General features: G+C 40.6%; 6 protein-coding genes and 1 long non-coding RNA gene across 8 annotated transcripts; 5 read left to right on the forward strand and 2 right to left on the reverse strand.

Moving 5' to 3' along the window:
- The first annotated feature begins 16953 nt into the window (after positions 1 to 16953).
- On the forward strand, positions 16954 to 18954 carry LOC144898473 (uncharacterized). The gene is made up of 4 exons (XR_013627354.1): positions 16954 to 17126; positions 17648 to 17723; positions 18202 to 18330; positions 18759 to 18954. It is a non-coding gene; the product is annotated as an uncharacterized LOC144898473 (long non-coding RNA).
- A 5628-nt stretch (positions 18955 to 24582) lies between these two features.
- cmtm8b (CKLF-like MARVEL transmembrane domain containing 8b) lies at positions 24583 to 27326 on the forward strand. Its single transcript, XM_058053833.2, has 4 exons — positions 24583 to 24711; positions 25377 to 25550; positions 25621 to 25740; positions 26991 to 27326. Exons 1-4 carry the CDS (start codon positions 24583 to 24585, stop codon positions 27075 to 27077), a joined length of 510 nt encoding a protein of 169 aa, XP_057909816.2. The 3' UTR covers positions 27078 to 27326.
- LOC131105574 (zymogen granule membrane protein 16-like) lies at positions 27253 to 31545 on the reverse strand. Its single transcript, XM_058053831.2, has 6 exons — positions 31135 to 31545; positions 30164 to 30239; positions 29967 to 30093; positions 29763 to 29862; positions 29550 to 29642; positions 27253 to 29482 (listed from the first exon to the last, which is right to left on the reverse strand). Exons 2-6 carry the CDS (start codon positions 30213 to 30215, stop codon positions 29333 to 29335), a joined length of 522 nt encoding a protein of 173 aa, XP_057909814.2. The 5' UTR covers positions 30216 to 30239; positions 31135 to 31545; the 3' UTR covers positions 27253 to 29332.
- Positions 31546 to 40920: 9375 nt separating this feature from the next.
- Positions 40921 to 47656, forward strand: ncoa7a (nuclear receptor coactivator 7a). 2 transcript variants are annotated; one of them, XM_058053363.2, is made up of 7 exons: positions 40921 to 41135; positions 42027 to 42195; positions 44496 to 44645; positions 45725 to 45877; positions 45972 to 46067; positions 46160 to 46233; positions 47169 to 47656. In XM_058053363.2, exons 1-7 carry the CDS (start codon positions 41110 to 41112, stop codon positions 47305 to 47307), a joined length of 807 nt encoding a protein of 268 aa, XP_057909346.2. In that variant the 5' UTR covers positions 40921 to 41109; the 3' UTR covers positions 47308 to 47656. The 2 variants fall into 2 exon arrangements, with proteins under 2 accessions (XP_057909346.2, XP_057909347.2); XM_058053364.2 differs by lacking the exons at positions 40921 to 41135; positions 42027 to 42195 and adding an exon at positions 44173 to 44336.
- Positions 47657 to 51077: 3421 nt separating this feature from the next.
- On the forward strand, positions 51078 to 53106 carry hint3 (histidine triad nucleotide binding protein 3). The gene is made up of 5 exons (XM_058053410.2): positions 51078 to 51266; positions 51582 to 51699; positions 51820 to 51889; positions 52108 to 52234; positions 52398 to 53106. The coding sequence occupies exons 1-5, from the start codon at positions 51123 to 51125 to the stop codon at positions 52443 to 52445; spliced, it is 507 nt and encodes a 168-aa protein (XP_057909393.2). The 5' UTR covers positions 51078 to 51122; the 3' UTR covers positions 52446 to 53106.
- Positions 53107 to 53126: 20 nt separating this feature from the next.
- LOC131105370 (actin-binding Rho-activating protein) lies at positions 53127 to 54273 on the reverse strand. Its single transcript, XM_058053411.2, has 2 exons — positions 54163 to 54273; positions 53127 to 53973 (listed from the first exon to the last, which is right to left on the reverse strand). The coding sequence occupies exon 2, from the start codon at positions 53955 to 53957 to the stop codon at positions 53469 to 53471; it is 489 nt and encodes a 162-aa protein (XP_057909394.2). The 5' UTR covers positions 53958 to 53973; positions 54163 to 54273; the 3' UTR covers positions 53127 to 53468.
- A 454-nt stretch (positions 54274 to 54727) lies between these two features.
- trmt11 (tRNA methyltransferase 11) lies at positions 54728 to 62978 on the forward strand. Its single transcript, XM_078790477.1, has 14 exons — positions 54728 to 54852; positions 55256 to 55321; positions 55439 to 55512; positions 55604 to 55685; positions 55766 to 55858; positions 56120 to 56254; positions 56328 to 56484; positions 56599 to 56679; positions 56803 to 56967; positions 57191 to 57263; positions 57358 to 57492; positions 59586 to 59706; positions 61527 to 62354; positions 62440 to 62978. Exons 1-13 carry the CDS (start codon positions 54760 to 54762, stop codon positions 61671 to 61673), a joined length of 1422 nt encoding a protein of 473 aa, XP_078646603.1. The 5' UTR covers positions 54728 to 54759; the 3' UTR covers positions 61674 to 62354; positions 62440 to 62978.
- The last annotated feature ends 81201 nt before the right edge of the window (positions 62979 to 144179 follow it).

Here is a 144179-nt window from a genome sequence, read left to right on the forward strand (position 1 = left end):
TAAAATTATATATATATTTTTATTTTGTATATCATTTTAATAATAATATAATAATAGATAATATTAATAAATATAATATATTAAAATTATACATTTTAATTTTAATAATTTGAATAATTATAATAAATAAATATATTAAGAAATCAGAGGGTGACAGGGTCCTTGTGTTCAATCCTTGAGGTTCCACTGTGCTTGGAAACTGTTTAAGGACTATGAATACTTTAGATGACATGAAATGTGAGCGGCTGCACGGTGGTCGAGTGGTTAGCACGCAGGCCTCACAGCTAGGAGCATGCATGTTCTCGCCTTGAATGCATGGGTTTTCTCCGGGTATTTTCTCCCACATTCCCAAAACATGCTAGGTCTCCAAATTGTCCGTAGGTATGAATTTGAGTGTGAATGGTTTGTTGACTATATGTGCCCTGTGATTGACTGGCGACCAGTTCCTGTTTCATACCAAGTAGGTTCTCACAATGGTCCTTCTGCCTTAAGGTGACTTTTGGGATATTTCAGTGCTGCGGTTGGGACAGGAGATCAGCTGGTTTAAATCCTGATACCAAAGCAAAACCCCTCGTTACACAACGTTTTTTTTCTGGGTCACCGTTCTACATAAACAGCATGGACACAAAAAGTAATTGTGCCAATATTCCACCTTTGAATGTAGTATTATGCCAGTACAGGGTATGAAGATTTACAATTGTTATTATCTGATATGTCATGAAAACAAAGCCTGGTTTTGACATTGTCACACACCTAAATAAGTGTCTGATTCCAGTATGACGGTTGTGTGAAATCATCACAGTTGCATCAATATCCTGCCCTTGCTAAATTGCTAGAAAAGGGATAAGGTTTTATTCCTCCATCTATCTTTACGGCTATTCTGTAATCTCTTTGTTAAAGCGGCTAAATTGTGGGTTTCAAATGGACTTGCTGCTGTGTGACTGTACAATCTCCAGAAGCACTTAGTCACGGTCAAGTTATGGCGAATAAGCTGAGCGCCGATATGTCTGTCAGCTGATATGCTGTCATAAGAAGAGGCTATTTTTATTATTGAGTGACCGTGTCGTTGCTTCAATGCAAAGCATGTTTGCGCTTGTGTACGTGTTTTTTTCCGAGTATGCCATTGTAAGATGTTTGCATGGTACTTTGACTGAGCCGGTATGTTGTTATGGTATGTGGAATGTGGAATATGGAATATGAATGGCATGAGACTGTAAGTCTGACTGTAATGGGCACAAACATGCTCAGCATCACTCACTGTAATTCCTTCAAAATATTTCCTGAAAGCACAATTCTAACCACTTTAGTCTAAGATCCGAAAATCGAACTAACTAATCGGCCCTCGTGAGGATAAGCGGCAGAAAATGAATGAATGAATAATTTTAGTGCAAAAGAGGTGATGCAGCAACTCTTTACTAATGCATTGATGTTTCAGGCCCATAAAAACAGCCAAAGGTGGCAGAGGAGGATTTGATTAGGAACATTTCAATGGAATAATCACACATGACAGGAAGTAGGAAGTGACGGAGCGTGGAGGAGTATAGTGTGTAGAAGGTTACACACACAAATAGTTGTTATATTTGTAAATAATTTTTAATGTAAAACAATCCCTTTTTGTGTTGTTTATTTGGGATAGTTGTTTAGATATTTCAGCTGATTATCTCCTTTTTTTAGTTGGGAACTGATATTTTCCTGAATCTATGTTCTACTGATGATAACTAAATGAAGCAAAAAGGCAGAAGCACATTTTTTTTAATTTTTATTTTGGTAGGTTCTATGTTTATATAGCCATAAAACATATTCTGTGTGCCATGAAATCGACTAGAATGGCCGATACTCAAGGGGTTGTCTTTTGAAAAATGTGCATTTGAAGTACACAACTATGGTGTGTTCAAGGGCTGCTTGAAAAAAATCAGTGAAGCGTAAAAACATAATCATGTGAAGTTCTTTTTCCAATAGTGGTACATTCGTACTTATGAATTTATACAAATGACAAAAAAAAACATGAATTTTTTTTAATCAAAGACCTGCTAATTTTCTGAGCCATGAATGCTTAATTGAGAATCTGATGTGCTTTAATAATTAAAAATATAAGACCCTTAATCCTTATGTTGTTTATCTTTAACAATCTGACGATTGTTATTTCCGTTCATAACCTCTATAAAACAAATTTAATAAATTATTCAATCGGTCAATATTGATCCTTGTAATTGACGTCCAGCTTTTTATGTTTTTTTTTTTTATGTGTCCACTTGGCGACCAGGCCGCTAAATCCCACCTGTGGAGACAACATGATTTAATTGGATCCTGTCTCTCAGGGGCCCGGTGATGCCTTGAAGCTCTGATGCTTCTACGTGCGTGTCCACCTTTATTTATGTCAGCTTCGATGCTCAGAGACAAAGAAGTTGGATGAAAAGGGTCCACAGAAACGTGAGCGGAGGGAAGATAGGTTGCTACGGAGAAACAGGAGAATAAACGGTTGATTTAAGGTTGATTAAATTCAATGTATACAAAAAAAATATAATAACTTTATTTTATCCTTAGCGAGGTAGGATGGGAAGAAGTATTGATCGTTCGGTTCTGTGTTGCAAAAACAATCATTTCACCTAGCTTACCTCGCTGCGTCAATCAAATCATTATTTTTTCTATGGATATAATTTCTGCGGCGGTCCTTGTACCCGATCCCATTAGGCTGTGCAGGTGCGTCTAATGTGTCCGCTGAGTATATCTTATTGAGTTGTTTTTCTCTGCGCTACCTCATTCATTATTCCGCCTCTACTCTACTCTAGTCTATGCTGGCTCTTGTCCATCAAACATTTGGCCTCCTCGGCTAACAGCTGATCCAATTTACTCTCCACTGATTCCTTTGGCCAATGGAGACTTTCACCGGGACACCTGAGTGTGTGGGTCAGGTGTGGTGGAGCTTCGTCAGATTAGGACTAAATATGCGATGTGTGTGTGTAGGTAACCTTTACTGTTAGTGTGTCACACAACAACGTTGGGTCAGGTGTGTCACCGGGAACACTTATCGCTATAGTCTGACAGATGATGACAAAATGGCAGCCCGGTCCGTCCGGTTACCATCGACTTTTGCTGCGTTTGTGTGGTCGCTTGGAGCTCAGCAGATGAATTGTTCAACAAAAGAGCAAAATGCATGTCGGCCGTGTGATGCCGTGTGATGCCGTGTGATGCCGTGCGCGGCCCATTAGAGTTTAATCAACAACACCGCGATTGAACAAAAGTGTAGCCTGGAGTTACATGGTGCACATGTGAATGTGATCTTTTCACAGAGGAGATGACAGCGTTTTTGTTTCTCTTTCTGTTTAGCTGCCCAGTTTGCATTCAACCTGCAGCTCAGTATGTCTGGATACAAATACGTTTCATTTCAAATGCATCATTATGAGAAGCCGGACTACTTTTGATTGCTTCGGAGGAAAAATGGAAAGAAAGTGTGCATCATAATGTCGTCTACAGCTTTATCACTATGGTTGTTTTGTACGAGAAAAGTAAGGGATGTTTTTGCCGAAAATTAATAAAAATTTTTTTTTTTTTTTGCTGAATTTGTCCGAATGAAATTGTAAACGGTTGGTATTTGGACAAATAAATAGGACACTCTTTCTTGCCTGATTAAAAAAAAATAAAGTGAAGTATTTAAAGAGTTTAGAGCGAAAGTGAAATCAGCTTTCAGCTCGGGTAGGAGCGCAATGCATTGTGGGTTATCATGTAGTACTCTGTAGTGTAAACGCTTTGCATACTGTCTGATGGATTGAGTATGCAGTATGGAGTGTGGATAGTATGAGCATGGAAGTATGTACTAGTTAGTTAGTATGCGGTTTCGAACACAGCCCATGTGTGTGTACGTGTGCACGTGCACGTGCATGCGTTCGAATATAATCAGCCATAGAACACAAGTATATCAGTTCCCAATTAGAAAAGGAAGAAAAACAGCCATTTTCACATTTGGATCTGAACTGTGTTCACAATACTACAGGTACTTTTGCCTTGCGTATTACCTCGTTTTCACTCAGTGATGTAACTTTTGATCTGTTTTGAAACATCTTTGTCACATTGCAAAAGCGAAACGCATGTGCCAACTTACCGGAGCCAACGAGGCACGGGAATGTTCAACTTCTGTTACGGTCGCAGGTGCAAATGTAGTACTTTGTGTGTGCGTATGTGTGTGTATTTATTCAGCTGTATTTGAGTAGTATGTAACTTGGAAGCATCACAAGCGGGAGGTCCAGTGCGGGTTCTAAAGCCAAGATCCAGGAACCCACAAACTGAAATGGTTATATCTGTAAAAAAGGAACGTGTCTCCACAAAGACAGTAAAACAAGTATATGTGTGTGTATATTTCATGTGTTTCCATCAGGATCAGGGTACTGCAGTGGGAGAGGAGAGTGGCACAGGTGGCACGCAGCCCCAGCAGTGCCGAGGGCATCAGATTGGCATGTGGCACACCGCCAACCAAACGTAGCATATGCCAACGGGGAGGAGAGAGAGACGGTAGAGTGAGAGCGAGGCGATGCAACATCGACGGATGTGAAAGTGTTTTTTTTCTGGGCTCGCAGGTTCTCCAGTCTAGCGCCATATGCTGTCGGCACGTCTGTCTGCCCGTCTGTGTGTCTCGCTGTCTTGCCGCCACGGAACAAAGTGCTGTCAGTGGTCAACTGTCAGTGCCAAGATGATGGGAGTCCTTGGCCCCAGAACATCCAGCCCGTATACCCGAGTGTGCAAACAAATACCCACGAAAGCCCAGCGCCAGATTGTGTCATTATCATATTCATCAATTATGTAAACAATTATGTATACAAAGTAACCGCGTACACACAAACGCAAGTACACACAGACATTCTAATGATCCGCTGTGAGGCCGGGCATCATCCCCGCATTGGATGTGCAAACACGTACTGGAGCATACACGTACAGTGTGCAAGAATGTACTGTGTGTGATGCAATACATTTCACACATATATGTCATATCAGTCACGCTTACTATGAGAGATGTATACTTATACTATAAATAGTTTATGTCCAACAGTAAATTTGTGCTGGTATTTGCAAAAAAAGGGCCAAAAAATGTTTGGTTAGCATTCATTATTTTTATTTTTATTTTTATTTTTATTTTTATTTTTATTTTTATTTTTATTTTTATTTTTATTTTTATTTTTATTTTTATTTTTATTTTTATTCATTTTAATTTTAATTTTAATTTTAATTTTAATTTTAATTTTAATTTTAATTTTAATTTTAATTTTAATTTTAATTTTAATTTTAATTTTAATTTTAATTTTAATTTTAATTTTAATTTTCATGGGTTGCGGTAGTGCTGGAGCCTATCCCAGCTGGACTGGTCGCCAGCCAATCACAGGGCACATATAGACAAACAACCATTCACACTCACATTCATACCTATGGACAATTTGGAGTCGCTAATTAACCTAGCATGTTTTTGGAATGTGGGAGGAAACCGGAGTACCCGGAGTAAACCCACACGAGGAGAACATGCAAAATCCACACAGTGATTGTGAGGGTGGAATTGAACCCGAGTCTCCGAGCTGTGAGGTCTGCACGCTAACCACTCAACTGCCGTGCCGCCCGGATGAACAATATGTGAATATATAATATAACTTAATTAATCTACAGTGATCTAAATGTAGTAATCTTAACCACTCGACCACCGTGCAGCCCCTCGGTTAGCATAAGTTAATTAATTAGTTAATATAAAAAAAATCACACTTCGCCTCTTCCTGTCATTATTAAATGTGTTCTTAATGTATTCTGCTCACAAAATGTTATGCTAATGCTAATGCATTGGAACAGGAACCGGAACTCAACTCTGTCGTCTGTCGATGATGTCATCAACAGTTGATTTTGTAGTTATTTGCTAACTAACACAGTTACACCACAAAATGTTAACACAAAACAATTGTATAGTTTGACAATTATAGTTTTTCATGTAGAAAGAAATCCATACATATACATCAAAGATGCCATGATATCATGTGACAGCCAGATCAACAAGGACGCCGCCCTCCTGTTTTGTCATCCGTTATTTCTTGAAGTCAGAAGAGTTTCTCACCTTCTCTATCAAATGCTGGCACTTTCTTTGTTTCCATTCATGCTCGGAAACTTGAAGAGAGGAAAGTCTTAAGTCTGACCGTCTGGAATGGATTCATGACGCTAACCAATATGCATTAAATAAGTACGACTCCCAAACACGACACATATTTAGGTGGCAGATGTGTTAACAATTTGGCTACTGTGTTATCCCAGGTCTGAAATGCACCAACGTTATAGTTATATATTTCTGACAGTGTCACGCATCATTTTTGCCGAAACGCTTACTACGTTTATTCTACTGGACCGGATAGTATTTTGCAAATGTAGCTCATGTTGCAGCCGTGGAAGTTTACGTAATAAGCTGCAACGTAGCGTCTGTAGGAGAAGAATATGAAACAAACTGCTGTGCGTGCGTATTTCATTTGTTTGTCAGCTCCGGTTCTTTTCTTCGGAGGAGGAGTTGCTCATGTGGTTTTGTCAGTTTCATTAACACACACACACACACACACATACACACACATACAGTATACACACCTTGCTGAGCGAGCCTTTCTGAGGGTGGAAGATTGAGGCAAAAGAAACAAGAAAAGAAGGACAAGAAAGCGCCAAAGATGATGAGTATGCAAAACAGCGCGGACAGACATTAATACACGATGGCGTTCTTTTACCTCAGATGGATGCGGAGACAGCAAACGGGCGTGAGGAGCATCTGCATTCCGCTGTCATGAAAGTGTTGCATGATGCGCTAAAGCAGTCATTTTGCTAAATGTCAGCTCGGCGGAGATGGTAAGGAAGATACATTTCATGGAATTTAACAATCAATTTAACAATCAACAGTAGGTCTTACTAACCTTTTGTGTGAGTCATCAACGTGTCCAAATTTGGGCAAAACAGCCCAAAACATAAAATGCATTCATCTGTTTTTATTGTTCATCTTTTGGGGTGTACCTTTGATTTTAACAGTTCAATAATAATAACATATTTATTTCTAGGTTTTAGGTGTTTTGGTTATTTAACCGATTTAGTCAGATTTAAAAACGATGCCATCTTAATGGCAAGCATCAGGGCCGTGGAACCAGCAGCATTTGGAGCCATTCATTCATTAATTTACCACTTTTCCTCATGAGGGTCGCGGCGGTGCTGGAGCCTATCCCAGCTGTCTTCAGGCGAGGGTACACCCTGGACTGGTGGCCAACCAATCACAGGGCACATATAGACAAACAACCATTCACACTCACATTCATACCTATGGACAATTTGGAGTCGCTAATTAACCTAGCATGTTTTTGGAATGTGGGAGGAAACCGGAGTACACGGAGAAAACCCACGCATGCACGGGGAGAACATGCAAACTCCACACTGAGATGGCATCCCATAATCAGTTCCCAGTTCCACATGTCCAAAAGGAGTAGGAAGAAGCAAAGCTTATTAAATCCTACCCCTCCATCTGGTACTTTTACAATCAGTAACTGTTACATTTGTTCACTTCCTGCTTTCATAATATAATTTAAGTTTTATTTTATTTTTTATTTATTTTTAAATGTTAAAATTTTAAAATTTTAAAATTTTAAAATTTTTAAATTTTTAAATTTTTAAATTTTTAAATTTTTAAATTTTTAAATTTTTAAATTTTTAAATTTTTTATTTTATTTAATTTTTACATTTTTTGTCCCGTACCGAAGTACTCGGTGATATGAGCATCCAATGCCATAATGGGTACCATAGTAAGTGTCAATATAGTGATATATATAGCACATCATGACTGGTTCAAGACTCTTCATCCTTGTATTTAGCAAACATCAACTGCTTGTATTGTTTCTTGAATTGGCTCATCGTTGTGCATTGTTTGATTTCCTTACTCAATCCATTCCATAGTTTGATTCCACATACTGAAATGCTATGGCTTTTTAACGTAGTCCTAGCATAGAAGTGTTTCTGATAAAACTGCTCTGCCCTTCCACAACTATAGTACCTGTGCTACCACCCAGTTGTGTTATTTTCTACTTTAGTCTTCTCTGGTGACTCCAGCTGCCTTCCAGAAAGAAATCCGGACAGCCTTCCGGAAAGAATCCAACATCATCATGCATACCAGCAAAAAATACACAAAGAACTTCCAGTGACCCTCTCCTATTTGCTGACTAATGAGCGGATAATTGAGTGGCGTCGATTGGAGTCAGACAGGGTCCCTGACAAGACAAAAAGATAGGAGTCAGGTCTTTCTTTCCCTTTGTTTTATCACTCTATCTCTTCTCTCCCCTCCAACGTCCTCTGCAGATACCTATCACAGCGGATAATACATTGAACACATACAATTATGCTCATACGGGGAACTGATTGCTGAAACAATATGTGTTCTAATCAGACAATATGCACTGAACAATTGGATCGGACCAGAGGACGGTGACAATGATTTTAGCAGCACAGCGTAGTGAGAACGTGACGGAGCTGCGTAAAACCAGAATAGTAGATTGCGGCTCGGATTGGAATATTCCTATTGGATAAGCAACTCCATCTTCAGAGGTTAAGGTGACCTAGAAGTAAATCATGTAGTGTTTGTTTAAATGAGCTAAGAGCTTGAGCAGATCGGTAGTGTATCTGCTATTGTATGGAAAGGACGAGTACTGTAACTGTGAAACATTGGAGGAAATGATCAAATGAGTTGATACGTGGACGGAACACAATGTCTTCATCGCTTTGCATGTTCACACGCTAATAAGATACAAGAGCCGTATCAAAAAGTCAGCCTTAACGAGGATTAGTTGTAGCTGTTGTAAGCAGCTACGCTCCATCGTACTAAGATCTTTCATCTTTGGGTTACTTAGTATGAGGGCCTCTATTCTGCATTATAATTTTTGATGTCTTCTTTTAAATACCATCAGGTTGTGCAGTTATATTTAATATCGACAAGTCTATTGGCATGATGGGAAAATACAACAACTCAGAAGCAATCACTTTTTCACAGAAGGCAGTGTCGATTTTGATTTTTTTCTCAGTTAATAATAGCACATTTCATTTAAAAACTGCATTTTGTGTTGTTGTGTATTTTGAATAATATTTGAATTTCTTTGATGACACAATGACGCAAAATATTGAGACATTACCTGACACTAAATCAGCTGCATGTCAGAGTCTGAGTCAGCCATGACATGTCAGCCATAATAAGAATGGAACAAAGCTCTCCTCTCATCCCGTGTGGAAGTGGTAAGTTTTTGGCTTCTTCAGTTTTGAAGAAATACATTTGAGACTAGGTCGCTTGCAGTGTGATGTAAATAAAGAATAATATGAGTGTAAAGGTGACTATTCCACATCGACAGGGCATGTAGACAAATGTTTCAAATCATTTCTTGAAGGTCAGGAACAGGCTTTCCATGGTCTAAGTATGAAAATATCCCATTTATTAACTTTGACTCCCATACCATGAGAATTCATTTAACGCGGTCAGGTCTGAAACCAGGGCGGTCTAGTGGTTAGCGCGCAGACCTCACAGCTAGGAGACCAGGGTTCAATTCCACCCTCGGCCATCTCTGTGTGGAGTTTGCATGCGTGGGTTTTCTCCGGGTACTCCGGTTTCCTCCCACATTCCGAAAACATGCTAGGTTAATTGGCGACTCCAAATTGTCCATAGGTATGAATGTGAGTGTGAATGGTTGTTTGTCTACATGTGCCCTGTGATTGGCTGGCGACCAGTTTAGGGTGTACTCCGCTACTCGCCCGAAGACATCTGGGATAGGCTCCAGCATGCCCGCGACCTTCGTGAGGAAAAAGCGGTAGAAAATGAATGAATGAATGAATGAGGCTGAAACCAATTAACCACTATAAGCGAGGGACGATGGTAAGATAAAGTATAAGTTTAACTTATAAAAATCAAATGGAACAATAATTTCTGCATAAAAGTAGTTTGTTGTACATTTTGTAGCATAATTGACTGAGTCATTAATGTTTATTTTCACATATTTTCCTTTTTCTTTAAAAATAATCGATGTTTTGTTTCACATAATTTTTGTCACGATGGTTCATTCGCTAAAATTGTCTGCTCTCTGGACATTCGAGGTATAGGAGCTCCCACTTCACACAACAAAAAAGGCGGTTCACACCTCATTGGCTAAAAGTAGCCCCCCCGAGTCATATGGGACATTTCTCGAACTCAATTGTCGTGACTTTTATGTGTAGCGTTTAAAAACGGACTCAAAAAGTATATGCTTGAGTCAGGAAAGAAAACCTTAAAAAGGACATCTTTCAAGAGTATTCATAGATGTTGAACCACACAATGGGCGTCCCAGTGAGAACTGGTTTACATGTCGTTTTTGATGTCCCATGGTGACACATGGTTATGCTCAGTCATAAATGATAGATGCAACAAAATTGTAGGCTGGAGTGGACAAAACATGCAATACAGATTTCCTTGTGGATGGTTGTGTGATGTGCTGGTAGGATTATTACCGCAAGGCAAAACAGCCCAAATGTAGCGGGGGACAAAAACAAATCACTATCAGCTGTGGGGGCACAGCCCCCTAACGCAGGTCAATTTAATAGACCAATGAAAAATGATGAAAACGAGTATGTTATGTCCTGGGAAAACAGGGCATTTGGTCACCACATTTGTGCATGTTAGCATTGAATACCACAGCTTAGATCTTATGGATGCCGTACCACAATAATGCTGTGACGACTGATTGGCTGCAGGGCGTGCCCATCAAAACAAAGTCCCGCCCCTGTCCTCAGTGAAGAAAACTGAGAGGAAACGAATCGGCTCGTCTGAGTCACTACGACTCAACAACCACCTCGGCGCCACTCGATTTAAGGAGGCATGGGATTTGGACTGATGTCAAAACAAGTCTGGCGATGGAGAGTTGAAATCAATAAGGCTTCCATGCATGCAAATATTGACTAGCCAAAAGGAGCTAATATGGACAAGAAAGTAAAAGCCTGGGCGACAGGTAGACGGAGCACATATAAAGATCTGAACAAGGAACTAATGCACACACACGCATGCGCACTTGTGGAGATAACGGTGACATTTTGCAATGTGCTGGCCGTGGTGCGGATGACTGATGGCCTACAGCGATGGCCTTTAGAGGAGCGTCAGGCCAAAATTAGCACCACGAAGCGGTTGTATTAACCCCATTTTACATCCACTGAAACGCATCAATTCAACCTCAGGAGGCAGATCCCATAAACCTGGCTTGGTCTTTGTTTGGTTCTACATACGAACGTAATAAGTCATTGTAACACACAAAGGTGGTATGAAGTGATGCTTGTAGAACTCCACACACACTCAGTAGCCACGTATACCTGGACTCAAATAGTCCAATTCCAACCCTAAACCCTAACCCCCCTAAACCTAACCCTAAACCCTAACTCCCCTAACCCTAACCCCCCTAACCCTAACCCCCCTAAACCTAACCCCCCTAAACCTAACCCTAACCCTAAACCCTAACCCCCCTAACCGCCCTAACCCTAACCCTAACCCCCTAACCCCAACCCTAACCCTAAACCCTAACCCCCCTAACCCTAACCTCTAACCCTAAACCCTAACCCCTTAATCCCCTAACCCCCTAACCCCCTAACCCTAACCCTAACCCTAACCCTAACCCTAAACCCTAACCCCCTAACCCTAACCCCCCTAACCCTAACCTAACCCTAACCTAATGCTAACCTAACTCTAACCTAACCCTAACCTAACCCTAACCTAACCCTAACCTAACCTAACCTAACCTAACCTAACCCTAACCCTAACCTAACCTAACCTAACCTAACCTAACCTAACCTAACCCTAACCTAACCTAACCTAACCTAACCTAACCTAACCTAACCCTAACCTAACCCTAACCTAACCTAACCTAACCCTAACCTAACCTAACCTAACCTAACCTAACCTAACCTAACCCTAACCCTAACCCTAACCCTAAACCCTAACCCCCCTAACCCTAACCTCTAACCTCTAACCCTAACCCCCCTAACCCTAACCTAACCCTAACTCCCCTAACCCTAAACCCTAACCCTGTAATTGGACGACAATTGTCATTATATCGTCAAAGCATTGGTCTCCAGTGTATATCCATCGTGAGCGCAGAAATCGTTCGATTTGTGCGCTAACAATGGATCCATCTCAGCCGCAGCGCTATCGATCGATCGCGCAGATCCATCGTTAGCGCGTAATATATACACCTCATTCCGAAAGAAAAGTGCCAATCCGAATGAATATATAATCGGATTCCCAGGGGTGGAATATTCCTTTCCCCAATCCGATTGAGGTATCTTGTACTCTTGCCCGAAGACAGCTGGGATAGGCTCCAGCACCCCCCTTGGAAAAGGTGGTAGAAAATGAATGAATGAATGAATGAATGTATACCATTGCTTTCGGAAAGATTCCATTCGGAAAAAGAAAAACTCCTCATGAAAACGTGGCTATTGTGTCGCTCACCAGAAGATGAAGCTTTTGTTCCAAAAAACCGACACCGAACGACTCAGTTTGTAGGTGGAGGTGGACTGTGCGGCCGTGTTGCATCTGCGTCCACGTACAGCGTGCGGGTCCCGGGGAGGGTGAGGCCACTTTGGGTTAGAGTATGTGCGTGGGTGCACGTGTGCTTGGGTGCGTAATGGTCTGCTCAGTGTTTCATGGTGGTAAATCGTTCGTACCGTCTCATCTCACACCCTGCTGGACAGCACTGTCTGCACTACGCTGATAACACACAAATGCAAGCACACACACACACACACACAGGATATACTGGCGCACTGGAATTCAGCAGTGAGTGTTATCATAGTTCTCTGGGCCATATCTGAACCCGGTTAAGTACTTCATGATGACGGACATATCTGCAATGGGAAAGTGAGCAGCCGCCACCACTCAGCCTCCCGACGCTACACAACACAACAATTCCCATTTTCCTCTCGCTCAATTTAGTTTGCTCTGCAAAAAGGAACTAATTAAGAAACTCAAATTTAAAGCACTAAAAAAAAATGTTTTAATTTGGAAGCTATCTAAATTTAATTATTGCCTTTGCAATACTCAGTATTTGAACATTGCTTAAGCTCTGCAGTACATCTGCATTTCCCCTCCTTTTTTGGTGCTTTAATGTGTAGAGTGCCTTTTCATTTTGCATGATGTGCACAACATGTCATTAACTATGAATCAGGAAACCGCACTGCGGAACACAAACATGAACAATCTGAATGACATTAATCGAAGCTGACATATGATTCAAATAAAAAAAACACAGAAATACTGCATTGGGGGCAAAGTAGATAGCAAATTACTTAGTAGTTGTTTATTTCTGAGATGCTATATTCTTTTTTTTGTTTACTTAGGAGTAATCAAAATATGATTTTGGTTTGGCGGGCAGCTGCAGAGGCCTTGCCACAGATACTGATGGATACAAATCAAGTAATACAATTAATAAGCTGCAGTTGATCAAGTTTGCAGGCTATTTGCTTGTTTATTTTGGCATATTCAGCAACATTCCAGACACCCAATCAGGATAAGCCAAGCAGAGCTAAACTAAAACACATCCATGGCCTTAATGAAAAATACTAAATAATAAAAAAATTATTTCACAATCCTTATATCAGACCAATACATATGTTTTGCGTTTTAAAGATATAAAAACTGATAAAAAGCGATAACTCAGTTATACACATAATGGGACACACCTATGCAACCTACAAAGCCCACTACTTAAAACACCTCCAAAAACCTTGAAAAAAAAGTTTTCTGGTTTAAAGTACATGCTGTAATCATGTAGTAACAGGTACATTCATGATAACATTCATTCATTCATTTTCTACGCGTTTTCTACCGCGGGAGGTGCTGGAGCCTATCCCAGCTGTCTTTGAGCGAGAGGCGGGGTACACCCTGGACTGGTGGCCAGCCAGCCAATCACAGGGCACATATAGACAAACAACCATTCACACTCACATTCATGCCTATGGACAATTTGGAGTCGCTAACTAACCTAGCATGTTTTTGGAATGTGGGAGGAAACCGGAGTACCCGCAGAAAACATGCAAACTCCACACAGAGATGGCAGAGGGTGGAATTGAACCCTAGTCTCATAGCTGTGAGGTCCGCACGCTAACCACTCGACCGCCGTGCCACCTAGTCATGATAACATGTAATACTTTTTTTTTTCTATTTTGTGTATTTTGGCGGCATGTGTTATGGCTAAGTGTCAGTATTCCAGTCATGTACTTCAATTGGTGCCCACTGCGTCCACCCTCAGGGGGGACCCGCCCCCCGATTTGATAGTTATAAGCTTCCTGTGACCTTTAAAAGCTAGATTTCCTTTTTTTGTGTGCTTCTGGTCAAACTTATGCCAGGGAAAAGTGTTTCCACAGGTATAAGTATTTGCAGTACTTTCAGTACTATCTCTGGGAGGGAACAGAAGTTTTTGAGAAAACACATGACACATTCAATCCCATCATACTGTGTTTTTTATGGCAAACTCCCGGCAACCCATATTGTTTATTTTGGCTGCGTTGCACTAAAAATGTGATCAAGATCCAGACATGAGGCCTCCATTGTATTTAGATGAAGTCCAAAATCTCTACTGACTTGTTAAAAAACGACAACCAGTTGACGTATGCTTTCTAGACAAACACACCCGAGTGCTTTATTTTTATTTAAAATATTTTAACAATCAAATAAACACAAGAAGCTGACATCACACAGCCCCCGCAGGCAAGAGCTCACCTTTGGTGTCCGTGCTGCATTTAGATTCCGTCCCGACTGCATGTCATTGTTAAAGCCACGACACCCATCCAGTGACATCAGCAATGGCCGCCACCCGCAAACACACACCAGCTCATGTACCGTACGTATATTTAGATCTCTCCAGAGGTTCCTCGCCTGCCAATATTTATTTTCTCCATTCCCTCTATTTTTATTGTCTAACCACCGCAGGCCAAATGATCACAGCGTCTAATAACGCTGCTGCTTATGCAGATTAACGTTCAGAAGCTGCTTTATGATATACGCCTTTCACAGAATTCCTTGTCTCCGTCTCCTCCTTCCGTACACCCCATCCATTGCTATCACACCCTTCATTATCACTGGCCACTCCACAAGAGCGCAAAGGAGGACGAGACGCTGGCGTGGGGGGCTGGGAAGATGGGAAAGGTGACAGAGGGAGAGAGATAGGAGGGATAGAGTACTGGAGCGAGAGAGAGAGAGAGAGAGAGAGAGAGAGAGAGAGAGGTACAGAGAGTTTTTGCTATCTGCTGAAATATTCATGTTGGTGCCAGCAGCTTTTCCATTCCCCACTCAGCAGGGGGCTTCTGTTTGATACATCTCTCTCTCTCTCTCTCTCTCTCTCTCTCTCTCTTTGCTTGGCTTCAACCCCCCCTCCGCACTCCCCCAGTCTCTCTTAACTAGTAAGGTTAGTAGACTGTAAATGCTCATCGAGAGATGGAGGCTCTCTCTCTCTCTACTTAATTGGACTTAACATTTTCTGTGTTGAGAAAAAAAAATGATAGTACTCTTTTAGGGTGTAAAATACACCGCTGTGTTTTGCATATTATGAAAATGTATTAAATTTAATCATGTATTAAATTATAAAAAAGTATTACAGACCTTTACTCCGGCTTCCTCCCACATTCCAAAAACATGCTAGGTTAATCTGCAACTCCAAATTGTCCATAGGTATGAATGTGAGTGTGAATGGTTGTTTGTCTATATGCGCCCTGTGATTGGCTGGCCACCCCGCCTGTCGCCCGAAGACAGCTGGGATAGGCTCCAGCACCCCCGCGACCCTTGTGAGGAAAAGCGGTAGAAAATAAATGAATGAATGAATTATAGACCTTCAACAAATCAATAGAGATCTAAATAATGATTTATTTTATGACTATTTTGATGTATTGTATTATTACATTATTATTCATTATATTATTTATTATCTATTTCCTGACTCATTCATCCCAAAAGGTCAGACAAAAACTTTAATGTACCAAAACTGAATAAACTTTCGCATTGGAAATGATGTAAGTCCAATTAATCCGTTCCAGATGCCCTAAAATATTTACAAAAAATACATTTAATAAAGAATAATTATCTCTTTAGGCATAAAACAAAACAAAATACATGTCAATAAGAAAAGAAATGGATGAATTGATTTGTTGGTGAACTTATGATGGTGATACATGGAGTGGAGGGAGGACGGGGGACTACTTTAAATAGTGGACGGTTAAGTTGTATTACTTGAAGTTTATCGTCAACTTCAGCAGCATGACACAAATGCAGCAATCCCTGTAAAACTCCAAAACACAGTGATCCTGAACGTCTCATCAGTACACAGGGCACGCCTGTGACAGATATGAGATAACAAGGTTAGCCAATTTTGAAGTGAGGCCTGAAAAAAGTTTAGGATGGCTCAAAACGCTCAGTTTCAGAAGGCGTGGTAAAACTGCACCTTTGTGATGTCACAAAGAGCGGATCTCCTTATATGGGCGTGACTGTAAGCCAAATAAGCTCTCCCCCGAGCTCTGCTTCTGTGTTTACGTTGCTAGCAATGGGTCACAAAAAGTGTTTCTTTGTGTACAATTCGGGGCTGCACAGCGGTCGAGTGGTTAGCGCGCTGACCTCACAGCTAGCAGACTAGGGTTCGATTCCATCCTCGGCCATCTCTGTGTGGATTTTGCATGTTCTCCCAATGGGTTTTCTCCGGGTACTCCGGTTTCCTCCCACATTCCAAAAACATGCTGGGTTAATTAGCGACTCCAAATTGTCCATAGGTATGAATGTGAGTGTGCATGGTTGTTTGTCTACACTCTTAAAAATGCTGGGTTATTTTTTTGACCCAATCGCTGGGTTGAGCCTGTTGGGTCATTTAATTGGGTTATTTTTGTTGAGTTGGGTATTCTGAGAACCCAATTCGCTGGGTTAACTCTGTTGGGTGCTGAGTTATTTGCTGCTGGGTTGTGATTTCCATTATATTGTGCTGGGTTATTTTGGACAACCCAGAGCGTTGGGTAGAATTTTGGACATGCGCAACAAAGCCCCGCCCACAAACTTACTTCGTTCGGACCCCACATTTCATCTGAGGAGACCAATTTCAGCACGGAGCAAGGTTTGTTACATTCCCACTATTGTTTTACAGTATAAATGACTTTATATTATTATATAACGCTTCATAAACGTGTTAAAATGTAAGTTCGTGAAGCACTGTTGAGTACTAGCTTGAGGAATCGATCGGTAACCTTAGCAAACTTCCCTTCCCTCCAAAAGTGGCAAGCGAACACATTCGCTGGCGAGCTATGTAGGAACCAAACTATGTTGTTGAAATTACAAGAGACATGTGTGATAGTTATGAGGACAACGTCAGTTATCTCGTCAATTTGCCATTTTATGTGATATCAATTTAAAGAATCTCGTGAATTAATACGAGCGTGCTGATGAACCGGTGTTTTTTTAAGCTAGACTGCTGCATGCTAGCGGGCTTCCGTTAGCCACCGATAGTCCACTGTATACTAATCAGTTTGGGCGCGAATTCGACGAGTTTTGTAAGTTGCATATAAATGTTTGGACTACTGAATCTTATTTCATTTCATGGTATGTTTGTTCTTATGGACCCTCTTTGTGATGTTTCAGTTCGCTGAAAAGTATCTATGGATGAGTTTGTCAGTTCCAAATTGACTGAGTGGCAGCTACCGGGGCTGATTGAAAGGTAAGTCATCTTCATGCCTTCATTTTATGGGTATTGTTTTACAGTAGCTACTGTGCCTGCTATATGTTATAGACATAAGAAATGGCGGTGGGTCAGTCACTGTTGCTTGTACCAATACCCAAATTTTTAACAGGGTGAGCCATCTTGTGATTCCAATATATATTGCTGTTATATCAGCCTGCGAGTCAAAGTTTGCTCACCACTGCTCGAGACAATGATGACAAACCCTCTATGGTACACATTATGATCCCAATTGGTAAAAAAAAATGTTTGGGGTGTGTTTTTGTGTTTTAATATAGACCAAGTAAACATAATCGAGACATTTTCTCAATATTATTTTAGGGTTGATTGCAATACGACAACACTGAACAGTAGTGGAACATATTGAAAACAGTTTTATCTAAAATTGTAATATATTATAATATTTAAAACTCATGTTCTCAACAATCTGGTAATGACACCCATAATTGTCCTACAGATGCCAGGGGAGAAGTTGCCCATGACGCTGCTGCCCATCCTGCTCCCTCCGCCTGTGTTTAAAAAGGGCAGGAAATTGGCCCGGGCGAGTATTCAGGAGGTGAAGAGAGCCTTCATCGATGTTAAGCTGGTAAGTAATTTACCTTTCAACAGAAATTAAAATGTAAATGAATTGTGACATGACTCCAGTTGTTCTTTTACACAGTTTTAAAGCAGGACTCTTTTTATGAGGAGCGACTTTAAAAGATTGTATTTCGTGGAATGTGTGACAGCGTAACATTTGGCTGTTTCTCATTTCATGAAGCACTATTCTTACAAGTTGTAACTTGGTGTAAGTTGTTACTCCATAGTGATGTGTGACGTATAAACCACAGACCAAACATTAGACTGGCCAAACCCCCTGAATAAATTGTTGAACACGCCATTGACTTTACAGGTGTCACACTTCTCCCCGTAGAATATATATTGAAATAGCTTCAGTAGAGAGCTGATGACAATTGCTCTGCACTGCTAGAAATACTTACAAAATACTTACCTTTTTTTCTTTTCTCATCATAGGTCGGAGCTAACATGGTGGAATACTTGCAGCAGGCACAATCGCCTACCCATTTGTGCTGCTGCTCACAGAGCCTCTTGTTCTATGTATATATCACTCTCTCATAGCTGTCCCCCTCACCCGTTCTTAAAATGTAATTTTTTTGGACATAATTTGTTCATATGTGAAGGAAATGTTGTGAGTTGTTATATTTGTATGTTCTGGAAATGTAATATAAATATATTATATATAATAAATAAATATTTTATTGTTACATTGGTGTCATTGTAATATATTATTAATAATATTAGCATACAATAAAAATAAATAAATTATATATATATATATATATATATATATGGTATATTGGCAACCCAACTTGTTGGGTTGAAATAACCCAGCCGTGTAGTAAATATGAACCCAGCGTTGGGTCATATGAACAACCCAATGTACAACCCAATTGTTGGGTTAAGAGAACCAACCCAACTTGTTGGGTTAAAATAACCCAACGCGAGGTTGGTCCTATATTTAACCAGCGTTGGGTTGGGAAACAACCCAGATTGGGTTGTTTTTAACCCAGCATTTTTAAGAGTGTATATGTGCCCTGTGATTGGCTGGCCACCAGTCCAGGGTGTAAATATTTAAATTTGTCAACAGCTTTTCACACTGGACTGTCGTGAACGTGGACCAGTATGCAGCAAACATGACATGAATTTCTAAACAAATCTCTCGCTGACAAGTATGAAGGTGATTCAAACCGTGTGATTGGTCACCAGAGACACTTTGGTTTTGAGATCGTTTCTTGGCAACTCAAAGTTTCATATGTTCAATGGGATTAAGGTCCATAGACGGACTAGACCACTCCAGGATCTTCATGTGCTTCTTCTTGAGCCACTTTTCTGTTGCCTTGCCCGCGTGTTTTGGGTCATTGTCATACTGGAAGATAAATCCAAGACATCTTCAGTTATTTTGGCTGAGACCAGAAAGTTCTCATCCAAGATTCTATGGTCCATAGTCCCTTTAATCTGCTTCTCAATGCAGCGAAGTGTCCCTGTACCCTTAGCAGAAAAAAGCCCCAAAGCAGAATGTCCCAGATGGGTTTGAACGTGTGCCTTCTTATGGGCACTGCAAGATCCCTTTCCAGTTGGACTAAATATGTCTCCAATGGTTTTCCAGCTCCAATGGATCATTAGCAGGCTCCTCCCTTGTAATTCTGGGCTGATACGTCAACTTTCTCAGAATCTCAGAAACTTTATATTATTTGAATCCTTTGAAAAATACTTTGTAGTGTAGTAGAACTGCAAAGATGACTATACTGCATGAAGAGGTCATAAAGGGAATCACATGAAGCCATGAGGACCTTCCAAGGTAAACACTGCAGAGGTTGGGGAAAAAAACAGCACTGACGATCTCTGAGGGCGAGTTGGTGGTTTTTTTTTTAGCGCTGATGTCAGGCCCGGTGGTTAAACAGGGCGGGGCTGCTTGTGTAGTGATTGTAGGTTTGCGTACACTGTGCGTGTCTGCATATGTGTGTGTGTGTGTGTAACCAACATGTACTCATGTGCTGGGGGATGTGGCAGATGTTGTACCGGCAAGGATTAGTGCGCGCGTGTGTCTTTAAGTGAGTGTATTAAAAATATCTTCACCAGAGCAGGAAGCCACATTGGCCAATTACAGTGCCGCATCTGGGCTAGCACACGATTATTAGTGTGTGTGTGTGTGTGTGTGTGTTTAGAGGGGATGGGGCGGTTCATGCAGAGTTTAGGTTATTTACATCGAAGCAAGCAGAGTTTTAATAAATGGAGCAGAGTGTACGTGTCGGTGACAATGATACAAGGCTTTGTGTGAATCTAATCACACACCATGAAGAAGAGGAACCAGAGGACAGAGCCCGGGAAACGGGAATTAGAGGGGAAGAAGTGTTCATATGAAAGTGAAGGAGACAATGGTTGGGAAGATAGCAGAAGTAGGGGAGGTTGGAGAGAGACACTCCCTCGTGCTTTGTCGGTTTGGACAAAGATGGGTTGCCGGTCTGTGCGCTCAAACGTTCACGTCGACGGGTAATGTGCGGTCTCCCATTAAAGGGACAAAAAATGACATTTTTTGAAAGCAAGCAATATAAGAACACCAGCGAGCCGAGCAACCCGTGTGAATTTCACCTGGCTATGTAGCTAGCTAAGTAAGTACATAACACAAGGCCATATAAGTAGAGTGGCGATGGGTTTACATTTCTTGTTTCTTCATTCAGAAACCTTCTTCGGTTGTAAATTTTTAAGAGTGGAGTCCCCCTATTTCTGTCTCTGGTGGGTGTGCCCCCTTGGGAGGTGGTCACAATGGGGTAGCCAGTCTGATGGAATGACACAATCTTTGGGGGAGAGGTGTTGAGATCAATGATGGCACAAATAACCTACTTTGTTGCTAGATGGCCTTTCTCGTTTGGTGTCAATGGATCCCTCCAATGGATCACGCCAAGGGATCTCTCCAATGGATCACTTCAATGGATCCCTCCAATGGATCACTCCAATGGATCACTTCAATGGATCACTCCAATTGATCCTTCCAATGGATCACTTCAATGGATCACTCCAATGGATCCCTCCAAATGATCTCTCCAATGGATCCCTCCAGTGGATCACTCCAATGGATCCCTCCAATTGATCTCTCCAATGGATCCCTCCAATGGATCACTCCAATGGATCCCTCCATTTGATCTCTCCGATGGATCCCTCCAATTGATCCCTCCAATGGATCACTCCAATGGATCCCTCTAATTGATCCCTCCAATGGATCCCTCCAATGGATCCCTCCATTTGATCTCTCCAATGGATCCTCCAATGGATCCCTCCAATTGATCCCTCCAATGGATCCCTCCAATTGATCCCTCCAATGGATCCCTCCAATGGATCCCTCCAAACCAGCCCCCCCCACCCAGAATGTTGACATTGTTGTTCTAAAAAAAGTTCCTTAATTATGAGATGCAGGGGCTGCTGGAGCCTATCCCAGCTGTCTTTGGGGAGAGGCGGGGTACACCCTGGACTGGTGGCCAGCCAATCACAGGGCACATATAGACAAACAACCATTCACACTCACATTCATACCTATGGACAATTTGGAGTCGCCAATTAACCTAGCATGTTTTTGGAATGTGGGAGGAAACCAGAGTAGCCTGGGAATAATATGTATATAATATGTGATAATTATAATTATGCACTTCAACATTTTTTTTCCTAAACGTATGTGTTCTTTCATTTTGTAAGAAGGTATTCCCAACATTTTGGCTATCAAAAATAAATACTTGACTGTCTGCTCGTCACCTTGATATTCTCACTTCACTTCAGTTATCCATCAATTTGTCAGCAATTAAATAATCAAATGCATGGTTAATTCTTCCATAATGTCATGAGGTTATACTGACGTATATTGGCAGTTTCAAGTCGCCATAACTGTGATGACGCCATAACTTTGACACTCCAGGTTCAAAGGTTCCTTGATCTCCCCAATGTAGAGGTCGTTGCTCCCCTCGCTAGACCGCAATGCGTAAACAACATTGCTGAGTTTGCTTCTCGGGATTTTGTGTTTCGGGTCAACTGTCTTGTTGGCGGTTATGAAATGCAGAAAACCCTTCCGAGTATCTGTAAAAAAAAAAAAATTCCAAATATCTGTAGCAAATCAGTAGTGTCACTGACCACCACATTCTGCCTCCAGTTTCTATCCTCAGGCTTGGGTGGAGTGGCCCTTCTGTTACAAAGGCCCGGATACGACACCCACGGTTAAAAAGATCCTACCTAATGTGTTTCGATTCCACCTTTGCGGATTACCATGACCTGGATGGCCGAGCCGCCGCACAGACCTATACAACTGATACTCTTGGTCTATATGGGGGTGGGAAAAAGTGACTTGGATGTTCCTGATGAATGGAGATCATATCTGCACCATCATGAGAGGACCCCTTCAGCATGAGCAGGCCTTTAGCGTCCAGAAATAGAGGTCGAACATGCACTCTAGTATCTACATAGGATACACTGGCACACAAAGTATCCAGTAGAGGAAAGAATTAGCCCATTTATTAGCATAAGGTAAAATATGTAAAATAATGCATTTCAGGCAAGAAAGCACAAAGCATCTAAACGTGAAGGTTATTTTGTTTTTTCATAAGCTTAACAACAAATCCCTCATTTTGTTGGCTCCGGTGCCATTTGATTTTTGTGATACAAACGATTGGATTTTTGTAATCTGGTTATTTCAATCTCTCTCTAAGCAGCCTTGCGTCCAGAATTTCCGCCTGGGGAAATGTTGCACGAGCCAAGACACGTTTAATTCCTCTGATTAAATGTTAATACAAATGATATACAATTTGCACAATTTAGTCAACATGCATGCAGTATTTTTGCATCTGTGTGTCTTTCTCCTCTCGGCTCCTGTTTTCTAAAGAAGATAACCTAGCAATTAAATAACATGATTAATAATCATGCTTCCATATTAGTATTAATATAGCAGTAGACAATGCATGTCCACTATGTCACCTTGAAGTAATCATTGCTCTGCTGTCAATCACATGGCCCCTGGACCCATAGCCCCCCAGCCCACTGATGTCATGATGGCTTTCACAAACCCTCATTCTTTTGTCCGAAACACTTCTCCCCTCACAAGACTGATTTCAACTGGCCCTGATTGTGTGTAAATACTGCCCCCTAGCGGAATTTACTGATCACTGCTGCTGGTGTCTGTATTGCAAAAGGAAGAAATGTTTTATTTATATATAAAATAAAAACAAAATAAATCTGATTACATAGGCTTTACCATGTTGGCATGTAATTAATTGTGATGTAATGACTAATTGTAGATTAATCGGAAGCACATATGACAATACCACTACGCTTAACTACAAGACAAACTGGTTGAACTGACTCTTCCTGTGTCTGTCGGCCTTGGAGAGTAGTTTTATGGCTTATTTTGTACTGAACATTCAGTAGTCTTTGGATTCACCCCATGCATAAGAATTATATCTGACTTTCGACATTAATATGACTGAATGATGAGTTCACCGGGCTGCACGGCGATCGTGTGGTTAGCGCGCAGACCTCACAGCTAGGAGACTCGGGTTCAATTCCACCCTCGGCAATCTCTGTGTGGAGTTTGCATGTTCTCCCCCGTGCATGCGTGGGTTTTCTCCGGGTACTCCGGTTTCCTTCCACATTCCAAAAACATGCTAGGTTAATTAGCGACTCCAAATTATCCATAGGTATGAATGTGAGTGTGAATGGTTGTTTGTCTATATGTGCCCTGTGATTGGCCACCCTGTCCACACACACACACACACACACATTGATACAGTTATTTGAGTAGGTTTAGTCTCTGTCCACATGAACACACATTTGTCTAAAACGATGCCTAAAACGTATGTTTTTGTCCTTTGGATGAAGATTTTGAGAAACTCTGGTTTCAGCGTATGTTGAGTATGTTAAAATTGAGTTGACACAATAATCACGTGTTGTCATTTCCACACCAAATACATGCCGAGAGGACTTCTCACATGTTTCAGCGTCAACATACTTTCCTACTTTTGCTTTTTTTTGCTACACTGACAAACTAAGGCCCCAAAATGGCTTCCGAAGATACGTTCTCCAACATCTGTGGGCGATGCAGCTCAGTGATGGAGTATTCCATATTCACCAAGACACACAGGAGTATTCATAAAATGTCCGTCCAATTGTATCTCGACCAGCAACTGGCCAGTAGAGTGTTTATCAGATTGGGGGGTGTCCTTGTTTGATTTCGGGACCGGAATTTAACTTCCTCAGCGACGGTCTCACTAAGAGCAACACAGACGATCTGCATCAGTGCATCATGGAGAGAAGCGCTGTGGGATTGGACCGCCGGCCTCAGGCTCGACCAGAATGCATTTCACCCTCCACTTTGGCCTACGACCAGCGTTTCACATCAACTGCTCAGGGGAGGCTACTCATTGGCCAGATAGTAAGTAAGAAATATTCTCCTTTTGACTGTGTACTTTTGATAATATGGATCTGAATTGAATCACCATTTTTAATCAACCAAATAGAATTTCAGAGTACTTTCAGAGACACGGAAGTTTTACGAAATCAGTTCCTTTGAGGGCGGCAGCCAAGCGATAAATCTTCATGTCCCTGAAGAGGTTATCGTAGAAGCTGAAATAAATCTTAAATGAGAAGAAAAAGACTCAAGCAAATCAGATGTTAATCAAAAACACCCCCCCCCCTTCCCCTTATTGTCTTGTTTCCTTCCTAAATCAGCTGAAAACATAGTCTGGCAGGCGGCCACTTACAAGCCAGAAACGTTAGATTCCATACTAATACCAGAAGTTTATGATACATAATACATAACCAAAGTGACTAATAGGGACTTTTACTTATGTATACGTCAAAGACGAGAAGTATTTTATGAAACTTTCAGCAGGACGCTTGACTGAAACAGGAAGGGCAGGTTTGTTTCAGGACGGTGTTTTGTTTCCTTAGCTGCAACCTGACGAAAACTCAAAGATTGGTGGAGGTAGACGTCAACCATGCATGTATACTGGGACAATGCAAGTCCTGTAAGGAGTCCAGATTTAGCATTAAGTCCACCAAACATGTATACATCATGTCCTATCTGCTCTCCTGCAGGTATGCGGCATGATGGTGTGGATTCTGTTAGCAGGCACAGATTATTTTAATCTGTCTGCCCTCTGCTGGGTTCTGTTTCTGGCCATCTTTTGCTGGGTTATCACTCTTTGCCTTTTTATAATGAACCTCACTGGAGCCCAAAGGAGGACACCTCAAGTACCGTGGACTACGCTGGTAATATATAAATTCAAATTAAAGGAGAGTATCAGTATCTGATGTAATAATACGTATGCGTTTTCTATAGTCATTGTGTTTTCACAGCGGTGATACGGTTCTCTATCTGCTGATAGCAGTGGTGGAAGTCCTCTCACTGAAGACGACCGTCGCCGGGAGACACAACTACAACTGCTGGGCCGCATCAGCTGTGAGATCTATTCGTTTGTATCACCACACATTGCATACTAGAAGCATGGATTAGGGTATTCACAAAAAGCCATTTGGGTGACTGTATTTTCATTACCGAAAAGCATAAGATAATTTCAATACGTTTAAAATATGCCTTCTCTGTATGGATAGAGAGTTGTTATATTATATACTTACTATCTATAACCAAAGACACAAATTCCAGAAGGAAGAGGTACAAAACTACAGCAAAATAACTATATCAGGGGTTCCAAAACTTTACCACCTCAGGGCAAATATAATAATAATAATAATAATAATAATAATAATAATAATAATAATAATAATAATAATAATAATAATAATAATAATAATAATAATAATTATTATTATTATTATTATTATTATTATTATTATTATTATTATTATTATTATTTTATATATATATATATAATATATATAATATATATAATATATATATATACAGCCCGGTAATATATATATTATATATATATATTATTAATAATAATAATAATAATAATAATAATAATAATAATAATAATAATAATAATAATAATAATAATTATTATTATTATTATTATTAGTATTATTATTATTGTTATTATTGTTAGTATTATTATTATTATTATTATTATTATTATTATGACTGCAATAATAATAATAATAATAATAAATTATTGTTATTATTAATGATTAATAACATAATAATATACTAATTACAGAATAACATAAAAATTATTATCATTACTTAAAATTTAAAATTAATTTTATTACTTATAATTTATAGTACTGATAATACTAATAATACTACTACTACAAAAGCAGGGGGATAAAGGAATCCCAAACTTTTCATAACTGCATTCAAGACTGGCATGATGACCAGAGAGCTATGTTCCAATCATAAACTGTATAAAGTTCCTACAATATTGTAACAGGTCAGTAACATTCACTCACAGGTTATGACTTAGGCCTCTAAATATTTTTTAATGGTGTAATAAATATTTTACAATAAAAATAATTTTTAAAAATAATATTTGCAAAAATGAATCATATTTTTAATGACCTCTCATGGCCCACCTGCAGTACCACCACGGCCCATCAGTGGGCCGCAGCCCACACTTTGGGAATCACTGAACAATATTATAGAAAAACCTTATTAGAAGAACCAGTGGGATAATAATAATAATACAGTACATCTTCATGTAATCAATTTTCTTCATATAATTTCTTCTTTTTCTCGACTTTTCGCAGTGTTTCGCCGTGGTGACCGCAGTGTGTTACGGAGGCAGCACCTACGTCAGCTACCGTGCCTGGAAAGCCACCAAAGAAGAGCAGTAGTCTCATGTTTTGTTTGGAATTCCTTTTCATGGAATGCTAGCTTCCAGTGACAGAGGTCAATGCTAATTCCTGTCAAACCAGTTCAACTCCGCCACATATGAGAGATGGCTGCCATCAACAAACTTCTGACGTGCAGGAAACCAACGTGAAAAACAAATGATATGGAATGATGATCTCTTGCTCAAAGACACAGTTTATTCACCCTTAATTGTTGAAATAAATCATCTTACATCTTATCTTATCATCTTATCTCATAACAACTTAACCTGAGAAATATACAAACATTAAATAAAAATAAATGTTTTCCTACAGTATATTGCATTTGAGCAACACATTCATTGGAGGACAAGCAGCAAAGAAAATGTACTTATGTCTCTGTCCACCAGAGGGAGCCAGAGAGGAGTCCACCGGGGTGGGGTGCTGACGTCATTTCAGCACCCCAATGGATGCCTTGCTCAGCCGCAATACATTATGGGAAAACTGAGTTGCAACAAAGAGTTGTTTTCCCCCCAATTTAAAGTGGTATAAACCTTGTTAAGTTGATGTGCGATGAATTTAGTGTTGTTTTTAAGATGGCATCCTTAGTCAGAGAGGAGTCCACCACGGTGGGGTGCTGACGTCATTTCAGCACACCAATGAACGCCTTGCTCAGCCGTAATACATTATGGGAAAACTGAGTTGCAACAAAGAGTTGTTTTCCCCCCAATTTAAAGTGGTATAAACCTTGTTAAGTTGATGTGCGATGAATTTAGTGTTGTTTTTAAGATGGCATCTTGAGTCAGAGAGGAGTCCACCAGGGTGGGGTGCTGACGTCATTTCAGCACACCAATGAACGCCTTGCTCAGCCGCAATACATTATGGGAAAACTGATTTGCAACAAAGAGTTGTTTTCCCCCCAATTTAAAGTGATATAAACCTTGTTAAGTTGATGTGCGATGAATTTAGTGTTGTTTTTAAGATGGCATCCTTAGTCAGAGAGGAGTCCACCACGGTGGGATGCTGACGTCATTTCAGCACCCCAATGAACGCCTTGCTCAGCCGCAATACATTATGGGAAAACTGAGTTGCAACAAAGAGTTGTTTTCCCCCCAATTTAAAGTGATATAAACCTTGTTAAGTTGATGTGCGATGAATTTGGTGTTGTTTTTAAGATGGCATCCTTAGTCAGAGAGGAGTCCACCAGGGTGGGGTGCTGACGTCATTTCAGCACCCCAATGAACGCCTTGCTCAGCCGCAATACATTATGGGAAAACTGAGTTGCAACAAAGAGTTTTTTTCCCCCCAATTTAAAGTGATATAAACCTTGTTAAGTTCATGTGCGATGAATTTAGTGTTGTTTTTAAGATGGCATCTTGAGTCAGAGAGGAGTCCACCACGGTGGGGTGCTGACGTCATTTCAGCACACCAATGAATGCCTTGCTCAGCCGTAATACGTTATGGGAAAACTGAGTTGCAACAAAGAGTTGTTTTCCCCCCAATTTAAAGTGATATAAACCTTGTTAAGTTGATGTGCGATGAATTTAGTGTTGTTTTTAAGATGGCATCCTTAGTCAGAGAGGAGTCCACCAGGGTGGGGTGCTGACGTCATTTCAGCACACCAATGAACGCCTTGCTCAGCCGCAATACAATATGGGAAAACTGAGTTGCAAAAAAGAGTTGTTTTCCCCCCAATTTAAAGTGGTATAAACCTTGTTAAGTTGATGTGCGATGAATTTAGTGTTGTTTTTAAGATGGCATCTTGAGTCAGAGAGGAGTCCACCAGGGTGGGGTGCTGACGTCATTTCAGCACACCAATGAATGCCTTGCTCAGCCGTAATACATTATGGGAAAACTGATTTGCAACAAAGAGTTGTTTCCCCCCCAATTTAAAGTGGTATAAACCCTGTTAAGCTGCTGTGCGATGAATTTAGTGTTGTTTTTAAGACGACATCTTGAGTCAGTGTTTACATACGTATGCATATGCATGTACACACTGTGGGTTGACATACTAATTGTGAGTGCACTGATAGCTTGTGCCAAAGAAAGCGCTACAATATTTAAACAATTAAATGCAGTTCTGAAGAGAAGAAGATGTCACAAGATTAGAATTTAGCCAGAAATTAGCTGCACGGCTGTATGAACCGCAGGGTTCAAAATTAAAGTCGTAATTTACAGTTTACAATTGAAATCATTAAATCATTGAACAGTAAACACAGGATTGTATATATTATATCCACGTTGAATAGGTCCACATCTCATCCATCATGACTTGATGATCAAGCCGGCATGCTTTTGTTCACGTTGGCGTCGCTGAGACTTAACAACCCCCAGTGAGCTCCCAGCGCTGTGATGCCATTACCATTGTTACGGCCGCTCAGGAGGCGGAGCTCAGCCTCCGGGTAAATGGGGTAAAAGTTAAAAGAGGTCTGTAACATAGCATCAAAAGTTAGCATGAGGCTACAGTATGTAAAAGTGTGCGGTGATGGTCGTCACCTGTGATGGCTGGCCACAAATCAACAAGCGTCCTGTGCTGGTCACGAATATCAGCTGATAGATGTAGTTGGAGCTGTAGTACTTCCCAGATACCTGCGATATTGAAGGTAGTATGTATGTTGGCTTCAAGACATTCAAGTAGAAGACAAGTATATAGTTTCAACATACATGTTAGGAATAGAAATATTCACTTCCGTGAAGTGAGTCTCAAACCTGTACAATTTTTTCTCCACTGTGCAGCATCATTTCCTGGGGCTGGCCAACAATTCGGCCAACTAAATTAGTCCAAATATGGTCATAGCGAAACTGAATTCTGCACCAAAACACAAAAAAGACACTTTAATACACTGATCGGGATGGTTAACACATCAATTTCCAGACAATTTTTCGAAACTGAAATATTGGCGAGACACTGACCCAGTGATGTAACTGCCAGTTTGCTCCCAGACGCGAACTGCCGTGATTTTACCGACTCCTTCTGTCATGAAAGAAGTTCCACTACCACTTCCAACCGTTGGCGAAAAAGAGTAATAGTCCTGGACAGCTGCAGGGCCAAACAACCCCGCTGTTAGAGCGCTGCGGCTTGGTTTGTTAAATAAGTTGCTGGTTCTTACGTTGTGTCAGTGAAGTTGCACAGAGCATGCTGAGGAGCAGGTACGAAAACATGGCGGTGGTTGGAGTTGGTCAGCTCTGAAATGGTCATCAAACATCACCTTAGTAAAACAGAATATATTATATTTAAAATAAAATAAAATAAAATAAAATAAAATAAAATAAAATAAAATAAAATAAAATAAAATAAAATAAAATAAAATAAAATAAAATAAAATAAAATAAAATAAAATTTACAAAATAAATAAATAAATAAATAAAATAAAATAAAATAAAATAAAATAAAATAAAATAAAATAAAATAAAATAAAATAAAATAAAATAAAATAAAATAAAATAAAATAAAATAAAATAAATACTTATATTTATATTATACAAATCTAACAAATACTGTAAATCAAAAGAATAAGAAACTCAAGTAGCTTTAAGCAACAGTATGATACCTTACAGAAATACATAGATACTCACCTTAGTAAAACAGAATATATATATATATATATTAAAATAAATAAATAAATAAATAAATAAATAAATAAATAAATAAATAAATAAATAAATAAATAAATAAATAAATAAATAAATAAATAAATAGATGATGATGATGATAATAATAATAATAGTATCATATATAGTATATAAATATTTATATTTACATTATACAAACCTAACAAATACTGTAAATCAAAAGAATAAGAAACTCAAGTAGCTTTAAGCAACAGTATGATACCTTACAGAAATACATAGATACTGTACATCACCATAGTAAAACAGAATATATTATATATGTATATAATAAATAAAAATAAATAAATAAATAAATAAATAATATATTTATATTTATATTATACAAACATAATAAATACAGTAAATCAAAAGAATAAGAAACTCAAGTAGCTTTAAGCAACAGTATAATACCTTACAGAAATACATAGCTACTGTACTATATTATGTACCTATAATGCATCGGGCTCACCTGCGACTTGCGCGAAGTCAAGTTGTCAACTTGTGTGAGCAAGGTGAAGCAATAGCGTCCCTTATGAATCTGGAATTCCCTCCCCTCGTGTCACTCAAACAAGCAGTCCCACACGTACAGAATAACCCTAACATTCCATTTTGGCTGCTTTGACAGCTGAATGGTAGCATACCTGATATCATTTGGCCAAAACCTGCCTTGTTATGAGAACACGATAAAACCACAAAAGTGGATGCGGAGATACAGGATATACAAGAATAAATTCATCCATTCATCGTCATACAGTATTTATTGAATTTGAAACATCCCGAGCCACCTATTTAGTACCTCATTAAGTCATGCACGCTAATTGTCAAAAAGGTTTCACAGATCCGGTTGATCAAGTTTGGACTTATCAGTCAACTAATATTGTTTTTGTTTTTAGTCATTATAATTACTACATGATTAAATTCAGATTAATTTAGAGTCATATTAAGTCATATTAATATCGAACCCGGATAAAAGTATTTAGAATTAACTGTTGGTACACACTGGAAACTTTTGCTGTCGCAGAGGTCTTCAGACGCCAAGCTGTTTTAGCTGGTTCTACTGGAATAACCTTGCTGGTGTGCATACATCATTCCAGACACCCACATGGAATTATTAAAGCTTGCAAACTTCCTGCTTGTATTTTCCGAAAATGTCATAGTAAAATGTATGCAATGTAGGCGTCAGAGTATACATTAAAAAAAAAAGACAATGAATCACAGAACAAATAAGTAATAATAATAATAATACAAATCCAATCTGTGCTAATTGATTGAAAAACTGAAACCTGCAGTATTGTAGAAACAAAATGTAATAAAATTAATATTTTGCCTAATGGCGAAATTTGATCACAGCATTCATTTTGTGTAGGAGTCATCTTGGCTATGAACTTCATCTGGAAGATTGTGAAATGATTGGATGTTGGTACTGGTTCTGGTTGGGCTATTCCAATGCCCTTATCTTCTTGTCCGGCTCTCAACAAATATTTTTTCTCTCCTTCCTGATCTTCCCTGCTTTTCTTCTTACGTCTCGTTTAGTTCTTCTCATACTTTTAAGAGCCTCTTTCTGCACCAAAACCTAAATTATGGAATTGATCAACTGGTCTCTCCACACAGTTTGCAAGATCTTCTCGACGAGACATTTTGTGACAAAAAGCAGTAAGTAGAACCCGGTCCAGCCAATGATCCTATTAGTTCCATGTTATGTAGTACACGCCACTTTTTTACAGGTTACTGTATTGCTATTGGTTGCTATTGGCTCACCACACTACAGTTAATAAAAGGTCTTTTAAGGTGGTCTGGCTCTTGGACTATGCAGGAATAGAAGAGGAGTTGCTGCAAAACAGACAGGAAATATGGAAATAAAAGTCAACTAAATTACCCAAATAAATGGTTAAAAAAAAAGAAACTGAAATAAGCTGGAATGGGGCACACCCTGAACTGGTTGGCACATATATACAAACCACTCACACCTCCTCACACTCACATATACAGTATGCCTATGGATAAGTTATGTATAAGTTAGTATGGATAAGTCATGTAAATCAGTATGGTTTCCACCATAAAACCCTCAAAGTGTGAAATTGTAGTCCATGTCCAAACATCATCACACTTTATTACTTTTTTCCAGGCTAGAAGAAGCTGCATATTGGAAATTGTGTTAATGTTTACAATAACTGCTGTATATGCTCACGTACTTCAATGTGCGTCACAGGAATCGACTGTAGATGTCAGTGTTTTATCATTTTAAACAGGAAGCAGCATGAGTATTATTGCATTATTACACCCAAATGGCACCCACTCCTAGCTATATGTAAGAGTATATGCATGGTAAATAATCATTCCCAGATTTCATGACATTACAGGACATACTGTAATAACAATAACATCTATAAACAAAAGTTGGCTTATTTCTAACAAATAAAATGTGGACATCAAATTCCCTGATAGTGTTTTGGTACGGCTGACTTTCAAGCGTGGCCTTGATTGATTCCCCCGTCTGTCGACTGTATATGTTCCCTGTGACAGAAAGGCTGCTGGACAGACTCCAACTTCCTGTGACACTAAACAGGTTGAGCAGGGCCGTCACAAGGACTGAAAAATGGGGGGAGGTCAACTTTTAGGAATTGGGCTTCATCGATGATTTGGGTTTTGCCTTTCCTCTCCCGAGTTGTCAGCATTTTCTTTTTATTAAAATGTATATATGTATATAAATATATACGTATATTAAAATTATTACAGATTGTTGCTAATAAAAAGGAACCCAATACAATTACAATGTATTACAATATAATACTGCGATGCCTTTATTTTGAAGCTTCCTTTTCACTGAACAGGAAGTCATTGCATCGATGCTTTGTAACTAGCCACAAGGTCAACGTCTAGGAATTGGGCTTCATCTATGATTTGGGTTTTGCCTTTCCTTTTCCGAGTCGTCACCATTTTCTTTTTATTAAAATGTATATATGTATATAAATATATACGTATATTAAAATTATTACAGATCGAGGAACACAAGGAATACAAGTACAATGTATTTCAATGTAATACTGCGATGCCTTTATTTTGAAGCTTCCTATTCACTGAACAGGAAGTCATTGCATCGATGCTGTGTAACTAGACTGGAGATAAGTTGCACTTCCTTATGTGAGTCAAATCACTTCCTTATGTGAGTCAAATGAGTTTTTTTATTGAGTAGCCACATACGACACAGGGGTCCTAATAGTATTTATTTATTTCAAAGTGTATATATAATGCTATGTCTACTTTCTACGTATTTGTTATATGTTAGGGCTACTAAAATTATTACATTATCTGTCGTCACTCGGCGTTTCTGCCAACTACTAACTTTTGGATGACTTATTATAGATTTATTACCTCTTAATTTTAATGTTATAAAATGAGAAACGTAACAACGCACATATTCCAAACAGGCTCATTATTTTGTTGCTTCAGCAAAGAAATATACTGTATAATATTGCTGATACCGCCCGTGTTCAGCTAGTCTGCACTTCTTTCTTTGACCGCTGGGTGTCAGTATAAGGAGGAAGTACTCCCATTGCTTTGAGAAGCCAGTATTTTTCCATAACCTCCATCCCAGAACAGGATGGACATTGATGTCGCTTGAAAAAGTAGCAGTAGTTTTACTTGATTGCATCTGGTTTGGCGTCTTCAATTTTAAATGTTTTTATTATTAAAGAATTATTCCAAGTATATTCTCAGTGATAGGAAGGGAATAGAAATCTACACTTCTTCTCAAGACACATTTTTACACGGACACAGATCTTCTCCTCTATAGGAGAAATCCGACACTCCACTTTTATGAGTTACATAAGCATCACTCCATCCATAAAAAACTGATTCGCTGAGTAAGTGCCTATGGGAGAATTTCTGGCAATGAGAGCCATGAAAGCCACATATGTGAAAATATAGTATTCCCATGAGAAACATTGAATACAACTAAATACGTGCATTTTTAAGCAAGACCAACACTTCTCCAGTAAGAAAAAAGACGTCTCATTGTTATTCTAAAGCTCCCTGATAATAAATAAATACTTCCTACCATTAATGCAACTTATGGTGCTGCATGTTTTGCAACCTATTCCATATAGTTCCTTCTTTTCTTTCCATTTTCTTCGTCTATGCGGAATTAGCAAGATGACAAATGATTTGATGAAAAGGAAGGAAGTTGACATCTCAAAGACCCAGGTAGGTTACCACCTTACCCAGTATTGATTGGGTTTTACACCCAATCTTATAGACCGCCCCATCTTCCTGATCTCCTGACTGTGTGGAGATCGAGATGATGTGAGTTTGAATCCCCGCTCTGTGTGGCATTTGCATGTTGTCATGACATTGTGGCCAGTAGCTGTATGTGAAAGCAGTACCGCCATGGAGCAGAATAATTCACTAAATCCGATTATCTAATTAGTTATAATATCGCCGATGAGTGTTATGAAACAGACGTTTGCAGAGGAAAATCTGCAAAGTTGCACTTCAGCGAGGAAGGAAGGAAACCCAATTCTTTAGCCTGACCCTGTTTCATAATATGGAGAAGAAGATTTAGTTTGCAGAAGAGAGGACGCATGGAAATAGAAGTTCAATGTAAAGTAAATACATGCATTGCTCAAGTACACATTAGCCATACTTTAGAATATATGGTAATGGCCGTTACACATCAGGCCGTTGACCAACAGTGCAGTACTATTCTTCTATCATCATTTTGCATCATGCCATGTATAAATATATATTATGAGGATACAGTTAGCGGACGCTACAATGCAACGCAACCCATCTGCACTCAGACCCATACCAATAAAAAAATGACAGAACTAAACGTAACCGATGTAGCACGTCAGCAATAGACTTCTGTAAATGTTTAGTGGTTTTACACGTACTTAACATTTATGGGTGTGAGGCGATTTAACAAGATGCAGAATATGTGCCATGCTACTGAAGGTGAAGAACAGATGACCAAATGTGAGCGGGGGCAACACATTCGGGCTGGAGATTAGATTAGCACATCAGCATCACATTTCTGTAAATGGTTAGTAAATTTACACATAGTTAACATTTATACGTGTGCGGAGAAGGAACACGATCCTGAATGTTTACCACGCTACGTAAGATGTAGAACAATCTGTAAATGGGTCATGATCGCTTCTGATTTGAATAAACTCGCAGGAAGGCTCTGCTTTCTTCCATGTGTTAAAAACTAAATTTGGCAAAAACGCTGGAGTTTTGTAATCCTTGTTAGGAACAATGACAGGGTGACTAATTACATAATGGGCGACCGCGTCTAAAAAAAGCAAAACAAATCTTATTTCAACCTGCTTATTCGAATAGTTAAGCTGACTTGGCGACATTATTCCCCTTCATTGCCATGATAATGTTAGGCATTAGCACTCCTATGATGCTAGGAAAAAAAGTTGACAGTTCTGCAGTGTTATATGATCAATAAAAGACGTATGAGTCGCAGGGGTTGCTGGAGCCTATCCCAGCTGTCTTCAGGCGGTCGCCAGCCAATCACAGGGCACATATAGACAAACAACCATTCACACTCACATTCATACCTATGGACAATTTGGAGTCGCCAATTAACCTAGCATGTTTTTGGAATGTGGGAGGAAACCGGAGTACTTGGAGAAAACCCACGCATGCACGGGGAGAGCATGCAAACTCTACACAGAGATGGTCAAGGTGGAATTGAACCCCGGTCTCCTAGCTGTGAGGTCTGCGCGCTAACCACTCGACAGCCGTGCAGCCCCAAATTGTAAACAAAGAAACACTTTTTCCGAGCCATTGCTAGTAGCAACGTCTACACAGAAGCAGAGCTTGGGGGAGAGCTTATTTGGCTTACAGTCACGCCTATATATGGAGATCCGCTCTTTGTGACATGACAAAGGCGCAGTTTTACCACACCTTCTGAAACTGAGCGTTTCGAGCCATCCTAAACTTTTTTCAGGCCTCACTTCCAAATTTGCTAACCTTGTTATCTCATATCTGTCACAATGGCGTGCCCTCAATTATCAATTCAACCAAATATAAACAACATATCTGAAGGCGTATGGTTTGACCTTTACATAACGGAAAACAGGAGTAGTTGTTTCCATGTTTACTGTCATTAACACGCTATTTTGTTGTTCTTCTGGTGGTTATACAAAGACATTTCCTCGGTTAACCACCCTTCCATCTTCATAGCCACTGACATTTTCTCCGAAACAAAGCTAGAAAGGAAGTCTGGGTTTGTTCGAAATGAGAATTCTACCAACTTAAAATCTTCCTACATGACCTACATTTACTTTTAGTGTGTGAGGGCCATTGAAAGTATGATTCTAAAAGAAAGTACAGTCAAAGTTATAACACCATTACGCTTAAATCGGTTATAAATCTGAGTTCTTACAACTGTTTTATACAAGGGTGTCATTACGTGGCATTTAAAGTTACATTTCAATACAAAGTGCCAAGTAAGCGATTTCATTCAGAGGCCAGGCAGTATAGTTCCTCCTGACTGAGAACTCTCACAGGCCCATCCTGTTTTTTACCCCCCCAAATTCCTGTTGCGTAATCCTAGACCGTGCCAAGTGGGACAGCCTTCCTGCCTGACTTCAGTGTTACTACAGATGGTAGGACTTAACTCAGCATATCATCCTTCTCCTCCGGCAGTTTGCAGTAATCTAACACTGTATTGCACGTAAATGGAGTTTTAGCTACATGTGAGTAGCAGCAAAAATCAATCCCCCCCCCCCAAAGACACACACAAAGTTCACATGTGGTCATTTCACTTTGAGTAATGTTTAATTTGAACTCCTGCACCATTGACCACTCTTACCAGACACTTTATTTGGTATAACTGCGCCATGTGATAAAATAATACAAAAACTGCACCAAATACCCAATAAAAAAACAAACCACAGCTTATTTTCTTTTAGGAAACTCTGACAAAGACAAGTTTTGACCGAGGTGTTAAATTCATGTTGCTCTGACCGTTATAGTAATGGTAATGGTAATGGTAATGGTAATGGTTTTATTTCATTTGAACATGCATCAGATTACAATTGAGTGCATCCCATAATCAGTTCACAGTTCCACATGTCCAAAAGGAGTAGGAAGAAACAAAGCTTATTAAATCCTACCCCTCCATCTGGTACTTTTACAATCAGTAACTGTTACATTTGTACACTTCCTGCTTTCCTAATTTAATTTAATTTAATTTAATTTAATTTAATTTAATTTAATTTAATTTAATTTAATTTAATTTAATTTAATTTAATTTAATTTAATTTAATTTGTAATAATTTTATTGTTTTATTTGTTTATTTTATTTTATTTTTGTCACGTACCGAAGTACATGGTGATATTTCTTTTATTTCTATTATTAAGTGTTTAATCCCAAGGATGTGCTCAGGAATCTGTTCAATCTGACTTATTATAAAATAAATATGATCCACCCTGAAGAGATGTGTGTCATATAGGCAGAAAGAAACAAGTAAGAGCATGTTACAAAGAATTGTACCACCCTGCACGACTAATCAAACTAGCGGACAAAACTGATAATAACTCATAACCGATGAAATAACCATGACGGATACGGCACTAAATTGAGTGATTCTACCCCTAAAAAATACCCCTATAAGACATAAGCCAAATTCTGGTCAAGAGTTCATCCAGAATGTAGAAATCAATATGGAGAACAAGCGTCCTACAACAGGGTCAGAAGGAAATCTAAAATGTTGACGTGATGCCAGTTTGAGTGAGCGTGTGCTCTCGTCCACGTCTGCTCTCGTGAGCGTGCCCGAACCCAGAGTGGCGAACGTGTTGTATGCTTGTTGTCGTGCTGCTCTTGTTGATATTGGGTTGGATGTGTGCACGTGAGGCACGAGTGGACACAAGGAAATTGGACAAAAGTTGAGTCAAAGCTCCTGCTAAATCTGCTGCCAAGAACATTAGGATCCAGTCTTTTTCTCAGGGACATAAGAAGTATTAAGAAAATGACAAAAGAGAGAGATTTTACTAGTTTAGTTTAGTTTACACCATCATAATGGGTTTTTAACTAAAATGTCATTAAAGTGCAGACTTTCACTTCTCAATTAATTATTTTTGTGGGGCGTTTGGGTTGAGATTAAGCCACGGATTTGCACACTGAAGAATATCAATATTACAAAAAAAAAAAAGCACAATTTGGAAAGGCAAATTATTTGTAACTCTGACATGTTTCTGCAAGTTATGTTGAGATAGTGAGAGAGATTTAAGATAGATTGCTGGATAAATCAACAGTCTCTCGGGAACCACCAGTTTGACCTAGATAAAGTCAAACTGTCTGCACAACGCTATTGCAAAACATTGGTGTTGCCTCATGAACCATTGTGGACAGTCTTCATTTACTGTATGATTGTTTTGTTGTCTACCTGCATTGTCTGCATGCATCACACGTGCATAAAATGAATTTGTTATATGCATAGAGCATGTAGTACATATCTAGGTTCAGTTTATGTATAAGAACCTATACCTTATAGATACTGTAGGTATAGGTACCAACTCAGTCAAGCAAGTACCCAGCCCTACCTACAGATTATACATAGTAGCAAACTGTATTTGCAACAAACTGAGCGCCATGGCTGCCAATTAAATGCATTTTTAATGTGTGTGCATGCTGTTTTTTTAAGGCATTCAATAGATGCAGTATACAGTCACCACCCGACATCACGGCCTTACTCGGTCACTTGTTTCGAACATTAATAAATGAATAAATAATTGTATAATTGAATACATTTTGTTCTGTATCTGTATATGTTCACCCATCCAAATGATCTGTAATCGTATCTGTACTCGGAAAGGGCGGGGTTTAAACTGGGAGTGAATGTTGCCAAATATGGGTAGGGCATGAACAGGAAATGGGCGGGGCTTTAAGTCTGAAATTAACATGGATTGATGAGAAGTTGCTATATTTATTGTTCATTAAACGGCTATATATGTGCTTCTACAATGTGGCATTCACAGGCCCATTAAAAATGCAGTCCACAAATGGCCCAAGGGCCACACTTTGGACATCCCCAGTCTACAAGGTGCATACACACCAAGTTGAGGTGCGTTTCGGAGGCAAGCCTCTCATGAAGATTACAGACATAAGAAATAGTTCATCTCTTTCTAGGAGCACACAGTCTTTCCTGTTGAGTCTCCAACAGAAAAGAAAACGTCCACAAGTACATGTACCTCACATAATCCCATACCAATTCTTGCCCCCCCCCCCAAAAAAAAACAACACTGTATGTTGCATAAAGTGAAAAAAGCCTAGCAAAGTCCTGCCTTACCACAGACCAGAGCCATCCCCCTCTTTTTTTATTGTTCTTCTGCAACAATATGTCATTTTCGACAAGCCAAAAAGAAAAAAAGCTGCTCCACTCTTCCCTGTCCTTGTACTGCCTAAAAGTAGGGCACAATGTACTCAAAGACTGAGGGAAAAAAACCCAAATGAGAAACAGATGTGTTCACTCTTTTCATGTATGGATATACGTACATTACATAGAATGCATTTAACAGGACTTTAGTTTAATTACAATTTACAGCTGCATTTTTGTCTGACTTTTTATATCCAATGTGATTTAACTGCCTGACTGTCTGCTCATCTTTGTTGATAAATACACCTAATATGTCATTACCTTCATTTGGATTTTTTTTTTTTTCTTCATTTGGATTTTAATGCTTTTGGTAACTTTGGTAACTTCTGGCCCTTGCCGGTGTCGACCATGATTTTTTTAAATCATTTGGCTGTGATGAGAAATTGCAAACATTATTCTACTAATGTAATAAAATGTGTGAATCTAAGAGAAGACAACATGAAAAAATGAACAGATGTTGGTCTATCTCTCATTCTTCAAGACTTGGAGACTAGAAAGAAGGTTTAAAAGATGTACTAGGAACAGAAAAAGGAGAACATTGTGACTGGTTGATGGAAAGGAACCACTTTTGTTGAGGTACCCATGAGCATTCCACTCTTGTTGGCAACCTGGTATGTGTATGCATAAATCACAATGAGTGTCACAAACATGTACAATGTCAAAACTGTACATTTAAGTCCTTTATCCAGCACTTCCACACAGTCTTTACAGCGCCACCTTGTCCCCGTGCCACAACTTTGACACATTAACTGACTAAACTCCATGTTAAGCACAGGTAGCAGGTCAAGTTAATTACTAACTTCTGCTTCCAGCCCCCTTTTTAAAAGGCTTGTGTGAAAACTCACGCAGCCCGAGTTCAGCTTTCAGTGGGAAAGGGAGGGTTTATGGTCAAAGGGGCTTATCCCAGCACCGGTCCAATGGTATAAAGCAGGAGCTCTTGCAGAGGCTTGCCGTGGACATGCTGCTCCAGCATTGAGCCTCCATACCCCATCTCTTTTTCTCTCTTCTTCTTCTCCTTTTTTCTACATCACTATCAACTCTTGCAGTCAACCATGGGAGTTGCCTACAGCGTTGGAGAGTAAGTGAAGAGCATGCACAATATGAGGACACTGGGGACATTTTGAACGGATTTTGAACACGCGGCCGTGCATGGGAAGCAGATACACCAGAAGGATATTCAACGTGTGTTAATGCATGGCAGTTGCATAGCAGATTGAGGACTGATAAGTTTAAATGCATGTTACTCAAAGTGGTCTCTTGTTACGTGTTACCTAGTACGTGTTATATGGCAAAGTAAAACTTTGTTCTAGAATGATTAGAACGGACCTGCAGGAATTCAATTTTGATTAATACCTTACACAATTAACACAAAAGGTGTGCCTCGTTTTTTTTCTGCAGAATGCATGTCTCAACAGATATCAATGGATGCTAAAAAAAAAAAAAAAAATCATTCAACATGTTGAGGCTGCACTGTCAGCACTGCTATCACATTAAATGATTTTTAATTTCACAACTCTGAGAAATTATATTACACTACAAGTCTAACTTGTGAAATGGCCGCTTTTGATGGAAAATGTACCGAATAGCGCAACATTCTGATATATTATATATGGCTTTATGAACAAAAGGCACTCTCACTGGCCACAATATTAGGTACACTTACATAATCTGTTGCGAAAGCTCTGTCGAATGAGTCTGTTTTTACAAAGAAATTGCTGTTTATGTTTTTACTGCCAATGTTTGCATTACTGTGGCTGTCCTATATGCGGTGGGTCATTTCTGAGAGTAATTCGAACATTTTGGCATATCTTATGAAGCTACGTCAGAGGCGGACATAATCACTTGTCAGCATGACGTATTGCAATTCAACGCCGCACACTATAACTACATGATTATAATCTAATTATGACTACTACAACTTTTATTTTTAATTACTCAGTGCATGTCCTTTTTATGTCATTTTTTACAGGGTTGACCACCTCTACACCTTCTTTGTGCAATGGTCGCCAGATATGTACACCAACAGCAACAAAAAGAAGAGCCAAAGCCACTTTATTCGGGAGAAACATCAAAATCGCTATCATGGCAAGAAAACCAAAAATAAGCAGCTAAACAACCATGCAGCAAAAAACTGGGAGGTAAGTGAACACGTTTATGTTTTATTTGATGCAAGCACTCATAATTGGAGAGAGTGGGTTCGGTTTTTTTGACATAAAGTGGTATGACATCCCCATCGGCGGTGTAGTGTATCAGCGGTGACTTGCCCGCCCTTAGAGGCCCAACTGTTATATATGTTACTGTTAATATATATGAATATTAATATGAATATAACCTCATGGAAAGTGGTTAGCATGTTGGCCACACAGTCAGGAGATCGGAAAGATCTGGGTTCGATTCTCAGGGCATCCGGCTGGGATAGACTCCTTTTTTTTTCTATCAAAGTGAAAGAGTAAATACATTTACAAGGTCATTAGTGACAAGGTCATTATTCCCAGGCTCTCGTCCGCCAAATGTGGCCTCTAGGAGTTTGAGAAATGTCATCTAGATGTCACTTCAGTCGCCACTGTTCACTACTACTACACAGGAAGCTAAATAGCTAGTCATGACACTTGTGGTTTCTCGCTCTCAGGAAAATATAATATAATATAATCGGTCAAACCCCGCCTCTCCCCTAAAGACAGCTGGGATAGGCTCCAGCAGCCCCCGCGACCCTCGTGAGGATAAGCGGTAGAAAATGAATGAATTAATGAATAATCAGTCAAACCCCACCTCTCGCCCGAAGACAGCTGACATAGGCTCCAGCACCCCCGGAACCCTCGTGAAGATAAGCGGTAGAAAATGAATGAATGAATGAATAATGGGTCAAACCCCGCCTCTCACTCGAAGACAACTGGGATAGGCTCCAGCACCCCCTGCAACCCTCGTGAGGATAAGCGGTAGAAAATGAATGAATGAATAATGGGTCAAACCCCGCCTCTCACTCGAAGACAACTGGGATAGGCTCCAGCACCCCCTGCAACCCTCGTGAGGATAAGCGGTAGAAAATGAATGAATGAATGAATGAATGAATGAATAATGGGTCAAACCCCGCCTCTCACTCGAAGACAACTGGGATAGGCTCCAGCACCCCCCGCAACCCTTGTGAGGATAAGCGGTAGAAAATGAATGAATGAATAATCAGTCAAACCCCGCCTCTCGCCTGAAGACAGCTGGGATAGGCTCCAGCACCCCCGCAACCCTCATGAAGATAAGCGGTAGAAAATGAATGAATGGATGAATGAATAATGGGTCAAACCCCGCCTCTCACTCGAAGACAACTGGGATAGGCTCCAGCACCCCCCGCAACCCTCGTGAGGATAAGAGGTAGAAAATGAATGAATGAATGAATAATGGGTCAAACCCCGCCTCTCACTCAAAGACAGCTGGGATAGGCTCCAGCACCCCTGCGACCCTCGTGAGGCTAAGCGGTAGAATGAATAATCGGTCAAGCGTGGGTTTTCTCCAGGTTCTCCGGTTTCCTCCCACATTCCAAAAACATGCTAGGTTAGTTAGCAACTCCAAATTGTATGAATGTGAGTGTGAATGGTTGTTTGTCTATATGTGCCCTGTGATTGGCTGGCCACCAGTCCAGGATGTACCCAGCCTGCGACCCTTGTGAGGATAAGCGGTAGAAAATGAATGAATGAATAATCGGTCAACGACATGATCTGGTGTTTGAGTTTGATTCGGTGGTGGAGCGGTCAAGGTTACAGACACAGCACACACACACACACACACAGAGAGAGAGAGAGAGAGGTGGGCGTGAGATGCACGCTACAAGTGAGCCGAAGGAGTCGTGTCTTTCTAGTGAGCCGAGCCATCAGAAGCGGCTCTCCTGTAAGAGACAATAGAGCAGCTTTAGACTCTTAGGGTTTGGCATCCATCCCGGTTGTTGTAACTCCCACTCTGTCTTTACATGGACATCCTTCCTCTGACTACTTCCCAGCACGGCAAACTGCCCACTCCGCCCCTTTTCCTGTTTTACGGGAAAGGAAACTTGCAGCATGGCAGAGCAAACCAATGAGATGAGTTCCCATCTTTTCATCTCACCAATAATGCAGCACCGAGAAAGTGAAAGTTATTAGGAGGGGCAACACGTGCGGTGGGGGCGGGCAGGTTAAATCAAATGTGGCATTGCAAAGAAGGACATTTGATAAAGAAATCGAGAGCTATGAAGCAGCTACCAGACAATGTCAAGGTGCTTTACTTCGCCAGTGACCACGTGGAGCCATATGTCCAGGTAAAGAGACGACCATGCTGCATTTATCTCCTCATACGTTAACCATATACTATATGTTACACTTTCTAGCACCTTCGTGTTAATGTTCAGCTTTCATAATGGGGGTGTCATTTAGACGAAGTGCAGATCATAAAGATCATACTTTTTCTTATGTTCCAGATTATCAATGTCAAAGACCCGAAGCGACGTTTGAGTGTGTGCAGCTCTGACTCTGAAACAGAGGAACCCGAGTACCAGGGGGAAGTAGCGGTTGTTCTACCTGTCCTGAGCGACTACAGTGACCTCCTGGATCGCAGACATCTACTCAGTGTAAGCCTTACTTTTCACAGACGTTTACAGGTTTGGTAATGGTAATGGTAATGGTAATGGTAATGGTAATGGTAATGGTAATGGTAATGGTAATGGTAATGGTAATGGTAATGGTAATGGTTTTATTTCATTTGAACATGCATCAGATTACAATTGAGTGCATCCCATAATCAGTTCACAGTTCCACATGTCCAAAAGGAGTAGGAAGAAGCAAAGCTTATTAAATCCTACCCCTCCATCTGGTACTTTTACAATCAGTAACTGTTACATTTGTTCACTTCCTGCTTTCCTAATATAGTTTAAGTGTTTTTTAGATTTAATTTAATTTAATTTAATTTAATTTAATTTAATTTAATTTAATTTAATTTAATTTAATTTAATTTAATTTAATTTAATTTAATTTAACTTAATTTTATTTTATTTTATTTTATTTTATTTAAAGTGTCACATACTGAAGTAGGTGATATGAGCATCCAATGCCATAATGGGTACCATAGTAAGTGTCAATATAGTGATATATATAGCACATCATGACTGGTTCAAGACTCTTCATCCTTGTATTTAGGAAACATCAACTGCTTGTATTGTTTCTTGAATTGGCTCATCGTTGTGCATTGTTTGATTTCCTTACTCAATCCATTCCATAGTTTGATTCCACATACTGAAATGCTATGGCTTTTTAACGTAGTCCTAGCATATAAGTGTTACTTCTTCCCTGAGATCATATTTCTCCTCTCTTGTATAGAAGTATTGTAGTATTATTAAAAGTATGAAAGCAAAAATTCTGAAAGCAATTTTAAGTATTTTTGATTTTAGAAATAAGGAGTTAGTATGTTCTCTGAAGGTGGCATTATGAATTATCCTTACTGACCTTTTTTGCAGTACATTTAACAAGTGAAGATTGCTTTTATAGTTATTAGCCCATATTTCCACACAATAAGTAAGATATGGTAGAAACCAGAGAGCAATAAAGAGTGTGGAGTGATTTCTGATTGAGAACAAATGTTGCTTTGTTTCGATATAACTTTGTAAGCACGACATGTTTGGATGTGAATTACAGTCCTTTTTTCTCCGTGTAGCTCGCATCTCACATGCCAGCAAGGACACAAGGCTACCCGTGGCAATTGGTCTACAGCACCGCCGTCCATGGGAGCAGCCTGAAGACGCTTTACAGAAATATGGCCGGTTTTGACAGTCCGGTGCTGCTCGTCGTCAAAGACATGCAGAAAAAGGTTTGATTCTTGCTTGTGCTTTTCAAATATGATGAATGCACTAAATAGTTTGGCTCCGCTCTTCATTATCTGTCTTTTTTTTTATTGTCTTTAGGTGTTTGGAGCTTTTTCATCAGATCCATTTAGAGTCAGTAAATACTGCTATGGCACAGGAGAAACTTTCCTTTTCAGCTTCAACCCCCACTTCCAGGTAAGACTGTCCCTCATTTTACCACACGGAGCAGACGTAAACGGTGCAGGAGTGCATAAGGCCCCATGTCTTTCTATTTATCGTTCATTCAGGCTTATAAGTGGACTGGAGAGAACTCCTACTTCGTGAGCGGGAACTTTGAGTCTCTTCAGATCGGAGGTGGCGGGTAGGTTGACATTACCGATAATTCGGTACTGCATATGTGCACTGTATATATTCAAAATAATAAGATAACATAAGATATGCCTTTATTCGTTCCTCAGTGGGGAAATTTGCATTGAACAGCAGCAAATACAGAAGAAGAGTACAGAATCATTTAAGCAGTACAATATACACAATATACAAAAAATAAACAATATAAACAACCCGAGTATTAACAAATCTACAATTTTACCAGAGTTATATAGACATAGACATAGACTTTCTTTATTGTCATTGCACAATAACGGAGCAGTGAAATTGCCAATGAAATGTCGTTGCCTGGCTCCCGTGTAATAATAAATAATAAATAATAAATAATAAATAATAAATAATAAATAATAAATAATAAATAATAAATAATAAATAATAAATAATAAATAATAAATAATAAATAATAAATAATAAATAATAAATAATAAATAATAAATAATAAATAATAAATAATAAATAATAAATAAAGATTATATCAAATATGAACAATGTACAGCGTAAACAGTAATTTGTACAAATAATTTAAATATTTTGAATGAATAACAATAATTTAAAGTTTTGGTTGTGCGTGTGGGCAGGTAGAGGGGCTTATTTGGCATTGAGCAGTCAATACAGTTTGCAGATAATATGAAATGAGATCAAATTATAGATGAAATATATGACCAGTCTATACATTATGAGCTCTTGCTAGTGAGTTAATATGAGGCATTATAGAAATACTTCACTTAGAACTTAATATATCGCACTTAGAACCTTAATATTGCAGTGAATGGAGCCTGGAGTGACGATACCGAATATAAAAAAACAAAGTATTGCCCAGGTGTACATATTGGTGTAGAGTCTATTGAGAGCAATAAGTACATGTGTACGTGTATAAGATTTAACCGGACAATACTTGTTTGCTTGTAGGGGGGAATTCGGCCTCTGGATCGATGCCGATCTGTACCGTGGATCCAGTTTTTCATGTCCCACCTTCCACAACGCTCCACTCTCCACACAAAAGGACTTCATCATACAAGACCTTGAGGTCTGGACAGTACAAAACTGAACACGGACATCTGGAAAGAAATAGAAAATAGAATTAGAGAAATGGGAATGGGTGCGTCCACCAACGCCACCGCCGCCGTGTGTCGCCTGCAGTAGCTAAACGTGTAGGTGGCGCCGGATGACGCCTGTTATGAAGGTGTTACCGTTGAGGCGCTGCATAAAGTCCTGTGATACGGGGCGTTGTTGCCTTAAACTACTGCCTACCATCTGCAGCCAACGCTAAGCTGTAAGCCTTCCATGCCCTCCTTTTGTTCAGGAGAGCATCACAATTCAGAGTTTGTAATAAACTTCCTGGATGAGATATTTTGTGAGAAAAAAAAGCACTTTTAGGATTAAAGCCAAATTCTGAATTTCTTTGAATGTTACCGGGCAAATGTGCTTGGAACTTGTTAGACGATGTTTACGTATGAGCCCCATGATACTGTGACTAATCAGCAGGTTCTCATGAGCATTAGTACCAATCAGGTGCTGGTAAAACCTAAAAAGGTCATGCTAAGGAATACATGTACAAGTACTTGCACTGTTGACAGTAAGGCATCCTATTTTTTATCTACGGTTTCATACTTTCACAATGCTGTACCTTTGTCCTGTTTAAAAAAAAAACATTTCACATTTTACTTCTTTTTTTTTGTTTGTACATTTCATTCCGAAAACAACCAAGCAAGTAAGAGAGCCTATTTTAATGTTATTTATTTATTTTACCTGTACAGCCATTGGTCATGCCGGCTATAAGGGACCTACTATCAAACACTTTGAACACTGCTATCAAACAGTTAAGACCCCGGGTCTTAACTGCTGACCATGAATAATAGCTTTAGAACATCCCACGTTTTATTGGCTGAGCAAATTATTGGAATGGCAATCCTCTAAAATGTATTTACGTTCCATGCTTGAACAAGATGATGAAAGTGTGCTGGTGAGTTGATGAACCTTCAAGACCACAAATGCAACCTCAACGGTATTCGAGGTAGTTGGGATTTTTTTGACATGAAGTTGCTGAGGAAAGTAGTTCCAGTTAGTTTCCGAGGATGGTTAAGTAAGAAGTATGGCTATTATTTTATCTGCCGTCCTATCACTTCTTGCTCCCACCTGTCCATTGTTGTTGTGTGTGTTCCACAGTGTCTAATGTGTGTAACAATGGACAGGTGGGAGCGCAAAGTAATAATAATATGGCAGAGAAAATAACGCCAAGCGATTTGTGAGGTTTTATTTTTTTCTAGTAGGCATTTTGTGAAGCAAATGTATTATGCTTTTGAACGCATCTCGTTTTGAGAAGCCAAACTCTTGACTTAACTGTCCCCAGCGACTAGCTGGAACTACTTTCCTCAGCACCATGGACGCACTCAACTGAGTCATAAAAAAATGACGAGAATTCAAGGAATGGAAGCAGATTCTTTCAAATGATTCACAAGTCAAACGTATGCTCAACGTATGTAATAAAGCTATATCATTGAAAATGAATGACAGGGCCAACCTTACACAAAATATATAAATAAGAACAAATCAGATGAAATAAGTCTGGATTCTACAAAGCCACAGAAATGTCAAGGTGAACTCTAAATCAGATTGCAAGCAGTCCATTTTAAGCCACAGAAAAGACATGATGGGACAAGTAAAGGAGCCAAGGCTGGAATGCACAATATCAGCTCAGGCCAGCGGGGGCCAGGAGAGGGAGGAGGAATCCCGCCCAAGTCGAGCATAGAACAAATGGCCTACTGTGAGTATGCTCTTTAAGGGATTTTTATGACACAAACTAGTGGTATAGAGCACGGATTTAAAACATTTAATGTGTGTGCCCATCAAGGGCGTCACTAGGTTCTGAGGACGGGGGGGCTTAACCCCCTGGAGATGCACATAGACATTCAAAAAAATCCCTAAATATCCAAAAAACAAATAAATAACAAGAACCGGAATATATAACTTTCCCACTTTTGTACAGATTTAGTAGAGATACTCAATTGTTTTAGGCCACCATTAAATGTACACAAGTACACACAATATACACTGCAAAACCGCTGTTCAAGCTCTGCAACCATTCTGTCCAGTGGACAGTGATCAATTACATAATAATCATTATTAGATTATTAATTAGCCTGTTATTATTACTATCATTATCATTCTTCTTCTGATTATTACTACTACGAGTAGGCTAGTATTAGCCTGCTTATTGGCTTGCTTATTAGCCGGCTTTTACCCGATTATATGAAGTTTTAGATTTTTTTTGTAAAAAAACAAAACAAAAAATCTATAAAAAAAATTTTAAATCAATAAAAAATATCAAATTATTTAGGGGGGTTTAAAAACATTTTAGGGGGGACTGAAGACCCCCTAAAATAAGCCTAATGACGCCACTGGTGCCCATCAAAAATGTAAGCTTATGCACCGTGATAGAGAAGTATGGTGGCTTTTTGGTGGGGGGGAATCTAGTGGCCGAGTAACAACAGAATGACGCATTGCTGGCCACTTCTCTGTGACTGCGATTTGTGTGTCTACGAGGCATAAAAACCCCTTAAAGGGCAAACTCACAGCAGGTCTAAATCATAATGTGAGATCTAAAAGAGGACGTTTCTAGTCACCATAAAGGAGCCAACAGTAATTTCCTCTGTATCATTAAACCTATGTTCCTACTGTATGTGGTTAATGTTTTACAGGCAGAGCATCTGATCTTATCTACAGTGTGTGGTGACTCAGGGATCTGTGGTTCCATTCAAAATATCATGTTGGATGATTCGGAAAAATTGTGTCAAATTATGATGCATTATTTATTTACTCCCCCAACAAACACTATCACATTTGAAGTTGGACATTATATTATGACATTATGATGAATAATATATAATATATTATAGTGAATTTAAGCCATGTGTAACAAAGTGGCGGTACCGGAATTATGCTTCCTTTTTCTGATGAACCGAATGACAGCACAGTTTGGGATTAATCATATTACTTGGGTATGTTAAATTGTTCAGCGTTTTTACCACTTTTGTCTCATAGACAAACAGACGTCACCGACAGTTTCCAGCAATGATGATTCGAAAATAACGTTGCATAATAAAAAGTGTACAATGACCTCATGGTAGATTCTACACTGCAGTCTACATTTGGGGTTAAGCTAACATGTTTACTCACTGTGGATATATTGGAAGGAGTGGGGCAAATTGTGCTGACGTTGCTTTTTGGTTACCTCTCAGACAACATGATATCTGAGACGGATACGTATTTGGAACAAGAAAAACATCAACGGTGGTTGAGTGGTTAACAGGTTGGCCACACAGTCAGAAGATCTGTGTCTGTGTGCAAATATGTGATGTGTTTTGCCCTAAATGCCCCCCCAAAGATGTACGTATGTGCATGGCAATAAGGCAGCAGTTAGGGACATTCATGTCATTTTATTAAAGTGCAACCATTTTTATGTATATTAACTTGTAATTGTGAAAAATATTGACATTTTTTGACATATTCTGTAATTTTTTTTTCCTTTTTAGGTCAACTTTAGGAACTTTTGCAGATCATTCCATGCAAAGGGACCACTATTTAAACCACTCTTGGTACCATATACTAGTTAGATTTACATTTTTTTATTTAAAAAAATATAGAATTTGTTGCCAGTTGCATAAAATCCTTTAAGAAATGGAACTACAGCAGTCTTTCAGGCAGTTGTGTTTGGTTTCGTTGAAAGGCATGCACTTATCGCCCTCTAACGGCGACAATGCGCACTTCAAATATCCAACTCGACAATCTCTGTACTTCCCCTTTAATCGTTCGATGACCTCTGCGATCGACTAAGTTGGTCTTTGACTATTGACACAGTCCACAATGGAGGAAGCCAATGTTAATACGACACAGTCAATGCAGGAAGATGTTTCTAAAACTAGACAAGTATCCGTGGAAGAATATGACAAAAAATGTATTTTTTGTAGGATTGTCAACAATGAGATGGGCACGGAACTTCTGCATTTTGTGAGCATATTGTAGTAGCATTTTAGCATACATGTCATCCGACATTCAGCAATTTAGTCGTCATAGATCTTTAATTATATCATCGCCTGTTTAGTCGAAGATCCGTTTCAGAAATATGTGCCTCATATGACGTGCTTGTATTAATTTATGGACTTTAATACATATTACTTTAATAAATTTAATACATATTAGCAGCGACATGCTAGCTTACCATCTCTGTTAGCTTTATGGGGAAGATCCCTTATGACAAGTACCGTTGTGGTTCCAATGTTGTGCTGTCATTACTGCATCAAAAGTGTCCATTATTCACAACAGGATGAAGAGATCTCATGTTTCCGAGACATCAAACCTGGAGCTCCGCACCATTACCTGGTAGTGCCTACTAAACATGTTGGCAACTGTAAATCACTGGGCAAAGAACATGTGCCTTTAGGTGAAGTGACGTTTGACGTGTTTGTATTGTTTTTCCACTTCCTTAATGTAGACGCATAGTTCAGAATCAGCAGTTGATACAAAATAGTATGGGACTGATGTTCATATTTGTCATATGCAGTGAAACGCATGGTGGAGCTAGGCAAGGAGATCCTGCAGAAGAACAATGTGACGGCTCTCAGTGACGTCAGGTGAGCACAATGTTAAAGTACATTATTTCATTCCACCTGGGTGCACTATAGACTGTTTTCTTTTTTTCCAATGACTAATGTAGGAAAGCTCTAACTGTATGTGCTTGGACTGTTTGCCAAGTGAAGCCTAGTATATGATCCAAATCTTGAGGTTTGACTCTACTTGTTTACTTGGATGTTTTCATATAGCCAGTCGATCCTGTATCGTTTTTCTACAGGTTTGGTTTCCATTGGCCCCCATTCTGTTCGGTCACACATCTACATCTTCATGTTCTGGCACCTGCCAGCCAGATGGGCTTCATGTCTCGCCTAATCTACAGACTAAATTCTTATTGGTTTATTACAGTAAGTAATTCCCAGGTCTGGTAGATTTGTCATTCTATTTGTTCGTTGATTATTTGATCAATAATAATAAGATCTGAAAGACGATGTTTCTATTTGCCACAAAGGAGTCAACGCTAATTACCTGTGTTCATACTGTACACTAAACGTGGTTAATGTTTTGCAGGCAGAGCAACTGATAGAGCATCTCAACTCCAAGGAGGAAACCAAATGATGACATGCCCTGAATTTTAAGGTGACTCTGATGTGTGGTTCCATGCTACGTGTTGGATAACAACAGATTTAAACACTCAGTTTAAATGATGTCAAATAATAATACACTATTTATTTCCTCCCCCAACAAACACTATCACACTTGAAGTTGGGTGCTAACTTGGTATTAAGTTGAATTTAATATAGTGTAATCAAAATGTTGCTCATTAATGAAAGTACTGTTCCACTAAGGAAAATGCCTTAATCAATGTGACATCAGACCTTACCGTGACATGCAGTAACATACACACACGTGCACAATGACTACTTTCAGTAATGTGACATCGTTACTGCTGGGTATTTAGTAACATTGGAAACGAGAGCTGAAGCATCAAGTGGCATCTGCATGAACTATTTACAAGCTTGCTTTTAAGTGAAAACAACTAAGTAATCCTGATGCTGGAAGTTAAGTATGCCAAAGGAACCCTGCAAGTATTAGTCTAGCTTTTTAATAATATGTATGTGAAATTTGATTTCCTTTTCTGTCTCTAAGTCAGTGATTGGTTGTGTTATGTCAATGGGATGTAAGGACAGGGAATCATACCCTTTGATCTGTATCGATGTATGCACTTTAAGAAACATTCATATGGCATTTTAGTATCATGATTAAATATTAAACACACTCTTTGTACTGCTCGTTACTTTAATACCACAAAAACAGTCATTTATTCAAGCATTAATGTCTACACTACTATGAATATTTCATTTATCAAACCCCTTGTGTGTTATATTTTAAGTAGGTTACATCAAGTTCATCTTATAGCACCGTGTGTGACTTCATTTGAATTATTGAAGTTCCACTCATCTACATCTTGTCAATAAACATAAATGGGAATTGGCTTTTAACTGCAATGAGGTAAAGCATGATTGGTATTGGCTTTTATGTAGCAATATTTGGCTTCATGTAATAAGCAACAAACACCATGCATTTTTTTTGCTTCAAAAATGTTATATTAGGCTGCTACAATAAATCTTTACTTTTTGGTCATTGCAACAGAGTAATCATAACATCATCATCCTTCCCTTGCCACAGCATTTCACCCTCAAAGTCAACCAGCTTCTGCTTCCGGGCTCGTAGAAGAATCCCCACTAGTTTGTTTGAGATTGTCACGTAATGCTCAAACAGCTTGCCGAATTTTACAGAGATGCCTCTACCAGCTCCATCTTCGTATGTCTGCTCTCCAATCTCTCTAATAACCTCACACAGCTCCTGGACCTCCCTGCTGATGTGTGTGTGAGCATCCTCCCCCCGTTGTGCAGTCAATGAGCCCTGCAGAGGCCTCCCATAATCGTATTGCCCCCTCTGGGGGACCACTGCCAGTGGTCTCGTGTCGTGACTGAAGGGGTTGTGCTTCTGGTGTTCCTGGTGATTGTCAGACCACTTCTGCCAGTTGTCCTTCAGGCCTTTTACAGATACAATGCATGCTGCTGTGTCATCAGTGAACCCAGCAGGAGAGTTATTTCCATGGTCCATGATTTTGTTGATGTGGCTTTTAGTATCCAAATATGGGAAAGAGAAAAACATCTTTTAGTTTAAGAAAATAAGTATTCAAATCACACTTGCAGTTTATTTGCACTCTTTCTAATATTACTTGAGCGTGACTGCAGGGAAGAGCAACATTTGTAAGTGTTGCTCTTTTTGGAATGGTATGCAAAAAATTACTGGATCTGAAACTTACATGTCAAACCGGAATGGTCACTCCCGATAAAGGTACACTCCAGCCAAGTGCCTCGGTATGAACATCAGCTCCACAGAAGAGCAGCATTGCTGACAATACTAGGAGGACAGAGTCTTTGCTGTGCCAAGGCAAAACCGCTGTGATGGACACCTTGTTTAACCAATGGGCTCTTCGAAACGACACAGTTAGCCAATCACTGACTAATTTGGGCGGGCCAGACAAACTGCCTGAAGAAGTAAAGCAGATTACAACCTGAAGAGAAGTACAAGTAGTTATGTTTGACACGCAAGTAAAACATAACGAAGCTACTTTGGTTATGAATAAGCTGTTATTGATTGAAATATATGACAACATGAGTGACTCAACAACCACCAGTTCACCATTGTTATTCTAATAATCTACTTCATCCACACATTTAAACTTTGGTAAATCGGTTATGTGTTACTATCTTATAAATATGCATGTATAAATATATTAATATATCTTTCAATAAACAGTTGATTATGACAAAAGGAAACGTTTACCATGTATGGCAATTACGCCCCTAAATGGGTCCAGTTTTCCACTCAACGTAGTTTCCAGTCGGACGTATTTTGAATGAACAAAAAAAACATGGCAGCCCCTGGTAGACGATCATGCGTCCAGTATTTAATACATCTTGCTCAAGATAATTTGGACTTCAGGTTACCGGTAAATGTTGTTAAACAGCCATTACCCCGTCTTGCTCTTTAAAAACGTAATAATATTGGTATGTTTACAAAACAGCAGAAATATATACCTGTACATCTATCGGTCATGTAGCGGTAGCATTTCAGTAGTACGCTTTTCAGTTCAGACTGGAGTCAAGCTAAATGGAAACTTTAGCTTCTATCAAATTAGTCATGTGAAATACATAATTTTGACAGTGTCTTATAATTACAAGATGGTAACACGGTCATAAATTGTTCACTAGCACCTGTGTAGCGTTTAGTGATAAAGTTACCATTATTACACTTATGCTACAAATTATGGACAATGCTATCGTTGTGTGTTTTTCTCTGCTTTTACTGTAAATCTTTTGTATATTTTGTGACGGATTTGGTGATTTCTCCAGGAAATTGAAGCTCTGCTGGCTCTCAGAGGGAAAAAAATCAATCCTGTGTGGCGCTTCAAAGAAACGGTATTTGTGCTATACTTATTGTGCTTTCTAGTAACCAGACAGTAATATCTTTAAATTCATTAAAAAGTTGTTCCCTAATTGGCAATACTTATAACACTCTTCACTTCTCTGGCCAAGGCTCCTTTTTGGTGTCTGGATGATTTGACAGAGGAAGATGTCCACGGCATCATGGCCAGATCGGTTTGTGCAAAGTAAGAACCCAAATGCTCACCATCTTGAAATCAATGTTATTGCATGTTGTGTTCGGTACAGTGATGAAGTGATGTGTTTTTGTTTGTCAAGGTCTGCTTTTGAACTATGGGGCCACGGACGGACACATAGTGAGCTCAGAACATCTTTACTGAACTACCCAGTGGAGAACATGGTCAGCGAGTGTGAGCCTTATTCTGTGATGTTGAACAGTCTTTACTGTTTAATTAAACCTGTATAAGTTTCTCTCTGCAGTCGCCATTCATGCACAAAAACTCAACATACAGAATAAATGTTTACACCTACAACAAAACCCTGGAGTTTCAAGAGAGAATTAAACGAATCGATGTGAGTATCGAACTATGTTTGTCTGAGACAGTTAAAGAAAGGGTGTGTGTGCACAGTCCAAAGATTTGCATTGCATTCACTTACAATCATAGTACAATTCAATGTTGTTTACATTATTAGAGAGCTATTAATATCTTCTACTACCGCAATCAAATCAGATGTGGCATTTTTAATAGATTTGTATCGATACATACGTCTCATTAAAGTTTACATTTTAATGACTGCATGTTCACAATAACATGCTTTGTGTTCTTTCTACAGGCAATGGAATACCTTCCATTTCAGGGTGTCGTAAACCTAAAAAACCCTCAGCACATCTTCTGTTTGCTGGAAGATTACGGCACTGACCCCAACAACATCCCTGAGCATCCGGATTACATCTTTTTTGGCCGATGGGTGAGACAACTGGACACTAAAGACTGTAAATTTAATACTGAAACATTTACCTTACCCTTGTTTACCGATACAGATAGCAGATGGTCAACGTGAATTGATACGTTCGCACAGTGTGAAGAATCGCCACTTCATAGGAAACACCAGTATGGATGCATGCCTCTCATTTATCATGGCCAACCATGCAAAGGTCAAAGAACACGACCTTGTCTTTGATCCGTTTGTTGGTACTGGTGAGTTGTCTTTTTTCATACGCAGACAAAAATTAAATTATAGCTTGCAAATTTTAGAGCATTTCTAGTTAATCTTGGACTTTATTGAATTGATGCTTTGTTGATGTGCTGTAGGGAGTCTGCTGGTTGCGTGTTCTCATTTCGGAGCTTACGTGTGTGGATCGGATATTGATTACAACACTATCCATGGCAAAGGTGTTGTATACAATTGTTTTGTCTTTTTTCAATGTATGTACTACATATTAATTCAATTGTGAAAATATTTAGGGTATCATTTTATTATTATTATATTATTATATTATTTTCTTGTTCTTTAAGGACGATCAAGCCGTAAAAATCAGAAATGGCGTGGACCTGATGAAAACATTCGAGCTAACCTGCGACAGTATGGAGCAGAGAAGATGTATGTCGACGTGATGGTGTCTGACGCATCCAGACCTGTCTGGAGGAGGACGCCACTTTTTGATGCCATCATTACCGACCGTAAGTTGTTTTTGTATCGTTGCTTCTTCCTCTTTTCTGTCATGTGGATCTTGGCTTAATAAACAACGAATCTGCAACAAGATCTGTTGCAGAACCATGATCATTTTTTATTCTTTATTTAACAATGTGGAGAATATTATGGGTGTAAACTGAGGTCATTTTGCTATACCACCACCGCCATTTGGTTGTCATCATGGGGTACACTTGTTTGTTGTGTGTTCAGCTCCTTATGGTATACGTGAGTCCACGAGAAGAACGGGTTCCCACAAGGAAACCAGCAAGCCTCCGGACGGCATGTAAGTTTATTATTCATTTTTCAATCAAAAGACTTTGTGGTTCAAATTGCAAGGTGTACTGTATTGTAAATATTTGGTTTTGTGGTATTTCCAGCTATGCCGAGTCGCATGTGGCTGTGTCCCAGTCCTACCACTTGAGTGACATCTTAGCTGACCTGCTAAACTTTTCTGCTCATCACTTAGTCATGGGAGGAAGGATGGTCTATTGGCTGCCTGTTCATAGGCCAGAGTAAGTAAATACATTTATAGTCACTATGTCAAATATTATAATAATTATAATATTTCTACAAAGAATATTCAACATTTGTTGATTATTTTGCAAAGGTAGCGGACCAGTAGGATCCAACATCTCAGCTGCGGACATTGTGACAATCTTTAGGGTTATTATTGATAAGCTTGTCTATGATTAGCATTACTGAGTTCTTGCATAGAAGGTTAATCTTGCATTTCCTGTTTGAAACTCTAAATTAATCTTAATTAATTAATCTAAATTAATCTAAATGAACTCTAAATTAATTCGCGTGTGATTTACTCAAGTCTACAGTAATTTCTTACATCATTATACAGTATTTGACCATGTGAGGTAATACTGTCAACTGTCAGCAGGGGGCATCCTCATACCAAAAACGGCACACAACATACAAGTGAAATACTGTTTTTCCGTAATAAATACTGCAGAAACAGTCCAAGAACCACAAAAGTTGTCCAGCACACTTTACCCTGACACTGCAGAATACCCCCCCCCAGCACTGTGTTATTGCCATTTCTATATAATTGTCTGCAAAACTGCACTTACCTGTGTAAATTACAGTATAGTGAGCAGCATACAGGTGGGTCCAATTAGTAAACCACAACTGACAACAGTGCGCATCCTTTCACACTCCAAAACTACAGGACAAATCACATGAAACAAAGTTTAGCATTGTTTAAAGTTCCGCGCAGATGTAGCGCTGACTGCATCTGCAGGTGTTGGTGCGGGTACAGGTAAGAACCACAACAAACAGCAAGCATGAGGATGACATAATCTTGCATAAGCTGGGTTTTCTTGGCTGCATTTGCGTACGTGTCAGCGAAAACATAAACATTAGTAACCTTTGAAACCTATTTCATTCATTGCTTTTCTGTGTGTTTCACATACATTAACACACACACACACATACACAGCGTATGCATGGATGTGTGTGGCCTCCTTTACAGGCACATCTGTGTCATCATGTTCACACATTTGTCTTGGCTACTCATCTACTAGTGCTTGACTCCGACTGTCAGAGCAAAGCCAAAATAAACGTCTGAGGCCATGCAAGTCAGATATGTCAACTGTCTGTCTGTGTGGCGTACACGCTGACCCCCGTGTCTGCTTGTAGAAGCCCAAATGTGGTCTGGTCTCCTGGGCCTAATCTGAGGCTCAATATGGCAGATATCAGATTTCTGTTACCCCCCCAATCGCTATGAGTGTGATTGCAACAATGGTGATCTGCTTAGTGTGTACGTGGGTGTTTTTGCAGGGGACAATCGTCACACGGGCTGCGCGGCGGTCGAGTTGTTAGCGTGCAGACCTCACAGCTAGGAGAACCGAGTTCAATCCCACCCTGTTCTCCCCGTGCATGCGTGGGTTTTCTCCGGGTACTCCGGTTTCCTCCCACATTCCAAAAACATGCTAGGTTAATTGGCGACTCCAAATTGTCCATAGGTATGAATGTGAGTGTGAATGGTTGTTTGTCTATATATGCCCTGTGATTGGCTGGCCACCAGTCCAGGGTGTACCCCGCCTCTCGCCCGAAGACAGCTGGGATAGGCTCCAGCACCCCCGCGACCCTCGTGAGGAAAAGCGGTAGAAAATGAATGAGTGAATGAATGAATAAGAATTATTATATTGGCTGGCCACCAGTCCAGGGTGTACCCCGCCTCTGGCCCAAAGACAGCTGGGATAGGCTCCAGCATGGATGGATGGTTTAACACCTGTAGTAGAAATTATATTTCATTAAGAATTATTATATTGGCTGGCCACCCGTCCAGGGTGTACCCCGCCTCTCGCCTTTTGTCACACGGCTGAAAAGACATAGTGAAGAGAGGTGATTGAGCATCAGTCAGCTCAGTTTTAAAGCCATCTAATTACTGTACTAGTACATGTAGTATGTTGTAATGGCAAAGGGACACCCAAATAGCTGTTAGTTGGGAGCATTTCCGTTGTGCTATTATGCAAACCTACACTTGAACTTCGGGTCAGCAATGTCATAAATGAAATGTGGATGGTAATTGAATTAATGAAAACTACCATTTTTTTTACGTGCATTGTTGTCATTGTTTTGTTTTTGCTTCCAGATACTGTGAGGAGATGGTTCCCCTTCATCCATGTCTTCAGCTCATTAGCAACTGTGAACAGACGCTATCAAGCCACACGTCCCGTCGCCTGATCACCATGGAGAAGGTCAAAGAACCCGAGGTGAGTGAGTATGTTTTGGGGAGGTACTCATTTATATTTGATGTATGCATAAAGACTCCACTCAATAGTCTGAATGACGCAGCATGCGAGCAATGTTTCCGAGAAACTTTTTTTTTTTTTGTGTACAGGCAACATTTCTGTGTTCAAAACATGTAATGATGATTGTTGGGAAACTTCTTCAGGGATTTCAAGCATATTGTTTCCTTGTGTGACTTGAAAGTTTATCTTTATAATGGAATTTTATTTGCATCCATTAAAGTCTGGCCATTTGGGAGCATGCTGTTGTAGGTTATGTTTTGTGGTTTTGTAATTGTAAGTGACAGGAACACATCTGCACAGTAACATGTGTGTTTATTACAGTACAGTATGTGTGAGCATGCACAGCAGCACAGTTCATGGAAAGTGAGAGCATATGCATAAGTCTCTATACTCTTTTTTTTTTTTTTTTTACTGTACATCCACATTTCTTTTATATGCAACCGCATGAGTTGTCATGTACATGTCAGTGCATGTTCAATGGAAGCCATGGTGTCACTTTGGACAAAACCTTACATCATAGCATACATATTTCATATAGGAATCTAAATGGCTCAACCAGATTTAATGAAATAATCCAGCTCTCCGTCATCCCACACACTCCACACTCTCCAATCTTAAGAATTCCTGGGATGCTAAGAGTGTTCTTAGAATTTACGTGTGAAGACAACAGTTACACACAAAGCATCTCGGGCCTTTATTTTTAATGTAAATACCCAAATACTACAAATGAACATATATTATATACCTAACCGTCAACACGTGCAGGATTATTTAATCATTTTCAACATCACTTTACTGTTGAATATCATCAGTGCCTACATTTATTGTATTTTCTTGCGAATGTAAATAAGGTATTTTCAAACATTTTTTTCATGTTTATGACATAAAATTGCGACTATACATATCTCAATACAGTCCAAATTCTAAGTGATTGATACATTTTACTGTCCGTTCATTACAAGGAGTGCGGGGCTCATGTTTTCCTTTTGACTACGTCATACCAGCAATGGGGTCAACCACACCTCCTCACTAAGATAAACATTTCTGTCCCCGCCTTGCTCGGAATTGCTTTCAGAAAGTTCCTTAATCATTCTTAAATTAAGATTCCTTGCAAGGACTTTAGGCTAAGTTATTATAATTGTTAATAATAATACCTCCACCAATAATTAACCTCCACCCTGACTAAAGGCAGCACTATCAACTAAAAAAAAGCAAGATGATGCCATCATCCGTGTTTCAGCATAGTTAGGATATTCTTCTGGTGTTGCAGTGCTGCTTTTGGTCTACTGTATTTATTATGCATATTTGATGGACTGGATTCAGCATTTATAAAGCCTTGGGGGCACAGGACCTGATTTCTGGGTTACACGGCTACATCAGTGAGGGGGAAAGGGACGTGTTGACAAATTACAGACCCGGCAATTTGAGTCATCACTTCCACTTGGCCTCGCCCTTTTCTTGTGGCAACCTTCCAGCCAAGACTAACTGTTTGTCTGGAGGCATCTGTAACAGTTCAGACATGCAGACATGAGCTGCTTTGTATTCTCACAAAAAGGTAAAGACACCTAAGACTCAAATATCGGACTAATGTGCTGCCAGTCATGACTTTAACTTGTTCATATTGTAATGTAACTTTTTATCTTTAAATTGGATATATAATAATTATGGTGGGTGTGACTTTTAATCCATTTAGTCAAATCTACACAACCGAATACGACAGCCGGAGAGAGAGTCAGGGAGCATGTCCACAGTCACATCTCCGTCCTTTTGTCTCTTCACAGGAATCAGACGGCCTGGCACACCTAGCGGACCCCCGCTTCTGCCCCTACCAGGGCCACAACGCCTTCAGAGAGAAGTACTTCAGCGGCGTCAACAAGAGGCTCGGCAAGGACAACAAATCTGATGCCAAAGAAGATGCAATCATTTGAAACCGCCATCTTCATAACTCGACATTATTATGGAAAGACAGGTTTTACTAATACAGCCGTTGTATCGGATTCCTTCCTAATGTGGTTAGTGACTGTACAGTATGTATTTCTTATGGTACTTTTGCGACACATTTCAAGTTTGACGTCTATTCTTTTCACTATTTTTTAAATAAATGTATAGGATTAACTTTTATTGAGTATTCTATGTGGACATTTAATTCCATATACACCTGCCGAGTGTACACGTCAAACAGATAACATACACTCATTCAGAATATGCCGCTATTCCACATTCCATCCTTTAAGTGGCTGAAATGTATGTTTGATGATCTCCAATTTTCATAATTATACTCCAGGATGCAGCTGTTATGTCACATTTTGTGACAGAATCACCGTGTGAAGTTTTCTAGACGGATAAATCAATGTTTGTTTTTTAAATATCTCCTTATGTCTGAAATAGGGGCAGCAGGGTGGCATGGTGGTTAGCATGCCCGCCTACTCCGGATTCCTCCCACATCCCCGAAACATGCATGTTTGTCTAATTAGAGACTCTCTATTCGGAATGGATGATTGGATTTAGATGATTTTCTATGGGAAAAATGTAATGATAACTGAGGTAACGCTGATTGACGTATGGATGGTCCCAAAGTCAGCTGGGATTGGCTCCAGCTTATGCACAAGGTATAGAAAATGAAACGATGCACGCTTCAAAAAGTTCAGTAATACTGCAAAACTGCAACTTGTATCTTCTGTATCTTCAAAACAGCATGGTGTCCGCCTTTCCACACAGTCCTGCACCTAGTCTGCAGCTTTCTTCTTTTCCGACCAGTTGGCATGGAGGCGCCCTGATTCTTCAGACTTCCAGTTCATGCTCCCTGTTGTTTACCAGTTGAACCACCATCCCTGCTGTCTCCGTCTTCACAGGAAGAGGGTGCCAGCCACCTCATTTGCGGTGCGTGTTGTTTACTGTTCCCAGCATGATGTTTTGTTGCACATCTTCATCAAGGACAAACAATTGGAAACCTCACACTTATCGCTTCTGTAGTTTTGGCCTCAGCATGCCTTGTAAAAATATAAACCAGCCCCATGTTTTCCACAAGCCGACTGTGTTAACTTTTAAAGCTTCTTTCTATTTCTTTTTGAAGCCTGCTGTGCGTGTGTTTGTTTGCGCTGCCACAAAACAGTGACAAAGCCCCCGGGCTCAGTAATTAAAGACTGGAGGGAGTTGGATGGAGGGGGTTCCTCGCTTTAGTGCATAATTCCATCCAGACGTCGTGGAGAATTAACTGGCTGGTTTGAGGATCTGCTGTGCTTCAGTAAGTATGAAGTGAACTTGTACTCCGCCCTCGTCCTCACCTCCACCGGTACACTCCGCCCTCGTCCTCACCTCCACCGGTACACTCCGCCCTCGTCCTCACCTCCACCGGTACACTCCGCCCCCGTCCTCACCTCCACCGGTACACTCCGCCCCCGTCCTCACCTCCACCGGTACACTCCGCCCCCGTCCTCACCTCCACCGGTACACTCCGCCCCCGTCCTCACCTCCACCGGTACACTCCTCCCCCGTCCTCACCTCCACCGGTACACTCCGCCCCCGTCCTCACCTCCACCGGTACACACCGCCTTTTTCTGCCCCCGTCCTCACCTCCACCGGTACACTCTGCCTTCATCCTCACCTCCACCGGTACACTCCGCCCCCGTCCTCACCTCCACCGGTACACTCCTCCCCCGTCCTCACCTCCACCGGTACACTCCGCCCCCGTCCTCACCTCCACCGGTACACTCTGCCTTCGTCCTCACCTCCACCGGTACACTCTGCCTTCGTCCTCACCTCCACCGGTACACTCTGCCTTCGTCCTCACCTCCACCGGTACACTCTGCCTTCGTCCTCACCTCCACCGGTACACTCTGCCTTCGTCCTCACCTCCACCGGTACACTCTGCCTTCGTCCTCACCTCCACCGGTACACTCTGCCTTCGTCCTCACCTCCACCGGTACACTCCGCCTTCGTCCTCACCTCCACCGGTACACTCCGCCCCCGTCCTCACCTCCACCGGTACACTCCGCCCCCGTCCTCACCTCCACCGGTACACTCCGCCCCCGTCCTCACCTCCACCGGTACACTCCGCCCCCGTCCTCACCTCCACCGGTACACTCCGCCCCCGTCCTCACCGCCACCGGTACACTCCGCCCCCGTCCTCACCGCCACCGGTACACTCCGCCCCCGTCCTCACCGCCACCGGTACACTCCGCCCCCGTCCTCACCGCCACCGGTACACTCCGCCCCCGTCCTCACCGCCACCGGTACACTCCGCCCCCGTCCTCACCGCCACCGGTACACTCCGCCCCCGTCCTCACCGCCACCGGTACACTCCGCCCCCGTCCTCACCGCCACCGGTACACTCCGCCCCCGTCCTCACCGCCACCGGTACACTCCGCCCCCGTCCTCACCGCCACCGGTACACTCCGCCCCCGTCCTCACCTCCACCGGTACACTCTGCCCCCGTCCTCACCTCCACCGGTACACTCCGCCTCCGTCCGCCCCCGTCCGCCTCCGTCCCCACCTCCACCGGTACACTCCGCCCCCGTCCTCACCTCCACCAGTACACACAGCCTCCTCTTCACTGCCTTACCCACTTCATGCTGCCCACCACCACCCTCTCCTGCCTCCTTGGATGACTCCTGATTAAACTCCCACATATGCACCCATGTGGTATTACATATGGATGGATATATGGATCAGGACTTTTACAAGTCCTCATCCATCATCATTGGTTCAGGTGTTAGATGGAGGCTCTTCAGCATGTTGGTTACACTGAGTGGACAGGTGGACAAGAAGTGAAAGGTGACCTTCTGACCTCTAACACTGAGCTGTTGGAAGGGGGGTGTGCGTGGCTCGTAAGATGCAGATTGCAAGCGTGTGCCGGGTGGGCCCCATTTGTCCCACCTGAGTCTGTGTTTCAGGAGGGAGGTTTCAGCAGGTGTAGTGCACCTGTCCATAGCCAGGGGGGGTTGGCCACCCCTTCTCCTCAGGTCACCAAGGTGCCCTCAGGGAGGCGCCGGCAGTCCCTCACTTGTTGATGACGGTAAGGTGAGAACCAGTATCGTAATGTCCGGGAGGAAAATCACCTCCGACGTTGAACCATTAAAGGCAACAAATCACAGCAAGTGTCTCATCTCTTGCAGCTGTGTGAAACTCCTACCACGCTCGCAGTGAAGAAGAAAAGGAATCATAAAACGGTAAGGTTCCAAACAACGAGATCCTACTGTTGCATGCATTATTTAACTTGGCTGCACTGCAGTACTGAATGCAAATGCCACTAGATGACAGGCTTGAGCAGCGATCAGTTAGACTTGCAATACGCCTTCCATGCTGCACACCATTTGGAATCAGGCCTGTTTACAGTTTGTAAACAAACAGTTGGGAAGCCGTGCTTTTGAAGTGATAGATCCACTTTTGAGGCAGTGCAGAGCAGCCCGAACACAACATCCTCTTTGAGACAGACGCTCGCCTGGAAGTGGCAGACGAGGTTGTTGCCTCGGAAGAGAAGGGGGTGACTGAACGGCCCGTCACTCAACTTCCTCTTCCTTTTTTAATCAGTGTTTGCTCTCAGCGGCTATTTTTGACTCATATGTCACCAGTGGGGTCATTAGGCCTATTTTCATTTGAAATTTTTCTTCATTTTTAAAAATTTTGTATTCATTCATTTTTTGCCGCTTATCCTCACGAGGGTCACATGGGAATGCTGGAGCCTATCCCAGCTGTCTCCGGGCGAGAGGCGGTGTACACCCTGGACTAGTGGCCAGCCAATCACAGGGCACATATAGACAAACAACCATTCACACTCACATTCATACCTATGGACAATTTGGAGTCGCAAATTAACCTAGCATGTTTTTGGAATGTGGGAAGAAACCGGAGTACCCGGAGAAAACCCACGCATGCACGGGGAGAACATGCAAACTCCACACAGAGATGGCCGAGGGTGGAATTGAACTCGGGTTTCCTAGTTGTGAGGTCTGCGCGCTAACCACTCAACCGCCGTGACTAATTTCATATAAAAGGGCAAAAGCAGGCTAATAAACAAGCCAATAAGCAGGCTAATACTAGCCTACTACTACTACTACTAGTAAAAATAATAGGCTAATTAATAATATAATAATGATTATTATATAATTGATCATTGTCCAGCGGTTTTGCAGTGTAGATTGTGTGTACTTGTGTAAATTTAATGGTGGCCTAAAACAAATGAGTATATCTACTAAATCTGTCCAAAACCATGCGGGCTGTTAGCACAGGATGCTACAATCACTGATGCTTTCCTGTCAATAAAAAAATAATATACTGCATACATCATACATCATACAAGTCTCATACATCAAAAGAAACAATGGTCTCGACTGGATGTGGCAGCTTGCGCTCACATTATATGGTCAGTGCTGTTTTTCATTCATGACGAAAAAACCTCTGGATGGCTCCCTGAAGCCAAATTATCATGACTTATAAATGCGGGCACACATCGGCGGTTGTGACACATTTCCTCTTCTCCTCCTGCAAAGAGCATGAACCAGTAATGTCTGTCGTTAGGACAAATTTAAAAAACAAGTGAGGAAATGAGAGTGATGACAGCATTTTTTATTCAGAACATGCTGGACAGATCATTGTTCTCGGGCAAACACTCACATCCTCACCCTGGCATTGAATCACACTCATTCCATGGAAGTGGAATACGCACAAGGCTGTTTTTACTATGTCTTGCTTGTACCCGTAATTTCTATTCATACTGTGTATTATTACACTGCATTATAGTCATCTCCCAGTAATTGATCTAAATAAGGTTATGATTACAACGACATGTCTTGTTCCCAGTATTGATATAAATAGACACTCCATATATGTATATATAAGTATCTGGCGCTTACAGCAAAGGATACTACGTACATTTGTTTACACGTTTACAATGTCTTTATTTGCTCCAAAAATTGACATACCTCTTACCTAATAAAATATCTAATAAAATCATCCGGGAGGCGCTCAGTAGAGCCGCTGCTCCTTCACATCTAGACGAGCTTCCGGGACACCTCCCTGGTGAGGTGTTCCCTGGGCTTTCCTACTGAGACTACTGCTCCCACAACCCGGATACACGGAGGAAAATGGATGGAAATAAGAGTAATAATAATAATAATAATAATAGTAATGATAATTTACCGTATTTTCTGGATGATAAGTTCTTCCGGAGTATAAGTCGCACAAGGCCAAAAATGCATAATTAGGTATAAAAAAACATACATAAGTCGCACTGGAGTATAAGTCGCATTTTTTGCGGGTAATTTATTTTCCAAATTACTTGACCAAAACCGACATTAAATCATCTTGGAAGGCAAGTTCTAACAATAAAAGAATAGATAACATGCTGAATAGGTGTAAGATATGCTAACACAATGGTTATTAGCTACACCAAAAATAAACGCTCTGGAGTATAAGTCACAGGAACAGCCAACCTATGAAAAAAAAGTGCGACTTATAGTCCGGAAAATATGGTAATAATAATTATGTGGGCGGCATGGCTCAGGTGGTAGAGTGGTCATCTGCCAACCTGAAGGTTGCCAGTTCCATCCTCCATCCTCCCGTAAATCATGTCGAATCAACCTTGGGCAAGATACTGAATCCCCAGTTGCTCCTGATGCTGCATCATCAGTAGTTAAACATGCTAGCAGCACTACATAAGTGAAAGACCTCGTTATCATAATCCCACTCTAGAAAAAGAACGGTTGGATGAAATCATAATGCCCCACACTTGATATGACATCCACTCCCATGATGAGTGTTGTAAACGTCTGATTTGGATTGATACATCAATGTGGTGGAATATTTAGATGTTTCTTTCTCCACCTCCCCAGCGAACGCAGTCTGTGCAGATGAGCCAACAAGCGATCGAATCTGTGGCCTATAAAGTCATGCTAAAACAAGCAAAAATTCAAAAACAACTTGAGATTGCTATTCAAACTATTCGATCATATTTATCCTTTGTAAGCAGATGAATAATATACAAAGAGGCTAAGATGGAGTACTTGCAGACTTCATTTTCCATTTCTCTGTGTGGCCAAAAGCAGCCCCAGCAGCGCAGTGTGGAAATCCAACCAAATAAATTAGTGTGTTTTCTTTTCACTTTTTGACTCGACAAAGTCCAGAGGCGACACCGATATTCATGTAGATAAATGGAACCGTGATACATTTATAAAAGCAAAACAAACAGCAAGCTATGTTTTAATAACTTACAAATATTCAAACTGGAACTGCAGTTGGTCTGTCAGGTTGCAGGAAGGTCCGTTACGTTGGAGATTGGATATGCGTGTGTTTTGCCAACCTTTTTTTTGCCAAATTCAACAGATGTGATGTAAGAACATACTGCTAATGCGTGTAACAATGTTTGTTCACATGTGCGTTTGCCATTGTCACCATTTCAGGGGGCTTCTGTGAACTTCCTTGTTTTCTTTGGTTCCTGGTTGCCAGTCACCCCCATAGAAATATGATATTTGCTCATTTCCTTCAGAAAACCATTTATATAAGGTCTTCTATTGGAGTCAGTGGACTCGCTGAGTGGAGATCACCCAAATGAACCACTCACACGGAGTGGAGCACCAACAATGGTGGACTACAGAGCTCTGTTTGTGTAAAACCTCAACCTACATGAACTGCACACAATTACACAACATCGTCATGGAAAACAAAGAAATGCATATGATGCGGATTTTAAGTTAAAAGCTCGCAATCTATGGCCGAGCGGTTAGCATGTCGGCCACACAGTCAGGAGATCGGGAAGATCTGGGTTCGATTCCCCGCTTGGCCACCTTTTGTGTGGATGCACGTTCTCTCCGTGCGTGTGTGGGTTTCCTCCCACATTCGCATAACATGCATGTGTAGTCGGTCTGTATGTGGGCCTGCACGTTCCGACTTCACGGTGTTGTGTTCTGGTGCACAATGGAGGGACCAGAAGTGGCTTTGGAACAGACGTTTAATCCTTTCGGCCCAAGGAGAGTCAAACTGCAATATGGTGGGATATGTGGGGGGGGGGGGGCATGAGCGTCATGGCCTCTCAGCCGGCACACAAATGGACTCAAAATGTAAACAAAATAAAACACAGAAAAAGGTTTAGACCTACTGGTCCTTGTGTCGCTGTTTTGATCGGGATATCCCGATTGTTTACAACTACCATGCATACAGGAATAACTGTTGGTTCAGGCATGTTATTCCCAATGTTTCAGAAACCGGAATATTGACTGCATGTAAACGTAGTGGCTACAGAAGATGAAACCAAATCCAATCAGAGGGTAGAGATTTTGTTGAAATGAACCCATTCTAGAGATATTAATAAATGTTTATATAAATTCCTCTCATGGGATAGGCTCCAGCATAACCCAAGTCCGCCATAAAAATCCACCAATGGGTTTCAAAAGTCTGGACTATTGCGTGATGAAAAGACTAAACAGCACAAGCTGAAGGGCTAATTTCGAGTGACAACAAAAAAGCGAGAGAGGCTGACAAAGTGTGTGATGAAGGAATTATGAGGCTGTTCAATTGGGACACTGAAGATGACGGTGATGAATGGCGGGCGACTGTTTAACTTACATGCGCTGTTCGCCACTGCATTTATTTATTTATTGAATTAAATATTTTTTTCTCAACCCCCCAAAAACGGACTAGCCTCCAAAAAAGTTGTTAAGAACGTGACGTAGCCAACATGCAGCCTCTTCATCGGACACTTTTTTTTTATTCGAGCTCCGCAGAATAAAGCCGAGTTGTGTTTGCGCTGTATACTCTGATATAAACTGACATTCACGTCAAGTCCTCTTACCATTCTGTAGGCAACGCAGCAGCGATCTGCACACTTCAAAATGTCTTCTGGTACTTCACAGAACTGAACCAGATGTTGGCGGATTCCATCAACACAGCAGGATGAGAATTATGAGACGTGGAGAAGATATTCCAATTTGGATTTCAGACATAATCACACCATTGTGACAGGACTTAGATTATATTCTGTTATTCCTAAGTCCGTTAAGGTTTGTGGTTCTGTGAGGATCTGCTGAGAAGAGAAATGTATGGAATGATATTATAATTGTGCGGTAATGATATTTCTCCCGTAAAGAGGGACACAAATCCGTTGGAGCTGTGAGGAAAAAAGTCTTTTTATTACCTCGTCCGGATTATTGATGAGTGTTTTTTGTTTTGTCGTAAATCTTCAACATCTTTTGAACTTTGGATTTCGAGCATCTGTGCTGCTCGGGAGCACCGGGGACATTTCTTGGCAAACGATGAAGAGATCGGCACGTGAAATGGGAGTCGTGTCCTGATTCAAACAGTTTTATCTCACCTTTTTATGAGACACTTCTCACTTCATCAGAGCTTTTCCAGACAGCGTTGTTGTAAAAGTGCATGCCTGGAGGCTTGCCAACCTGCAGCCACGCTGCGTCTGAATGGCAGGTGTTGCTAGGTGTTTGGCTAGGTGTTTCCTCTATAGTGGCGATTGCTCATTATGCGCCACACCGTTCTGGAAACACGCCACATCTATCTAAGACCAGGCGATACCGTACAACGGCAAGACCAGGGAACTTAAAGGCTTTGTGAAAGCTTCAAACTTTCATGAGCTGTAACAAATTTTTTTTTAATGATAATGGCAACCACATTATGTTTCGTCTTTCATGTGATCAAATAGTTTCGAGCTTTCATTAAGATCTTATAGAAACAAACCAGCATCGTAGTGTGATCCAGTGTTGTAAACTATACGTGACAGCTTGTGTAAAGCGCGCATTAATGGGAGGAAGTCGGGCAAGGAATTCCACCCTGACGTCATAAGCTTTGATCCGCTCTCATTCAGTCAAATAAACACACCAATTTACATTTAGATGAGGGGTTGAAAAAAAAAGGTATCAAGGGATCAAGCCTTTATTTTGAAAGGGAAAAAACCTCCCGGCATCATACTTTTCATCCTTGCCTCGATTTTTCCCCAAAGGGCCACATGCTTGAAGTGTAAAACGGTAAATGCGAACATAAGTCATTTATCATAAGTTAAGTGCCAAAACAAATCAACAATTTTTGCAATGGAAGCCCAGCTTGGAAATGCAATACTTATGGTGGAATACAACATATAATAAAAAACAGACATCCATGCAATGGTCTGATTAGCTGCTAGCAGAGGAAACATTACATTAGGAGGAATGGAATCACTACCAAGGTTGGCCCTTAAAGCAAACAGCCAATCACTACTGTACTTTTCCACTCCATATATCTCCCCAAAATAATGACTTTTATTGGAATTCTATCACGTTTGACAAATACCAGCTGTCGTCTTGCTCAGAAACGGATCTACGTCACGGATTAACTTGAAATAGTCACGCACAACCTGTCGAGAGAATGCACGAGCACGATCACACCTCTCATACGCACACATGCTTTTTACATCACGACAATGACGATGAAGTCTATCGAAAAGGTCCGCTCGCTTTCATACCGATGGGCAACGTCAAGCGGGTTTGGCATCACCTCTTAAAGGTCGTCCCAAATGCTTCAACATGTCACTGTTGTTGTCATGGGAATTGTTGTTGCGACTGATTTTGTCTCTTTTACTGTCTCTTTTTTTGAATTTTATTTTATTGCTTATTTTTTTCTCTCTTTCTTCTTCTTCTTCTTTTCTGTGTCACTTCTTGCTCCGGTCCGGCCGCTCCAAATTCGCATAACAAAAACATAAAATAACTAAAAAAAATTTCATAGCTGCACGGCGGACGAGTGGTTAGTGCGCAGACCTCACAGCTAGGAGACCAGGGTTCAATTCCATTCTCGGCCATCTCTGTGTGGAGTTTGCATGTTCTCCCTGTGCATGCGTGGGTTTTCTCCGGGTACTCCGGTTTCCTCCCACATTCCAAAAACATGTGAGTGTGAATGGTTGTTTGTCTATATGTGCCCTGTGATTGGCTGGCGACCAGCCCAGGGTGTACCCCGCCCCTCGCCTGAAGACAGCTGGGATAGGCTTCAGCACCCCCCACGACCCTCATGAGGATAAGCGGTCGAAAATGAATGAACAAATGAATGAAAAAAGTGAAGTTTTTTGGCCTAAAATACATATATATTTACTAGAACCATTACTTTAAACCGCTTCAGATAGGTTTTTAGCGTCCCCGATGTCATAAATTCTGTTACTAAAACAATGCACTTCTTCCCGTCTTTGAGCGGAGACTCACAAAAGTCATAAAAGCGGACAATGTTTGGAAAAAATTAATTAATTATTTTTTTTATTTTTATTTTGAAAGCAGGAAGTGAACAAATGTAACAGTTACTGATTGTAAAAGTACCAGATGGAGGGGTAGGATTTAATAAGCTTTGCTTCTTCCTACTCCTTTTGGACATGTGGAACTGGGAACTGATTATGGGATGCACTCAATTGTAATCTGATGATGTTCAAATGAAATAAAACCATTACCATTATTATTACTATATTTGATGGATGTAAGTCAATTCGTTTTCACTGGTCTGTAGTCCCTTGGGCTGTGGCGTCATACTCGTACGATATCCTGTAAGGACCTTGTGTAACGTTACCTGTGTCACAGTTTGGTTGAAATCCTGAGGTAGCGGTAGGTCGTCATTGCCATAAAGCGACTTACATTCAGTTGGGTCAGTGCAACCAGATGTGCCATGGACTCTGAACGGGTGTTTAGAAACACATACGGATCATTACTGTGTACGTAAGGGATCCGTTTGACAGGCAACGTGATTTTTTGATATAAGAAATATTATTGAGCAATATATAGTTCTTACAGTTGTTTAGTCCTTTCCTAGTTTTATAGTCTAGTTCAGTGAATGTTTTACATTCCCAAAATGAAAGCCAAGCAATTTGTTTTCCTTGATAGCCATCATTCATAGAACTTACCGAGCACAGTAAATTTCAAATTTGCACATCCATCCACACTTTCATTTTTCTCTGCAGAGGGCAGTGTATGTGTGCACGTTGATGTTATGCTTATTATCCTAAAATATACTGCCCACATGTGCAATGTGTAAGCTAGTCCAGTATGGTATGCTGGTGCAGTGCACACAAAGCTCCAATTCAGGCAAAGCCTTTGGAGTCCTGCTGGGGCAAAGTTGCACACAATGTAATCCGTTGCAGGTTTTCCCTTCTTTTCATATTCGGAGACCCAACAAACAGACCACCTCTGCAAGAATGTGAGAGCTGTTGTTGCAGTGGTTTGTCATCATACATAAAGCGAGTCCGCGCTCCGTGTTCATGTGCTTGGCTTGTTTATCCGCCCGTAACCACTCCATCTTACTGCAGGGAACGGTATCTTTGTTTAGAAGTGTTTTGTCTCTATGGCTTCTATCGCTACGTGCTTTCCTACTCTTTGGCAACTCATAACAAAAGCGGTTGTCGCTAAGTTTATTGTTTATGGGATGCTTCCTTTCAGCAGCCAGCTAGTCATCTCATCATCGTTGAGAAGGTCGATTTAATAACGATGTGTGACACCATTAGAATGATGCAAAGGCTAAGGAATGTATCTTTTGTTGAGAAAATTTCAGTTAAAGGCCGTCTGGACACCAGCGACCACATCTGTGAATCTGTTTTTAGCCTTTAAAGTAACAATTGCTGAATTTAGACACTTTATACAGTAGTTGAAAAAGTATGGCGGGTGTTAACCTGACCCAGTTGATGTCTGTGGAAATGGGTCACTATTAGTGTAGCATGAGTACCTAAGTACTACTACTGAAGTAGTGCATTGCCTTGTCAGTACTTTGTACGTTGCATCCAACGTGGTCAAAACGGTGAGTGCACTACGATGTCAAAATGCGTGCACTCTGGAAGTCTATACTATTCAGTATTTACAGTTACTTATGTAATTTTTACTGACTTACTAAGTATTATAACGTTCACTTGGACACACAAGCACCAGACTTGATCATTACAACAAAAGGCTTTTATTGCAGATTTGTTGCAGCCATAAGTCAAGGCCAAGCTAAAACTCAACTCTGAACCCCCCTAACATCACTTCCTGTCCGCCACCCCCACACAGCCTCCGCAAAACAGCACCAGAACATATTTACAGTAATACACACAAGCACAATAATATGAACATAATGACCTTAAGGGTCTTTTTATGGTCTTCTACACAACCAACATTTAGCATCCTGTAGACGAGGTGTTAGAACCGTTCCGGGTATGGTGTCACAAAGGATCCATTCGACATCCAAAATGCAAATTACAAGTTTAGAAGTTCTTCTACCACGCCTCCAAGTACTTCTAGAAGGATTCTCCTCAGCTTCGTCATCACAGCATCATAATACGCTACTGATGACTTCAGCTACAATTATAACATATTTCTGCTTTTAGAGTACCATACCCTCAAAGTACTTTTCAACCTTCTCTGACTGTACAGCACCTCAGTTCTATCAATGTGATGTACTCGGATTTTGAATGCATATTTGTGAGCTGAGCATATCGTAGACAGTATCTGACAAATTAAAGCAGACACTGGATCAGATCAGGGATCAGACTTCAAAGTAGTAGAGCAGGCCAAAGTCTGACATGACCAGCTCTATTTTACAACTGGAAAATATTAGGTACTTTAGTACCGTGGTTCTCATAGGGGTTTTTTTTTTGTGAAAGTACCCTTGATGAATTTTTTAAACATGCAAAATCAGCAGATTTCCCTACTGTATATATTTTTTATATATATTAAGTACCTTCAGGAGTACAAGTACCCACATTTGAGAACCACAGCCACACTTTATATGAGGTGTGGTTGTATAAATAAATACACATTGAGTTTAGTGTTGCGGAAGGTTAATTGTATTCAAGAAAAGAGAGTTGTCAGTACTTTTGGTAGCTATTTGTTCCACAGCCTGCGGTCTGCATCGTGGTGCTCCTCTCGCCTCCAAGTCGGGTGTCAAGCCTGCTCTGGCTTCTGCTATGAAGCACCTGGCCTCCCCCCCCCCACTGTCCTGCTAACAGGGCCTGACAGGTCCGCTTCATGCTAGTCCAGGAGAGGAAAGCAGTCAAAGATGGGCCTGAAGAGTTGGCAGGTCATTACGAGTATCTCCCCAGGATCCCCACGTAAGCCAGATGAGGGATGAGTAATGGCCAAACCAAAGCAGGAATTGCCCCGTTTTTTTATAAGCCTGCATTTACACTGTAGTCAGGAAGGAGACGTCTGCTATATTCCGCGGATGATTACGAGACACAGATGTACAATGAGAAATAAAGGTATGTCACGCTGAGGTCAGAGTGGCAGAGACAAAGACCAGTTTAAGGAGACCCTGAGGGCGAAGGCGGTTCTTATATTTTAATATTATTAGTTATAGTGTGTTGGAAATTAAATTATTATTGTTATTATTGTTACTGTTGTTGTTATTGTTATTATAGTATTATTAGTTATATTATTATTAATAATTATTATTATTAATTATTATTGTTTATTATTATTTTTATTTTTTTATTATTATTATGTGCTTGTGTCCCTTTTTTCAGGAACATTTTCTAAACAACAGACCACATCAAAGGTGGTCAGTTGCAAAATGTCTTATATTTTAATATTATTATTACTGTTGTTATTGTTATTATTGTTATAGTATTATAGTATTATATAGTTATATTATTATTATTAATATTATGATTATTGTTATTATAGTATTATAGTTATATTATTACCATTATTAATATTAGGATTATTGTTGTCATCATTATAGTATTATTAGTAATATTATTACCATTATTAATATTAGGATTATTGTTGTCATTTTTATAGTATTATTAGTTATATTATTACCATTATTAATATTAGGATTATTGTTGTCATTTTTATAGTATTATTAGTTATATTATTAATAATAATATATATTTTTATTATTATTATGTGCTTGTGTCCCTTTTTTCAGGAGCATTTTCTAAACAACAGACCACATCAAAGGCGGTCAGTTACAAAATGTCTTATATTTTAATATGATTAGTTATGGTATTATTATTATTATTATTGTTACTGTTGTTCTTCTTTATGTTATATTGTACTGCATGTGCGTGTATTCTACGGACACGACTATTAGAGTACTTCATTTGAAAATCAACCACAGCCAAGTCGCATGCCAGAACATTTATCTGTAAATGTTCATTGTGGGAAGAGTTTGGGGAAGACCCGGTATGACGGTCCTCGAAGTTCAGTACAGAAAAAAACAACAGAACCACAAGTGCACCAAATACTGATGATGAATTTGAATAGATATAAAAAACTTCAAAATCTTTCCAGTAGACTGGACAGGACTGGATTTTTACTTGCTGTAAAATATATTGGCGCTGTGCATCTTCTGTACCCGATGGCGACTCTTCTGGATTCGGAAATGTGCTCTTTGTCTTCGCATTCTCTATTTATGCGCACACGTATGTTTTGGTCTTTGATGTCCGTCCCCTCCCAGAGTTGAAAGGGGAATATGAGACGTCAGTGCCCACAATGCTCTCACCTGCGAGCTTTGATGATCGGACGGGCTAAGTAGTCCGAACCATGGATGTCTCCGTCACGACACACAGACAAACACCCACTCCGACTGTGGTGGACTCCAGTTACAGTGCTGGATGGATGGGTGTCATATAAAGGTGAAGGACGGTTGCTTGAACATCATCCCATCCAGGTTCCTCCTTGTTCTCTGGGCCATAGATCTTATGCTCGTATTGTATGCAAATGTCCTACTCAGTCACTAAAAAGTGGGACTTGGTGTCCAACACATCGCCGGATTTTTACTGGAAAGCATAAATTAGTTTTTATGACCAGGATTTTCTGTCTCTTAAAAAATGCTTTTAGGGTGCACTTATAAATCCATACCACGAGCAGCCACACAAATACAGGATATCCTTGACCTTGAGCAGCTTTTGACATACTGAAAAGTGCTGCTACGCCATAAAGGTTTGCAATGATTAGAAATGACTGAGTCAATTTATTGATTGTTGACTAGCAAACGTTGACCCCGGGTCAAGACTCCACTGCCCACCGGAGGGAGCAAAAGGGCGACACCCCATCCACCAGGTGTGCTGCAAGTCCACATTGTTATTGGAATGCAATGTTTAACTTTGCTACAGGTACTTGGTCCTTTCCTTTTGATTGCATAAAACCAGGGGTGGGCAAACTTTTTGACTTGCGGGCCGCATTAATTTACCAAAATTGACGGGGGGGATTATGTAGTATTTTACACGTAACAGTCCATTTTTACACCTATATTTTACATGTAAAAGTGTCATGCAATCTGCTATATGTGCACTTTGAAATCATTTATTTGATGTAAAGTGTGTTAGAAATTAAATGTATTATTATTATTATTGTTATTTTTATTAGAATTATTATTATTATTAGTTATAGTAATATTATTTTATTATTATTATTTTGTTAATAATAATAATAATATTACTACCATTATTATATTAATATTATTAACAACAATATTAATATAATAGTATTATTATTATTATTATTATTATTATTATTATTATTTGTATTACTATTATTGTGCTTGTGCTCCTTTTTCCAGGAGTATTTTGTAATATTACTACCATTATTATATTAATATTATTAACAACAATATTAATATAATAGTATTATTATCATTATTATTATTAGTATTACTATTATTGTATAATATTATTTTGTAAACAACAGACCACATCAAATAACCAAATTGATAAAGCAGCTACTTCAACCATCAAAAAGTTGGCCCAAGCCACGATGCCAGGTTGTATGTTGAGTTTAAATGAAATACTTTGGAAAAAACAGGCGGGCCATATTCAAACACTTGGTGGGCCGGATGTGGCCCCCGGGCCGTAGTTTGCCCACCCCTGGCATAAACCTTCCTATACGTGTCCTATGGTCTAACTGGACACTAGGACGTGATGAAGGATGAAGACAGCCCTGTGGACAGGTGAACCAGATCCTGGCTTGAGGTCAGTCCAAGGTCAAAGCAGGAAAGATAAAATGTGTGTGCGTGTTCCCCTGAAGCCACGCCTCCGAGCACAATGGCACCGTTTAGCCAGCAGAGTCTTCCCATTGTCAAAGCAAAGAGGTGCTGAAGGCATCTGTCCTATGGTGGCTTCATCGCTTTGGCCCTCGGTGGGGGGTGACAATGACCCCCGTCTGAAACAGAATAGGCGCTGCACCTGGGGATAGAAAGGGGTCCCGTGCTGGTTAGTTTGATTCACTTCTCATCTTTTACACTCATTATCATGTCAAACAGCACCAGGTCTCAATTGCAAGAGCAAGAAAACATCAAAGAGCTGCCCGGTCGGGGCTTTTGGATGAAAAATATCGATACTCTTTGATCCCCTGACGACTCCAAATAATAATTTTGCCCGTCCGCATCATACTCATCATGTTGAAGGTGATATGTTTATTTATGACAAGCCATGCAATGAGTTTAATGGAAAGACCGGCAATAAAACCGACTGGCAAATGTGCAAATCCAGCATTAAAACGCCATTTTATTTATAGATCTTCACAACAGAATGGAGCAGGTGTGGAGCATGCTCCTTGTACAATTAGGAGAACCCCACGGGAGTACACGGAAACCAGGAAAAACCTTGTCTGTCTAGAGAAGACACCTCGAACTGAACAGGTGAACCCTCCACTCAAACCCAACAGCTACTCCAGAACTTGATTGATCAACCTCCATTTCTGCAGAAGAGCTTTAAATTGCAGACCCAATTGTAGGTCCCAAAAACGGGTATTTTTGGAGAACCTGAACTTTTTTAAACCTCTGACACTTCACCACCTACCCAGTGTTGCCAACTTGGCTATTTTGGCTATACTAGATCTGGCAACATTCCTACATATTTTCTCACAGTGAATTCAAGAAACAATACAAGCAGTTGATGTTTGCTAAATACAAGGATGAAGAGTCTTGAACCAGTCATGATGTGCTATATATATCACTATATTGACACTTACTATGGTACCCATTATGGCATTGGATGCTCATATCACCGTACTTCGGTACGTGACAAAAAATTTAAAAATGAAAAATTTTAAAAATTTTTAAAATTATAACAATTTAAATTTTTTTGAATAAAAATAAAAAATAAAATTTAATAAAATAAATTAAAAAAAAACTTAAATTATATTAGGAAAGCAGGAAGTGAACAAATGTAACAGTTACTGATTGTAAAAGTACCAGATGGAGGGGTAGGATTTAATAAGCTTTGCTTCTTCCTACTCCTTTTGGACATGTGGAACTGGGAACTGATTATGGGATGCACTCAATTGTAATCTGATGCATGTTCAAATGAAATTAAACCATTACCATTACCATTACCATTACCAAAAGCGACTAGCGGCAAATCTAGCGACTCTTTCCGACGTCGTTGGGGAGTTTTCTAATATGGTGAAACTACATATTGTATCTCTCGTACAGGACTTTGCTTTCTTCTTACAGAGTTTTACAACATATTATATGCAAATGATATGTAAATTAGATGGTGATGTCATCTGGCAACATCTCAGACAGCCAATAGCTACTTTTCTTACTGAAACGTTAGCAACAGTGCACTTCCCTTAGTACCATTTCAGCTATTTCTATTCATTGGACTTGAACTACTTGAATTTCAATAACTAAATGTGAAACTGGGGTGTTCTAAAACTTTTATAACAACTTCCATATTTCCCATTGAGGGAATAAGTTTATTCCAGTGTATTCCAGTATGGCACAGGCAACTGGTATGGTGTAAAAAGCCATTGACTTGTGAATTGAGATTTCTATGAGTATTTTAATGACGTTTTCTCTTTCGTTGCCGACCTCAGCAAAGGCCACATTAAACTTTCTTTCTTAGTGAGTAAGTGTTTCTCGATTTGTATGACCCCTGAGACTTGTGTGTCTCCATCCACCTTGGAAGTGGGTGAAGCCGTGCCAGAAATGTCTGCCCTGATGGTTTCCATTTCTGTCTGTTTTGTAGTTCCGCTTCCTTGAACTACACACTCATCATGAGGTCACTGCTGAGGTATCGGCGGCGTACACGCAGCCATCTCAAACCAGAATCAGAACCGGCGAGCGAAAACTACGATAAGTTTAGACAGATGGCCACCTAACCTGTCAATCACAGATCTTTAGCTAAATACGGGATGTAAGAACATTATTATTATTATTATTATCATTATCATTTTTATTATCATTTTTATTATGATATTTATTATCATCATTTTTATTATCATTATCATTTTTATTATCATATTATTATATTTATCATTTTTATTTTTATTATCATTATCATTTTTAGTATCATCATTTTTATTATCATTATCATTTTTAGTATCAGCATTTTTATTATCATTATAATTTTTATTATCAGCATTTTTATTATCAGCATCTTTATTATCATATTTATTATATTTATTATTATATTTATTTTCATCACCATTTTCATCATCTTCATTTTTATTATTATTTGTATATTCAGTCATATATTATTATTATTTATTATTTTATTATTTTTATTTTCATTTTCATTTTCATTACCAGCTTTGCAGTCATGAACCCCTCCTCCCTCTATTCTAATGTCCCCATTAATGCAGCAGATAAGTCCGCCTCAGACTGTCTCCATCAACCCCCGCCTGAACCAACAGAGCTCAAATCCCAGGATCACCCCTCATTGCTGGGGGACACAGTGTGGGATCAACCCTGCTGCCTGCCTCTGGTCCAAGTCTTACGGCTGGACTCTGGCCCACAGGAGTAGAGGATGGGGAGAACGATGAGGGACACGGGTATTAAATGGAATGGTTATTAAAGTCAAAGTTATGATTGAATTCTCTAGCCTCTTAGAAAGACATGAAAGACCAATATTTTTAGAGTTGGTTCGTTTTAACATCTGATTCTTGCCTTCTGGCCTTTGCCTGCAAAGCCAAGATGGGTTGTGGGATGTGTCTTGTATCACTAATAAAATAGAATAGAAAACACTTTCATTGATATATTCATTCATTCATTTTCTAACGCTTTTTCTTCACGAGGGTCGCAGGGGGTGCTGGAGCCTATCCCAGCCGTCTTCGGGCGAGAGGCGGGGTACACCCTCAGGTTTCCTCCCACATTCCAAAAACATGCTAGGTTAATTGGCGACTCCAAATTGTCCATAGGTATGAATGTGAGTGTGAATGGTTGTTTGTCTATATGTGCCCTGTGATTGGCTGGCCACCAGTCCAGGGTGTACCCCGCCTCTCGACAAAAGACAGCTGGGATAGGCTCCAGCATGGACAGATGGTTTAAAACCTGTATTAGAAATTATATTTAATTAAGAATTATTATATTGGCTGGCAACCAGTCCAGGGTGTACCCCGCCTCTCGCCCGAGGACAGCTGGGATAGGCTCCAGCACCCCCGCGACCCTTGTGAGGATAAGCGGTAGAAAATGAATGAAGGAATGAATGAATGAATAAGAATTATTATATTGGCTGGCCACCAGTCCAGGGTGTACCATGCCTCTGGCCCAAAGACAGCTGGGATAGGCTCCAGCATTGTGTTAATGGTTTAAAACCTGTATTAGAAATTATATTTAATTAAGAATTATTATGTTGGCTGGCCACCAGTCCAGGGTCTACCCCGCCCTCTCGCCCAAAGACAGCTGGGATAGGCTCCAGCACCCCCGCGATTGTTAGGATAAGCGGTAGAAAATGAATGAATAAATGAATAAGAATTATTATATTGACTGGCGACCAGTCCAGGGTCTACCCCGCCTCTCGCCCAAAGACAGCTGGGATAGGCTCCAGCACCCCAGCGACCCTTGTTAGGATAAGCGGTAGAAAATGAATGAATGAATAAGAATTATTATATTGACTGGCGACCAGCCCAAAGACAGCTGGGATAGGCTCCAGCATGGATGGATGGATGGTTTAAAACCTGTATTAGAAATTATATTTAATTAAGAATTATTATATTGGCTGGTCACCAGTCCAGGGTGTACCCCATCTCTAGTCCAAAGACAGCTGGGATAGGCTCCAGCATGGATGGATGTTTTAAAACCTGTACTAGAAATCATATTGAATTAAGAATTATTATATTGACTGGCGACCAGTCCAGGGTGTACCCTGCCTCTCGCCCGAAGACAGCTGGGATAGGCTCCAGCACCCCTGCGACCCTCGTGAGGATAAGTGGTAGAAAATGAATGAATGAATAAGAATTATTATAGCAAGTTATTTCCTGTTATAGCAAGTTTTTCCTGTTGCATCCATCATGGGCCAATCATGAAGAAATGCCCACTTTATTGATCTGATCCACATTATTCCGCAATGTTGAAACATTAGCAAGTCCTTTGGTAGGCTCCAGTTTCCTGGTCATTGATGTCAGCCACGATGGCATCAGCCTGAGTCCTGGCAAGATGGCGTTGTGTGATTCCATGCACGTATCCTCGTCAATCCGACTGCCGTTCAAGGTTCCTGTTGCCCTTCCAGCTGTTGTTAATCTGGCCACTGTTCGAGCCGTCACGGACCACATGAGAGGGCAGCAGGCAAGCGAGCTAAGGAGTTGACTTTGGTATCGCTCTAGCATGACAAGATAACACACAGCACGTTTGCTTTATCTTGGCATTCGTGGAATGGAATAGGACTGAATAAACTGCTGTATAATGCTCCGTCTGCGCTCAACTCGGAACATATGAGGACTGTTTGGGAAGCGGATGTGCCGTGGAATGAACCAATGGTGGTGTCTTTATTCCTGGATCTGAAACGCCAGTCTGTTATCGGTTTAGATCCACAGGTTGAGGCTCGAAGGTACAAAGCCCTGGTTCTCATCAGGATTTGTCAAGCAATTCCTTTTAATGCCCCCCCTCCTCGATTGGAAACACTATTAGCAGCATGTGTTGTTCAATCTGTACAAACCAAGGTATGAGTTGCTGGCACCAACGTTGTTCAAGCTTGAATTAAAACACTAAGAAGAAAGACATGAAGGTGTGTTTTTCAGCTGGAACTAATTGATGCATGGCGACTTTTTATTGCAAAAAAAAAACCAAATAAGGATAAGCGGTATAGAAAATGGAAAGATGTTGGTAAAAAAAAAAAAAAATCGGAGGAGGTGTTGGATGCTCCACAAGCCAACCAATCACAGCCTCCATGGTACCCACCCAAGGCTAGATTTTGGTTCCCTTCCACATTAGCTTCATTGGCGACTCCACTTTCTACCTTCGTCTTCTCTGGATAGGCTGTACGGTGGTCGAGTGGTTAGCACACAGCTCTCACAGCTAGGAGACCCGAGTTCAATTCCACCCTCGGCCATCTCTGTGTGGAGTTTACACGTTCTCCCCGTGCATGCGTGGGTTTTTTCCGGTTTCCTCCCACATTCCAAAAACATGCTAGGTCAGTGGTGGGCAAACTACGGCCCGGGGGCCACATATGGCCCGCCAAGTGTTTGAATACGGCCCGCCCAATCTTTCCAAAGTATTTCATTTAAACTCAACATACAACCTGGCATCATGGCCTGAGCCAACCTTTTGATGGTTTTATCAATTTCGTTTTTTGACATGGTCTGTTGTTTACAAAGTGCTCCTGAAAAAAGGGACACAAGCACATAATAATAATAATAATAATAATAATAATAATAATAATAATTATTATTATTAGATTATTATAATTATTATTAGAACTACTATGATTATTATAATTATTATATTAATGCTAATTATTATATTAATGCTAATTATTATATTAGTTATATATAATGTTATTGTTATATTTGCATATTTTACATAATAATAATATAATAATTATTATTTTAATTTTTATTGTAATTATTATAATCTTTTATTATTTTTAAAATATTTAAATATAAATATAAAATAATAAATAATAATAGCAGATTGCATGACAATTTTACAGATACAATAATACCAGGTGAACTGTTACGTGTAAAATAGTCTTCCCCCCCCCCGTAAATTTTGTCATATCAATGCGGCCCGCGAGTCAAAAAGTTTGCCCACCCCAATTGTCCATAGGTATGAATGTGAGTGTGAATGGTTGTTTGTCTGTATGTGTCCGGTGATTGGCTGGCCACCAGTCAATGAGAGTCAATGTCAACGAGATAACTAACAAAGTGGCCATTTGTAAAAATGTAAATAAAAAACAACAACTTTTGCCAATGCAGTAGGGGAACCCCAAAGACCGGTTTTTACCTCGGGCCCCCCAAATGACTAAATGCGCCCCTGACTGTAGTGAGGCATATCCAGTAGTGATTTTCAGCCTTAACCTCTTAATGGCGTCCTGAGGGGGACCTTCAGTAGCTGGGTGTCATGACAAGATAGAACACAACACATCTGCTTCACGTCAACAATCAAGTACTGTACAAGATGGGGGAGGGGGGGGGGGGGGGCAGTGGTGGGTGATTTAAAGTCACCAGCTGAAGGTTCTGCTTTTCCTCTTACAGAAAGAGCCTCAACTAACCAATGACTTTTTTTGATGCAGTGATGTCAGAGACTGCATATTGTTATGGAATTACAAAAACATGCAAGTCTATATATGCCCTGTGATTGGCTGGCCACCAGTCCAGGGTGTACCCAGCCTCTCGCCCAAAGACAGCTGGGATAGGCTCCAGCACCCACCGCGACCCTCGTGAGGAAAAGCGGTAGAAAATGAATGAATGAATGAACAAATGTTAACATTACAGTTGAAGCAATTTTTGGAGTTCTACCAATGTTTTTAGTACAAACTATGCTTGTTGTTCGTCACTGGAAACTGGAACCTGTCCACACTTGGCTCCAACTTCGACTAGAGTGACAAACTCAGATGTTTTTTCCCGATTATTATGGACTCGCTCAGTAACGCCGTTTTGTGAAAAACTTGATTGAATGATTTCCGTATGCAAGAACGACGCATATATGCAGAATTTTTGCTCTGATTTTACTTTTTTTTAATTTTATGTTATTTGGGCAAATATATGAAACATTACAGTGCATTTCTTACATCAATCAAAATATAAAACTTTCCATTATTTACATTTGTATTCAAGTATCTGATCACAAGCCTAAAAGGAGTAGGCAGAAGCAAAAGCTTATAAATGCCTACCCCTTTTCGCAAGGTATAATCATGTTCATGCCAGTCTTGTTTTCCCTTATTATCATTATTGTTATAATCTTTATCATTATTACCATTATTATTGTTATTATTATCACCATTATTATAATCATTAATATTACAATTTTCATCATTATAGTTGTAACAATTTTTGGATTTTGAAAAAAAAAAAAAAATTAATTCACAATATTACATTCTGGTTAAGAACAGGCTAGTTTGAAGCAGGATGTGTTTATCACCTACAAACAGGTGACATTTTCATGATGTCATAAACACACCGAATTATCGGTTATTATTCTCGATGAGGCTTTTCTTTGCCTTAAATGGTGTGATGTGTGAACCTAATGTCCGCATACAGTATCATCAGAGACAATCATGTTCATAACATGCAATGATCTCATCTGTCATTATCCAAACATCATAGCAGCATCGATGTTTGTTATGAATATCTCTGCTCACGTAAGTATATGTCTGAATATTTTCCTTCCAAAGTGAATGCATGCGTGTGTTTATGTGAATGTGTGTCTATGTATGCCTTACCTGGGGTCATAACTCTGCCCAGGACAGTTTTATAAAGTGTGGTGCAAGCAGTGAAGCCGCAGTAAATCACTTTTATTTGCTATGTGTGAGGGTCAGCTCTCTTGACACCCTCGGACCCTGACACAACAGGAATGGACTGGCGGCCTTTTGCTATTGCAGCTGTGTTGTTGTAGACTGGTAGTTAAGGGAGATTTATTCTTCTTCAGACATGGTTCACCCTAGGAAAAAAAGAACAGTTGCCATTTCTTTTTGCAATGCTTAGTTTAGTTTGGATGGTGTGCAACATCATACTGTTTTTCGTGCCGCCTCAAATGGTTGCTTTTTTTTTTCCCTCTCACCAGTTTTACTTGTGCAAAATACGTCTTGGCTGCCACGCCAAGCAAAATCCAGCAATTTTGTCATAACTGCAAAAAGAGAAAACCTCAGATATGTTAGCGTTGTGGTGTGTTTGTGTTGGACGTGTTAACGAGTTACATTGATGAACATAGTAAATTGCCAAATTCAGTTGGAATACTGCCATGGCTTAAGAGCTTGGCAAAACAAGCCGTTTAGTACACATGTGGTCATTTGTGTTTATCTGTACGCATGTCATAATATTACAAGACTACAGTAATTTCATATCCTAACCCATGTATTAATAACAAAATATCCTAAACAATGATGTGGCTAATTTATGGATAAAAGAACTACATTTCCCATGATGCTTATATTGCATATTCCGGAAGTTTAGTTTAGTGAAGTTAAAACCAGATTTTGATCTTCATTCATTTTCTACCGCTTATCCTCACAAGGGTCGCGGGGGTGCTGGAGCCTATCCCAGCTGTCTTCGGGCAAGGCGGGGTACACCCTGGACTGGTTGCCAGCCAATCACAGGGCACATATAGACAAACAACCATTCACACTCACAATTTGGAGTGGCCAATTAACCTAGCATGTTTTTGGAATGTGGGAGGAAACTGGAGTACCTGGAAAAAAACATGCAAACTCCACACAGAGATGGCAGAGGGTGGGATTGAACTCTGGTCTCCTAGCTGTGAGGTCTGCGCGCTAACCACTCGATCGTCGTGCAGCTCGCGTTTTGATCTGACAAATCTTAAGTAACTTTGATCAAGTGTAGAATTGCGACAGCTTCTGCTTGAACTGCTTGGACCGAGGCAAAATGGATCATCTGTCGAGTCTGCCGTCTATCTAGGACGGATTCGGGCTCATTTCGTAATGTCCCTTGGATGAGTTTGCCAAAATGCAACTCCTGATCTGTGCCCCAAAATGGCATCAAATCAAAAAGGTGCAAATTCCTGTTTCTGTTGACTTTTAGTGCGTACTGTCATGACAATCTGTGAGACTGCTTCATAAAAGCAAATACAAACATGTAGTAATATGAAATATGAAGAAATAGTCAAAGATGGTGGAGAACCTAAAGGCAGCAATGCATACATAGCACATGGAGGATATAAACAGTACGGGAATGCAAACAAAATTTTGCTGGTTCTCCTTTTCTGTTCCAACAAACCTCATTTTGTGTCATTTTCTTGGAGCTCATTTCCTTTAGGTCTCCGTTTCAAAGAGGTTTGAATTCACAATTGTAAACCACCTAGAAATATAACACTCTTCTCAAATAAGCAGATGTTTAAATGCAATCACCATTTGAAAATGGGATGATGATGCGTTGAGGGTTTACCTTCAAAGAAATGTGGAGAGTAGAATAGAATTCTTTAAAAACATTTTTTTTTAAAAAAGCATCATATTCATTTAATGTGGACTTATTATACAAAACAGATTTTAAATTGCTTGTATACACATGCTTGGACCTCTGGAGTGTCCACCCAGCCATTATGTGGGCAATTACAACAGTTTTAGCTGCCAAAATGTGTCTTTCAAAATAAAATTCAGACTTTAGGGCTAATTTACATAAATAAAATATTTTCTTACACGCAACAAGAGACCACTGTCATGTCACAGACAAGAGCTGCAGTGTTTGATGCCACATCAGAGCAACATGTATTCATTTGATTTCTGATCGTCAGCCATTCTGTTGGAGCCTCGCTTGGTCTTTAATGCCTCCACATCAGGGATAATCCACTAATTCGCTAGTTTTTTCCTCCTCACAGTGTTTCCAATGCTTAACAAACATATACAAAATAATAATACATTATAATGTTTGTGGTAGAAAAAAATACATTCATATTTTATTGTAGACAACATTTTACTTTAATGTTTGCTATTGGGGGCTGCACGGCGGTCGAGTGGTTAGCACACAGACCTCACAGCTAGGAGACCAGGGTTCAATGTCACCCTCGGCCATCTCTGTGTGGAGTTTGCATGTTCTCCTCATGCTGGTTCTTCGGGTACTCCGGTTTCCTCCCACATTCCAAAAACATGCTAGGTTAATCGGCCACTCCAAATTGTCCATAGGTATGCATGTGAGTGTGAATGGTTGTTTGTCTATATGTGCACTGTGATTGGCTGGCCACCAGTCCAGGGTGGACCCCGCCTCTCACCTGAAGACAGCTGGGATAGGCTCCAGCACCCCCGCGACCCTCATGAGGATAAGCGGTAGAAAATGAATGAATTAATGAGTTCTCCTATTTTGTGTGGAAGTGGTAACTTTTTGGCTTCTTATTTTGTCTTTCCCCACCCTCGGCCATCTCTGTGTGGAGTTTGCATGTTCTCCCTGTGCATGTGTGGGGTTTCTCCGGGTACTCCGGTTTCCTCCCACATTCCAAAAACATGCTAGGTTAATCGGCCACTCCAAATTGTCCATAGGTATGAATGTGAGTGTGAATGGTTGTTTGTCTATATGTGCCCTGTGATTGGCTGGCCACCAGTCCAGGGTGTACCCCGACTCTCGCCAAAGACAGCTGGGATAGGCTCCAGCATTGGATGGATGGTTTAAAACCTGTATTAGAAATTATATTTAATTAAGAATTATTATATTAGCTGGTGACCAGTCCAGGGTGTACCCCGCCTCTCCCCCTTCCTGCAACCTTTGTGAGGATAAGCAAATAAGAAAATGAACAAATTAATGTTTGCTATTGGTTTGGGGGTCAGCTTCAGCAAATTATCCCGAGGTGACACAGATATGGAACCAAAGCAGAAGTAGAAATACAAAATTAAATTACTTGAAAAATTACTTAAAGATTAAAAAGAGATGCATTAAGTAATGAATGTAAACAAACAAACAGCAACATACAAAGTTCAACTCCAAACTACACAAGTCAGAAATACAGCAAAAGCCACTCAATCATAAAACAAAGCAACAGCAACGCACCATTAAGGCAGGAAGCAACAATGCATTTGAGTGCAGCGAAGACAGAGCTTATAAAGGCCAAATTGGAAACGCAAAGCAGGTGTGCAGCTGCTGACAGCCAGTGTCTCCACCCAGGAACCCCAAAAAAAGGCACCACAGGGAAACAAGCAGCATCGTGACACAAACTGCTTTGTTTATCCGTGAAGTAGCGACGCAAAGGAACAGCGACCATTGCTGTCTGGGATAATTAATTAATTCATTAATTTTCTACCATTTTTCCTCACGAGGGTGGCGGGGGATGCTGGAGCCTATCCCAGCTGTCTTTGGGCAGCCAATCACAGGTCACATATAGACAAACAACCATTCACACTCACATTCATACCTATGGACAATTTGGAGTCGCTAATTAACCTAGCATGTTTTTGGAATGTGGGAGGAAACCGGAGTACCCGGAGAAAACCCATGCAAACTCTACACAGAGATGGCCGAGGGTGGGATTGAACTCCTAGCTGTGAGGTCTTTGCGCTAACCACTCGACCACCGGGCAACCATTCTGACATCCAAATAAACACTTTATGGCTCTTATTTTCAAGAAAAAGTCGACGCTCGTTACTGCCGCACACCCGGCAAGTTGTCATATGGCTGGCAATATACTTCCTAAATCTGTGGCGTGGAAATTCATAAGATGTTGCTCAATCCTGACCATTAAAACGAAACCAGAAATAACTTCAAAATATTACAATACAACATTTTAAACTGTCAAAAAATGTCGGAAATGTAGGACAGGATCCCTCTGAAAAACTCCTGCTGTCAGACCCCCCCGAGTCTTGATATCGGTAATAACTTACAATGTGTCTTCTTACTCAGTGGGAGAAGAGAAACGGCTTGCTGTTGCTGTCTGCTTCGTACGAGATGATTAATGGAGCCGTGGCGTATAAGTTCATCGATCTAGAGGAGTTATATCGTGTGAAAAGTCGTTTAGAATGTCATATACTTATAAACCCAAAGGCTCCAGGAACTACTGAATACCGGAATACTGAATTAAACATAATATATGAACAGTAAATACTGTCAACCATCTGTATATTTGAGGTGTGTAGTATATTTATTTATAAGAGCAAACAGTACACGGTACACAATTTTCAGACAAAAGTGGTAAAAGAGTAAATACTCAACACAGAAAACTTAAATATGGTTGGCCGACTTTACCAGGCCATCATTGGATCAAATGACGCGGACACACCTCTGCACATGTGTGTTAGTGTTTAGAATTAGATGCGCTGATACTTTGCAGGACTTGGAGAAATCCCCCTTTGCACACTCTCTGGGAAAATGTGGGGTCCGCCCCCCCACCCCCCTCCTCCCCCCTCTCTCTGTTTGCATGCACCTGTTTTATGTTTCTTACCTATCAACTCTGGAGGTCTTTTATAGCAGGCTGCAGTCCGATATTCAACAGATGCCCTTTGGAAGACTGAAAACTGGCCTGCCGTTAGCGTTCAGGGAGGGGAAAGAACCATTCCGATATGGGATTGTTTCATATTTGCATCTTAGACTAATTATGTTTTGGTAATGGTAATGGTTTAATTTCATATGAACATATATCAGATTACAATTGAGCGCATCCCATAATCAGTTCACAGTTCCACATGTCCAAAAGGAGTAGGAAGAAGCAAAGCTTATTAAATCCTACCCCTCCATCTGGTACTTTTACAATCAGTAACTGTTACATTTGTTCACTTCCTGCTTTCCTAATATAATTCAAGGTTCTTTTTATTTATTTTAATTAAATTTTATTTTTTATTTTTATTTAAGTTGTTGATTTTTTAAATTTTTTTATAATTTTCAAATAATTAAAAAATTTTTTTTTATTAATTTTTGTCAAGTACCGAAGTACTCGGTGATATGATCATCCAATGCCATAATGGGTACCATAGTAAGTGTCAATATAGTGATATATATAGCACATCATGACTGGTTCAAGACTCTTCATCCTTGTATTTAGCAAACATCAACTGCTTGTATTGTTTCTTGAATTGGCTCATCGTTGTGCATTGTTTGATTTCCTTACTCAATCCATTCCATAGTTTGATTCCACATACTGAAATGCTATGGCTAGCATAACGTAGTCCTAGCATAGAAGTGTTTCAAATGTACTTCTTCCCTGAGATCATATTTCTCCTCTCTTGTAGAGAAGTACTGGATGACATTTTTAGGTAATTGGTTATTTTTAGCCTTATGCATTATTGTAGCTGTTTGAAGATGAACTATATCAGCAAGTTGAAGTATTTGTGATTTTAGAAATAAGGAGTTAGTATGTTCTCTGTGGGCGGCATTATGAATTATCCTTACTGACCTTTTTTGCAGTACATTTAGCGAGTGAAGATTGCTTTTGTAGTTATTACCCATATTTCCACACAATAAGTAAGATATAGTAGAACCAGAGAGCAATAAAGAGTGTGGAGTGATTTCTGATTGAGATCAAATTTTGCTTTGTTCAATACTGAAATATTTCTGGCCAGCTTATGTTGTATATTTGTAATATGAGGTTTCCAGCTCATATTTTCATCTATTGTGATCCCCAGAAATTTATTTTCGTTCACCCTTTCAATGTCCACGCCGTCTATTTGTATTTGCTGGTGCGTGTCCTTTCTGCTGTTACCAAACAGCATGATTTTAGTTTTTCATTATGAGATGCTCACTCGGGTCCGTCTCATTAGAGATGCTCTTCAGTTTCCAATTTTAAGCGTTTTGTAGTTATGTACTTGCTCTGAAAAATGAACTAAAACGTCCTTTTGGTCTTGTGTGTATAAAAACGTGCAAAATTGAACTTGAGATGTCTGTCAAGTGAATGTTTAATTCTTGATTCTTGTATATAACAGTGTTGTTTTGAACTGTATTCGATGTCCTTCATGTGTTTTGTTTACGGTGTGACGGACTTTGGAGTGACAATCAGAACAAAGGTATAATTTAGGTGTTAGATTCCACTTACAGTAAAACCCGACTTAGATCTCAGTCCTAGAATGAGTCTCATATGCAACCCATTCAACCTGTATATTTCTGACACATTATAATTCATGACTTTTTCAGGCTTCTGATTGGCCAAAAGCACTTGACTGCTAGTGAATGTGCTTTATGTGGAAAGACATTTTTTTTACACTAGAGTGGAGGAAACGTAGGTTTTGGAAAACATCCGTGTTTGTGTGTACGTAGCCTGATGTGCACATTTTTTGGCTTTAAATGTCTTTAAATGTCACGTGCGTGGTCATACGTGCAGATACCAGATCCAGGACAGCTGTATCGGTGTTTGTGTGTATGGTTGTTTCTGTGCTTAATTAGAACACGTGTCTATGATTTGCCATTCCCGGGTGAAAGTGAACAACTTGCAAGTGTGATTCATCTGCTGGGAATCTATGATTTGACTTGACACGGCACTTGTCTCACATTTAACCAATCCCCATCTCAATTCCTCTGCTAAGATCCATATTGTGTGTGTGTGTGTGTGTGTGTGTGTGTGTGGTATGACCCGAGAGTCACCTCAGACCCAAATGACATCCAGAAGCTGCAAACCAGTTAGTGCTCAGTAGATGGATAGCATTTCAATCAAAAAGCCCAGGCAAGTGTATCAGGTCCCCGGATAGAGAACTATTGGGGAAGCAAAACTAAGCCAGGAAGAGGCCAACACATGCACGGACTTTGATGGCGTTGGAGTGTCCTGACATCCTGGGGGACGGATGGGGGACACAAAAAAAACTTGCTAATAGCACTCAAAGGGCAGATTTGTGAATGGGTATGGATGCATACTTTGGTGGGAACCTAAGTACGTATGATACGATTGTACTCGGGGAATCATTTGAGCCAAGGTCTTGACTGATTGTTCATGTGTCGCTGATAGTGACTAGTACTGACTAGTACAGTCAACCCTCCTTTATTGCGGTTACCGTATATCCAGACTGTAAGTTCAACTTTTTTTCATAATTTGGCTGGTCCTGGGACTTATACTCCGGAACGATTTACGTATATACAGTATGTTTATAATGCTGGGAGAGCATTATAAACTTGTGTGCCAGTATCTGCAAGTTCACCAAACTCCCAATCTCTTTCCACATCATTGAATTCTTTATCCATGTTGTCGCTCACCCTTTGGGGACTGTTGATTCTAATGTTCACTCCTTGGTTCATGACCATCTATTAAAGCAATTAGTAGCTGAGCAGTGTTGCGTGGCCATGTTTGCAATGCAGAGTTTCTGCATTCTGCTCACCATCATGGCGGCCAAACCCGCGCATCATCGGCCTTCCTGTTTTAACTGTAGACTCTTTGGTTTACATGCCCACTCAGGCTGCTGCAGAGAGCTGCCAATATTAAAAGAATTGAAGTTAAATTATACATAGTGAGAAAAGCTGAAGAAGTGGCCACTGGGGTGTCCAGAGAGTGATCAAGGGTGGCCACGGCCATTCAGCATAAAGAAGAGTTTGAACATCTTTAGGACAATGCTGCATGTTGAAAATGTGAAGGCTGGGTTGGGCTTCCGCCAGAATAATGTTGTCGGAACGGGACCCTGGTATCGATCTATGGAGCTATATACCGTATCTTCCGGACTATAAGTCGCACTTTTTTTCGTAGGTTGGCTGTTCCTGCGACTTATACTCCAGAGCGACTTATAAATATTAAAACTGTTTATGTTACATAAACACTGGACACTTTTTCTGTTCATGTTCATATCTTACACCTGTTTTTTATCATTAGAACTTGCCTTCCAAGGTACGTAATGTCGGTTTTGGTCAAGTAGTTTGTTTTGGTCAAATGCGACTTATACTCCAGTGCGACTTATGTATGTTTTTTTCTGACTAATTGGGCATTTTTGGCCTTGTGCGACTTATACTACAGTGACTTATAGTCCAGAAAATATGGTATACATGATTATAAATAGCAGGACCAGCAAAATCATGAAAATATTTGACATCATCTGGACAATATAAAAATTGCAATAGCTGTAAAAATATTCTGTGCATAGTGACGGTCCACTCAGGCACGCGAGTGGAGGGTATAAATTAGCTACACGTACAACCACCGTGCAAAGCTGGGTTATGTCTGCACTTAAAAGATTGATTCTGCTTGAATGCAAAAATGCCAGAGATTTCAGGACGGGTGTTAAACCTGGCAACAGCCTCCAGTAGTGATGGCAACTTTTCCTGCTTAATGGCGTATGAACAGCCTTTGATCAGCTTTCAGAGGCTGTAGCCACCACTGTAAAGCAGAAAGTGGAAAAATGTGTTGCGGCCGAGCAGCAAATGACGGGCCAACTATCCAAATAGCGGCGATCTACCCTAATGATTTTAAACTCGCCCATTCTACCGACAACGGGAATGAAATCATCTCATGCGGTGGTCGATTGTTTTGCCCTTGCAAGTCTGTCAATTTGTTTTTTTGGAACTTTTATCTCAATTTTCATTTCGGAATCACAATTTACTGCTAAATCTCTGACGGAGAATTTGATTTACGTCAAAGATAAAATGCTAATAGCAGCTGCTGCCAAGCTGCTCCCGTCTCGACCAAACTGACAAACTATTTCTGAACATTTCCAGAAGCTTCCATCGGGGTTACGGTATGCGATACCATCTGTGGTGAATAAATGCCCTTCATTAGAAGCAGAAGAGAAGACTATGAATGCAATCCGAAATAGAGTGGGGGTGCACTGAGGCCAGGTGTGTGCCTACTTTTTCTGCTAATACAATTCGTCTGAGTTTCCATCTAGGTTTATTCAGTTGTTTATTTTTAAAGTATACACACTTACCAAATGAGGCCAATGCAAAATACTACATTCATCTTCTTAATGCTTTGTATTTGGATTTTATTTCATTTAGACATTTATATGCTGCACGGTAGCCCAGTGGTTAGCATGTTGGCCACGCAGTCTCGCGATCAGAGAGGATAGGAAACGGATAAGCGGTATAGAAAATGGATGGATGGTCTAGATGGCCAGTGGGGTGCCTGCAGAGAAACCGGGGGTGGCCACAGCCACCACTGACCTCCCCATAGCTCCGCCACTGATTTTGCACCATCCATTAGAGCAATTATTAGCTGAGCTGTGTTCCATGTTTGCCATGTTTGCAATGCAGAGTTTCTGCATTCTGCTTACCATCATGGCGGCCAAAACCGCGTATCATCGGCCCTCCTGTTTTAACTGAAGACTCTTCGGTTTACATGCCCAATCAGTCTGCTGCAGAGAGCTGCTAATATGAACAGAAATGAAATCAAATTCAACATAGCGAGAAAAGCTGAAGGGGTGGCCACTGGGGTGTCCGGAGAATGACCAAGGGTGGCCACGGCCATTCAGAGTTTGAACATCTTTAAAGATTTTCTTTATGCTGAGTGGCCGTGGCCACCCTTGGTGAGAAAAGCTGAAGGGGTGGCCACTGGGGTGTCCGGAGAGTGACCAAGGGTGGCCACGGCCATTCAGCATAAAGAAGAGTTTGAACATCTTTAGGACAATGCTGCATGTTGAAAATATGAAGGCTGGGTTGGGCTTTTGCCAGAATAATATTGTCTGAACGGGACCCTGGTATCGATTTATGGATCTATATACCATATTTTCCGGACTATAAGTCACACTTTTTTTTCATAGGTTGGCTGTTCCTGTGACTTATACTCCAGAGCGTCTTATGAAATGAAAAAACTGTTTATGTTACATAAATCTTGACGGATTTTTCATGTGTCGCTGATAGTGACTAGTACTGACTAGTACAGTCAACCCTCGTTTATCGCGGTTACCGTATATCCAGACTCTAAGTTCAACTTTTTTTCATGATTTGGCTGATCCTGGGACTTATACACCGGAGCAATTTACGTGTATACAGTATGTTTATAATGCTGAGTGAGCATTATAAACTTGTGGGTATCTGCTATCATAAGCAAGTTCACCAAACTCCCAATCTCTTTCCACATCATTGAATTTGTTATCCTTGAAGTCGCTGACCAAGAGCGCCCTTTGGGGACTGTTGATTCTAATGTTCACTCCTTGGTTCATGACATATTTTTATGTATACCATATTTTTCAGACTATAAGTCACACTTTTTTTCATAGGTTGGCTGTTCCTGCGACTTATAAATGAAAAAAGTGTTTATGTTACATAAACACTGGACACCTTTAATGTTCATGTTTATTTTTTGTGTAGCTGAATAAGCATTGTGTTAGCATATCTTACACCTATTCAGCCTGTTCTCTTTTCTTTTATTGTTAGAACTTGCCTTCCAAGAGGACGTAATGTCTTTTTTGGTCAAGTAGTTTGGAAAATAAATTACCCGAAAAAAATGCGACTTATACTCCAGAGCGTCTTATGTATGTTTTTTTCTATATAATTATGCATTTTTGGCCTTGTGCGACTTATACTCTGAAGCAACATATAGTCCAGAAAATACGGTATTTGTACACTTAACTGCACTTCACATCAACTCCCTGCAAAGACAAGCACCAATGTGTATTTTGTAAGTACAAATGATGTATTTTGCTCAGGGCCACTCTCTTCCATTTCAACCTGTTGTCAAATGCCAAAGCTCAGGATAACTAATTTAAACCATGAAGCCATGTGCCATTAAACCGGACTCAAACTCCTGGCAGAGCACCAGACAGCTGCTATTATTTATTAATTTATTTCTAATTCTGCAAATGCTTTGCACATGTTTCACATTCCTTATGTTTCCTGGTGGACGATGCCATAGAATGGTAATGTTACCTTCACATATGATGATTATTTTGTTCCATTTGCACTCATTTGTCCCAAGGAGAAACATAGATGATACAGAATTATTCTATTTTAGGTGGAATATCTTTCATTTTAATCCGAATTAAGAGACTCTCACATCTGAGTGGGTCTAAATCCTTTACAAAGGACTGAGTCATGAATTCATTATTAAAGTCCCATATAGCCGACTCCAACTCTACCATCCCAATTTGACCACATTAATACCGTAAAACGGCCCACAGGGATCCAAAGCAGAACTGTTTATAGAGACCTCGCAGTTTCCCCCTAAACCAAAGCAGAAGACTGCTTCTGTAAAGGAGGCTATTTGAAGTCCTTAATCATAGTGAGGTGATATAATGACTACATATGTGGTTTTATGGTTGCTTGGCATTGCAGTAGTCTGCATGCTATATAAAAACCAAGCCAGATGCACGAGTACGGCTTCTTGATAGGATTGGTGGCTAATCATCGTCATAAACAGGTGCTTGGAAAGGCCTTTATTTAGATTAAATGTCATATATTTTGAATGAATTAAATAAGCTGGTTTATGATTACTAGAGTATCCCAGGGGGACTTAAAAAGTATTTTTTTTTGGCTTTTTTTTTGTCTAAAATTCTCCAAGATTGAACCGTGATGTGGCGAAGGAAGACCGGACTTTCCAAGTAATCCCAACATCCCCAGTTTTTTTTCCTTTTGTATTTTTTTGCTCGTATTTATATAAAATTTGCCTTTTACTGTATTCATTTGGGTCTTGAAAAAGTTGACACGAGACAATGTCGCTTAGTGGGATTAGTGAAAACAGTCGTGGTCACCTTAAAATGATTTTATTACTGACTTAGGGAAGCTATGAGTCAGGTTCTGAGACACATTATATCGGCTTCTCTTGTGGCGACTGTGGCTTTGGTCCATACTGTAGTATGTCTCGAACATCTGTCTTACTGGAACTTGACTTCTGTGGTTTGAATTCACACACACACTTACACCGAAAGTAAGAAATAGTGATGGGTCGCTCTTTGAAGTGAACGACAGGAGCCCGTTCTTTGAGGTGAACCAGCTGTTGTTTTTTTCTCATCTTTTTTTCTGTCAGAGCCGCCCATCATTGGTCAAAATGGTGATGGCGTTCAGGCGTTACAGACACAAAGACGTGAAAGCAACTGAACAGTTAAAGAGTAGTATTATTGTCACTAAAGACACGTAAAAAACTATTAGCTACCAGTCAATCCGAGGGCACAAAAGACAAACAACCATTCACACTCGCATTCACACCTCTGGACAGTTTAGGGTCTGTAGAGAACCGAGCATAGCCTCTAATCTATTCCTCATTCTGATATTTGTTTGGAGACACCACACATCTGACTTGTTGGCATTTTTTACAGTGGTCGTGCGGTTAGTTGAAATGCAGTGAAAATGAGTTGTTCTCCATATATGGCAGTCCTGGTAAAGCCCTACAATTTATATGCATGGTCACATGCCTTCTGGACAGGATGATGGCGTCAGACTGTTGAATAATAACATATTCCATTCCATAAGCTGAGAACTTGTGTATAGTGTAGTATAGGACAAATCTCGCTTTTTGTACACTCCAGTTTTTGTACAATTGGGTTCTTTTTTTTCACCAAATTTTCATCAGATTTTGCTCCAGTTTTTGTAAATTGTAAATTTAGCTTGCTTTGTGTCATTTCTGACCCCTGGTGGCCAGATTACTTATAACTTGTATTTTATTCTTTTTGACCAATAATGGGTCATAGTCAACCATGAAGCAGCAATCATTTATGAATGAATTAATTTCAAACCGATATTGGAACCGTGATGTATCGAGGGACGACTGTACCGCTATATAATATATATATATATATATATATATATATACCGTATTTTCTGGACTATAAATCACACTTTTTTTCATAGGTTGGCTGTTCCTGGCACTTATACTCCAGAGCGCCTTATAAATTAAAAACCTGTTTATGTTACATAAACACTGGACACCTTTTCTTTTTTTAATTTTTGTGTAGCTGAATAAGCATTGTGTTAGCATATCTTACACCTATTCAGCCTGTTCTCTATTCTTTTATTATTGTTAGAACTTGCCTTCCAAGAGGACGTAATGTCTGTTTTGGTCAAGTAGTTTGGAAAATAAATTACCCGCAAAAAATGTGACTTATACTCCAGTGCGTCTTATGTAGGTTTTTTTCTACATAATTATGCATTTTTGGCCTTGTGCGACTTACACTCCGGAGCGACTTGCAGTCCATAAAATACGGTACTATATGTATTACAATACTGACAATGTATTTGGCCTTGGGTGCATGCCGTGGGTTTAGACATTGGGAGTAGTCATAGATATTTCTATTATAAATTGTGGCAGTTATCATTACTATAACTATACTATTACTATTACTATTACTATACCTTGTCCAGTTGTGCTAAAGGAGGATAAGTGCATGAATGTGAGCACATTTCTCGTGCCAGACTTAAGGTGAGAACGATCCGCGTTTTACGAGAACGCCCTTTGACAGAAGGTCCCCATAGAAATATTCTTTAAATTGATTTGGGGGACTCAAAAGAGTCTGATCCATAAAAGTCCATACTGTTGAACCTCTTGTGGAAAACCCATTTCCTTTTCCAGAACTGCAGAGCTGCCATATTTGGTATATTACGATACTACACAAGTGAATAACTAGAGATGGAGCAGAAAGGTGCCGACTTCTACAAATGGGAAAATGTCATGTTGTCATCCAGTTTACCATGCGTCCATCTCCATCCTTCTACAGATCTGCTCCACGGGATTTTCAGGGGGGGTAACAGTGGCTTAGTGCTCATTTGACCTTGGCCATGTTTGATGGTTGGGCGGACATGCAAACACTGGAACTGCCAACCTTGTTTAGCTTGGTAACTGGCGAGATGGTTTGAAAGAGGGGATCTTCATCCACCTCCAGCAGGTTCACCCCACAGAACAGACCCACATGGTCCGGACCCCCAGCATCAGGACTTGCTTTGGTGAGACTTGAATCACTTCCATGACAATGGATATTGTGTACAATTATAGTACTTGTTTTTAAATCCGACATCCAAAATTGGAAGTGATGTTTTTCATAAAGGGAATCCCAGTCCTTAAAAGGACTTCCTGTTTAATTGTGTTCTTGGGTTTAGTGGAGTGGTTGTGCAGTATGCAGTACGTGCCAAATATACAACAAAGTCAGACTGGGCCTCAAAAACAAAAGATGTGTAGATTTACTTGCACTTGCACACTTTCCACATTTGGACACGTCGCAAGTGTGGAGAATCCGTCTGAAGCGTATCCAAGAACGTTTGCCAAACTCTGCTAATGATTTCAATGGAAAGAAAAAACAAACAGGATTTCTGGTGTGCCTGCGTGATAGCCATTTGGGTGCAATTTCAAGCTATTAATACTTCATTTTCATAATTGGGGGGTCATCTTGGGGTGTGTGGATATTCCACCAACAGCTGCTGAAAAGCAGAGTTCAGCCTGGCCTCATACATAATCAACATACACAAGCTGGGTCCAGAGGTACTACCAAAAGTCAAAGGTCATTTCTTTTGCCCTTTTTTCTTCAAGTCTGCAATGAAAGCTGACAGTTAAGATGGGGCTGTTTGTTGTCCATATCGTATTCCCGGGATCACTGTATAGACGGGGGATGTTGGGACAATCCCGAGGGTCTCCGACTGGCTGGGGCCGCAAAAATAGGTAACCATTTACGGTAACTAAATAGGCAAATTTGTGGCTGCACGGTGGACGAGTGGTTAGCACGTAGGCCTCACAGCTAGGAGACCAGTGTTCAATTCCATCTCTGTGTGGCGTTTGCATGTTCTCCCCGTGCATGTATGGGTTTTCTCCGGGGACTCCGTTTTTTTCCCACATTCCAAAAACATGCTAGGTTAATTGGCGACTCCAAACTACACACATGACAGTACAGTTGTCACCAGGGTCGTGGGAGTATGCTGGAGCCTATCCCAGCTGAATTCGGCCGAGAGATGGGGTCCCCCATGGACTGGTTGCGAGTCAATTGTAGAGACACATTTTCATGTAATTAATGAAAATAATTAGTCACCGCTGGTTCTGCTTGGCTGCACAGCGGTCGAGTGGTTAGCACGCAGACTAAGAGACCCAAGTTCAATTCCACCCTTGGCCATGTCTGTGTGGGGTTTACGTGTTCTCCCCGTGCATGCGTGGGTTTTCTCCGGGTACTCCGGTTTCCTCCCACATTCCAAAAACATGCTAGGTTAATTGGCGACTCCAAATTACACACATGACAGTACAGTTGTCACCAGGGGCGTGGGAGTATGCTGGAGCCTATCCCAGCTGATTTTCAAGCGAGAGATGGGGTCCCCCATGGACTGGTTGCGAGTCAATTGTAGAGACACATTTTCAAGTAATTAATGAAATTAATTAGTCACCGCTGGTTCTGCTTGGCTGCACAGCGGTCGAGTGGTTAGCACGCAGACTAAGAGACCCAAGTTCAATTCCACCCTTGGCCATGTCTGTGTGGAGTTTGCATGTTCTCCCGTGCATGTGTGGGTTTTCTCCAGGTACTCCGGTTTCCTCCCACATTCCAAAAACATGCTAGGTTAATTAGCGACTCCAAATTACACACATGACAGTACAGTTGTCACCAGGGGCGTGGGAGTATGCTGGAGCCTATCCCAGCTGATTTTCAAGCGAGAGATGGAGTCCCCCATGGACTGGTTGCAAGTCAATTGTAGAGACACATTTTCAAGTAATTAATGAAATTAATTAGTCACCGCTGATTCTGCTTGGCTGCACAGCGGTCGAGTGGTTAGCACGCAGACCTCACAACTAGGAGACCCGATTTCAATTCCACCCTCGGACATCTCTGTGTGGAGTTTGCATGTTCTCCCCGTGCATGCGTGGGTTTTCTCCGGGTACTCCGGTTTCCTCCCACATTCCAAAAACATGCTAGGTTAATTAGCGACTCCAAATTGTCCATAGGTATAAATGTGAGTGTGAACGGTTGTTTGTCTATATGTGCCCTGTGATTGGCTGGCCACCAGTGCAGGGTGTACCCCGCCTCTTGCCTGAAGACAGCTGGGATAGGCTCCAGCACCCCGCGACCCTCTTGAGGATAAGCGGTAAAAAATGAATGAATAGGCAAATGTTTATGCTTTAAAATCGATTTCGATTTGATGTTGAGGTTGTTGAAATGATGACCGATCGCAAACTGAGCCATGTGTGAATTATGAATAAAGTTTTCATTTTTGTAATAGTTTAATCACATAATTATCCTTCCATCCAACAACATCAGCGGTATGGCACATTGCTGATTGACAGCACAACTTGAATGTAAACTGATTTCGATACATCAGAAGTAATCAGCAGGTGGAAAAAGTCCAACACAAGACATACTAAATGATATCATAGCTTTAATTTCGGTATTAGCAATTATTCTTCCTTCCTTTGGACAACACGCCTTGGTTGACAAATATGTTTGTGTTACTTTGCTGCCAAGAAAAATGGGTTGTCAAGGAGGAGGCAACGTTACCTTTCTCACGGGGAGCTACCTCCAGCCTAATTCCCTCAAGAAGGAGAGATTGAGTTTCCAATCCACACATTCATTTAATCATGCAGCATTGCTAACAGATGTCAGCGTACCGCGCTTGGCCCGCCGCGCCTTCATCAGCATGTGTTACTGCAATCAATACCCTCATTAGCAAGCGGAGGAGATGCTTTTTCATGTTCGATTCCACTGCAGGCTCTGGCCTGCTGTCCAATTTTGGTCCTGGCTGAGTTTTCGGAGACTTCTGCAAGTATTTCATATTCCGTTGAAAGAGTTTTCTCACCAGACAGTCCGAAAATGAACAATAATTCTGATGTACTGATACTACAGATACAGCATTATGCAGTATTATACAGGAGATGATTTCTCATTATGAATCTTCATATGAACTATTTAACAAAATCATTTTAGTGTTCTAGTTTTAGCTTCCAGGCATTTTTATATCATGTTAGATCAGTGGTTCCCAAGCACTGCTCTCCTTTTGGAGATAAAATAATTATCAGTCCACAAAGCAGCACATTTTTGGAGCTTAACTGTGCTCTGGGTCGCAGGAAGGGACATCCCAGAAGATTCTCGGCGTACTTTGCATGCAGCACTTGTGGTCAAAACACAACAATGGTGAGGGAGGGTAGCGGGAATGTAAAAAAAAACATACAAAAAAATGCGAATGTGCTGCAAGAAATACACATGATGATGATGATGATGATGCCCGGGTTTGCATGAGAGATGAGCCATGACCATGACAAGTGGATCCGACATTTTGATGAGCTTGTATGTGGGTATGGTGGAGACATGGATATGACCATTTATTGGCCTGGTGACGTCGTAATATGAAAAATAGATGAGTGAATGTATTATTATTTATCTATTAGCTTTTTCGAGCTACAATTTTTTGCCTCAAAATTGAATATTTTCTTGAAAAAACTCTATAAAGTGAAACTGTCCCCCTGTCATACTGCCCCCCTAGTTTAAAAACCACTTTGTTAGATGAAGATGAAGGTAATAGGCGTTGCCACTAAATGGCTGTAGTACAACGGGCCTTGGTAAGTTAGCATTTTGCTAAAAAATGACACCATAAAAATATACAAACGCCACACGTTTGGCCGTACAGCCAATCCACCAAGACGTAGAAAATGTATGAATTTGTCTTGCAACCTGAAAAAAATGTAAGCACCCGTTGTTTCTTTAACATGACAAAAAAACGCTGCTTGAGATCACATTTTCTAAAACCGTGGGGGCCTAGTTTAAATCCCGCTCACTAAAAACTCAATAAAAATAGCCCTGGCTGTCTGTGACTCACATAATTTACTTTTAATAATATTCCAGGGATATGATGATTGATTATAATGTAATTTCATACCTTACCTAAACGCTTATGTCATTGTTTCATAATGTATGCACATTTTGTGCATGAGATAAAAAAAAAAATACGCAAATGCCGAGTCCAACACTAACAAAACATAGTTTCCTTTGTATGCTCGTGCACAGTGGGTGCATGCGTATCGTGTTATCACTTTTGTGTGTGCATACAGAGAGAAATTGTATCAACAGAATGCATGTGACCTGGGGAATGAGGCTTCCTTAATCCTCCTGTCAGTCCTAATTGGGCAGTGAGGGATTGAAGAGGGATTGAACTACTACACTCTGTGTGTGTGTGTGTGTATGTGAGTGTTTGTTCTACGCAACTTGATTGTTGACTTTTAAGGCATTCATTTGCTGTACTGTATTTCTTCTTTGGGGAAATTAAAAAAAAAAAAAGTTTTAATAATGCTATTGTTTGGATTCAAGTTGGTTCCACCATTGAGCAGCACTGCAAAAATAAGAACTTCAGTTCCTCACCAGTAGAGGGCAGTACTGCTGAAACTACAGTGACTATTGCTGGCATCCCCACTCCAACACACAAATCACATCCACTATCTTTGTTGTTTCAGGAGGGTTGAAAGAGTTGCTTTCAGGGAAGTTTTATATTTGTTGAACAAAGCAACGTTAACAAATGATGCTAGGATGTGTCTTGTAACGGCAGAGAGAGAGAGAGAGAGACGAGGGAGGCGGCTGTAAATCACCGCACGCATGACCCGCCTTTGCGTTCAAGGCCAAAGGAATTTATAATTGCGGTTAAGACTCACCCCGTCCCCAGCATCACCATCCATCTGCGTGAGCTTCACTTTGGGAGAGACGTGGTTCTATCTCAGCCTGAGTTATGGATCTTGCACACTTAGATGCAAGAAGATGAGATGGCGTGCAAAAAAAAAAAAAAAAACACAAAAAAAAGATAGATAAATTGGTGAAAGCCTGACCAGCTGGGTGAAACTAACCAGACTCGGCACTGAGGCTCACCAAAGAAATTTATCAAAACAAAGAACTGCACCACATATGTTTTTACTGCTTTTCTTTCTCCCCTTTCACCATTTGGAAGGTTTTACTCGTGGATATTTTGGCGAGAGTGCAACAACGTTAGTCACACAATACTTCAGGAACACTGTGCTTACCACTAAAACAAGATCCTTAGCCTTTAGTTTGCTTTGTTTATTATTCTTGCTAATTTCATACACTGTATTTCTAAAATCACAAATACTTCAACTTGCTGGTATAGTTCATCTTCAAACAGCTAAAATAATGCATAAGGCTAAAAATAAAACCAAGGCTAAAAATAACCAATTACCTAAAAAAAAAATCCAATACTTGTCATACCAATAGGAAAAATATGATCTCAGGGAAGAATTAAATTTGAAACTTCTATGCTAGGACTACGTTAAAAAGCCATAGCATTTCAGTATGTGGAATCAAACTATGGAATGGATTGAGTAAGGAAATCAAACAATGCACAACGATGAGCCAATTCAAGAAACAATACAAGCAGTTGATGTTTGCTAAATACAAGGATGAAGAGTCTTGAACCAGTCATGATGTGCTATATATATCACTATATTGACACTTACTATGGTACACATTATGGCATTGGATGCTCATATCACCTTGTACTTCAGTACGTGACAAAAATGTAAAATTTAAAATTTAAAATTTAAAATTTAAAATTTAAAATTTAAAATTTAAAATTTAAAATTTAAAATTTAAAATTTAAAATTTAAAATTTAAAATTTAAAATTTAAAATTTAAAATTTAAAATTTAAAATTTAAAATTTAAATAGGAATCCACATATATGGATTCCTATATTAATTAACATTTTAGCATGAACAGGTACGAGGTACATTATTTAAAAAAAAAACCTTAAACTGTATTATGGAAAGCAGGAAGTGAACAAATGTAACAGTTCCTGATTGTAAAAGTACCAGATGGAGGGGTAGGATTTAATAAGCTTTGCTTCTTCCTACTCCTTTTGGACATGTGGAACTGTGAACTGATTATGGGATGCACTCAATTGTAATCTGATGCATGTTCAAATGAAATAACACCATTACCATTACCATTACCATTACCATTACCATTACCATTACCATTACAATTACCATTACCATAGTCGGTGAATGGATGTAAACAAATCACAAGGTATCGCATACAAATATTAAACAATAGCATCAAAATAATCCGTACAAAGGAAGTGTTGTTCTGGGATGTTGCGCAACCTCCCATTCGTCTGTTAGCCTCTTCAGATGCAGGTCACTCACATGGTTTTGTTAACAAAATGATGTTCCAATGATCTAACACAATGGCAGCCTTGACTTAAAAGAATCCACTGAAATCAGGCTTGAGGTATTTCTTTTTCCAAAATAAAATGAATATAAGATGTGATGCATTGTGGTAGTCTGATTTTGAGGACACACAATCATAACATGTAATGCAGCGCATGTCTGGTAGAGTTAACTGGAGGGGCTCTGGCCGAGTATTGTTTACACAAGAACGGGCTTTTTCCCATTATTTTATCTCCTCTCCCATGTGTGTTTATTATTATTATTCATTCATTCGTTTTAATCAATTATGCCACTAAAGATGACAGGTGAGCTGGAGCCTATCTCAGCAGATGGTGCAGCAAAAGGCGGGGCACACACCGGACTGGGACGCAGTCAATGAAACAAACAAATTTACACTCACATTCACAGCCATGGGAATTTAGTAGTATGACATATGTATGTTTTTTTTAAGTTTTAATTCTGGGCGGCACGGTGGTCGAGTGGTTAGTGCGCAGACCTCACAGCTAGGAGACCAGGGTTCGATTCCACCCTCGGCCATCTCTGTGTGGAGTTTGCATGTTCTCCCCGTGCATGCGTGGGTTTTCTCCCACATTCCAAAAACATGCTAGGTTAATTAGCGACTCCAAATTGTCCATAGGTATGAATGTGAGTGTGAATGGTTGTTTGTCTATATGTGCTCTGTGATTGGCTGGCCACCAGTCCAGGGTGTACCCCGCCTCTCGCCTGAAGACAGCTGGGATAGGCTCCAGCACCCTCTGCGACCTTTGTGAGGAAAAGTGGTAGAAAATGAATGAATTAATTAAGTTTTAAGTCCATAATTATATTTTCCATCCATCCATCCATCAATTTTCTTCCGCTTATCCAGGTCCGGGTCGCGGGGGCAGCAGTCTTAGTACGGAAGCCCAGACTTCCCGGTCCCCGGCCACCTCCTCCAGCTCCACCGTTAGGACATCAAGGCGTTCCCAGGCCAGCTGTGAGACATAATCCCTCCAGCGTGTCCTAGCTCTGCCCCGGGGGGCCTTTTCCCGGCTTGGCATGCTCGGAACACCTCACCAGGGAGGCGTCCGGGAGGCATCCGGACTAGATGCCCGAGCCACCTCTCGATGTGGAGAGGAGTCGGAAGAGAAACGGGTCTGCTCTGAGCCCCTCCCGGATGACTGAGCTCCTCACCCTGTCTCATAATTATATTTCCTTTATATTTTCTTTCTATATAATTATATTTTCTCGTATATTATTCCCTTGTGCCATCAGCATCTGACTCCTGACAGAGAACTGTTGTTTTAGCAGGTAATGGTCTAAGAGAAACACGACCACAGAAATCACTGTCACGCTTGATCTAGTTACTCATACTGTGTGTGTGTGTGTGTGTGTGTGTGTGTGTGTGTGCGCTGCATCTACATCCGAGCATATCCATAAGCACCAATGCATCACCGCCTGGCTGAGTGTGTGGAGTCACCTGTAGTTCCTCGCACAGCTGCCGTGTTCGTGTACGAGCGCCTTCATTCACCGTAACACAACAGCAGGTTAGAAGGTTAGCGCGCTGGTGTTTATTTGTTTGCTGTGCAAATGCCCTCATACGGGGCGCCCCCGCTTGTGCTCCATTTAAGATGTTTACACAGCTGAATATGAACTGATAGGGCGGCACTCCAGTATTTTCATGCTTATGTTAGCGCATGTTTGATAATGGCTTTTTTTCTGCGGTCTCCAATGTCCCGTACATTCGGCCCTTCTTTGCCCCACCTGCTATAGGTTCATCGGTGCTCCACTTTTTCACCCAGCCGCTTGCTTTTCTTCCATACACAAAAAAGCCGCATGGAAGGTCTGCTTCTAATCTCCACATGCTGGGGTCTCCATTTGTTTTTCTTGTCCGGAGACCCGACAATGCAGTTTCCATAGACCAGGACCCACTCAGCGCAGATTTAATTAGATCAAGACCAATAGTGGAAGGTCCTGGAGAATTAAAATTGGACATGGGGGTTTTTCAAGGAGAGCTGGTTGGTCCCTCGGCACCGCATGGGCCCACAACAACAATGTGCTTCACGCTGAGAGGGGCAATGAGAAAGTGGAAAAGGCGGGAAGCGGAATGGCATACTTAACTCTATCCTGGATATCACCAAGGGTTTTTCTTCTAAGCTGTGGGTCAATACCGTCAACTTTTTTTTGGACTGGGCAAAACCCACGACTTTGCGACTTCTGAGGTCACAAAATCCTCATAGTCGTAACCCCTGATTTCCCATTCTGTAGTGTCCCCAAGTAATAAACAAATTGGGGGTCTTGGTTTTTAGGCTTCAGACAAACAAACCCATAAGAACTAGGTTTAAAGAAAACAAACATAAACACAAAATACGCCTCAGCGTGGTCTTACAGAAAGTGCAAACTACACATATGACAGTACAGTAGTCACCAGGGTCATGGGGGTATGCTGGAGCCTATCCCAGCTGACTTCGGGCAAGAGATGGGGTCCCCCCTGGACTGGTTGCGAGTCAATTGTAGGGCACGTAGAAGTTTACATTTTCACATGATTAATGAAATGAATTAGTCAGAGCTGGTTCTGCTTGGTTGCACGGCGGTCGAGTGGTTAGCATGCAGACCTCACAGCTAGGAGACCCGAGTTCAATTCCACCCTCGGCCATCTCTATTTGGAGTTTGCATGTGTTTCTTGAAGTCTGCAATGAAAGCTGACAGTTAAGATGGGGCTGTATGCCTGGGATCACTGTAAGGGGGGGGGGGGGGGGGGGGTTGTTGGGGCAATCCCAAGGGTCTCCGACTGGCTGGGGCTGCAAAAATAGGTAACCATTTACGGTAACTAAATAGGCAAATTTGTGGATGCACGGCGGACGAGTGGTTAGCACGTAGGCCTCACAGCTAGGAGACAAGAGTTCAATTCCATCTCTGTGTGGAGTTTGCATGTTCTCCCCGTGCATGCGTGGGTTTTCTCCGGGTACTCCGTTTTCCTCCCACATTCCAAAAACATGCTAGGTTAATTAGCCACTCCAAATTGTCCATAGGTATGAATGTGAGTGTGAATGGTTGTTTGTCTATATGTGCCCTGTGATTGGCTGGCCACCAGTCCAGGGTGTACCAGGGCTCCAGCACCCCATCGCGACCCTCGTGAGGATAAGCGGTAGAAAACGAATGAATGGTTCTGCTTGTTGAAGTAAGAAGAAGTTCCTTTCTGATGGTATTGTTGAATCAAAACGAACGTTGAGTCAATGTCGTGACCTTGAGGTAAAAGACAACAAACCAATTTTTTATCACGTACCGGCTGTTGTATACCAAAGCCGGAATTTGACCATTAGCGTGGGGATTCAGCTGGGTCGGATTATGGAGCACAGCCTGTACCCGATCTCCATTAAGATAATTGATTTGCGTTTGCAGGTGGATGATATTTCAGGATCAATGTTGCTGATATTTTATGACCGTGATTGTTATTCCTTTTGATCAGGAATTATTTACAATAAACGATGAACTACCCATTCTTTGAGATGATCATCGGTGATTATAATGACTTCAAACTATGGAGGGGATTTTTCTTCATGCCTTTACTTCTCTGCTACTTTCCTCTCGTTTCTCGGACACAGAAACATGTTTTTATTTAAATGAGTCCTGTTAATCCGAGGTATTTCTTTAAAGTATTATTGCCACCATGTGTAGCTAGCTTCAGGCTCAACAGTACTTCCAATTATCCAATATGATGAATTGAACATACGTAGTTTTTGCAGACTGTTTACGTTAATCAAACTAACAAGGTCAAAACTAAATGGCAGCAATTTCTGCTGAATGGCTCGATTTTGTCTTTAAGTTTGTTTTTTTTTAGGTTTGTCTTCATCCGTCCAGCTGTACACATCTGCAGAACATATACGATAAATAATATACGTAACTCAAATGAAAGTGTTCTTCAGAGTATGAAGATAAGTATTTATCGTTTATTAGCACGTTGGACACACGGTCAAGAGATCTGGAAGATGTGGGTTCATATGTCAGTTGGGCTGCAACGATCTGTGTGGGTGAGTTTGGGTAGGTTTACTCCGGGTACCCTGGCTTACTCTCACATTGCGTAAATATGCAGGTTAACCTGCAGGGTGTACCCCGCCTCCCACCCGAAGTCAGCTGGGATAGGCTCCGGCATATGTCCATCACCCTAATGATGATAAGCTGAATAGAAGATGGATGGATGGATGGATGGATGGATGGATGGAAGGATGGATGGACAATGGACATCCGCCACCCTAATGATGATAAGCGGAGTAGAAGATGGATGGATGGATGGATGTGCCCAGTGATTGGCTGGTGACCAGTCCAGGGTGTACCATGCCTCTCACCTGAAGTGAGCTAGGATAGGCTCCAGCATACTTTTGCCACCCTAATGATGAAGCGGAATAGAAGATGGATGGATGGACAAATATGCCCAGTGATTGGCTGTCGACCAGTCCAGGGTGTACCATGCCTCTCACCTTCACCTGAGCCTTCTGGAATAGGCTCCAGCATACTTCCGCCACCCTAATGATGACAAGTGGAATAGAAGATGGATGGAAAGATGGTTGGATGGATGGATGGATGAAGATTGGCTGGTGACCAGTCCAGGGTGTACCATGCCTCTCACCTGCAGTCAGCTGGGATAGGCTCCAGCACCTAGTGAGGACAAGGGTGGGTGGGTGGATGGATGGTTTGATGATGGACGAATGTGCTCAGTGATTGGCTGGCGACCAGTCCAGGGTGTACCATGCCTCTCACCTGAAGTCAGCTGGGATAGGCTCCAGCACCTAGTGAGGACAAGGGTGGGGTTGGGTGGATGGATGGTTGGTTGGATGGATGGATGGATGGATGGACAAATGTGCCCAGTGATTGGCTGGCCACCATTCCAGGGTGTACCTGCCTCTCGCCCAAAGTCAGCTGGGATAGGCTCCAGCACCTAGTGAGGACAAGGGTGGGTGGATGGATGGATGGATGAATGATGGATGGATGTGCCCAGTGATTGGCTGGCGACCAGTCCAGGGTGTACCTGCCTCTCGCCCAAAGTCAGCTGGGATAGGCTCCAGCACCTAGTGAGGACAAGGGTGGGTGGATGGATGGATGGATGAATGATGGATGGATGTGCCCAGTGATTGGCTGGCGACCAGTCCAGGGTGTACCATGCCTCTCACCTGAAGTCAGCTGGGATAGGCTCCAGCACCTAGTAAGGACAAGGGTGGGGTTGGGTGGATGGATGGTTGGTTAGCTGGTTGGATGGATGGATGGATGGATGGATGGACGAATGTGCCCAGTGATTGGCTGGCCACCATTCCAGGGTGTACCTGCCTCTCGCCCAAAGTCAGCTGGGATAGGCTCCAGCACCTAGTGAGGACAAGGGTGGGTGGATGGATGGATGGATGAATGAAGGATGGATGTGCCCAGTGATTGGCTGGCCACCATTCCAGTGTGTACCTGCCTCTCGCCCAAAGTCAGCTGGGATAGGCTCCAGCACCCAGTGAGGACAAGGGTGAGTGGATGGATGGCTGGATGAATGCATGGATAGAACAGAAAACAGAGAACAGAATATAAATCTAGATAACTGAACCTAGAAGATGAATATCTAGATTATGGGTGCATTGTGGCAGCAGAAATCTAACAAGGGGGCATATTACAAAATTCGTAGGGGCGGTCCATGTAAGGATCCAGATGTGAGCAGTCAGACAGTTCCAGTAGTTCTCAGATGTTATGAAGCACCACCTCATGCTTTCCTTAAAACGATTAACTTTTATTTTGTGAACATTGCAGCACTACAACTGAAACTGTTTTCCACTGCTTGGAAGACACGGAACACCTGTAATTCATGTAGCGTGTCCAAGTCCATTCCAACAAAAAGATATTTCTTTTTCTCACTATTACAATGTCAAGGACACTGAAATTGAGATGGTGATAGTTATATTGGTTTCTCCGCCTCCATTCATTTTTTTTTAAACCATTTTCTTTCCACTCTCTTTTTGGCTGCAATAAGAAACACGTCGGTGAAAGACGCGTATTGACTCCTAATTACTATTAACATTATGGAGCGGTCATGATATTTGATATTAACACACTCCTGCATAATCACTTTCTTAAGAAGCTAAAGTAAAAGTAATCTGGAACCGCAACAGCGATGTTTTTTCACGGTGAAAAACAGCAGGTTTGTGTTTAGGCAGATGGACGGGAGTTGGCCGCTGCTGCTTGGGGATGAAATCAACTCTGCCGTAGACAGAGGTCCGTGTTTATCTTTGGGCTTTATTAGATGTTGATGTTGGCCGCGTGAAGGAACCACTTGTTTAAAAAACTGTTTTTAAAGGAAAAGAGCGAGAGAAAGTGGTGGGCTGAGAAGCTGAGGGGGGGGGGGGGCAAAGACGGCACAAGTGCATTTGTGGATATTTCATCAACTCGAGACTACATCGAGATAAAAAAGACACACATGTACACAAGAAGGTTGTTTAGCACGTATAGTACACGTTGTTCCGGAAGCGTGCAAGAAAGAGTCCCGCATTGACGGATGACGTCTTTTTTCTTTGGAAGGAATCGAACTACACCTGTGGCAGGCCATTTTTTTGGTTGGGGGTTGGGTGCATTCGTGAATGTCAGAGGTTAGTATACCTTAGCGCTGTTTAATAATGACTCATGGGAAAACAAACAAGGGACTAAATGGGCTGAGGTCACAGCCGCAGGAACCTGGCAGCAGATGCTACGTATGTCAAGCTGCAGCTGAACGAAGAGACAACGCGATATTCTGATGTGGCAGATGGGATGGGAATCTCAGGGTACCTCGTGATATGATACAATAACGATAACATCTAGATATGGCATATTGTGCTGTATCATCAAGATTTTTTTATTTATTCTGGTGAAACAATCCAACAAAACAAATACATTGTATACTTTTTATTTTGCAGCCTAATTTAACCAGAAAAAACAAAATTTTGGTTTTGTTTGTTTTCTACATTCAGGGGCGTCACTAGGTTCTGAGGCTCCCCTGTCCTCAGAACCTAGTGACGCCCACTTAGCCCCCTGCGGATGCACAGAATATGAATAAATGTAGTAGACATTCAAAAAAAATCCAAAAAACAAATAAGAGCCGGGATATAACTTTCCCACTTTTGGACAGATTTAGTAGAGATACTTAATTGTTTTAGGCCATAATAAAATGTACACAAGTACACACAATCTACACTGCAAAACCGCTGGACAGTAATCAATTATATAATAATCATTATTATATTATTAATTAGCCTATTATTATTACTATCATCATTCTTCATCTGATTATTACTACTACTAGTAGTGTAGTATTAGCCTGATTATTGTCTTGCTTATTAACCGGCTTTTGCCCCATTATATGAAATTTGTTAGAGATTTTTTTGTAAAAAATAAAACAAAAAATAAAAAAAATAAAACATAAAAAATAAAAAAATCAATTAAAAAAATCAATAAAAAATATCAAATTATTTAGGGGGGCTTAAGCCTGAAGTCCCCCTAAAATGACGCCTAATGACACCACTGGCCACATAATTATTTTGTGCTTCTGCATATTATGACTTTTTACTTTCTCCCCCTAAAGCTCCCTTGTGGTCAGCCATAACCTGAAGAGGATATGTAATATCTTTCATCATAAGGCTTTATACTTTATACTTTCAAGTAGTCTCCGGAGTGGATGGATGATGGTATCAAATTATTACTTACTAATACTCCCTCAACATCAGATTGGCAATAACAAGACTGCATATTTTCCTCACTTTTCAGTCACCCGTACACTGCATCTCCCCGTCTTCGCCCCCCCCCCACCATGAAATAAAGGTGCTGATGAGTGGTCTCTATCAGCAAATGCCATCTTAGCCTTGTCATCGGTGGCTTGCATGGTCACAGGGCGCTGACGGCTTCGCCTTTCAAAGGCTCTTTGCCAGCTGCGACCTCCCCTCGAATTCCTTTGCTCCCCGTCATTTTATGCGACATTTATTACTTGCACTTAGATAGTTTCCTGTCTGAGATTTTTTTACCTGCAGGTCACATTACAGTTGGAATAATAACCGTTGAAAAGATTTACCTGAACCTGATGAACGAAAGAAAACACCACTTTAGTTGCAAAATTTGACTACCAAAACAACCAACAATAGTAAACGCATGTTGAATTAATACAGATACGATTCTATCCTTCTGTAAGTCATATTTGTGTCTGACTCACTCTTTTGTATCTGGTGAATGTGTTGGTGGCTAGCGCCATTGCCAACATCACAGGAAGACGGGCTGAACAATGAACTCGTCAGATCGGAACACGCCTAACAAAGCCATGCCGTGTTTGTTTCCTAATAAATGTTGAGAGGAAAACAAACATCTGACAAGGAAGATGTGGGATTTCTGGTACTCATCTGTACAAATGGTACTTGCATAGCGAAGAGACATGGTAGGACGACACCGACGGCGTACAGACTAATTACTCTAAACACGCCTCGATGTACGGTATGTCATCGTTCCTTACTTCGTTCATTTCAGTGAATCAATTATCGCTCTTACCAGCATTGTGAAAGTTACCGATCAAATGAATACATCATATCACCAAGAAATTGTCATTGGTCAGCATTTTTTCATCAAGGATTTTTGCTTTCATAAAAGTGCCAAAAAGCCCGCCAAACCAAAATAAACAATGGCGCAAATTGTTTCTTTTTGATTAGTTTCAGCCCCAGCAACCATTTGGACACGGCTCCAGTGGCCATTGTTCACCAGGATCGTGGTTGCTCACTCTCATACTACCCCTAGTGTTTTGGTAGAGAATTACAAGTCACCCACTCAGCCTCGGCTGTCATGCTATAACCGGAACTGCATTACTTTTACCAAATCCACAGTGTAATTCAGTATGTTTAACCAATGACAATGCCAAAACAACATATAACAAATGAGAATCATTTTGATTGGCCTACTTATCAATCACAAAATTCAATATGAACTTCATTCATTCATTCATTTTCTACTGCTTATTCTCACAAGGGTTGCGGGGGGTGCTATATCCCAGCTGTCTTCGGGCGAGAGGTGGGGTACACCCTGGACTGGTGGCCAGCCAATCACAGGGCACATGTAGACAAACAACCATTCACACTCACATTCATACCTATGGACAATTTGGAGTCGCCAATTAACCTAGCATGTTTTTGGAATGTGGGAGGAAACCGGAGTACCCGGATAAAACCCACGCATGCACGGGGAGAACATGCAAACTCCACACAGAGATAGCCGAGGCTGGGATTGAACCCTAGCTGTGAGGTCTGCGCGCTAACCACTCTACCACCGTGCAGCCCCTCAATATGAACTTGTTTCATATAAACCGCTTGCCTTTCTACAAGAAGTAGTGAATGCATTGCTACTATTTAAGGCTCATGGGCCTGATTAGAAATGTTAGATTTACCTAAAATGTCAATTTGGGAGTTTTGCAGTAGCATTTCTAGGAACCACACCGATGGCCAAGGAACACACTGCCTAAGTCGGGGATGAAACACCCAAAAATGGTACTTCAATATTGGACTGGCTCTACACTGAACCGCTCCTATGAACCGTTGTTGATCTTCATAACTTATAAACCCATCCTCCTCCTTAGCACGCAATAGATGGTATGGCTGCGGCAAAGCAAACCACGCACGGCAGGAATTCTGGCAAGGATTAGACCAATAATTCATAAATATTAAGCTTTTGTTTTTATAATTTCTCCTTTGAACCATCTCAAATGCAGTTTTATCATAAGAGAAACTACTAAATACTTAAGAGTCTAGGCCAATATTGGTATGTGATTAATAATCCTTCCCAAAACGGGAAACCAAATAATGCCTCATACATTTCTTCCTACACGATCATTTGATTTTGTATCCCATTCCCAGGATTCAGAAAGATTCTAGCAAGATTGAGACAAATGTCCTGCAAAGTGTATCGTGTTGTTGGAGCGTAGTTTCCTATGACAAGTATCTTCAACTTTGTTTGCAGACATTGTTGCTTCATCTCCTAGCTCGTGTTACTCAAGTGTATTGTTTTCTGTCCACGGAGAATCATCTGTTAACTTATAACAGCGTTCATCATGTAATTAGGAATTTTCCTTTGGAAAGACAAAAAAAAAAAAAACGGATGGGGAGATTTTCCAGAGCACGTCTCTTTGGATTCCCACAAATTGATCAAAATACACTAAAAGCGTGCATGCAGTTTTGTGGCTTTTCTAGGAGGGGTAGGGGATATGTCGGACTAGATAATGTTGCGGTCTAATGTTTCAAAGATAAAAACAATAAAAACAATGACTCCAAATTGTTGGTCGCCTTTTTGAGGCTGCTTTCATGTGTTTATATCAGACGGGCATATCCTTCGTCACTTTCATCGACCATTCATTCCTTTATGGCAGCACCTTGCCGTAAAACCCTTTGATGGCTTTGACGGGGAATCATTGTTGCATCATCTTTGATGGCATCCCTTAAAGACCCACCGAGAGTGACGTCTCCTCACCACTGGTGACGTCTCCTCCTCTCCTGGCCTCTGGAAGCGTTTGGTGTAGCTAGCGTCGGTACTGCGTCGCTACAGTGAAGAAAATAAGTATTTGAACACCCTGCTATTTTGCTATTTCTCCCACTTAGAAATCATGGAGGGGTCTGAAATTTTCATCGTAGGTGCATGTCCACTGTGAGAGAGATAAACTAAAAAGAAAAATCCAGAAATCACAATGCATGATTTTTTAACAATTTATTTGTGTGATACAGCTGCAAATAAGTATTTGAACACCTGTGTATCATCTAGAATTCTGACCCTGAAAGACCTGTTAGTCTGCCCATTAGAAGTCCACCTGCACTCCATGTATCATCCTGAATCAGATGAACCTGTTTGAGGTCGTTAGCTGCATAAAGACACCTGTCCACCCCATACAATCAGTAAGACTTTAACTTGTAACATGGCGAAGACCAAAGAGCTGTCCAAAGACACCAGAGACGAAATTGTACACCTCCACAAGGCTGGAAAGGGCTACGGAGCAATTACCAAGCAGCTTGGTGAAAAAAGGTCCACTGTTGGAGCTATCATTAGAAAATGGAAGAAGCTAAACATGACGGTCAATCTCAATCGGAGTGGAGCCCCATGCAAGATATCACCTCGTGGGGTCTCAATGATTCTAAGAAAGGTGAGGAATCAGCCCAGAACTACACGACAGGACTTGGTCAATGACCTGAAAAGAGCTGGGACCACCGTTTCCAAGGTTACTGTAGGTAATACACTAAGACGTCATGATGTGAAATCATGCATGGCACGAAAGGTTCCCCTGCTTAAACCAGCACATGTCAAGGCCCGTCTTAAGTTTGCATATGACCATTTGGATGATACAGAGGAGTCATGGGAGAAAGTTTTATGGTCAGATGAGACCAAAATAGAACTTTTTGGTCATAATTCCAATAAGCGTGTTTGGAGGAAGAAGAATGAAGAGTACAATCCGAAGAACACCATCCCTACTGTGAAGCATGGGGGTGGTAGCATCATGCTTTGGGGGTGTTTTTCTGCACATGGGACAGGACGAGTGCACTGCATTAAAGAGAGGATGACTGGGGCCGTGTATTGTGAGATTTTGGGGAACAACCTCCTTCCCTCTGTCAGAGCATTGAAGATGGGTCGTGGCTGGGTCTTCCAACACGACAACGACCCGAAGCACACAGCCAGGAAAACCAAGGAGTGGCTCCGTAAGAAGCATATCAAGGTTCTAGCATGGCCCAGCCAGTCTCCAGACCTGAACCCAATCGAAAATCTTTGGAGGGAGCTCAAACTCCGTGTTTCTCAGCGACAGCCCAGAAACCTGACTGATCTAGAGAAGATCTGTGTGGAGGAGTGGGCCAAGATCCCTCCTGCAGTGTGTACAAACCTGGTGAAAAACTACAGGAAACGTTTGACCTCTGTAATAGCAAACAAAGGCTACTGTACCAAATATTAACATTCATTTTCTCAGGTGTTCAAATACTTATTTGCAGCTGTATCACACAAATAAATTGTTAAAAAATCATGCATTGTGATTTCTGGATTTTTCTTTTTAGTTTATCTCTCTCACAGTGGACATGCACCTACGATGAAAATTTCAGACCCCTCCATGATTTCTAAGTGGGAGAAATAGCAAAATAGCAGGGTGTTCAAATACTTATTTTCTTCACTGTATGTTGCTCAATACTGACACTTGATGGATGTTACAGGGTGTGATGTTATTGGTTGTGTGACGTTTTCTTAAAGCGATACGCCAAACGACAACATGCTTTGCTCTTTGCGTGTGACAAATGCAATGTTCAAGGACCCATCAGTAGTCACCAGATTGTTAACTTTCGAGTGGTAACACTCGGCTGTTTGGCCCTTCCGTCACGTTCACTGCCCAGTTGTAGAAATCCTCCCTCCTGAGAACTCTCAGTGGGTTTCGAATAGAGGATAAGGGAATCTTAAAGAACCAAATTATAGACAACAATACAACAATACCTAATACAGACGTCCGGGCTTATCTGCAGTCCCTGTATACCTACAAGTAAGCAGGTCTTATTATGGCGCACCCTTTTATTTATTCGAAACTGCCAAATAATCACATCACAACAATTCTTACAGAAGAGTAAAAAATAGGTACACCACTGTTGTTTTTGTTTTTTTTCACTGTTGTTTTTTAAACAAAGACTTCTTAACTTCTTAAGACTTCTTAACCTAACAACAAATGATGAAACAGTCACAGTCGAATCATCAAATCATCATTATCAAATTCTGATGTTAGGGACTTAGGTGGATAGTATTCCCTCTCCACTTTGCACTTTGAATTTTATGTATTTCCTCAATCACTTTTTTTCAAAAATATATTAATTACAAAATCATGTTTTTTTGTTGTTAAATCTGTCTTATTATTCGTCCAAAATATGTATATTTACATAAATGTTACATATTTCCTACCTAAGTTAAACATTTTCAAGCATAAAAATGAAGTAAATGAACTAAAATACAAATATAAGGCATTCAGAAGATGCATTCAAATACGTTGTGGTGACATGTAGTATTCTACACCGGTCACAAAGTAATGTTACATAGCCACCGCAGGAAGTTCTGCAAGGAACAGAAAGTAAAAAATATTCCACTATGTCTAATATGTCCTATTTTCCCTTATTATGTATATTATACAGTACAGCGTCATACAGTGTAAAGGTGTTATTGCATTTCTAGAGGTCACTAACTTGAAAATAACACTGAAAATATTCAATGTATAAGTAAGGGATCCTATTTTGCAAAAATTCACTTATCACCAAACAACCGTGATAAAGGAGGGAGTTGTCTACCGCATTACGTTATAGGTATTACATTGTATGGAGATAAGGACGCACTGCCTCTTTAAATACTGTAACACATACATTGAATACTAATTGTGTATACGTACTCTTGTTTAAAGACGTTTCAACATGTGTGGGTGTCCGCAGGCCACATTCCCTTACAGGGCAATCAGATAGGCGTAAATGATGTAATAGTCCACCTCCTGCAAATTTGTGGCTCTGTGGGCCACACATACCTGTGGTGCATGGCCACACTGCATAGGTACTACCTGAATATGTGTGTGTGTGTTGGCAGGATGTGTGGGGTAGTTGCCTGAGCTAGTAAACAGTTGTAGTAATTAGATACAGTTAAAGCTTCTGGGTCTGCTCTGCCGCCACCTGATACAGCATAGCCCACCCTTGGAGGCTAGCATGTTAGCCCTAAATTAGTCTTCATGGAGACAGACGGTGTTAGTGTGTGTTTGTGTGTGGTTGTGAAGAAAGGAAACGAGTGAGTGAGAAAGGAGGAAGTTGGGAAACATGATGCAGCGACACACTGGATCATACGCGATGTTCTAACATCTGAATAAACTGAGTCGGAATCAGCAAAGCAGACAAATTACAGTAGTAGGAGTAGAACAGAGCACAGACCTCCGGAGATCAGCTTTCTTCACCTTTATCCAAATTCCCCCAAATTGTTTTACCTTGGCCCAAGTGCGATAATCTTGCTCGCAAACTGACAAACAGACAACATAATATTCCTGGCTACTTCGAAGATTTTCTCAGAGGATTCGTAGTTCAGTCCGACAACCTTCAGCCAATGGCCTACAGCTCCGACTGATGTTGCTTTCACTACAAAGTCTCTTCTGTCCAGTGATGTTCTGTCAGGGTTGGTATAATATTTTAAAAAAAACTGTCCAATGAACTGTTTCCATGTTTCCACCGTATGTTTTTGCAAATGGCTGAATTTCCTGATCGAATATGTGTTGCATACCACTGGTTTAGTTTCCGACCCAATTCCCAGTAAATGTCAGGCGATACAGATGCAATACTTTGCAAATTCACCCAATGTGTAGAATCATTTTTTTAATAGCATAGCATAAAGAATACATGATAATTTTTTTGTGAAATAAAAATTAATTAACAACTTTTATTATACATTTTTCATTCATTCATTCATTTTCTACTGCTTATCCTCATGAGAGTTGCGGGGGGTGCTGGAGCCTATCCCAACTGTCTTCGCACGAGAGGCGGGGTACACCCTGGACTGGTGGCCAGCCAATCACAGGGCACATATAGACAAACAACCATTCACACTCACATTCATACCTATGGACAATTTGGAGTCGCCAATTAACCTAGCATGTTTTTGGAATGTGTGAGGAAACCGGAGTACCCAAAGAAAACCCACGCATACATGGGAAGAAGTGCGCTGTGAGGTCAGCGCACTAACCACTCCACCACCGTGCAGCCTGCGTTTTGATCTGACAAATCTTAAGTAAGTTTGATCAAGTGTAGAATCACCACAGCTTCTGCTTGAACTGCTTGGACCGAGGCAAAATGGAGGAAACCGGAGTACCCGGAGAAAACCCTTGCATTCACAGGGAGAACATGCAAACTCCACACAGAGATGGCCGAGGGTGGGATTGAACTCTGGTCTCCTAGCTGTGAGGTCTACGTGCTAACCACTCGACCACTGTGCAGCCTAATAATACATTTTATGCATTTATTTAGCAGGGTCATTTACATGGGGTCATTTGCCTATGCACAAAAACAATTGCAGAAGTAATTTTTCCAAAAATGAGGTAGAAACACTCCTCTTTTATACGTACCTACCCTATTTCCTTCTCTCATCTATTATGGTTTCTGCTGATTCAACAATGTCTGTAGTACTTTTCCAAAATGTTAGCAAGGAAGTTGGACCCCTCAACATTGACAATTTCCTTCCATTTAACAGGCCACTTAACACTCATAACCGCCTTCACACCGGTCTAGTCAAAACTCAAATACCTCCATCGTATGCTCCCCTTCAGCCCCAGGCTACATGGGGAGTCAATCGTAAATGAGTCGGTAAAGACTCTTCCAAATTCATTAGTTCACACTGACGTTGCGTCCCTGCGTGCACTGCCAGAGAGGCTCGTAAAAAACCTCTTCCCCAGTAATTGAGGATGGGATCCCCCCCCCCCCAAGCCTCCCGCCGCCTCACGACCAACCTCCCGGCCTCCTCCTGTTCAAACAAACAGACGGAATGACAGGGAGTAAGCGATCTCCTACCACCTGAGGTCTGTGTGTGTGCTCGCGTCTGGCCTGCGAACCATGAATAAACACAGTAAATGGTTTGGACCGTAAAAAGCTTCAGCTTGCCTGCCCTTTCTCACGACGAGAGTGCAGCCGGGCTCTGCACTCCAAACCAGAACAATTCTTGCTGCCGTGGAAGGAGAAATACCCCAAACACTAAACTGGTGCGGCCGTGATAAGCTGCTACGTATACGCTTCGTTTGTCAAGAGGACTGCAGCACCATAGAGCAACAGGTCCAACAGAGATATATCCTTATGGTTTTTATGCTATTTTCATGCAAAATAGACATGCGGGTCTACTGTTGCAATTTTCCCGGATCTGCTTGTAAAAGATGCTGATGTTTTTCTTTGTTTCGTCTTAACAATCGTTTCAGTGTCAAGGTACTTCCCAAATGAAATACCTACGTTTAATGGCGTGAGAGTTCCCCATTTAAATTAATGTCATGCTTTGTGTAGCCGACATATTGAGCAATGTTTACACCCACACGGCGGAACACGGGGCCTCAATGAACCTTTCCCCATCCCTTTTGCTTGTGAACTGAGTTATGCCACCGGCTGGGCCAGAGTACCCCATTAGCTTAATGGCCGTCTAGGATTTCACAGGGGATGCATCACTGTTATGGCTGAGTGCTTTGCATTTCCCTTTTTTATGGCTCCTTCAAAATAAAACAAACACTGGGGCAACTTTAAATGGACTGAGAATGAACTTTGGCTGGCAAGTCAAGAACGTAAACATGGATGTAATTTTTAAGTAAACAAGTCCGATTCAATAAACAAAACAGATTACTTACAGTTTTAGAAGCAGTGAACGACACAAAAAAATACTGCTTTCGCAGACGTTTTGTTTTGAAAATGATTCCATTCCAAATTACAGCTCCGTCAAACATGTTGCCATGGTGATGTTAACTGCCCTGCGCTGCGCCGCCCGACACTCAACCTGCCTGGGAGGTTTTGGTGACGTGTGTACATGGTGCGCCTGTCAGACAATTTAGCACGGCGCAGTGTGCGCTTCGCCTGTACCAAGAAAAAAAAAACAGGTCGGAGCTGGCGATTTTTCAGGGCACCTTTGGTGTTATGTCACAAAATTTTCACTGCACCAAGCAGATAATGTGGACACCTCCCATGGTGCGCCACCAGGCCCATCTTGCCGCAGCCCAGTCTACCAAATTACCAAATTGGCTGTGCACAGTGGTGCGCTGGATGAAATTACCACTGCGTGGGGTGCACCACTTTCTGCTACTTTGCGCCACCTTGCGCTGCGCCACAAAATTACAACCGGGTTTGAAAGTGTGAAAACAAAGTAGTGGCTTATGAACTAGAAATTACAATATATACTTACTGTTATTATTTTTACGCATCGGCTATTTTTGGTTCAAACCCACCCCACCCCCTCACGCAATTTCATATGTCATGAACCATTTCAAAAGTCTTGACATCAACAGGCTAATTATTGATCTGCAAACAGAGAAGTTGACGGTAAAAGCTTCTTCAAAGTCCTAAGGAATGAAAAAATTATATTGTGTTTATGTTTACAAATGCAAAATCTGACCTACCGACTTCCTCCTGCTCGTCTTGGGACTGACTGACTTAACAACTGAGGACCTGATTCTCTTTCCCATCGCTTTGACCTGCCGACCTCAGTGACTTCTCCAGCTGGACAAAAAGTATTAGGAAAGAAGGGTCAAGTTCCACCTGAGTTAAGTAGTCAACGTGACACTGAGTATTTGGTTTGTTTTGTTTGAATCTGCACTAACCCAACATGGTTTAATCTTGACCTGGGTTACTGGGGAAATTATTTGTTTTATATTTTAGCTTTCTCCAGCTGCATTTTGCCTTAGGAATATTATTAACTAAATGGTAAAATTAAAAAAAAAAAAAAGTCTTACGTCTCTTCGAAATGACTTACAATAATTTAACAATAACAATGCAAATCTCATTGCCAACTACAGCTTTGACGTTAAAGTTTAAAAAAAATCTATATCTTGCAGGCAGTGAGAGCCACACGGTGCAGGGCAGCTCTATCAGACTGGCACACTTGACCTGGCATGACCATTTTGGAGTACCGGTTCCTCGGACTTCACTGTTAGGACAGCTTTGACCTCTTCTGCAATGGGGTAATACTTTGAGAGATGATGGATAATTTAACTTCTGGATGAGATTATAAGGTATCGGACCAGTGCATCATATTTTCATCGTTCAATTAGACGTTAGATCTGAGATGTTTTGCAGCAGCTCCTGCTGTCTCTCTCAGCTCATGAGTCTGACACCTCACCATTAGGAAGCTAATCTTTCTGACCTGTCACATCCTCAACAGACTTCCGCCAGCTTAAGTAGGGGCTCTGCTACAGTATGTGTGTGTTGTCTGTTTGTTGACAATGCGATATGTCTCTGTTGTTTCAAAGGGCCGGCTGTGTGAGCTTTTGGTCATGGGGAGCACTGGAAAAATGCCCCGACTAAAAACAAGTAAAAAAAAATGAACACAGCTTCAGCAGAAACACCTGCTAAAAAGTTACCGATTTGATTTAAAGTTACTGAATCGTTTTGGTGACCAGTCCGATTGAAGTCATCTGGGATAGGCTCCAGCATACCTCCACAAACCCTAGTGAGCATAAGCGGCATAGAAAATGGTTGGATGGATGAATCGTTCTGGGTTGTATCGTTATATTGTAATTGAATTGCATCAGCAACCCGGAATTGAATCAGAATTTAATCGTTATTAAAATAAATCCTGTTACACATAAACATAACGATTATAATTACTTAGGAAACCACACACATATAACACACACAAAAAAATGAGGAATTAATTCATTAAATATGAGGCTCATTACCGAGCCATATGGACATATGAGTACGTATAGTATGGGCTTATGCAACATGCTAACATGATTAAAGCTCACCTCGGCGTACTTACGGATGTCATTAACATTGGTGAACGAGAACGAGGTGAAGGGAAGAATAGTCGGACAAAGTCATACACATAAGTCTCAATCTGCGCCACACATGGTGTTTTCAAAAACTGCCGAACAAAGTGGCCGCAATGCCCGAAGACGACACATTATTTGTGAAAGCATAAATTTACTAATGCATGCAAAATTGGGGGCTTTCTACCGTAGTCAGTGCAGCCATTCGACAAACAAATGACTCACACAGCTAAGGAAACGCACTAATTAGTCACAGCACCACGTAAGAAGTCCAGCTTTCATTCAGCAAACAATGTCAATAATCATGAAAAATATTCAAGATAAAACACTTTCAAAGGGGACCTATTATGCTTTTTTTTCACTTTTCTGACCTATAAATGTAGTTGGAATGTTGTATTCTTGAGTTAAACGAGAAATATCCGCCAAACTGTTGCTGAAGCTAGAAGCAGCGTGCATTAATGTCAGACACGCTGTGTGTCCACTGTCCACGGCACCGGCGGTGCCTCTGCCAAAGTGTGTGCGACAATGATTGCTCCTCCTCGGGCAGATGAGGTTAGAGGAAGCGGCCACATGTCCTGGTTCTTCTGGTCTCCATGGCACCAACGCTGCTTCTGACAAAGTGTGTGCGACAATGAGTGCTCCTTCTCGGGCAGATGAGGTTGGAGGCACCTGCCACACGTCCTGGTTCGCCTGAGCTCCACGGCACTGGCGGCGCCTCCGACAAAGTGTCCGACAATGAGTGCTCCTCCTCCTAGGCAGGTGAGGTTGGAGGCAGCGGCCACACGTCCTGGTTCTCCTGACCTCCACGGCACCAACGCTGCTTCTGACAAAGTGTGTGCGACAATGAGTGCTCCTTCTCGGGCAGATGAGGTTGGAGGCAGCTGCCACACGTCCTGGTTCGCCTGAACTCCACGGCACTGGCGGCGCCGCCGACAAAGTGTCCGACAATGAGTGCTCCTCCCCCTAGGCAGGTGAGGTTGGAGGCAGTGGCCACATGTCCTGGTTCTCCTGACCTCCACGGTATCGGTGGTGCTTCCGACAAAGTGTCCGACAATAAGTGCTCCTCCTCGGGCAGGTGAGGTTGGAGGCAGCGGCCACACGTCCTGGTTCTTCTGACCTCCACGGCACCAATGGTGGTTCTGACAAAGTGTGTGCGACAATGAGTTCTCCTCCTCTGGCAGGCGAGTTTGGAGTCAACGGCCACACGTCCTGGTTCTCCTGATCTCCACGGCACCGGCGGTGCCTCCGAAAAAGTGTCTGACAATGAATGCTCCTCCTTGGCAGGCGAGGTTGGAGTCAGTAGCCACATATCTTGGTTCTCCTGAGCGTGTGACAAAGTGTGTGCGACAATGAGTGCTCCTCCTCGGGCAGGCGAGGTTGGAGGCAGCGACCACACAACCTGTTTCTCCTGATCTCCACGGCACCGGCGGCACCTCTGACAAAGTGTCCGACAATGAGTGCTCCTCCTCGGGCAGGCGAGGTTGGAGGCAGCGGCCACACGTCCTGGTTCTCCTAACCTGCTGCTTCTGACAAAGTGTGTGCGACAATGAGTGCTCCTCCTCGGCAGGCGAGGTTGGAGTCAGCAGCCACATATCTCGGTTCTCCTGAGCTTCTGACAAAGTGTGTGCGACAATGAGTGATGTACAAAATAAATGACTATGACTGACAGTGTAAAATAACGTAATAGTTTGTAATTCTAAAAGACATTAATATTTGAGAGAAAGGAAAAGAAAAAAAAAAGATGTCGGTCCCAGGAGACAACATTTCGGGTGTGTGTGTGTTTTCAGCTCGTGATTTATGAGCTGAGAGCAAATTCTATCTCTAACTGACTCTTACACTTTGTCACCAGTGATAAACGAGCAGGTCACACACTTTCACCCCTAAATGAGCTGAATCTCCCTCACAAACGGCCACATCTGCACGTGTACGGTCGCATACAGTACATGCAAACATTCACACATATACACCCGTACGCTCCCACACCCACAGTGGGCACAGGAGCAGGAGAGGAAAAAAAAAAAAAAACTCAAAAAAAAAAAAATCACACAAACACTCGTCTGGCGCACATAAACACACACGTTCACACACACTTGTCACTCATTACCCAGAACTCTTTTACCCCCCGAGCCACCGTCCACTGACAGACGCTCACCCTGACTTCTCCCTGACACATCCCCCGAGGTCAAAGGCCACCTCGGTAGTGTGAAGAGTGGTGGCGGTGGGGGGGGTAGTGTTAAGGGGCCTGTGGTGCGGCTGGTGGGCCCGGGCCGTGGAGTGCACTCATACTGGCTCCTTGTATAGGAGGGACTGAAAGGGGGGGGGGCATTGTTGAAGAATACTTGCGATAATGATGTTATTTGGGTACTCGCACGGCCTGCTCGGCAGCTGTTGACAGTAATGATGTAGTGCGTGTGCTTGTGTGTGTAATTAATGATTCTCACAGCTTTCCTGCATACCAGCTGTTGACTGAGGCAGGAAGTGGATGATTGATGGGAATTATTGATACCTTTCTTCCTTACGCGCACCCCCCCCCCCTCCCCACGCACACACATACACATATTCATGTAACTCATGGCAGCTGAATCCCTGATAGGACATTTAGTTTGTTACTCTTCTCCACTTCTTAAATGAACTCATCAGTCACTCCATGAAGGAATGCCAATACTCTGCTGTGTTTACCATCAACCATATGCTCTGTGCTTTTCACCGCAGCGAGTGTGCAGGTTATTTTGTCATGAGAACATGTAAAGTGCTGGGAAAGGCCACACGGAACATTTTGACTTTCTTTTCAAATGTCAACACAATAAATAATATGTCTGTTATTAGAATAGATCAGCCGTCTACTGATTCCCTTTGCATCCCAGTGAGATACCTTTTATTTCTTTTTAAAATAATATTTATTAAAGCAGAGTTTTTTTATATTCTAAAATATGAATTTTATAAGAAAAAAAATGCAAAAATGGAAAAATCAACAGTAATTTTACAAGAATTAAGTGAAAATTTTAAGAGAAAAAAATCAAAATCTAAATTCATCATTTTACAAAAATAACATCGTAATTTTATGAGGAAAAATAAAGTTGTTTTAGTAGCAACAAGCTGCAATATTAAAGAAAGACATTTTTTACAATTGTAATATTATGAAAAACAAACAAAACAACAAATATAGTTCAGATTTTTGGAAAATCAAGTTGTGGAAACCATTATAATGTTACGAGACTGAAGTCAAAACAAATTCATAATTACTAGCAGAAAATTTACAAGAATAATGTTTAAAGTTAGTTAAATTTAAATTTGAGTTAGTTAATTTTACAATAGGGCTGCACGGTGGTCAAGTGGTTAGCGTACAGACCTCACAGCTAGGAGACTCGAGTTCAATCCCACCCTGTGTGGAGTTTGCATGTTATCCTTGTGCATGCGTGGGTTTTCTCCGGGTACTCCGGTTTCCTCCCACATTCCAAAAACATGCTAGATTAATTAGCCACTCCAAATTGTCCATAGGTATGAATGTGAGTGTGAATGGTTGTTTGTCTATATGTGCCCTGTGATTGGCTGGCCAACAGTCCAGGGTGTACCTCGCCTCTCGCCCCAAGACAGCTGGGATAAGCTCCAGCACTCCCGCGACCCTTGTGAGGATAATGAATGAATAATTAAGCCAAAAAAATTCCAAAAAACAGGCAAAGTTTTACAAAAATAAACTGGTAATATTATGTGGAAAAATGTCATTTTAGTATCAGTGAGCTGAAATATTAAAGTGTTACTTTTAATTCCATTTCATTCCAAATCCATTGTTCATGAATTTGTGCCATTTGGGCCTGCAACCATGTCAGGGTGAGGTGACGTGAGGCTGGTAATGAGGTGAGACTGCTGAAAAATGAAGTGATTTGAATCAGGTGATGTCAACAGGTGATTCGAATCATCATTTGGTTCCAGCATCCAGGAAAGTTGAATCCTCTAAGAGAAAAGATGGGCTGAAGATTATTATTTTGCCAAGAAATACATAAGACAAATGCATGCCAGATGATACTGAAATAGATGTTTGTCAAAACAGCGGTATAAGTTGGAGAGCAATTCCTGACAGTTGCATGCAAATGAAGCTCAATACAAACCTAATTATTTGTTCCTATTTCTACATACGTATATATTCCAAAAGAGTGAGCAAACATGTGGTGCTGTCTCAGGTCCCATTCTCCTCTGCGTGTGTTCAGTGTGCGTGTTTACAGTAAAGCAGGTCCAGGAACATGTGGCTGCTATTATCACCACAATGCGTGGTCAGTGCCGAGGACCCGCCGCCTTTTCAGAGCGCATGTGTGTTTGCGTAAAGGCCCATCTGAGCTGGGAGAGAAGCCGTTTGAACGTGATGGTGTGATATCTTTGGAGTGGCGCACCCATACATCTTTGATGAACATCAACCTGCTGATGAGTGAGGGTGATTTAGCACCTCTTCTCCACACAGGACACGTTCAAATTGGGCAGAGTCCATGTTTGAATTGGATTAGCAATGCTTTAGGTGTGTATCGTTTATTCACAGTTTCAGAAAATAATCATGACAAATACACCATTTCATCAATAATAAACAAAAGCAGGGGTCGACCATGTTTTTTCTTATGAAAGCTCCATTTGAAAACAAATTGATAGAAATCTACTTTTTTCATAGCTTATTTCAACCCAAACAAACTGATTAACGTTGTTTTACCACAACATTGAAGCTTATCCCAAACAGGATTTGATTAACTGCAGTCAAATTGCATTTAAAAAAATATAAAAAATATAAAAATAACCACCATTTATGCTACAAGCATGTCTATTTAAGAAATAAAACAAAAAAATTAAACCAATCGGTCGTTCATTATTTAATGAAATGTTTTTTTTTTTTGTACATTTATTATTTCTCGTTAACCAAGCAAAAATATGTTTTTTTTCCGATTACTAGATTAATCGACAAAAATTTCAATAATTTAATGAAAATCTTTTTTTTGGTACATTTATTATTTCTCTTTAACCAAGCAAAAATAAGTTTTTTTTTTGATTACTAGATTCATGGACAAAAATTTCAGTAATTTAATGAAATGTTAATTTTTTTTGGTACATTTATTATTCATCTTTAACCAAGCAAAAATATGTTTTTTTTCTCGATCATTAGATTCATCGACAAAAATTTCAGTAATTTATTGAAATGTTTTTTTTTTTTGGTACATTTATTATTTCTCTTTAACCAAGCAAAAATAAGTTTTTTTTATTACTAGATTCATGGACAAAAATTTCAGTAATTTAATGAAATGTTAATTTTTTTTGGTACATTTATTATTCATCTTTAACCAAGCAAAAATATGTTTTTTTTCTCGATCATTAGATTCATCGACAAAAATTTCAGTAATTTATTGAAATGTTTTTTTTTTGGTACATTTGTTATTTCTCTTTAACCAAGCAAAAATAAGTTTTTTTTTTTTTGATTACTAGATTCATGGACAAAAATTTCAGTAATTTAATGAAATGTTAATTTTTTTTGGTACATTTATTATTCATCTTTAACCAAGCAAAAATATGTTTTTTTTTCTCGATTATTAGATTCATCGACAAAAATTTCAGTAATTTATTGAAATGTTTATTTTTTTGGTACATTTATTATTTCTCTTTAACCAAGCAAAAATATGTTTTTTTTCTGATTACTAGATTCATCAACAAAAATTTCAATAATTTAATGAAATGGGATTTTTTTTTGGTACATTTATTATTTATCTTTAACCAAGCAAAAATATGTTTTTTTTTCTGATTACTAGATTTATCTACAAAAATTTCAGTAGAATACTCAACAACCAAAATATTCGATAGCTGCAGCCCGAAAGATACATTTCAAACATAATTTTCACCTTCAATCATTTTTTTTGCTTTTGTGACAGCTCAAATATCTAAACAACAAAAGGGTTGTTTTACATTAAAATAATGTATATATAAATTTAACACCATGGGCTAGTTAGAATTTTATTATATGGAACTAAACTGTGTGTGTACACATGAGCGTGCGTGCTACACTCCTCCATGCACTTCCACTTCCTCCTTGCTGTTGAATGTGGTAGTGTACTTCTGCACTTCACCTTGTGGCTGTTTTCAACTAATAATCAAATAATTTCACTTAATAATGTGCAGTTGCATCATCAGCTTTTTGCCTGAAAACGTAAAAGATGTACGTAATTATGTTTTTGGGACCGGCTGTTTCGGTTTATGCTCTTTATTTTTTTAAGACATAAGCGTCAAAGCAAGGCAGTTGAACCCATTTTTGCTGGGTTTGCTATTTGGATTTTTGCACCAAGAATCCAGTGTCCTAGGACGTATTTGGAATAAAAAATAATGATTGTGTTTGAAACCCGAAGCCTCGCCGTGCGCCGATATCCAACTGTGATGCGAGCTACAGTAGCTCCAGTGCCTCCACGTTTTGTAGTCAGTGTATCATCTTGCATGTAGCGCTGACACACAGTTTGTTAAATCAGACTTCAAAGGAGGAGGCCCGATGCTGTTCGCTTCCATCTGTCTCCGTGCTGCTCACTGTTTATTGTTCCATCTCTACTTTATTTACTGTCCGCTTAATTCCTTCCATGTCTGATCTTGCTGGAGGGGGGGCGGGGGGATGCCCCTTTTCCTGATGTATCTCCCAAATCACCAACGATGTTCCCGTTTACTTTCAACCTCGACCATGAGCTATAAATGACTGAGCGTCATGTTAAACCTCTTAAGCTTGAGTGGTTGTTTATTTAAATAATAATCACTGCTAAATTGCAGCAATGGGAGTATAAATAATATGGAGAAAAGCACTGAGATGGGGAATGTTGCTTTAATTAGAACATTGATGTAGTCTTTGTGTGTATGTGGAGCTAACTTGTCCTTTTTTTGACAAGGATTTATTATTTGATGTGGTGTGCGCTATCATTAGACAAATGTACTGTATATACTGTACATCAGTGTATCATACGTATATGGCTCAGTCTAAGAAAGACATATGTGTGCTATGGGTCACTGTGCGCTCATCCTGACTTGTGACGCCAAACAAGTAATTGTGTGTAACAGTTTGATTTTCATGGCAAGGTTAAAATTATCTGCAAAAAATGAGTAAATAAAAATAAGGCCAAAATTGCCTTGTAAATTGCCTACAAATATGAATGTGAGTGCCGGTTGTTATTTGTCTACATTACAGGTGTCCTATGGCTGCCCCCCCTTGCCCAAAGTCAGCCGTGGTCCTGATCGCATTGCGACCCTAAGGAAGACAAACGATACAGAAAATAGATGGATCAAAAACCATCCAATGTGTGTTAGAACGATCCACTGACTGAAGGTCTAACCATCAAATTGTTCTGTGGGGCCTCAGCGTGACCACTCTCCGAGGAAATTCTCTTCCGGGAATCGGAAAAACAAACAAATGGCAATCAAAACAATAACCTCTGCTTCACACTTAACTTCCTCCCACCATGAATAAACTATTACTTATAAACCTTCATAGACTCATATATGCGACTATGACTATGACTGCTACAAGATGACTATGAGCTCCAGGCCCTGTGAGCATGACAGTCGGTCCATTTGCATTTCTATCAGTGTGACAATCATGAGCCGTAATGTTTGAAGACCTGACAAACATGCCTGAACTCGGAGTGACCGTGCACAACCATAAAAATCACATGGATTCCATTGGAATCAGCGTTGCTGCATGGAATATCAGTTCTGTTCAACATGTGCTGGGCCTTTAAAAATGCTAGAAAATGTCATTGAGAACGGACTTCATGACAAAGGCTACGTCCACGCTGCAGGACTTCATTTGGATTTTGTATGTTTTTATTTTTATGTGGTCGTTCACATTACCAAACAAATGCTAAATGTTTGGATACACAATAGCATGACATCACTCGCATTTCCGTGTGTAGTAGTTGCGAGAAGGGGTTTGGAGTTTGGATGGGATGGGGATTTGGATGGGAACCCCGGATGGGGATTCAGATCAGGGGATGCCGTCAATTGTTGTCAGCTTGTAAAACTCTTTGAGACTATTTTTTGATTAAAGGCTGTATAAGTAAACTTGACTTGACTAGACTAGACTAGTGCAATACTATCGATTTCATTTCTGAGCCAAAACCGGATACTAATTTAGGCTGGTATCAGTGATACATCTGGTATATTTGTATACTGTATCTGGACATCATAGTAATTTACTGATGTATTTTAAAACTTTTAAGTTAGCGGTTGATTTACAAGATATATTTATAATATACTAGCAAATATACAACATCGGAAAAAACACTTCCCATGATGCTCATGTATGAATAATATCACATGTTTTGACAGAAGTCCTATGCGGTGATTGTCTCTTGATCTGACAAATCTTAGGTAACTTTGATCAGTTCTAGAGTTGAGCAGCAGTTGTTGAACGTTCACTAACAACGTCGTCACACAGCTCGAACGAGTGACGCTGGTAACGCCAAGTCCTGTGTATCATCATTGACAGTAGCAGAACCCTGGCTGGTTCTACAACTAGTGCTCTAGATATAACTGGTCAGGTCTATAAACAAGGGACACTAGTCTGCACGTCTATTGCTTTTTGAAGAAGAACTTTCTTTGCTCTTGTTTTCTACTTCATTATTAAATAAGATGTGAACCAAATGCTGCAATTGATCGGCAGAAAGATGTTATTTTTTCCATTAGCTACACTCTTGTAACTCAATACTGGTGGAATATAGGATCTGGTCTAGTCAAGGCCATGATACGCCTGTTCTTTGCTTCAGTCGGATGCTGGTGTGGTCTGATTGTGTTCTGGGAAATGCCCATATAGCCAATGCTAGTGTGTGTGTGTGTGTGTGTGTGTGTGTTGTATATGTTACAAAGGACGCATTCAAGCACACCACAAGAGATGCAGACTGAAAGGCCTGCCTGTGTCTTTTAGCCAAGTTCACACTATATGGTTTTCTGAGCTGTCACATCTCCACGGTGTTCTCAAACCAAAAGTCTCCGTACTGAAAGATAAATCTTCAGTTGTGGTTGATTATGCACAACAGGACCGTCACACCCTCACCAGGAGAAGACTGACTGACTGTGTGGAAATACAGCATAGGCACAGGAAGTGCACAGTTTTGGTCCAAAAATAGATATCCCACAGAAACATGCACTTCTAGCAGGTGACACCAAAAATAAGAAGGAAAAAAAACGGCAAAGATCATATTCTACAGAGAGAATTGGAGTAAATGTAAACTACTTCCTGCCTGAGGGTGTCCACTGTTGTTCCGACTGTGAACCAGATGCTTGCAGGCAAAATGTCCCCATTAATCACTCAAACATGATACTATTTATGTGCAACCTCCTGTAAAGTGGTGACTTTTACTGAGACACTTTATTGTTTATATTGATTAAAGTGCAGAGGGATTATAATTAACTTTGTCTCAACAATTCTCTGGTTCCCGTATGAACCCCTGGGTAGTAAAAGTCACTGGTCCATTCAACCAGAAACCATAAGACTTAACGTGTGTGCTAAAGTCTGCACATGACATAGAAAACAAAGTATTTTTGACCGTTACCGTGTGTATGTGTGTGTGTGTGTCAGACTTTTACTAGCCACGCAGCAACAGACCATTATTCATTCAATATTAGTCGCAGAAACTTACACGGATCACTGCAGTATTTTATATTGATCTTTCAGTTTATCCCTGCAGACATTTATCTCGACTTTTTGACTGGAGACGCATTTTTCATGAAATAGATCAGGTCAAGTACAGTATGAAGATTGATTTCAAAGGTAAAGGGGCTGTTTTAGAACTAAATGGGTACCGAGGGAATTTTTAGGACGGTAAAGTTAGGCCCCCGCAATCTGAACTGAACCATCGGCGGTGATGTGGTTCAAAAAGTTGACAAATACCCACTCTGCGCTCTTTTTCCACAAATGCCCTGGGATTGTTTTGGAGGTTCTACTCGATATAGAAAATTCTCCCCAGAATGTTGAGCTAAACCGACTTTACAATGGCTAATCTGTGTAATCAATCAGCCGGCTTCCAAAACAAAATTGTAAAACAAAATTAACCTCACACGCTTTAAACAATGCAGGTTTTATGATTGGACACAAACAAATAACTAAAAAAAGATATTCCAAACTGAGGTTTTTGGCCAAAACATGAATACGTAGTCAAGTCTATTGTCCTGATTTGTGTTCAGTGAAATATCATGGCACCATCGTGGTTTCGAGGAAAGATAAACAGTCGCATAACTAGCTAGGCACCGCTACTGTTTTGTATATAGGTCATAACAAAACAAACCATTACAAAACAGATGGCATTGAGCCCTGAAAGAAGTTTTGGATGGCTCTCCATGTGCTGTTTTACTGACTTTTTTACCAACATCAATGTGATTGTACGTATCTGGAAGTCCTCGGGAGTGCTCGGGAGTGTGACCAATCGCAGTGGAGTGGGCGTGCCAGCAGGTAGTCCATGGGCACGCTGCAGAATCTGAAAGCTCTATAAAGCTTGGGTTATTGTGTGGCGCTGCTCTATAGGAGTCCACAACAGAATACAACAAGAATACCGAGAATAAGGATACCAAAGAGTGAGGTTGGGAACTATAAACCAATGTGACCGGATGTCCACTTTGACCAGGGAGAGATGCCGCCTCCTGGGTTGAAAAGAATCAGTCGTAAATCTTTAGAATAATCAAGATCAAGCACAGGCTGCACGGCGGTCGAGTGGTTAGCGCGCAACCTCTGTATGGAGTTTGCATGTTCTCCCCGTGCATGCGTGGGTTTTCTCCGGGTACTCCAGTTTCCTCCCACATTCCAAAAACATGCAAGGTTAATTGGCGACTCCAAATTGTCCATAGGTATGAATGTGAGTGTGAATGGTTGTTTGTCTATATGTGCCCTGTGATTGGCTGGCCACCAGTCCAGGCTGGCCCAAAGACAGCTGGGATCCAGCGCCCCATCGTGAGGATAAGCGGTAGAAAATGAAAGAATGAATGAAGATCAAGCATAAAGAAGGAGGCCAGGCAAAACCGATTTAAGGTTGTGGGGCAAACTGGATCCTGTCCCCCATCCGGACTTTTGAACACTTGTATATTTTTGCACATTGTAAGTATTAAAAACCCTTTTAAAACCGTATTGTCCTTTTAATTTGAATAATTGGAATGTTTAATTGTTTAATGACGGTATTACATGTACAGAATTCTGGCTGCCACCCAACTCGACCATCACAGTCTAGAAAGTACCACGTAACCCAAGGACCACCCCTACATGGGTGTAAGACCAAGTTACGTGCCGGAACCTTGAAAACACATCTCCCACACACCTATTCCCGCCTGCACCCAGTCCCACATATCTGTCTTTGACCTCCAGTCTCATGGTGGATGCACCGCTAAAGAGTCCAAGGGGTCGGGGGTCACCGCAACTGACAGGCAGTCTTCACTGACCTGTCTGTTAGATTTGGTTACTGTTAACAGGGAACTTCACAGGACAACCACGCATATGTACGTACACTTGGACGGATGTTTGCTCGTGTATAAATGTCTCTTTAGTCAATAAAAAAACTGGACACTGACTGTTAATTCAGTATGTCAACTTTATTAGTCACTTTGGTTTAGGCTCGACTGGGACATTAGACAAGATGTTGTGTTATGTTTATTCTGCTTATTTGCTGATCGGTCATAGAGGTACATTTAAAGCAACCTGTTATTTTACCTGTTTTTGTTTTTGTTTCAGGAAATGTTCATTGTGAGAATGGATTGAGTAAGGAAGTCAAACAATGCACAATGATGAGCCGATTCAAGAAACAATACAAGCAGTTGATGTTTGCTAAATACAAGGATGAAGAGTCTTGAACCAGTCATGATGTGCTATATATATCACTATATTGACACTTACTATGGTACCCATTATGGCATTGGATGCTCATATCACCTCATAATTTGGTACATAAAATAAAATAAAATAAAATAAAACAAACAAAAATTAAATTAAATTAAATTAAATTAAATTAAATTAAATTAAATTAAATTAAATTAAATTAAATTAAATTAAATTAAATTAAATTAAATTAAATTAAATTAAAACTAAAAAAACATTAAACTATATTAGGAAAGCAGAAAGTGAACAAATGTAACAGTTACTGCTTGTAAAAGTACCAGATGGAGGGGTAGGATTAATAAGCTTTGCTTCTTCCTACTCCTTTTGGACATGTGGAACTGGGAACTGATTATGAGATGCACTCAATTGTAATCTTATGTATGTTCAAATGAAATAAAATCATTAGCATTATTAGCATTATTGACGCAATCGATCGATGTTAGATCGACATATGTCGTCCGGAATGGCAACTTGCCGAACACAGATCAATATAGTCGGATCATAGTCCTATGAATTGATCCATGGATGCCCGGCCACCTTAGCGAGCCAGCCCAGACAGCTTGTGTTGTCTTCAGTGCAAATGTTATTGTTTAGGGTTGTATTCCTGTCCAAACTTTGTCACACTCAAAAATAATCACAGACATAATGTTATAAGACAAACAAGGTCTGTTAGTGTTTAACTTGTACTCACATTGGCATGACTTCTTTAGGTTCAGACCTTTGTTGGTTGACAAACACATGTTTACTGCTGTCTTTTTGTAATTACCACAACGTTGAAACCATTTGAGTCTATATAACACGGACAGTTTGAGTTCAGCCTCATTGATCTCACTGAGGCTATTGTAAATTATGTTTAATACTCTATATTATATATCATGTTTACTACCGTCTGGTTTGGTGGGTTTGGGGGGGGGGTGTTGCTTCCATGGTAAACGCCTTTCTGGTGCATGAATACGAGACTGAACCAAGGCGTGCTATCCATGTGAAGAGTGTTCCCGAAACAACATGTGCAAATACCGATATCAGGCTTTTCCATCTGTTTCTTGAATGCAACTCAGCTTTCCGAGCAATCAGCAAAGAAAGATCACAAACTTCGATTGAATGCCAACATACTCAAATCTAAACACGTTCCCATTTCCTTCGTGATAAGCATGAAATGCTCGCTTAAGTATTATTACACGCTGTGGTTTCAATGAGAGTGGCAGGTTGATGTAATCCACCAGGAAAGCAGAACATGCATGTACTACCTTTGGTATTTCGTAGTGAAGAAATATTAGCAGGGTTATAGCTTGTACTGTGGAACCTCTAAAAATCAAAGGATGGTAGTTGACATCTGATGTGTTTGATTTTCAAACTACAGCGGATCGCTCTGCAGGATTTTCCGACTTTTACTTAAATTCTGAAGCGGGATTAAGCACACAGTTTTATCATGTGGCTGCACGGCGGTCGAGTGGTTAGCGCGCAGACCTCACAGCAAGGAGACCCGAGTTCAATCCCACGCCATTTCTGTGTGGAGTTTGCATGTTCTCCCCGTGCGAAGTACAAGGTGATATGACCATACAATTATAACTTCCATACCATTTATAATTTCTTTTTAGGCTGCACGGCGATCGAGTGGTTAGTGACACAGGTTCAATCCCACCCTGGACCATCTCTGTGTGGAGTTTGCATGTTCTCCCCGTGCGTGCGTGGGTACTCCGGTTTCCTCCCACATTCCAAAAACATGCTAGGTTAATTAGCCACTCCAAATTGTCCATAGGTATGAATGTGAGTGTGAATGGTTGTTTGTCTATATGTGCCCTGTGATTGGCTGGCGACCAGTCCAGGGTGTACTCCACCTCTTGCCCGAAGACAGCTGGGATAGGCTCCAGCACCCCCTCCATCTGGTACTTTTACAATCAGTAACTGTTACATTTGTTCACTTCCTGCTTTCCTAATGTATTTTTTTGTATTTTTAATTTTTTAAATGTATTTATTTTTTTTATTTTTTATTGGTTATTTTTTATTGTTTATTTATTTTTCTTTATTTATTTATTTATTATTTATTTTTATTTATTTTTTTGTCACGTACCGAAGTACAAGGTGATATGACCATACAATTATAATGTCCATACCATTTATAATTTCTTTTTAGGCTGCACGGCGGTCTAGTGGTTAGTGACACGGGTTCAATCCCACCCTCGACCATCTCTGTGTGGAGTTTGCATGTTTCCCCGTGCATGTGTGGGTTTTCTCCGGGTACTCCGGTTTCCTCCCACATTCCAAAAACATGCTAGGTTAATTGGCCACTCCAAATTGTCCATAGGTATGAATGTGAGTGTGAATGGTTGTTTGTCTATATGTGCCCTGTGATTGGCTGGCGACCAGTCCAGGGTGTACTCCGCCTCTCGCCCGAAGACAGCTGGGATAGGCTCCAGCAGTGGTAGAAAATGAATAAATGAATGAGTTTTATCACGTTTTGGCTTTAACGTTTTTTTACTGGTAGTAAAGTTCTTTTCTCCAACAGCACCACAAAGCCTCCCAGTGCACCTGTAAGATGCTCGAACATGACGTCTGCCCGAGTATTTCTGTCAGACACGCTCACGGGTGGTACCGCCGTGGGAACCAGGGATTCCTGCTCAGACACGCATTCCTGTCCAGCACATACACCTCAACTAACACACACACACAGACACCCACCCCCCCCCCAGCCCGCCCACCTGGGCTGGATGACCCCCTAAACAGCTCCAATTACCAGGCACTGACAGACAGACAGATTAGGTCCGAACAAGTCTGCTGAGGCCCGAACAGACAGACAGATAGACAGACAGTAGACTTGAAGAGGTAAAAACTGCATCATGGTGGTGAGGATCAGAGGGTTGAGTACTAACACAGAAGGATGAGTTTGGTTAGTACTTGGACTTTTTACATGCAGGCCGCTTCAGACGAAGGTGACGTTGAGTTACGTCTTCATGTAGCATGTAGCCCCCCATTCCTTGCTCCCACACACACCGTTACACACTGCCTGCCACCGTCCCCCATAAGCCGAGGCAGACCCGCCATTGCGAGCCTGTAAACCAAACACACACACACACACACACACACACAACAACATCACTGTAAATCACTTTTCTTGTGTGAAACTTTTCCCTCTGAAACAAATGGAAGGAAAAGGAAGGGAAGGGAAAAACAAATTCACAGAGTTGAATGAGGCCTTTTAGATGATTTATTATCCTGAGAATTTGGACTTTCTTTTGTCTTAAAGCGTTTCTTGTTAGCAAAATGTCTTGCTTTCTTTGCCTTTTACCAACATTTCCTTCCAAGAGCAGATTTACACTCAACAAAAATATAAACTTTTTTTGCTCCCATCATTCATGAGCTGAAGGCCCGCTTGTCTTAAATATTGTTAAGAAATCCGTCTAAGTCTGTTTTAGTGAGCACAGTGATGATGATGATGATGATCATCAGATTACAATTGAGTGCATCCCATAATCAGTTCACAGTTCCACATGTCCAAAAGGAGTAGGAAGAAGCAAAGCTTATTAAATCCTAGCCCTCCATCTGGTACTTTTACAATCAGTAACTGTTACATTTGTTCACTTCCTGCTTTCCATAATACAGCTCAAGGGTTTTTTTTTGTTTTTTGTTAAATAATGTACGTCGTACCGAAGTATGAAGTAATGTAGTTAAAATGTAGTTACATTTTTAAATTTCTAAATATTTTTTATTTTTATTTTTAATTTATATATTTTTTTATTTTTGAAAATTGTATTAATTGTATTAATTTTTTAATTTTTTATTTTTTTAATTTTTTAATTTTTTAATTTTTTAATTTTTTAATTTTTTAATTTTTTAATTTTTTAATTTTTTAATTTTTTAATTTTTTAATTTTTTAATTTTTTAATTTTTATTATTGTCACGTCCCGAATTACAAGGTGATATGACCATACAATTATAATTTCCATACCATTTATAATTTCTTTTTAGGCTGCACGGTGGTCGAGTGGTTAGTGACCCGAGTTCGATCCCACCCTCGACCATCTCTGTGTGGAGTTTCCATGTTCTCCCCGTGCATGCGTGGGTTTTCTCCGGGTACTCCGGTTTCCTCCCACATTCCAAAAACATGCTAGGTTAATTGGCGACTCCAAAATTGTCCATAGTTATGAATGTGAGTGTGAATGGTTGTTTGTCTATATGTGCCCTGTGATTGGCTGGTCACCAGTCCAGGGTGTACCCCACCTCTCGCCCGAGGACAGCTGGGATAGGCTCCAGCACCCCCGGTGAGGATAAGCGGTTAAAAATGAATGAATGAATAATTTGTTTTTAAGCCAGTGTAAACAAAATATGCAACAAAGTTAAAAATGGACGTTGAGATAAACAGTTGGATTAAACCTAATAACAAACAGCCTAACGACAAACCTGTCAAAATAGCAAAGTCGAACATATACAAGCCTATCATGACGAAACAGGGAATCATGTTGTCCCCTGCAATTAGTCGTACTCACAGCAGCCGCAGCAGGATAACAAGTGTATTTTCTTTCCTGCTAGTACTAATGTGTGGTTTTGGCTTCCCTCAACGTAGTTTTCTGTATAAGGCTGTGATATTGGTCTCAATGTTTTGCTTCTTGAGACGGCCTTTAACTTAAGTCTCCAAACATTTCAAATGTAAGTCAAAGTATGACTTCTAAATATAAGCAGTGTGGTTTGAATCATTTCCCATGACCTGAAGTACATTTATGATATTCACAATCTGGATTCACCTAAAATGTGTTTAGCTTTTAGAATGGAAGCCAAGCTTGTCACGTTCCTTTATCTCTCAATTATATTGATATAAAAATGCAAAATACGGCAGCGTGACAATAATGTACGACGGTAGAGAGTGGATACTGGAGATGAACTTGTTTGGTGTCCATTTTGCTGAGGTAACAACCACTAAGGAACACCGCAGAATGATACTTGGCCACGCCAGCATCACACTCAGCAAGTGTTTGCTTTTCTCATCACGTCTAATCTTCTTTATTCATTCGACTTTGTGGATTACTTCAGTCTTATTTTGAGACGTGTGTGTATGTTGGGAATTGTTGTGCAAGAATGAGTACTTTGAATTCGTCCAACAATATCTCAGATGACTTATTTTCAGTGGTAACGCTTTACATTCAAGTACACAAAATGACAGAATTTAATGAGGAACTGACCTAACCCTAATCACTACTCATCAGTTCCTCAGTAACTACTCTAAATGTATGTGTTCCTCATTAGTTGCTCAGTAACTACTGTAGTATTGTGTACTTTATTGTACACTGAGATCATTTAATTAAGAATAAAGCCAAGAAAGTTACCCCATACTAATTTTCTTATTAAATCTAAAGTCACGATATTTTTCATCTTAAGGAAAAATAGCTTTCTACTTTAATACTGATTAATATTCATTAATATTTAAAAAAAAAGAAATTATTTTATTAGTTTAATTATTTTAATAAGTGGAAAAATACAACTACTAATGATTAAGAGCTCTGATAAGATTGAAAACTAATTCCCAATTCCCAACAGACCCTCACTCCATGTTTGGGTGTCCCACCGCTGTCCGGCACCCCCCCACCCATCTAATTTTTAGCATGCTCAACACTTTCAAATGGGCCATGTTACACCCGTAAAAGTAATAACTGCCCACAAACGTAATAAACTACAATTGTAATACAAATCTGCAGCTTTGAATGTAATAATCCCGCAAATGTAATAAATTTCCCACAAACGTAATAAAATTTGCCTATTGCAAACTTAATACTGAATTTCCTGCAAATTTAATAACTATTAAGTTTGCGGCTGTAATGGGCCCTAATATCTGGAGTGCATTTTTACTACTTGGAATATCCATTCTAGTCTTAAAATGTTACTCAGTAATGTAAGTAGTGTAAAAAAAAAAACGAATGGGAAGTATACATATTATAAATAAATTAAATTCTCTTTTTGTTTTATCCTCTTGATGAGTAATACATTAACAGAAAAAAACAAGTGAAAATCAATAGTGTTGTGGTTCCACTGAATTATTATAAAATAATATTAATGAAATCGTTCTGGACAAAAATATAGAAAGCTTAATTTAATACACATTTTATTGCACAACTTTTTCATGCAACCGCTGCCGTCCAGCGGTTTGGGTAAGTCTTAATGAGCCGCCTTCACCTGTCGACAGCTATTTTAGCCCGGTCTTGGTGAGTGAGCAAACTGCTCCAGATGTCTCAGGTTCGAAGAGTGCCTTCTCCAGACGGCGGGTAATCGGCTCAGTCGGTCATTATTCTCTCGGAGATTGCTGACCTGCGACTGAGAGCAGGATTTCAGACACCGGGTAGCACATTTTGCTCCATAATGCCATGTCATCGTACTCAATGTAATATAACTGAAGCTCCTCCAGGCTTTATAGTAAGCACAGTGTACTTTTCTTTGTTCTGAAGGACAGCCATGTCAGATTGTTCTCATTTCATTTATTTGCTCATTTTAATGTATTGCTATTGTCAATTTCGAGTTATTTCAACAATGTTGTCCATGTGTATAGTGCGACCATTTCCAATGTAACCGGTCCTTTTTTTTGTCTTTTCGGGGTATTTCTAGACACCATATGGACATGTGGGTTCAAATCCCACTCCTGACAGTCTGCTTAGATTAGCCAAGCACCTTAACAACATAGCTATATCTGCAAGTCAATATCACATTAACACTAATAAGTTAAGACGGTGTTCTTTATGACAGTCCAGAATGCACATGAAGTGTTTTGAAGTGTCTCGCCAAGAAGGACCGGCTCATGCTTTTGATTAGAAGCACATTGTCCCGACCAAGCTGACGACCCACTGAAACAGAAAACAGCGGGAAGACGACCAAAAGGAGAAGGACAGAGGAGAAACAGAAAGAAAAAAGAAGGAATTGAGTTTGTGTTTCTCTGTCAGGGAGCCCTTTTAACAAGCTGAATTTTTGAAGCGGTCGATTGGAACCAGATGACAACTTCCTCTCTACGTCCAGCTTAGAATTAGCCGTCATTCAGATGACCACACTTGGCAAATATAATATACGGCTCCTGAAAATCACATTTGTATCATTTGGATTTGGTCATTTTGTTTTTAACTGCGTAATGCACTGAAAATTGTTATGTCTTTTACCTGTCATGTTTCGCTATTATTATAGCGTGTGGTGCCAAGCCAGGATTCCAGGATTTCATGCAGGTGCAGTTTACTGGTACTGTTTACTATACTGACTATTGGTTACGGTAAAATGATAAACATACCAATAGTAATGTTGCAGTCCCTGTAATGGGGCGATTTTTGCCTTTTTTAAATGAATGGAAGATCAGGAACGATCGGCTTATCACCCAGCCGATCGCCCAATCGATCGCCTGGCTGATCGCCCACCCGGTCTTTACGACTGCCGCAATAAAGTGCTCCAGTTTCACAGCAGACCGGAAAGTAAACAAAGCCATGTCAGCCATGTGAAAGTAAAAATAGACGTAGAGCCGCTTAAATGTCCGCAAAAAGACAATTTCATAAGGTGGTACAATACCACCAATACCACAGTTTTAATACTTCATCCGAGGTAACAAATGACAAATTTTTAAAACATGATATAAAGCTGAAAAGTTCTAAATCTACAATCTTTTTCAGAAAAACAAACTTTGTAGTTTGTTTTTTTTCCGAGACCGCCTGTGACAGTTTCCCGTATTTGTCGGAGAAAAGGTGGAAAAGTTGTCAGGTGTGGTTTTCAGTGGAACGGACAAGGTAATCATCACACGATCACAACTACTAATATCGCTGCTGGCTTTCAAACTGGAATAAAAAAACTAAAAATGCTGACATGCCATGTAATGATGAATAAGTGCTGACAGGGACTGATGACAGGGTTTACCACACGGAGTCCCTCCTGACCTCCATAGGACAAACAGTATGGCGCAAACAGAAAGAACAGAGAATGAACAGCAGATGCAACTTCATAATAATATGTCATCATAGTCAAATAATCACATCACAGTTTTTTTTACCTTTAACCAGTCTTGTCCTCTAACCCAAAATTCACGTATGTTCGGGTCCTTGCGGGTTTTGACAAATCTTATTATGATGAATACGATTAATGAGTCATTTCACATCCATACTGACAATAACAGACATGAAGAAAATCAGAAGTCGGTGGCACAGAGCTCAGCACGCTAGCTGGTTTGTTCGATATATTCTAGCCAAGCTTATTAAGCGATATTATAACGTCCTCAATAATGCTAATGTTTATGGTTTATCATGAACATGCATACAAGTTCCATTGGCATACATCCCATACTACAATTTATAATTGTACATGTCATTTAAAGACATTTAAAAGCTAAACTAAAGTTTGTTTTAAATAAAAGTTATATTAATACACTTAAGTCATTACAAAAT

The sequence above is a fragment of the Doryrhamphus excisus genome, linkage group LG5 (assembly GCF_037039965.1).
Source record: "Doryrhamphus excisus strain RoL-2023G ecotype Guam linkage group LG5, RoL_Dexc_Guam_v1.1, whole genome shotgun sequence".
NCBI lineage: Eukaryota > Metazoa > Chordata > Actinopteri > Syngnathiformes > Syngnathidae > Doryrhamphus > Doryrhamphus excisus.

Excerpts from the sequence above, each read along its gene's own strand:
- LOC131105574 (XM_058053831.2), bottom strand. The coding sequence starts at position 30,215 with ATGTTTTCGTACCTGCTCCTCAGCATGCTCTGTGCAACTTCACTGACA. Across the intron at positions 30,094-30,163 it reads TGCAACTTCACTGACACAAC|CTGTCCAGGACTATTACTCT; the intron begins GTAAGAACCAGC and ends TTGGCCCTGCAG. Across the intron at positions 29,483-29,549 it reads TTTGTGGCCAGCCATCACAG|ACCTCTTTTAACTTTTACCC; the intron begins GTGACGACCATC and ends GCTATGTTACAG.
- ncoa7a (XM_058053363.2), top strand. The coding sequence starts at position 41,110 with ATGGGAGTTGCCTACAGCGTTGGAGA. Across the intron at positions 42,196-44,495 it reads ATGCAGCAAAAAACTGGGAG|ATTATCAATGTCAAAGACCC; the intron begins GTAAGTGAACAC and ends CTTATGTTCCAG. Across the intron at positions 44,646-45,724 it reads ATCGCAGACATCTACTCAGT|CTCGCATCTCACATGCCAGC; the intron begins GTAAGCCTTACT and ends TTCTCCGTGTAG.
- hint3 (XM_058053410.2), top strand. The coding sequence starts at position 51,123 with ATGGAGGAAGCCAATGTTAATACGACACAGTCAATGCAGGAAGATGTT. Across the intron at positions 51,267-51,581 it reads GCACGGAACTTCTGCATTTT|GATGAAGAGATCTCATGTTT; the intron begins GTGAGCATATTG and ends TATTCACAACAG. Across the intron at positions 51,700-51,819 it reads CAAAGAACATGTGCCTTTAG|TGAAACGCATGGTGGAGCTA; the intron begins GTGAAGTGACGT and ends TGTCATATGCAG.
- cmtm8b (XM_058053833.2), top strand. The coding sequence starts at position 24,583 with ATGGAGAGAAGCGCTGTGGGATTGGACCGCCGGCCTCAGGCTCGACCA. Across the intron at positions 24,712-25,376 it reads GGCTACTCATTGGCCAGATA|GTATGCGGCATGATGGTGTG; the intron begins GTAAGTAAGAAA and ends GCTCTCCTGCAG. Across the intron at positions 25,741-26,990 it reads ACTGCTGGGCCGCATCAGCT|TGTTTCGCCGTGGTGACCGC; the intron begins GTGAGATCTATT and ends GACTTTTCGCAG.
- LOC131105370 (XM_058053411.2), bottom strand. The coding sequence starts at position 53,957 with ATGGACCATGGAAATAACTCTCCTGCTGGGTTCACTGATGACACAGCA.
- trmt11 (XM_078790477.1), top strand. The coding sequence starts at position 54,760 with ATGAACAAAAAAAACATGGCAGCCCCTGGTAGACGATCATGCGTCCAG. Across the intron at positions 56,255-56,327 it reads ACATCTTTTTTGGCCGATGG|ATAGCAGATGGTCAACGTGA; the intron begins GTGAGACAACTG and ends TTACCGATACAG. Across the intron at positions 59,707-61,526 it reads AGAAGGTCAAAGAACCCGAG|GAATCAGACGGCCTGGCACA; the intron begins GTGAGTGAGTAT and ends GTCTCTTCACAG.